General features: G+C 35.6%; 3 protein-coding genes, 1 long non-coding RNA gene and 1 pseudogene across 12 annotated transcripts in view; 3 read left to right on the forward strand and 2 right to left on the reverse strand.

Annotated features, from left to right (window-relative positions):
* Positions 1–7,191: 7,191 nt before the first annotated feature.
* On the reverse strand, positions 7,192–23,197 carry LOC130682857 (uncharacterized). The gene is made up of 2 exons (XR_008996238.1): positions 22,973–23,197; positions 7,192–10,674 (listed from the first exon to the last, which is right to left on the reverse strand). It is a non-coding gene; the product is annotated as an uncharacterized LOC130682857 (long non-coding RNA).
* A 51-nt stretch (positions 23,198–23,248) lies between these two features.
* On the forward strand, positions 23,249–85,255 carry VIRMA (vir like m6A methyltransferase associated). Of its 7 annotated transcripts, XM_036875090.2 has the most exons (24): positions 23,275–23,472; positions 31,474–31,589; positions 35,904–35,990; positions 37,046–37,094; positions 38,625–38,793; positions 40,902–41,024; positions 41,565–41,837; positions 43,954–45,094; positions 48,475–48,966; positions 50,023–50,177; positions 51,768–51,850; positions 53,958–54,051; positions 54,192–54,736; positions 55,256–55,491; positions 55,954–56,206; positions 58,046–58,263; positions 63,355–63,487; positions 68,852–69,004; positions 69,457–69,617; positions 71,549–71,645; positions 73,260–73,426; positions 74,070–74,401; positions 84,078–84,221; positions 84,933–85,255. In XM_036875090.2, the coding sequence occupies exons 1-24, from the start codon at positions 23,368–23,370 to the stop codon at positions 85,085–85,087; spliced, it is 5,481 nt and encodes a 1,826-aa protein (XP_036730985.1). In that variant the 5' UTR covers positions 23,275–23,367; the 3' UTR covers positions 85,088–85,255. The 7 variants fall into 7 exon arrangements, 5 of the variants coding, with proteins under 5 accessions (XP_057353874.1, XP_036730985.1, XP_036730995.1 ...); XM_036875100.2 differs by lacking the exon at positions 35,904–35,990; XM_036875107.2 differs by lacking the exon at positions 68,852–69,004 and having other exon boundaries at positions 23,276–23,472.
* A 12,791-nt stretch (positions 85,256–98,046) lies between these two features.
* The window catches only part of RAD54B (RAD54 homolog B), a 107,977-nt gene continuing 61,844 nt past the window's right edge, over positions 98,047–144,179 (forward strand). Inside the window, exons 1-3 of one of the 3 annotated variants that reach the window (XM_036933194.2) lie at positions 98,047–98,149; positions 100,919–101,069; positions 106,147–106,318. In XM_036933194.2, the coding sequence (XP_036789089.2) occupies positions 100,935–101,069; positions 106,147–106,318 (307 nt within the window). In that variant the 5' untranslated portion in view covers positions 98,047–98,149; positions 100,919–100,934. Of the gene's footprint in view, positions 98,150–98,170; positions 98,397–98,616; positions 98,951–100,918; positions 101,070–106,146; positions 106,319–144,179 lie in introns of those variants that run through there. The other 2 variants (XM_057497893.1, XM_057497892.1) reach the window with 2 other exon arrangements.
* The window catches only part of FSBP (fibrinogen silencer binding protein), an 18,473-nt gene continuing 3,323 nt past the window's right edge, over positions 129,030–144,179 (forward strand). Inside the window, exons 1-2 of the mRNA XM_036933213.2 lie at positions 129,030–131,525; positions 135,268–144,179. The exon at positions 135,268–144,179 is cut by the window's right edge and continues 3,323 nt beyond it. Coding sequence (XP_036789108.1) covers positions 131,152–131,525; positions 135,268–135,787 — 894 coding nt within the window. The 5' untranslated portion in view covers positions 129,030–131,151 and the 3' untranslated portion in view covers positions 135,788–144,179. The remainder of the gene's footprint in view (positions 131,526–135,267) is intronic.
* Positions 140,688–141,612, reverse strand: LOC118906982 (CBY1-interacting BAR domain-containing protein 1-like; annotated as a pseudogene).

Genomic DNA, 144,179 nt, shown 5'->3' on the forward strand with positions numbered 1-144,179 from the left:
GCTTTTTTATCCATTCTGTTACTCTGTGTCTTTTGATTGGTGCTTTCAGTCCATTTATATTTAGGATGATTATCGATAGATATGTACTCTTTGCCATTGCAGGCTTTGGATTTGTTGTTACCAAAGGTTCAAGGGTAGCCTCTTTACTATATAACCATCTAACTTGACTCTCTTATTAAGCTATTATAAACACAGTGTGATGACTCTTTATTTCTCTCCCTTCTTATTCTTCCTCCTCTCTTCTTTATATGTTAGGTGTTTTATTCTGTACTCTTTTGTGTTTCCTTTGACTGCTTTTGTGGATTGTTGATTTTTTTTTGCCTTTAGTTGGTTTTTGGTTGGTCCACTTTCTTTGCTGTGATTTAATTTTCTCTGGTGACATCTGTTTAGTCTTAGGAGTGCTTCCATCTAGAGAGAAGTACCTTTAAAATATTCTGTAGAGTTGGTTTGTGGGAGGCAAATTCCCTCAACTTTTGCTTATCTGGAGATTGTTTAATCCCACCTTCAAATTTAAATGATAATCATGCTGGATACAGTATTCTTGGTTCAAGGCCCTTCTGTTTCACTGCATTAAGTATATCATGCCATTCTCTTCTGGCCTGTAAGGTTTCTGTTGAGAAGTCTGATGATAGCCTGATGGGTTTTCCTTTGTAGGTGGCCTTTTCCCTCTCTCGGGCTGCCTTTAAAACTCTGTCCTTGTCCTTGATCTTTGCCATTTTAATTATTATGTGTGTTGGTGTTGTCCTCCTTGGGTCCCTTCTGTGGGGAGTTCTGTGTACTTCCCGTGGTCTAATTGATTATTTTCTCCCCCAGTTCAGGGAAGTTTTCAGCCATTATTTCTTCAAAGACACTTTCTACCCCTTTTTATCTCCTTTTCTTCTTCTGGTATCACTATAATGCAGATATTGTTCTGTTTGGGTTGGTCACACAGTTCTTTTAATAGTCTTTCATTCCTAGAGATCCTTTTATCTCTGTGTGCCTCAGCTTCTCTGTATTCCTGTTCTCTGATTCCTATTCCATTAACAGTCTCTTGCACCTCATCCAGTCTGCTCTTAATATCCTCTATTGATTGTTTCATTTCTGTTATCTCCTTCTGGATTTCATCCCTTAGCTCTTGCATATTTCTCTGCAGAGCCATCAGCATGGTTATGACTTTTATTTTGAATTATTTTTCAGGATGATTGGTTATATCTACCTCACTAGGTCCTCTCTCTGGGGTTGTCTGAGTGATTTTTGACGGGACCAGATTCTTCTGCCTTTTCATGGTGATAGAAGTGGTCGCAGGCAGGTGGCGCATGTGTCAGTGGGGAGAACAAAGTCCCTTCTTTCTCGTTGGTCACCTTGCCCTTCTCCACTGCCTGTGCTGGTTACCCACACACCAATAGCAGTCTTTGGGATAATCTCTTGTGCTACCATGGGCAGGGCAGCCCTCGGGATAGCCTAGCACACTGCAGGTGGTGGCTGACTTGCTGGGTGTGTTCTCCTGTCAGAACAGTGCCCCTTCCTGCCTTCTGAACCTTGCTCTGGCTTCCTCTATTCCAGTTAGCTGCGCGCTGGGAGAAGACTGTGTGGTTGCTGTGGGTGGGGCTCAGCCACCGATGTGGCAGGTCAGCTAGTTTGCTTGCAGTGCCTGCCAGGTGGAATGAATGGCAGGCTGCTTATCACTGTCAGGGGCTTCAGGGCTGCTTTACCCCCCAGGGGTTTAGGGTGCCTGAAGTTCCTCAAGATTCCCAGCCTGCTGGCCTGAGTGTGCCAGGATGATTTTGTCCAGCTGTTGAGCCCTTGTCCCTTTAAGACTTTTAAAAAGCGCCTGCTTTTCTTTTGTCCCAGGGGAGCCGGCTTGTATTCTCAGTCTCAAATTTTACTTTTCAGTTTCTCTAATATTCAGTACACCATGCAATGTGTGTCTGTGCACCCAGTGCAAATTACTAGGGCTGGTTATTTAGCAATCCTGTGCTTCCACTCCATCCCCACTCTCTTTTCCTTGTACCAGTGAGCTGGGGTGGGGGTGGGGCGCTCGGGTCCCGCCGTGTTATGGCTTTGTATCTTACCCTTTTCGTGAGATGCTGAGTTCTTGCAGATGTAGATGTAACCTGGCTGGTGTACTCTTACTTCTGGTCACTCTTTAAGAATAGTTGTATTTGCTGTATTTTCAAAAACATATATGGTTTTGGGAGGAGATTTCCACCGCCCTACTCACGCTGCCATCTTGAGCCCCCTCCTTAATTAATCATTTTAAAGCAAATAATTCAGTGGCTTTTAGTGCATTTATAATGTTGAGCAACCACAGTATTTTCATCATCTCCAAAACATTTCCTTTACCTCCCCAGAGAACCCTGCACCCATTAAGCAGTTGTTCCCCTTTCTCCTCTCCCTTCACTGCCTGGCAACTACCAATCTGCTTTCTAATGCTGTGGGTTTACCTATTCTGGATACTTAACATAAGTGGAATCATACAGTACGTGGTCTTTTGGGTATGGCTTCTTTCACTTAGTATGTTTTCAAGGTCCATTCCTGTTGTAGCATGTATTAGTAGTTTGTCCTTTTTTAGTTGAGTAAGAGTCCCTTGTGTATGTATGTGCCACAATTTGTTTATCAGTTGATGCACATTTGGGTTGTTTCCACTTTTGAGTTATCATAAATAGTGTGGCTATGAGCATGTGTGTATATGAATTTGAGTCTTTGTTTTCATATCTTTGGGTGTGTACTGAGAAGTACAATTTCTGAATCATATGGTAATTCTGTGTTTAACTTTTTGAGGAACTACCAAACTATTTTCCACAACAGATACACTATTTTATATTCCTACTGGCAATTTATGAAGGTTCTAATTCCTCCACATCCTCATCAACACCTGTTATTATTATTTTATTATAGCAGTAACAATGGGTGTGAAGTCATATTTCATTGTAATTTTGATTTGCATTTCCCTAATGACCAGTGATGTTGAGCATCTTTTCATGCATTTACTGACCATTTGTAAATTTTCTTTGGAGAAATGTCTATGAAGTTCTTTGCTCATGTTTTTACTGAACTGTTTGTCTTCTTGTTGTTGAGCTGTAAATAGTTTTTTATATATTCTGGATAGTAGGCCTTATCAGATATATAATTTGCACATATTTCCTCCTATTAAGTGGGTTGCCTTTTTATTTTCTTGATGTCTTTTGGTTCCTAGGCATTTGACCCTTCATGCAGCAAAACTACTTTAACTATTCATCTTGAACTGCCCTCTTTGTTTGAAGCTTCTTTCTGAAAACACTTTTCCCATCAGTATCTGGCAGCAGAAATGACTTCACCCTTCCTGGGAGGCCCACAAGAATACAGCTTCATACCTACAGTGTAATACTGTCTTAATACAACAAAGCACAATAATCATAGCATTAATATACCAGGGAATTACACACATATAGTAATAACAGAGATGTACTTTTTTATTGCAGATATCTTCAGGAAGTGGCCATAGAGGGTTGGGGATGACTGTTGATCTGGAATCCTAGCACCTTAAAGCTAGAAATTTTGAAAACTGTAATGAGTCATGAGGTGATATTATAGTTACATAACTTTCTACTACCTCATGAAGGGTTTAGAAAAAGAAAGAGAAAAAGAACTGCTCATTGTGACTCTAGCCCTGGGGAATATGGTGTCCTAACCAATGGATAACAGTGTTATTATATCTGTTGATTTAGTTGCAAATAACAGAAAACATAACTCAGAGGGACTTAAACAAAAAGGATAATGTATTTAATATAACAAGAATTCTGGAAGTATGACAGTATGAAAGTTCATTAATTCAGGGACCTAACCCTGTCACCAAGCACTCAAGTTCTTCCTGTCTCTGCTCTGCTACCCGCAGAGTGTTGGCTAGTTCCCTCATGGTTGCAAGAGGGCTACTGAAGCTCCAGCATCTCCAAGCATTGACTCCACATTAACAATTGGAGTTAGAAAAGGAAGTATTTCAGCCTTGGGTCTCTCTCTTTTTAAAGAAATTATGGTAAAGTACACATAACATAAAATGTACCACCTTAATCATTTTTAAGTGTAAAATTGAATGACATTAAGTACATTCACATTTTGTGCAGCCATTACTACCACCCATCTCTAGAACTCTTTCCACCTTACAAATTTGAAACTCTGTACCCATTAAACAGTAACTCTCCTCTTCCCCCTTCCTGCTGTCCCTGGCAACCTTTGAGGTTGAAAAATATTCCACTGTATGGATATACCACAGTTTGTTTATTCATTCATCTTTTGATGGACCATAGGAGTTGCTTCCACCCTTTTAGCTATTGTGAATAATGCTGCTGTGAACATAAGTGTATAAATACAGTTTGAGTCCCTGTTTTCCATTCTTTTGCAAATGGAATTGTTAGATCATATAGTAATTCTATATTTAATGTTTTGAGGAACCACCATACTGTTTTCCATAGTGCCTGTACCATTTTGATTCCCAAGAGTGTACAAGGGTTTCAGTTTTTCTACATCTTTGCCAACAATTTTTTTAAATACTAGCAATCCTGATAGATGAATGGTAGTATCTCGTCATGATTTTAATTTGCATTTCCCTAATGATTAGTGATAAGCACCTTTTCATATGCTATTGCCATTATCTTCTTTAGAGAAATGTCTATTTGGGTTCTTTGACCATTTTTAAATTATACTTTTTTGTTGTTGTTGAATAGTAGGCATTCTTACCATATTCTGGATATTAACACTTTATCAGGTATATTGATGCACAAAAGTTTTTGATTTTGATGTAGTCCAATTTATGTTTTTTCCTTTGTTGCCTGTGCTTTGGTGTCATACCCAAGAAATCACTGCCAAATCCAGTATCATGAGGGTTTCCCCCTATATCTTTTTAATGAGTTTTATAATTTTAGCTCTAAGAGCTAAGAAATCTTTTCTGGAAGGCTACTCAGACAACTTCCCCACGTCTCATTTTTCTAAGTGGAATCACGTGGTTCTCCCTAAACCAATCAGTGGCAAGGAGAATGTAATACCCACGAAAGGAAATTAGATCAAATGAGACTCACTCCCTCAGGCTAGAGCTAAGGCCAGTTTTCCTGAATGCATGATTTCAGGGAGGAATATTAGGAGAGTGTATCCTAAACAAATCAGGGTTCTCAGCATTGGAGAAAATGCAACCATCTGTTTCTATACTGTTATCATTCCCCTTACTAGATATATCCTAACAGAGAGAAAGGGCATTCAGAGCTTGATTATACTGGGCTTTGGAGTTTCCTGAGTCCATTCATTATCATGCAACTTTGGTTCTATAAGGTCTATAATGATGAGTTAACACACGTTCTGGTTTTCAATGTAAATTGAAACATCAGAATCTAGTTTATAATTAGTCATAAGTGAGTGTGACTAAAATGGCCCTATTCTGATCACTCCTGAGGAAACCAGTTAACCCAGGTTTCTAATCCTATGAGGTTGAAGCCCAGCTACTAGTTCTAGCTCTAGGATCTAGACCATGATCATGCTAAGAGGCTGCACCCCTACCATGAATCCTTTTCCATATACTTATGGCTAATATTCTGACATAGATTTAAAAGTACATGGTCTCGTTTGGAAATATCAAGTAGGGGAAAGATGAAAATATTTCACAAATTAGTAAGAATAAAGATATAAAGCAATACACAGAATCTCTCTCCATCACTGGGAGTGGTTCAGTAGAAGGTTTGAAAAGCTTATTGAATACATAGTATTTGTTAGGCATCATGTGGGATTTTAGTAATTTACCATGGAGGATGGTGGATTAGAATACCAAAAAATATCTATAGTCAAAACTCTGACCCTTGGTATATTTCTTTCTAGATTTTTTAATACATACAGATTATTAAAATTTTATTCAGTTTTATATAGTTGCAATCATATCATATATGCATTTTACTGAACAAATAAAATATACTTTTCCATGTAATTCTAAGTTATTCATGAATATCATTTTGATGGCTGTTTAAAAATTTCATTAAAACAATGATTACAGCTATTGTTTACTATTATTATTTAACTGGACATTTACATTGTTTCCAATTTCCTATTAGTACAAATCATGTGATAGATATTTTTAAATAAATTTGTTTCATCATTTTGTGATTGCTTCCTTAGAATTTCTGAAATGAAAAGTATTGGGTCAAAGGTTATGAATATTTTAAAGATATGTACAGAGATCCAGTATTACCAATACATACCATTTATTAATTTACTTGTAGAATGATTCTACTAGATTTTAAAACATATTAATCAACATGGCAAAATAAAAGTTTTGTTATTGAATCAAATTTAAAAAAATCAGTTTGTAGAACAAACCAGATGCCTGGTGCAAACAAAATAAAAGCATCCTTACTTTTCAACATGTTTTTTTTCTCCATTCTTTTTTCTGGTATCCTTGTAAAGGCAACTAGTCAAGTTTTGCGGTTTCAGTCTTAGAAGTGAGGAAACTGTTAACCTAAGGAAATCCTAAAACTACTTTTTAACAGTGGAATTAAAATGAGATAAGGCATCAAGCTTCATGGGCCAGTAGCAAGTCCACAAGGCCTCTTGATCTGGTAGTGATACAGAAATTAGAGTGTGTAATAAAAAGTAGAAACTCCTATTACATCCAGATGCTTGACATTTATTTAGATGACTGTATAACGTGAACTGTAACTTTAGTTTGTAGGTTTAGCAATTAAGAAACTATAGTCACTCTCTTTCTGCCAGCAGGTGGCAGTAGATATAGCAACTGGGCTTGGTGTCCACAATGCAAAACATCTTGAGATTTTAATTTTCAAGATGACTTTCTAAATTTAAACAATAACAATAATAAATTTATTAAAGCAGATGAACTCACTACCTCATCATCTTGTCCTCTCTTTATTTCTGTCATTGGTATCGACCAGAATTTTAGAGTGTTGTATAATAAGTAACGCTGAGTTCCATGCATGTAAAAAGCTAGTCATTAGAGACCATTATTTATTTATTTATTTATCCAAATTTGGGAGCAGGTGCCCCAGGATTCTTTTTTTAAAGTATCATTTATATACAATCTTATGATGGTTTCATATAAACATTTTGGTTTCAACATTTACCCACATTATTGAGTCCTCAGCCCCTCTATTGTGGTCACTGCCTGTCAGTGTAGTAAGATGCTATAGAGTCATTACTTGATAGAGACCATTATTTTAACAAAGTTTTACAACTTTTAAAAATATTTCTTCTCATCTTTTTCCTTTCTATATCCACTGCCAACAATCCAAATCCATACTCTTAACCTCATAGGAATTATTTTAATAATTTTTTAACAACTGTTTTGCTTCTAGTCTCCCTTTATTTCAATTAATTATAAACACCACAGTAAGACACAGGAAGAGTAATCTTCCTGACATATCTTTTCTATAATGTAATTCTCCTTTCAAAAAGATCAATATGCAATCTCAATTCTTCAGTTCACTCCCAGTTTCCAAGACAAATTCAATGTGGAATTCAAGATTCTCTTGCAAAGGACCTCAACTGACCTCAACCATCTTATCTTTAGCTCTGACATTTAAATTTATTTACTCACTAATCATACCAGATGTGGGGAAGTTGGGGTTCCCATGGCCAGGATCCTCACTGAACTTAAACCACCTGATGATGTAACTGGCCTGTTGCTAGGCTACTGCTTCCACACCTTTATGCAATAAGCTATTATTGTGCTATATAGAGAGCTCGGCCCAGGGCTCTGGTGGAGGTAGAGACACTAGTCCTCAACCTACTGCTGGGACAACAAGCCAGGTAATAAACCCTTCCACCACAAAGAATGTTTTGCTGTCAACTTCTTTGGTCACATTGAATCCGTAGCGAACTTGCTCGGGGCTGAAACCCATTGGCAAGACACCAGATTTTCTGCCTTGGCTCAAATTGCTATACCAACTGGGAACTCTCTTCCCTCCTCTCTGGCCATCTCATTCAGAAATGACTTAGTTAAAATTCCATTTCCATGAAGACTCAAAGATCATCCCAATTCTCAGTTATTCACAAATCTTCTTTAGATTCAACATATAGATAGCACTTATTGTGCCCATTTTTGTGTCCATGTACTATAAGACAAGAAAATACAACCATGAAAATGATGTAGTTCCTTCAAGGGGTTTACAGTTTCTAAAGGGAAGGTTAATTATAATGCAGGAATAAGTGATGTGGTAAGGTATACAGTAAGAGCATATAGCAGCCCTTTGGTTGTATTGGGTGTGGTGGTTGTGGATAAAATGAGAGTTCCTGTGGCCAGGATTCTCACCTGGCCCTGGTTGACTGGCTCACTGCACACCTGTGGGCAATACGTGGCTGTTGACTCTATAAAAAGAGCTCTGCCCAGAGCTCTGGGCGTGACATGGTGGCAGGGCTGCAAGGCTGCAGGAGAGCAGAGCAGAGGCTGGAGTGGTGGCAGCACCAAGGACAGAGGCCCAGAGGACGGCTGTGTGGGATGACTGTGCAGAGAGGCCCACAGGACGGCTGTGTGGGATGACTGTGCAGCCAGAGTTGCCCAGGGGCAAGGGGAGTGACCAGCTTGCTGCATTCAGACTTACTCTGAGTGAACGGGATTTTAGTGACTGACCTGCCACCTGGAAATAAAGTTGGGTGTATCCCTTTCACCCCATGAATGTTCTGCTGTCAATTTCTTTGGTCACATTGAATCCATAGCGAACTTGCCCGGGGCTGAAACCCATTGGCAAGACAGTGGTGTAGAGAAAATAGAAGTTCCTATGGCCAGGATTCTCACCTGACCCTGGTTGGCTTGCTTACTACAAATGTGTGGGTAATACGTTATTATTAACTCTAGATGAAGAGCTCCACCCAGGGCTCTGGGCTGCATGGCTGCAGTAAAGCAGAGGCTGGAGTGGCGTCAGCCCTGAGGACAGAGACTGAGATGGCTGCAGGGGCAGAAAGGCTCAGAGGCAGAGACCTGCTTGCTACGTGCAGACTTGCTCTGAGGTGGACAGGATTCTAGCACTTGACCTGCCACTGTGAGAATAAAGCTGGGTATAAATAAACTTTCACCCCAAGAACGTCCCATTGTCATTTTTTGTCTCACTGAAGCAAGAGTAAACTCGCCTGAGGCTGAAACCCATTGGGAAGACAGGTGGACATGGGAAATTTCCCAAGTTCTGAAAGATGAATAAAGAATTATCTGGCAAACAAGGCATTTCAAGCAGAGGAAAAGAGCATTACTGGAAGCATGAAGTGTAAGAAAGCATTTATAACCTAAAGGCCAAAATCAAAACAAAACACTCAAGGATTTTAAACATTTAAGTAGCTTCTAAATGCTCACTCTCAAATTATATACTAAGATAGGGAGTGATTTAGTCAAATCTGTATTTGTCATTATAGAGGATGGATTGGGATAGAGTAAGACCAGCCATAAGGCTGTTCCAAGACAGTGGACAAATGCTGAGGAACTCAGCTCAGGAAGGGCAGTGGGATTGGGGACGAGGTGCCACATGTAGATGTCATCATGAAGGTGAGATGATTGGGACCGACTGGATGGAATGGGAGTGAAGAGAATAAAGAATGAATGTCGGGTCTCTGGCTTAAGTGAATTGACAGTGGTAGAATAAGTGTATAGTGGTCTAAGGCTCCCCGATGTACGGGGTGAGGGGAACTGAGGTGCACTGAGACTTAAGTAACTCTTGGAAGATGTGGGGAAAATGGAAGTTCCTATAGCCAGGATTCTCACCTGACCGTAAACTACTTGATGATGTAATTGGCCTGCTGCTAGGCCAATGCTTCTACACCCATCGGCAATGAAGTATTATTGATCAAGTCACTATATAAAGAGCTCTGGCCAGTGCTCTGGGTGGAGGCAGAGACAGAGGTGGATAATGGACCTGCAGACTGCTGGATGCAGACATGATTCTAGTGCTTAATCTATCACTGTGAGAATAAAGCTGGGTATTGTCTTGCCAATGGATTTCAGCCCCGGGGCAAGTTCACTATGGATTCAGTGAATGACAATGGAAAGTTCTTGGAGTGAAAGGGTTTATTACCCACTTGTTCTTCTAGCATTAGGTTGAGCACCCGAATTACGTCTGCATCCAACAGTCTGCAGGTCTGTAATTCTCCTTCATCTCTGCTACTGGGCAGAGCTCTTTATACAGTGACTCAGTTGATAATAGCTAATTGCCTATGGGTGTGGAAGTAGTAGCCTAGCAACAGGCCGGTTACATCATCAAGTAGTTTAGGTTCAGGTAAGGATGCTGGCCATATGAACCTTCACTTTATCCACAGTATAAACCCTTATACCCCAAGAACATTCTATTGTCATTTCTCAATCTCACTGAATCCATAGTAAATTTGCCTGGGGCTGAAACCCTCAGGCAAGACAGATCACACAGTTAATGAATGATATAGCCCAGACTACAGCCTATTCTTTGCTCCTCCAGATCCATTTTTTACCTTTCTCTGCCCCACTCAATGCCCTGGCCAGCTATACACAGCCTCACCTTGCCTTCTCTGTCTTCTGATTGGGTTTGGTCCAACGGAGAAATAGAGATCGAAGTGTAGGAGGAAAGAGAGACAGACGTATGCATTTTCCGTAGCTCTCTCCATGTGTAGCTGAAGTTTATCAGAAGTTGAATTCCTCTAGACCCATGTTTCTCAAATTATCAGTGGTAAATGATCATTTTCCAATTACTACCCCAACATTGATCAGCACTCAAAAAATAACAAAAAAGAAACAAGAAAAAAAGAATTACTAGAAAAGAAAATTTAAAAACTCAAGGATACACAAAATATATAATTCCCAGCTTTATATTATTTGATTCAACAAATGTAACATTAGTCTGTATTTTGCCAATGGGTTTCTGCCCTGGACAAGTTCACTATGGACTTATTGTGACCAAAGAAATTACCGTAGAACGTTCTTGGGGTGAAAGGGTTATAACCAACTTTATTTCCATGGTGGCAGGTCAGTCACTAAAACACCATCCACTCAGAGCAAGTCTGCATGCAGCAAGTTAGTCTCTGCCTCTGGGCCTCTGCTCTACTCTCTTGCAGCCTTGCAGCAGTGCCACCATATCATCCAGGGCACTGGGTGGGGCTCTTTATATAGAGTCAATAACAACGTATTGCGCACACGTGTGTAGTGAGCTAGCCAACCAGAGCCAGGTGAGAATCCTGGCCACGGGGACCTTCATGTTATCCACAGTCCGTTAAATTCCTAAAGAAGTTTCTTAACATTCACTCTCATTTCCTGCACTGATCTCTTCTTGGATGGAAACAATTTGTTTGTAGACTGCTGACCCCATGTTTATGCCTATAACTCTGATAATTTCCTGTGAAGTCTCCTCCTTGTGCTCTTTCAGTCCTAGCATGGTAATGGCTTCTCAGGATTTCTTGTCCTTAAATGTCTTCCTCTTGACTCTGCTCACACCTCTGTAAACAGTTTCTCTGTTAAACATATTTTTAAAGCTTTGTTGAGATGTAACTGACATTCAATAAACTGCAAACATTTAAAATTTATAATTTGCTGAGTTTTGACAAGTTATACTGTAAATCACCACTATCAATATAATGATCACATTCTTTACCTGAAAAGTTTCACGAAGCATTCTTTAAAAAAAAATTATCATTAAACATCCTCAAATTAAATCTTTTGAATGTGCCATTTCAGGCCTCAAAGATTCATGTTTTCATATTCTAAGTCTAGTGATCTTTTACTTTATTTTTTACTTTGGTATAATTAATCTAGTTACATGAGGAACATTATGTTTACTAGACTCCCCCCATCACCAAGTACCCCCAACAAAACACATTACAGTCACTGTCCATCTGTGTAGTAAGATGCTGTAGAATTACTACTTATCTTCTCTGTGTTGCACAGCCCTCCCTGTGACCCCCCCCACATTATACATGCTATTCGTAATGCCCTTTCTCCCCTCCCCCATTATTACTCCCTTCTCAGCCATCCTCCCTGGTCCCTTTCCCTTTGGTAACTGTTAGTCCATTCTTGGGTTCTGTGTTTCTGCTGTTGTTTTGTTCCTTCAGTTTTTTAATTGTTCTTATACACCACATATGAGTGAAATCATTTGGTATTTGTCTTTCTCTTCCTGGCTTATTTCACTGAGCATAATACCCTCTAGCTCCATCCATGTTGTTGCAAATGGTAGGATTTGTTTTCTTCTTATGGCTGAATAATATTCCATTGTGTATATGTACCACATCTTCTTTATCCATTCATCTACTGATGGACACTTAGGTTGCTTCCATTTCTTGGCTATTGTAAATAGTGCTGTGATAAACATAGGGGTGCATCTGTCTTTTTCAAACTGGGCTGCAGCATTCTTAGGGTAAATTCCTAGAAGTGGAATTCCTGGGTCAAATGGTATTTCTATTTGAGCTTTTTGAGGAACCTCCATACTGCTTTCCACAATGGTTGAACTAATTTACATTCCCACCAGCAGTGTAGGGGGGTTCCCCTTTCTCCACAACCTTGCCAACATTTGGTGGTGTTTGTCTTTTGGATGGTGTGAGGTGATACCTCATTGTGGTTTTTAATTTACATTTCTCTGATGATTAGTGATGTGGAGCATCTTTTCATGTGCCTGTTGGCCATCTGAATTTCTTCTTTGGAGAACTGTCTGTTCAGCTCCTCTGCCCAGTTTTTATTTGGCTTATTTGCTTTTTGTTTGTTGAGGTGTGTGAGCTCTTTATATATTTTGGATGTCAACCCTTTATCAGATCTTTCATTTGTTCTCTTGGTGGTGTCCTTTGCAGTACAGAAGGTTTTCAGCTTGATATCATCCCACTTGTTCATTTTTGCTACTGTTTGCCTTGCCTGGCGAGATATGTTCGTGAAGAAGTCACTCATGTTTATGTCCAAGAGATTTTTGCCTGTGTTTTCCTCCAAGAGTTTTATGGTTTCATGACTTACATTCAGGTCTTTGATCCATTTCAAATTTACTTTTGTGTATGGGGTTAGACAGTGATATACTTTCATTCTCTTACATGTAGCTGTCCAGTTTTGCCAACACCAGCTGTTGAAGAGGTTGTCATTTCCCCATTGTATCTCCATGGCTCCTTTATCATATATTAATTGACTGTATATGTTTGGGTTAATATCTGGACTCTATATTCTGTTCCACTGGTCTGTGGCTCTGTTCTTGTGCCAGAACCAAATGGTCTTGATTACTGTGGCTTTGTAGTAGAGCTTGAAGTTGGGAAGTGAGATGCCCCCCACTTTATTCTTCTTTCTCAGGATTGCTTTGGCTATTCGGGGTCTTTTGTGGTTCCATATGAATTTTAGAACTATTTGTTCCAGTTCATTGAAGAATATTATTGGTATTTTGACAGGCATTGCATTGAATCTGTAGATTGCTTTAGACAGGATGGCCATTTTGACAATATTAATTCTTCCTAGCCAAGAGCATGGGATGAATCTCCATTTGTTAGTGTCCTCTTTAATTTCTCATAAGAGTGTCATAGTTTTCAGGGTATAGGTCTTTCACTTCCTTGCTTAGGTTTATTCATAGGTACTTTATTCTTTTTTGATGCAATTGTGAATGGAATTGTTTTCATGATTTCTCTTTCTGCTAGTTCATTGTTAGTGTATAGGAAAGCAACAGATTTCTGTGTATTAATTTTGTTTCCTGCAACTTTGCTGAATTCAGATATTAGTTCTAGTAGTTTTGGAATGGAGTCTTCAGGGTTTTTTATGTACAACATCATGTCATCTGCAACTAGTGACAGTTTGACTTCCTCTTTACCAATCTGGATGTCTTGTATTTCTTTGTTTTGTTTGATTGCCATGGCTTCGACCTCCAGTACTATATTGAATAACAGTGCAGAGAGTGGGCATCCCTGTCTTGTTCGTGATCTTAGAGGAAAAGCTTTCAGCTTCTCGCTTTAAGTATGCTGTTGGCTGTGCATTTGTCATATATGGCCTTTATTATGTTGAGGTACTTGCCTTGTATACCCATTTTGTTGAGAGTTTTTATCATGAATGGATGTTGAATTTTGTTGAATGCTTTTTCAGCATCTATGGAAATGATCATGTGGTTTCTGTCCTTCTTTTTGTTGATGTGGTGGATGATGTTGATAGATTTTTGAATGTTGTACCATCCTTGTATCCTTGAGATGAATCCCACTTGGTCATGGTATATGATCCTCTTGTTGTATTTTTGAATTCAGTTTGCTAATATTTTGTTGAGTATTTTTGAATCTATATTCATCAGGGATATTGGTCTGTAATTTTCTTTTTTCGTGGGGTCTTTGCCTGGTTTTTGTATTAGAGTGATGCTGGCTTCATAGAATAAGTTTGGAAATATTCCCTGCTCTTCTATTTTTTGGAAAACTTTAAGGAGAATGGGTGTTAGGTCTTCTCTATATGTCTGATAAAATTCAGCGGTGAATCCATGTGGACTAGGGGTTTTGTTCTTGGGTAGTTTTTTGATTACCACTTCAATTTCTTTGCTGGTAATTGGTCTGTTTAGATTTTCTGTTTCTTCCTTGGTCAGTCTTGGAAGGTTGTATTTTTCTAGGAAGCTGTCCATTTCTTCTAGATTTTCCAGCTTGTTAGCATATAGATTTTCATAGTATTCTCTAATAATTTTTTGTATTTTGTGGGGTCCATTGTGATTTTTCCTTTCTCATTTCTGATTCTGTTGATGTGTGTAGATTCTCTTTTTCTCTTAATAAGTCTCGCTAGGGGCTTATCTATTTTGTTTTATTTTTTCAAGGAACCAGCTCTTAGTTTCATTGATCTTTTTCTATTATTTTATTGTTCTCAATTTTATTTATTTCTTCTTTGTTCCTTATTATGTCCCTCCTTCTGCTGACTTTTGGCTTCATTTGTTCCTCTTTTTCCGGTTTCAATAATTGTGAGTTTAAACTATTCATTTGGGAATGCTCTTCCTTCTTTAGATAGGCCTGGATTGCTATGTACTCTCCTCTTAGAACTGCCTTCGCTGCATCCCACAAAAGTTGGCACTTTATGCTGTCAGTGTCATTTGTTTCCATATATTGCTTGGTCTCTGTTTTAATTTGGTCATTGATCCATTGGTTATTTAGAAGCACATTGTTAAACCTCCATGAGTTTCTGAGCCTTTCTGTTTTCTTTGTACAATTAATTTCTAGTTTTATGCGTTTGTGGTCTGAGAAGTTGGTTGGTAGAATTTCAATCTTTTTGAATTTACTGAAGCTCTTTTTGTGGCCTAGTGTGTGATCTATTCTGGAGAATGTTCCATGTGCACTTGAGAAGAATGTGTATCCTGATGGTTTGGGTGTCAGGTTCTGTAGATGTCTGGTAAGTCCATCTGTTCTAGTGTGTTGTTCAGTGCCTCTGTGTCCTTACTTATTTTCTGTCTGGTGGATCTGTCCTTTGGAGTGAGTGGTTTGTTGAAGTCTCCTAGAACAAATGCATTGAATTCTATTTACTCCTTTAATTCCATTAGTATTTGTTTTGCATATGTTGGTGCCCCTGTATTGGGTGCATATATATTTATAATGGTTATATCCTCTTGTTGAGCTGACCCCTTTATCATTATGAAGTGTCCTTTTTCTCTTGTTACTTTCTTTGTTTTGGAATTTATTTTGTCTGATACTAGTACTGCAACACCTGCTTTTTTCTCCCTATTGTTTGCATGAAATATCTTTTCCATTCCTTGATTTTTAGTCTGTACATGTCTTTGGGTTTGAGGTGAGTCTCTCATAAGGAGCATATAGATTGGTCTTGCTTTTTTATCCATTCTGTTACTGTGTGTCTTTTGATTGGTGCATTCAGTCCATTCACATTTAGGGTGATTATTGAGAGATGTGTACTTATTGCTATTGCAGGCTTTAGATTTGTGGTTACCAAAGGTTCAAGGTTAGCTTCTTTACTATCTAACTGTCTAGCTTAACTCACTTATTAAGCTATTGTAAGCACAGTCTGATGATTCTTTCCCTCCTTATTTCTCCTCCTCCAGTCTTTATATGTTAGGTGTTTTATTCTGTGTTCTTTTGTGTTTCCTTTGACTGCTTTTGTGAGTAGTTGATTTTATTTTTTTGACTTTAGTTAGTATTTGGTTGGTCTGCTTTCTTTGCTGTGATTTTATTTTCTCTGGTGACATCTATTTAGCGTTAGGAGTGCTTCCATCTAGAGCAGTCCCTCTAAAATACCCTGTAGAGGTAGTTTGTTGGAGGCAAATCCCCTCAACTCTTGCTGGTCTGGGAATTGTTTAATCTCTCCTTCATATTTAAATGATAATCGTGCTGGATACAGTATTCTTGGTTCAAGGCCCTTCTGTTTCATTGCATTAAATATATCATGCCATTCTCTTCTGGCCTGTAAGGTTTGTTGAGAAGTGTGATGATAGCCTAATGGGTTTTCCTTTGTAGGTGACCTTTTTTCTCTCTCTGGCTGCCTTTAGTACTCTGTACTTGTCTTTGATCTTTGCCAATTTAATTATTATATGTCTTGGTGTTGTCCTCCTTGGGTCCCTTGTGTTGGCAGTTGTGTGAGGCTCCATGGTCTGAGAGATTATTTCCTCCCCCAGCTTGGGGAAGTTTTCACCAATTATTTCTTCAAGGATACTTTCTATCCCTTTTTCTCTCTCTTCTTCTTCTGGTTTCCCTATAATGTGAATATTGTTCCATTTGGATTGGTCACACAGTTCTCTCAATATTTTTTCATTTTTAGGGATCCTTTTTTCTCTCTGTGCCTCAGCTTCTTTGTATTCCTCTCCTCTAGTTTCTATTTCATTTATTGTCTCCTCCACCATATCCAACCTATGTTTAATAACCTCCATCATGCTCTTCAATGATTGGATCTCTGACCTGAATTCATTCCTGAGTTCTTGGATGTCTTTCCGTACCTCCAATAGAATGTTGATGATTTTTATTTTGAACTCCCTTTCAGGAAGAGTCACGAGGTCCATATCATTTAAATCTTTCTCGGGAGTTGTGTTAATAATTTTACTCTGGACAAGGTTCCTTTGGCGTTTCATGTTTGTATATGGCTCCCTCTAGCATCCAGAAGCTCTATTCTGGAGCTGCTCAGCCTCTAAAGCAATGTCCGGAGTCGCACGGGAGTGGTACTGGTACCAGGGGGGACGAAAGAGTTGTTCCCAGCCTCCTGGCTGCTGTGCCTGTCTCCACTGCCTGAGCCAGTGGGCCAGTCACACAGGTATGTTTTTGTCCCAGAGCAGCCGGATATGGATCCCTGCTTTCCACAAGCAGCTGGAATCCCAGTCTCCCCAGGTAGTCTGCCTGTATTAACTTTCCAACCTGGTAGTCATGCAAGTCTCATGAAAGCACCATGAAATGTAGGTTTGTGCTCCCAGAGCAGATCTCTGGAGCTAGGTATTCAGCAGTCCCAAGCCTTCCACTCCCTCCCTGCTCCGTTTGTCTTCCTCCCGCCGGTGAGCTGGGGTGGGGGAGGGGCTTGGGTCCCGCAGAGCCACAGCTCTGGTACTTACCCCGTTCGCTGAGGTCTGCTCTTTTCTCCAGGTGTGTGCAGTCTGATGCCATCCTCTTTCCTGTTGCTCTCTCAGGATTAGTTGCACCAATCAAATTTTCTAATTATATCCAGTTTTAGGAGGAAACCTCTGTCTTTCCTCTTAAGCCGCCATCTTTAATCCGGTCTACTGGCCATCTTTAAATCCACTTAGCCTTTGTACTTAGGCTTTTATTTAAAAGCCTTTTATTTATCTAAATAAAAGAATAATCCATAGCCCTTAAGAGTATAGAAATCATTGAAATTGTTAAGGTCAAGTTTGGATTAAGCTGCAGTTGTTGCTAGTAGTTAAATTTTAAACAGAAGTTCTTTTTCTGTGTACTCAGAGCTTATACATAGTGCTCTTAGAGGGAAACAGGATATAAAGAACTTCCCAAATTATTTTTTTATTTTTTATTTTATTTTTTTTATTGAAGGGTAGTTGACACACAGTATTACATTAGTTTCAGGTGTACAACACAGTGATTCAACATTTATATACATGATAATTCTAGGTACCAGCTATCACCATACCAAGTTGTTATAATCCCAAATTATTTTTGATCACAGAAATGCTTTTCCATGGGGCTTCTTGAGGGAACATGTATTGAGAGATTGTAGATCTGCTAAATATAGTGGAACAATTACAAAAAAGAAAAAGTGTCATGTAAGGCTTATGTTCTACATAGTGCAGGCTCCATTCCCAAGGGTGGAACTGAACCACAGAATTTTAGCTGTATGTTTGTCTTCAAAACAGACAGGATCCCACAATGTTATCCTTTACGAGGCTGGAAAATAACCTGGAAAGTAGCTGGTTCATTAAATCTTTCTGAACTGGGACTACTCAGTGTGCTTATTTTGACATAGTTTGTATAGATAATGGTTTACAATCTCTGTTTCTCAAATGTTCAGGTACTCTCTAGACTACATTCTGAAAAATGATGTGAAGGTTTCCCAGCAAGCCCTTGGCCATGGGGAATTACCATAATCAAGTCTCATAGAGAAGGAGCGGCAGCTGTTACTTTTAATCCATGTGCTTAAAGAGGGAAAAAAATGAGGGTCCTTTGTATTCCTGTTAGTGGCTGAATGTCTTACAGTTGGCAATTTGCCAGCCTCCCAAATCAGTTGTTCTTGACATACTAAGTCTCTGGAGAGGTTGAAATGCTTGGCAGTTCACGCAGATCCTCCTCCTCCTACTCCATATATTTGTGTGCATGTCAGTCACCTTGGAATGGAGCTCATGTTACCAAATAAATGCAACACTGAGTTGCGGGCTGGTTAGCTCTCTCCCACCATCTTTGCATTTTTGTCAAGTTGCTCCTGGCAAGCATTCTGACTTACATAAATTAGATTTGCTTTTCACATTAGAGGCAATTTTTGTTTTTCTTCAAATGGGTCTTTTCACTGCAAGGTGATATAAATCAAAGAAGGAAAGACACTGTACTGGGTAAAATAGCAATAGCTACTATTTTAGGCTGTTTATAGAGCACAGTTTTGAAGGGGTTTTTAATCTGATGGGCAAGACAGACAAAAATGAAAGGGTAAGAATAGTACAATCTAAGCATTTAATATATAAAATAGGATCCAATTCTATACGCAGTTCAAAATTGTAAGAAAGAAATCAATTCACTCAACATATATGTTTTAGGGTGCTAGATAGAAGGGACATATTGGTGAACAGGATATAATGACTACATTGGAAGAAGCTCACAGGCTAACAGGGGGACAGTGACATGTAAATAAATAAGGGCAATAAACTGGTTGGACATGAGTTTAAATCTGTGGAATACAGTCTGAAGTCACAAATGAGAGAATGTCAAATCTGAGGGGCAGGAGGAGCTAATGACGGGTGGGAGATACATATATACCACATTTTGCTTATTTATATCAATGAGTATTTGGGTTGTTTTCCCCTTTTGGCCATTGTAAATAGATGCCATGAACATGTATATACAAGTATTTGAGTACCTGTTTTCAATTTTTTTGGTGTATACCTACAGTGGAATTGCTGGGTTATATGGCAATTCTATATTTAAATTTTGAGGAACTGCGAAACTGCATTCCACAATGGCTATACCAGCTTACATTCCTACTAACAATGAACAAGAGCTCCAATTTCTCCACATCCTTGCCAATTCTTGTTACTATTTAAAAATTATAACCATCCTAATGGGTGTGAAGTATCTCATTGTGGTTTCGATTTGCCTCTCCTGATGACTAAAGATGTTAAGCATCTTTTCATGTGTTTATTGGCCATTTGTACATCTTCCTTGGGGAAATGTCTATTAAGTCCCTTGCCCATTTTTTAATTGGGTGGTTTGTCTTTTTGTTGTTCAGTTGTAAGAGTTCTTTATATATTCTGGAGAATAGGCCCTTATCAAATATATAATTTGAAAACATATTCTCCTATTCTGTAGATTGTCTTTTTATTCTTTTAATACTGTCATTTGATGCACAAAAGTTTCAAATTTTGATGAAGTCCAATTAATTTTTTCTTGTATTGCTCATGCTTTTTGTGTCATATCTTAAGATTTCACTGCCAAATTCCAGGTAAGATTTATCCGTATGTTTTCTTTTAAGTGCTTAATGTTTTTCACTCTTATTTTTAAGTCTTCGATCAGTTTTGAGATCTTTTTTGCATATGGTATGAGGTAAAGGTCCAACTTCATTCTTTTCCATGTAGGTATCCAGTTATGTCAGCACCATTCACTGAAAAGATTATTCTTTCCCTGTTGAATTTCCTATCTATGTTGAAAAACTATTTATTGTATATGTAAAGGTTTACCTCTATACTCATAATTCTATTCCATTGATCTATATGCTTATCCTATGCCATTACAGTTTTGATTACTGTAGTTTTATAGTAGTTCTGAAATCAGGAAGTGTGTCCCCTCCAATTTGTTCTTTTTTGAGACAGTTTTGGCTATTTTGCCCCTTGAATTCCATATAAATTTAAGAATCATATTTTCGATTTCTAAAACAAAAAGCTGTTAGAACTTTGATTGGGATTGCTTGAATCTGATCACTTTAGGTACTACTGTCATCTTAATAATATTAGGTCTTCCAATCTATGAACATGGTATAACTTTCCATTAATTTAAATCTTTAATTCTTTCAGTAGTATTTTGTAGTTTTTTGAAGTATAAGCCTTTTACCTCCTGGTTTAAATTTATTCCTTAGGTATTTTACTTTTTTAGATGCTACTGTAACTGTATGTAGGTGTCTGAAAGCCATATCAAGGGGATCATATTCAAAGCAGAGGAAACCATGCAAGAAAGGGCACAGTGATGTGGATACCTCTGTATTAAGGTAGCCATATTTAGCTGAGAATGACTGAATCATCAAAGTGGTATGATAGGGACAAAATGAAAGAGTGAGCAAGGAGTGAATCTGGGGATCTATATACTATGAGACATGATGGATAGCCAATTAGGGATTCTGAGTTCTCCTGGAAGTCTGCTTAATTTAATACCTTCTCTTTTCTTTGACCTCTTCCACATCTTTCTGCCCTTCATAGCTGATGATCTCACTGAGACAATAGAAACCATAAAAATGAACGCTGTTATTTCTACATATTAATTCACTACTCCCATCTGCATGTACCTCCATATGTAGTCTTTGCCTCTGGTTACCAAGAAGCAGGTGTTCTTTCTAGCAAAGGTCACTTTCTGCTTGGTTATGAGGTACCCCTCTCCCATCTTCTCAATTTTATCCTGCTTCTTTCTCTTCATCATCATTGTTTCTCTCTCCATTGCCTCATTCCCACCAGTCTGCAGGTTTGTTATCCCTCATCTCAAAAACACTCTTTCTGACTCCATGTCCCCTTCCAACAACCACCTCATTTCTCTGTTCTTTGCAACAAAAGTTCTTCAAAGAGTTGTTTGTACAAACAAGTTTTCCCTACTCTTCAAGTCTTATTCATCTTTTGAATTTTTATTTTTTAACAGGTAATATATGTACATGGAAATCGATTCCCTCTATTTCTGTACCTTTGCCATTAAGGTCCCCTCCCTGGAGGTAACTATTATCAGTTTCTTGCATAATTCTTCTATAGTCTATAGAAGAGATAGCCTGTAAATTCAAAAACACAGTCAGTACATGTACAATACAAAGAATGAACCTTAATGTAAACTACGGACTTTAGTTAATAATAATGCATCAATACTGGTTCACAAATTATAATAAATGCACTACACTAATGCAGGATACTAATAATAGGGAAATCCTTGAACAGGGAGAAAAGGTGACATTTAGTAACTCCCTATGTTATCTGCTCAATTTTCTGTAAAATTAAAGCTGCTCTAAAAAATAGTGTATTAATGAAGAAGAAAAGCTACCTCACACTACTCTTAGGTCAAAAAAGAAAATGAAAGCTAAGAAAATCAATGTGAAAAAATACCATTAATGAAGGCACTACATGGTATATCAGTAACAGTTAAAGCAGAGCCTAGGGGAAAGTTGGTTGACATAAATACATATAGTAATTAGTAAGAAATAACTTATTATTTAAGCACCAGAGAAATTAGAAAAAGAGCAGCATATAAGCCTAAAGAAAGAAGAAGGAAGGAATTAGTAAATTCCTGAAGAATGTGAAGAATCAGAAAACAGAAAAATTCTGGAAATAATACATATGAATGCCAAGAATTGGTTCTTGGAAAAAACAAATTATAAAAGAGATAAATAGCTAACAGAAGAATCAGGTTGGCTGAGTAATTAATTATTTGGTATATCTGAAATATTCAATAATAAATTAACTTTCAATTAATAATTAAAGCCACAAACAATAATGTGAAACTACCACCAACCTAAAGAATATAACAACCAGAACATTTTAAGTCCCCGTGCATTTCTCTATTACATTTCTCCACCCAGTTCACCACTATCTTGAAATATCAGTGTTTATCACTTCAGTGCATTTCTTTATAATTTTAAACTTATACATGCTTGTAAGTTATACTATTTTGCATGTTTCGAATCATATAAATGCTATTTACACTAATAATTCTACTCGTTTTTCACCATTTTTTAGATTATCCATGTTAATAGTAATAGCACTAATTCATATTTTTCTACTTGCTATACACGATTACCTTACATAAATACACTTTTATTACTTCTTGTTAATGACAATTGTTTACAGCTTTTTTGCAACTATAAAGTGTTGCCATGAAAATTCTTGCATCTGTGGGTATTTCTTTGGGCATGTGTGCTAGAATTTTCCTAGGAGTGGGGTAAGCACGTATAATTTTACTAGATAGGTAATTCCTCATTGCTCTCTCAAGCACTTGGGTCACTGTAGACTCCCCAATAGTTCCGGTTGCTCCAATGCTCATCAACAGAAAGTCATGGAAACTTAATTTTCACCCTACATTTTTGTGTTCATGGCATTTCACGTTATACAATTTCTTGACTTTCATGGCAATTAATCCTCACAGTAAGCCTGTGGATTAAGTGGTATTGTTCACATTCTGCAGAGTAAGAAAACAAAAAGTCTCTGCTTTGAGACAACAGTTAATTTTCTTTTGAAAAACAATGTCTTACTTTTCAACCTCGCACCGTTTTCCTGCCAGCCCTGGAAAGGCTGCTTGCTGGACGTTTCACTGGGCTGGGGATCCAGAGTTGGCAGCGTTTCCCACCCATGCTCCAGTATTTCCAAAGCCTGCTTGGCACTTCATCAACCCGAGGTAGTCGTGGTTCTGCAACGCAATTGACAGCCAGCGTTCGGACCACTGGAGATTCCGTAGTCTACTCCTCTTCCCCTCCCGCCCCTTCCGGCGCTCCAACGGCGCCTTCCGCCGCGCTGGGGAAGGCGGGGCTGGCGGCTTGGGGCCGAAACCCGCTTCGGGATAGGCCAGGGCCTGCGGCGCGAGCACGGGGCTCGCAGGAAGTGCTGTCTTCTCTCCCTCTCCCGAGCCGCTCTGGCGGTGGTTGGAGCTATGCGCCGGAAGTCTTCCTTCCACCCCCCGCCCGCGGCGAACATGGCGGTGGACTCGGCGATGGAGCTGCTATTTTTAGATACTTTTAAACACCCGAGCGCTGAGGTAAGACTGCTATTTGATTCCGACCCTGCTTCCCTCCTTTGGGGATCCTTACAAAAAACCGTTGGCTGTGCCTCGACTTTTTGTCCTTCCGTTGCCGTTTAATTCTTCACTTGTAAGCACCCTTCCCCCTCGCTTGGGTGTGGGCGCCGTGTCTGGGGTGGGGAGGGCGGTAGCCCCCCCCCCCCATTTCCCTGCACCACTTGGGTCTCCGCCTCTCTGGTCGAGTTGGTTGCTCTGGTTGCTTTGCTTGTTTGTTGTTGTTAGCTTCCTGTCAGCTTCATCCCTAGTTTTACTTCGGGCGGTCTGCGGCAAGGGTCTTGGAAAGCTTGTTTTGACAGTAGTCCGTGACCAAGCAGGTCACGCTGGCTTCGTGGTCCTAAATCCCTTCTTCTAGGTCCTCTCTCTGGCAGGAGTTAAGCTGCCCAGATGTGACACTCATTGGGTTTAGGATCGCGGCGTTCTCTAGTTTGTCCTGAAACTTTAAATACCTAGCTCTTGGAAAGATTTCGCCCATTAGGACGTGAGTTACTACACAGTACGTCCTCTGCGTGGACAATACTTGCGAAGAGAGAGAAGGTGGTCAAGCTGTACAGCACAGCTGTATTGTTTCTAGGGGCGAGGGGAAGGGTGTTGTGGAGTAAGCGTTCTGTAATAACTTGAGCGCCTTTGAACGTACGAACGGATCTGCGATATGTAAATTGAATATAGCTAGTTAACTAAAGATTCCTAAAAGCCGGTCAAAAATGAACATGAACGGAGTCACAGAGAAATTTGTTTTTATTATGGTATCATTAATATACAATCACATGAGCAACATTGTGGTTACTAGATTCCCCCCATTATCAAGTCCCCACCACATACCCCATGACAGTCACTGTCCATCAGCACAGTAAGATGTTATAAAGTCATTACTTGTCTTCTCTGTGCTATACTGCCTTCTCCGTGCCCCCCCCACATTATGTGTGCTAATCATAATGCCCCTTAATTCCCTTATCCCTCCTTTTCCACCCACACTCCCCAGTCCCTTTCCCTTTGGTAACTGTTAGTCCACAGAGAAATTTAAAGAAACACCCAGAACCCACATTTCTCTTTCAGTGTAAACTTAATCAACTTAGAAAACTTTTTTTTCCGGGATAGTGATGATACTGGGTAGTCCTTATATCCTAATCCTCTATTTGGCAAAAAAAAAAGTTGACAACTTGATTTTCTAATTATTTAACGAATGGTTTGTAGGTCTGTAAAAAAAGTTTGGAAACTTTAGCATGTCTTACTAAAAAGTCGTGGTCTCTCATTTCATGTGGGTTGTCAGTCAGCTCTGTTTGTTTAATGACCATACTTCTCTGACTGTAATTCCAGCTACAGTTTAGAAAACTCAGGCTGGAAGCAGTCGCTGGATCTGAACAAACCTGTCATGTGTACAGTAATAGAAGTTAGACATGAAAGAAAGAAGCATATGATGATTAGTAGTATTCTAGTTTAGGAAAATTGGCATTCATTCACTTAAATATTTAAGAATCTAGTATGTCTTTATTCATTCTTGGGCAAACATTGAGGACCACGAGAGGATAGGACAGGTAGTTAAATACCTTCTTCTGGCAATGATTGGCGAAGGCTTAGTAGAGATCACATTTGAACTGAGTCTTGAAGGAGGAGCAAGGGTTTGTGGGAAATGTGGATTATAAGATGTTTGTTCGCAAGGAGTTTATGGCTAAGTATTGGAGATTAGGTCCACAAAATTATGATTCAAGTTAGAATTCAGTGAGTGCATAAAGAGAGAGTGGAAATTCCTTAAGGTTTATCACTTTTATTTCCAAAATGCCCATCACTGTCTGATATCTTAGGTCTCCAGTCAGTATTTATTTAGTTCCCTTTGACGGTACAAATAAAGGCCATCTGATTTCAGAGGAGGAACAGATCACTCTTCGTTTGAGAGTATCAGGGAATACTTCTTCAAGGCTGTTGGCATATGAATTTGCCTTGGTGGAAGAAGAAATGTTCCACAATTGTAGGAAGGCAAGGAGGGCATTTTCCTGGAGTGGTCAGTCAGTCCTGCATAGGGTATGCCTGAAGTAGGAGTGTGAAGTGGCACATGAAAGGCTCTTTGAAGCCAGATCATGGAATTCCTTTAATGATCAGCAAAGGAGTGTGGGCTTTATTTTATAGGAAATGGGTAGTTTTTGAGCAGGCAAATTATGTGACTAGTAAAATGCATTAGATAGATTAATTGATAAGTAACACCTAAATGATCCAAAAAAATTAGGGGTAAAGAAGAAAAAGTAAGATTTTTTAGCACTTCATTATAGAAAAACCAGAAAGTACAAAAGAACAACAGCTTTCAATGACTCACCTTTCTTACTTAGTCTCAGCTATCATCAACAGCTTTCTTTTAATTTTTTCCCAAATCTCTAGTAAATATACAGATGTTTAAATGTATACACCCACCACCCACATTAACATACCCATAATATAATAATGTTTGTAATTTCTCATCTAAGAATGTGTTATGCATCTTTATAAATCAAGACTACACTTATATAATATTTTAAAAGTATACTTCATATTTAAATGTTATCTTTTTGACCACATAATACATACTTAAGGTACAAATTCAAAAGGTACAAAAGGGTACATGGTAAAAAGCTATCTCTCATCTCTGACCCTTAGCTGTCCTGTTTTCTTTCCTAGATATTTTATATAATACCATTTTTTATTGGCTGCATATTTAAGTGGTAATGCTATTATTTTTTATTTTTTAATTTTTTATTAAGGTATGATTGATATGCACTCTTATGAAGGTTTCACATGAAAAAACAATGTGGTTACTACATTTACCCATAGTATCAAGTCCCCACCCATACCCCAATGCAGTCACTGTCCATCAGTGCAGCAAGTTGCCAGAGATCCACTATGTCCCTTCTCTGTGTTACACTGTTCTCCCCGTGATCCTCCACACCATATGTACTAAACATAATACTCCTCAGCCCCCTTCTCCCTTCCTCCCCACCTGCCCTCCCACACCCCTCCCCTTTGGTAAACACTAGTTCATTCTTGGAGCCTGTGAGTCTGCTGCCATTTTGTTCCTTCAGTTTTGCTTCATTGTTATACTCCACAAATGAGGAAAATCATTTGGCATTTGTCTTTCTCCGCCTGGCTTATTAATGTCCTCGAGCTCCATCCATGTTGTTGCAAATGGTAGGATTTGTTTCTTTCTTATGGCTGAATGGTATTCCATTGTATATAGGTACCACATCATCTTTATCCATTCATCTACAGATGGACACTTAGGTTCCTTCCATATCTTGGCTATTGTAAAAAGTGCTGCGATAAACCTAGGGGTGCACATGTCTTTTTGAATCTGAGAAGTTGTATTCTTTGGGTATATTCCACGGAGTGGGATTCAGGGGTCAAATGGTATTTCTATTTTTAGTTTTTTGAGGAACCTCCATATTGCTTTCCACAGTGGTTGAACTAGCTTACATTCTCACCAGCAGTGTAGGAGGGTTCCCCTTTCTCCGCATCCTCGCCAGCGTTTGTTGTTCTTAGTCTTTTTGATGCTGGCCATCCTTACTGGTGTGAGGTGATATCTCATTGTGGTTTTAATTTGCATTTCCCTGATGATTAGTGATGTGGAGCATCTTTTCATGTGTCTGTTGGCCATCTGAATTTCTTCTTTGGAGAACTGTCTCTTCATATCCTCTGCCCATTTGTTAATTGGGTTATTTGCTTTTTGGGTGTTGAGGTGTGTAAGTTCTTTATATATTTTGGATGTTAACCCCTTGTTGGATATGTCATTTACAAATATATTCTCCCATACTGTAGGATGCCTTTTTGTTTTGTTGATGATGTCCTTTGCCATACAAAACCTTTTTAGTTTGATGTAGTCCCATGAGTTCATTTTTGCTTTTGTTTCCCTTTCTCGAGGAGATGGGTTCAGGAAGAAGTTGCTCATGCTTATAGTCAGGAGATGTTTGCCTATGTTGTCTTCTAAGAGTTTTATGGTTTCATGACTTACATTCAAGTCTTTAATCGTTTTCGAGTTTACTTTTGTGTATGGGTTTAAACAATAATCCAGTTTCATTCTCTTGCATGTAGCTGTCCAGTTTTGCCAATGGTAATGCTATTATTTTTATATTCTCATACATGTAAGTTTCTGACTTTTATAGTGACGTGATATTCTTGAAGTTGAATTATTTTGTACAATCTTATTTATTACTTTCTTGAGTGGAATTGCTGGGTTAAAATACAGTCTTACAAGAGTGATTGATGATATAAAGTCCAACTTCATTTTAGAGTTTCTTTAACAAACCAGCGTGGAACTCATCTGAACAGCAATAATAATGGAATGGTAGGAATAGATGAAATAACTTTAGCTTACCCTCAGGAGACAGTAAAAGAGAAGAGAAGGTAATTGTCATGGATAGAAAAGTAAGGAGGGGGAGACAACTATACTGTGACTTTTAAACACACAGTGACTCCTGAAGATAAATGTGGCTCAGAGTCCTGGAATCTGACCAATCTATTCTCCACATTCCTGTAACTTCCCTAATCATAAGCCTTTCGTGATTTCCCATTGTCAACTATCTTCCTAGCTTTCTGTAATTCTCTAGATATCATAAGCCCCTACTTCACTGTAATATTTTTAACTCTTTGAAAACTCAATCAAATCAACTTTTATTAAGCACCTATTCAAATTTTTTCATTCATTAAATGAATATGCTAGGCACTATGAAAATAACAGTAAATTGAGGCTCTGTTCTTACCTTATTGAAATAACACTGTAATGGGAGAGTTAAAAGAAGCAATTATAATTTAGTTTGATAAGAAACTTTGGATACAAAGAATAGGCATCTATCTAGACTTGATCTGGTTCAGCTAAGAAAAAGTGGACATTTAAAAGGCGTTGGGGCAGAAGAGTGTCGGAGCAGAGACGAAAGCATGAGTGAGGGCTTACAGATAAGAAAGAACATGGTATATTGGAGTTATAAATTTGGAGTGATAAGAAGAGGCCATGCTTGTTTATAAGACAAGAAATTTGGCCTGGAGATGGTAAGGAGCAGGGAAGTGATATATTTACAGTCTAGAAAGACTGTACTGCAATAGGAGAATGGGCTGGAGTTAGGATCCTATTGCTGCTGTAATCCATATTAGAGTAAATAGTGTCTTGTAGAACTAGAGTGACAGCAGAAATGGAAGGAAATACAGAGATTTGTGAGCTTTTTCGAGTTTTAATCAATAGGGCATGGTATTTGGATGAATGAATGATTTAGGTGAGAGAGAATGAGAAAGAAGCCAAGAATAATAATAGTTTTTGTTTTGGCCATTGTGCGGATGGTGGTGCCATCACTGTTACAGTAGAGTTCAGTTTTGGACTTGCTGAATTTGTGGTGCCAGAAGGACATTGAAGTGGAGATGTTCAGTTGGCAGTTGGATGTAGTGGCCTGGGGCTCAGGAGAGAGGTGGTAGATGGAGATAAAGATTTGGAGTTGACTTCTGACAGTGGGTGGAGATCTTATTTCTTGTAATTCTGTTGATTGTGCTTAGATGCTCTGCCCTACTTCCCTTCTTCATTTCCCGTCTAACCATGGTGAACTGTGCTTGCAATTTCTTGAATCTTCCAAGTTGTTTTCTTTGCATTCCTCTGTGCATCCTTCTCCCTTTGCCTGGAAAGCTATTCCCTTTCCTTCTCTTCCACTGATTCTTGGTTCCCTTGAAGACTTAGCTCATGTTCTACTTTTGGGAAACCTTCCCTGACACTCCCCTTTCTCCTTACTACTCCCCCTTCACCCCACAAATATTTGCCCACAATCTGAGTTAGGTAAGTACCCCTCTGACTTTTCATTGTAGTATCCTGTGTGCATCTGTATCATAGCAACTTACCTGTTTGTCTAACACGATAGGTTGTCTCTTCCTATAATGGGAGAGATTGCGTCTTCTCTTTTTATCCTCAGGGCTTAACATACCTTGGAACACAACAAGACATTTAATAACTGTTTAGAAATACGAATATTGAGTAAGACTGGTAGCAGCCAATACAGAAACTCTTACTTACAAACAAAAGAGATTTTGAAAGGTTGTTTGTAAAACCTTAAGTTCATTTTTTTAGGTCCATGGTGTTTATACCCAAATTACTACTAATACCATTCATTTTCATTAGTCAGTAGAGGGCAGGGTAGAGGAGGATAGAATTGATAAAATTTTGTTGTAAGCTTCCTTTGAACATATTAATGAGAATTTATAAGCATGTAAGCAAAGGAGCTTCAGTAGTAGACTTTTTAAAGTAGAGGAATTCCTTATAGGTAGAAATAGCACCAAAGTTTGAGGCAAAATGCTTATTTCTTTTAAATAATTCTACTGTATATTTGTTGAGTAACTATAGTATATTTGTAATAATTAGGATATAGGTTCAACTGCTGTCATAAAATTAAAAGTAACAGTGGATTAAATAGGATTTTCTCACTCAGTAATTTGGTTGTAAATATTCTAGGGCTAATATGACAGTCCCACAATGTCAAGGACCTAGGTTCTTTCTGTACCGTTCCTTTGCCATCTTTATGGTATTGTCTGCATTGTCTAAAAGAGCTCACCATAACATCCATGTTGTAGAAAGGTGGCAGAATATTGGAAGAAAAGGTGGGGGGAATTTCTGAAGTCTGAACCTTCCCTTTAAGGATTCGATCCAGAGTCGCCTACATCATTTCCATTTGTACCCCACTGATGAGAATTCAGTCGTTAAATGTTTACACAGGCTTCCCAGCTGTCTGGGAAGTCCAGTCGTTACTTCATTGGTGCCTAGCTTGAATTTGTGTAGTAGAAGAAGAAAATGGATATTGGAAGATAACAACTAACAGCTTCATTTTGCATTCATCTTGTTTCTTTTATATTTTTGAGAGTTTAAGTGCATTTGAATAGTGAACATTATTTTAAGATTTCTTTACCTATATGTTTAATTATAATCAAGTTTAAAGTGCAAAATTGGGAAGTCATTCTCTGTCACATTTTAAGAAAGACTAATTTCAGCAGTCTTGGATACGCACGATATTCTTTGTGCGTTCAAGAGAGGCTCAAGACTCAGTCATTCCAGGTGAAAATAATGTGAGCCATTCTTATTATTATGAACTTTGCCCACTATATAATCATAGTTAGCTGAACTGCAAGGAAAAGTTGATGTAAAATAGTCCAGAAACAATGGGAAGAATTCTTTTTCAAGTTATTGATTTCAAGAGCTACATTTGTCTGATCCTGTGTCAAGTGATAAATAAAGTGTATACAAATTTATGCTATCCATTTCTTTTGTCATGATAAACTTGTAGTTTGTTGATTTTTTTCTTTTTCAAACTTCAGGAACGGTTTATCCCAACTATTCAGTACATAAATGACTTCCCTTGATTTCTTGGTATTAACTGTGTAAGTTCACTAAGCTAATTTAAGTACAGATCCATAATCTCTTATCTGTAATTCAGAAATTCAAAAATGGCACAAAAATCTGCCCTGAATTCATTTGACTGTGCAATGTGATCTGAACTGACATGATGCTAGTTATAATCTTTATTTAGTGTGAGTGTTTATACATGTGGCTGTAGAAATATTAATGTTTTGATTAAGGTTCTGCCCCAGAAGCCATTGTGGCTGTTAAGTAATATAAGTATATCATACCACCTTTCTAAAGATGCAAAAAGTCAGGATGCTGAAACACATCTAGCACCAGAGGTTTCCAGTAAGGGATTGTGGGTCTTTATTGGCCTAAGCAATACATCAGCAGCAGCAAATCATACATGCTGCAGAAAATGTTATTATACAAATGGAGAGATTTAACTAGGTAAATTTTATTCATCAGAAGCTATTTTTAAAAGAGTAGTTTATACAGCATTGTAAATAATATAATAGCACTCTTTAATGATATGGAGTTTATCTTAAGATCATTTGATAAATTGAAGGTGAGTAAATTTTGCATAAACAAAGGGTTTTCTTACACTATATCCCTCTCTTCCCCCTTTTTTAAAGCAAAGTTCTCATATAGATGTGGTTCGTTTTCCATGTGTGGTTTATATCAATGAAGTTCGCGTCATACCCCCAGGAGTAAGAGCCCATAGCAGCTTGCCAGACAATAGAGCATATGGGTAAGTCAACTTTGTTTTTACAACAATTTTTGACTAAAGATTGTCCTAGAAACATATTATTAAGTGCAAAAATTTAAGGTAATATAAGAAAAAAGCCTAAAACTTAGTTCAGTTATGGTTATGTTGCATTGTAATTGACTATAGGTTTTCTGTATAAGTCATATATCATTGTAAACTTAAAAAGAGTAATTATTTGACCTAAATACTAGATAATATATTTCTTCATTTCTTTTTTAAAAAATGGTAGAAATAGCTTTATATTTTTCAAAATAATTTAGGGTGGCACAATCTAGTACATGAACTTTTTTAAACCTTTTTCCTTGAAAATAAATAAGAATTAGTCTGAGCGTTTAGAAATATATCTTTTATTATGTTATTACATTTTTTAAATTATAGTATTTTATTGGTGATCCTCTTAGCCTGATACATGTGTCTTTTTATAATTTGTAGCTTCACATTAGCCTTCACTTACAATTAGCAAGTTGCTATTTGATGCTTTCTCTTTCTTAGGCTTTGTGGGAAATAACCAAAATGTAAGACATGGTCTTTGTTGTGGAGTTGTGATAACTTTAACAGCTGACATATGAGACAAAGGAATTTGATCTTTATTGTACATGCGTAATCATCTTCTTCTTATTGTAATTACATGAATTGGAAATAGAAGATAAATTTTGGTCATGTAAACATGAATGCATATAATAAATATATTTATGTGAGGATTTAGCTTATAGCCTAGATATTAATTTTTTTTTTATTTTGGTATCATTAATCTACAATTACATGAGGAACATTATGTTTACTAGACTCCCCCCATCACCAAGCCCCCCCAACAACCCCATTACAGTCACTGTCCATCAGCATAGTAAGATGCTGTAGAATCACTACTTGTCTTCTCTGTGTTCCACAGCCCTCCCCGTGCCCACCCCCACATTATACATGCTAATTGTATTGCCCCCTTTCTCCCCACCCCTTATCCCTCCGTTCCCACCCATCCTCCCCAGTCCCTTTCCCTTTGGTAACTGTTAATCCATTCTTGGGTTCTGTGATTCTGCTGCTGTTTTGTTCCTTCAGTTTTTTTCTTTGTTCTTACACTCCATATGTGAGTGAAATCATTTGGTACTTGTCTTTCTCCGCCTGGCTTATTTCACTGAGCGTAATACCCTCTAGATCCTAGATATTAATTTTATGCACACATTTCATTATGTGCATGCTGTGAGAGCTCAGTTTCCAGCAAGAAATTAAACCAGCTATTTAGTGGTGAGCATTATGATACAGATTCAAAGTGAAGGGCTCATTTCTTCATAATTGTGGAGAGTCGTTGGTTATTAGTAGAAATAAATATAAAATTGCCAAAGGTTTTCAGGCTAATCAAAAGTAAAACAAATACAAAACAAGCAATAAGAATGTTTAATGTGTATAATGAGAGGTTCAGAACTGACTGCATGCCTTTTTTTTCCATGTTTAAGGAAATAAAAACTTACATTTTCCTATAATTTTTTCCAGTAAAGGGAGATGTGTATAGAATGGGAAAGGTGCGATAATGGTAGTATATCCAACAGTCTTCTCTAAAGTTAGATGTCACTGCTTTTGGTCAAGAAAAGTCTATTAGTTATCTATTGCTGCATAACAGATTATAGCAATTTTAGCAGCCTAAAACAGTAAACATTTATTATCTCTGTTTCTGAGGGTCAGGAACCTGAAAGTGGCTTAGCTGACTCAAGTTCCCTCATAAAATTATAGTCAAGATAGAGGCCAGGGCTGCAGTCTCAGATTTGACTAGGGTTGGAGAATTTGTTTAGGAGCTCACTCATATGGCTGTTGGTAGGAGACTTAAGTTCCTTGCCAGGAGATCCTCTCTATAGGGCGGCATAAGTCACAAAAGGGATTCCTCTAGAGTGAGTGATCCAGAGGTGAGAAAGCATGCCCAAGAAGGAAGCCACAGTTATTTTGCTTTATAATTTAATATCAGAAGTGACATACTGACACTTTTACTATATTCTGTTGATTATGTACTCTACTGGCACAGCATGGGAAGGAACTACACAATGGTGTGAATACCAGGAAGCAGGGGTCATTGGGGACCGTCTTGGAGGCTGGTTACCACAACAGGCAAAATGGATCTCTCCTTTTAGCTGCCATGGATAGTATTGTTACGTCTTCCTTCTTATTGCTCTACTTTTCCTTAGCTGGGGCCAAATGGCTGTTCATGTTTTCATAATTACAAATATGAAATTATCAAACAATTTTATCCATGGTTAATATGTTACAAAACAGTAAAATAAAGTATTAGTGCAGCGGTACAAATGTAAGATGTTAGGAAGCCTGAACTCTTCAAGGATAAAAGTGATGTTAGAGATCGAGTAATATTTGTGTAGCCTGCTTTACAATAGTGGTTTTTTCCTTATAAAATTCAGAAACCTATGGTAAAATTAAAATCCCGTATCCCAAGAGAATCCTCACATTTGATGCATTCTGTTTTTTAACATAGGTTTTGTGTGTGTGTATATATTTTGTCTTTTGTAAATATGGTATCTTAGGTTAGGTTTTAGAGTCAGCAAGTTGTGAGATGAAAGTCTAGTGCAATTAAAAATGAATTACTGTTGATTCTTTAAATCACTTCTTAGTGATCAGGATCTGATTCTTTGAGGCTTCAAAAGTAAAAAATTTTCATTGCTGTCCTTTTTCCTTTCCTTGAGATATTGGAGGCCAGGGTCTAGTTTGAAGAGGATGGATAGGAGGGAGAGACTTAAGTTGTTGAAAGCATGTTTTTGAATTTGGGTAAGGTAAATGTCTAATGCTACTCTGATCCTATTGTATATTTTTTGTGTATTTTTAAAATTTCACTTAACATATGTTAGGAGTACCACATCTTTAAATAGTTTTTGAAATACAGTTTTTAATGGTTGCATAATCTAATGAATGACTACTGAAGTCCCCCTTTATCTAGTTTTGCTATCTGTGGTTTCAGTTATCCCCAGTCAACTGTAGTCCTGAAGTGATGATCCTCCTTCTGACATATTGTCAGAAGGTCAGTAGTAGCCTAATGCTACATCACAATGCCTAGTTCATTCATCTCATTTCTTCTTACCATGTAGGCATTTTATCATGTCACATCACAAGAAGGGTGTAGTGCAATAAGATATTTTGAGACCACATTTTACATAACTTTTTATTGCAATATGTTATAACTGTTCCATTTTATTATTCGTTATTGTTAATGTCTTACTGTGCCTAACTTGTTAGTTAAACTTTATCATAGGTATGTATGCAGAGGAAAAAATATATTTGTAGGGTTTGGTACTATCCCTGGTTTCAGGCATCCACTGTGGGTCTTGGAGTGTATTCCCCTGTAGATAAAGAGGCACTACTGTACTGTAGTTTATTTGGCTAGTTCTTTATGTGGGGACTATTAGGTTTCCAAATTACAAATAGTAGTATGATGAGCATCCTTTTGAAAAATATTTGTTCACATATCATCATTTCCATAGAAACACTACTAGGAAGAATTGTTTCTGGATCAGATGGTGTGAACATTTTCTCAGTCTCCCAAATTTTATATCCATATTGCCCTTTAGAAGAATTGCATCTATAGTACTTCTACTCTCTGAGGGACCCTCTTTGATAGTACTCTGGGCATCACCCCTTTTACCATTTTGGTTTAAAATCAAGATTTTAGTTGCATCTAAGGAATGTCAGCTATGGGTGAAATATATATCAAGTGAAGTAAGATTTCATTCTAACACAAATTAAATTAAATCTTAATTATATAAATCCAAAAAAAATCCAGGTATGTAAATTGCTGCTGTACAAGTTTCAGGTTAGGCTTTAAGTCTCAATTTAGGGCTCTGATGCTTAAATTATTATTGAGTCTTGTATTAATGTGGATTAAATTGAAATCAAATTGTAATTGTAATATTTAACTTGAAGTTAGTTAACTCCTGATTCTTTTTTTAGTGAAAGTGAATAGTGATGCAAAGAATTAAAAGTTAGATGTCACAATTAATTAGCATTTGCCTTTAAAATATGTTTAAGTTTCAAAATACTTAGGTGTTTTAGGATGGTCTAAATAAGTAGCAGACAAAAGATACTTGATTAAAATTTTATTTTCAGTAATACTCAAAGTGAGTAGTAGCTACTTGAGAATTGGATGTCAATAAAATTACAGAAAATATTACAATTAACTGTACAGTTGTTCATAGGAATATTATATCTTAATTCTAGAATTGTTCTTAAATTTGTACTTACTTTGTTTTTATTTTAATTTAGAAACTGATTATTACAAAGGCTGACGTTTCAACTTTGCTTCATTCACAGGGAGACATCTCCGCACACATTTCAATTAGACTTATTCTTTAACAATGTAAGCAAACCAAGTGCCCCAGTTTTCGATAGGTTGGGAAGGTATGTACCTACTAGGTAATTTCACCAGAAACTCATGAATTAGTAACCAAAATATTTTTATTCCTTAGATAGAAGAAATGGATATGTTTGGTGAGAGAGCCAAAACTCAGGGTTAAATTTTATCAGTTGGCAATATTAAAGAAATGTTAAGCTTCTAAGAAGATGTTGAGTTTATTTACAAAATAATTCTAAATGTGTGAAACATTAATCATCTTTGTTTTCTTTTTATTGGTGTATTTCTCTTATACATATCATTTGATTTGGTAATAACCTAATTTGGAAAAGATTGCCTTTTATAAACACATTGAGCTAGTATTTTGTGTCTTTGCATCACACTACTGTATAATTTAAAATTCTACAGTCAAATTTGGAAAAGATTAATTTGTTAATAGATATCCCCTTTTTGGATTTTTTAATACATGCTAAGTATTATTAAAACTAGTTGTATTGTTATCTGCAAAATAATTGACTGTTAAGTGGGTTTACTTAGAACTCATCTGCAAAATAAAAGCATTTTAAAAGCAGCTTAAAAATGGAAATATTCTTTTTCAGGAATTAAGTTTTTTAGATTTTGCTTGTTTTACTGTTCATTTATTATTAAATTATGTTGATAACAACCTTTTTAAAAATGATGGAACCTAGATAATCTGAAGCAGCTAATTTTTAATATTTTAGAATTCTTTTGTCAGTACCTACTTGATAAAAATAGGTACTTTTCTTTAATTTTGGTCCCATTACACAATTTTAGAAGACTATAATGCAGTGGTTCTCTGATTTGACTGTACATTAGAATTACCTAGAGTGGTTTTTTAAAAATACTGATACCTACATTCACCCCAAACCAATTAAATCAGAATCTCTGTGGGGTTTGTTTATACTTTTTCTTGGTAAAATTTTAGGGGAAGTAAATTAACCCCAAACTTTGTGGTTTATCAAATTATAACAAAAATCTAGCATTTGGTTTTATTAAACTAATAACCGCTTTAGAAAAACTTCTTCATGAACTGTGATATTCAGTGTTTGAGCCTATATGTTTATTCCTACTCTTTTGGCAGCCTGGAATATGATGAGAATACTTCCATCATCTTTAGACCCAACTCAAAGGTAATTGCAGAAGTCAGTTTTCAACTTCTTACTACTGTTTGTTTTTACTTCTTTTCAAGAGTTTTGATCCCAATAAACCAGTGATGCAGAATGTCAGCTTATTTGGTTCAAATGCTACAGAATGTCACTATTTCTTATCTGATTGCCTCTTTTATCCAGAAGCTATTTTTAAATGGAGCAGAGACGTTACATCATTCTCTACCTGTAAAGCTCTTTCTAACCCCCTAATTTTATATGTGAGTCAGGAAAAGATAAGCATTCGTGTTTATCTCTTCTTTAATTTAGGTGGTAAAGTTCAGAAGATGACAGGCAGGTAAATTGTTATTAGATACCACTATGCCTTAATTAAGTTTCCTTAAAAAATGCACACTTCACATTTCGTCCTTTCATATCAGAATATGCCTTTTTTCTTGACTTACCAAATGCCATTCTAGAAACATCTAGAAGATCTGAATCATGGAATATCTGAAATGCCAAAATAATTGTGTAGTAGTGTGAGACTACTCAGCCTGCTGAGTTTTTTTTTGTGTGTTTTTTTTTTTAAGGGGAGAATTTATTCTGCATCCTGTCTAGACTAAAAATTATCTTCCTTTTCTCTTTTTCTTCCAATAGGATTTCTGTTTAGAATCTGTCAGTTCCTGGGCAGAATATTTTGAGTCTTTATTCTGATCCCCAATTTACCTTCACTACAGTTTGCTCAAGTTAGCAAGTAGAATAACTTCTTTCTTCCTTATTGTGCCTCTAGAAGGATTCCTTTACTGCATATTTCTTCATCTTTACCTAATACGGTAGAGTGGAAAGAGAACTCAGAAGTCAGGGGCTTTTGTTTCTGGTCCAGGTTCTTCTATTAGCATTCTGATTTTCTTATGTGTTAACGATATTTGCTCTAATTACCTCTTGTAGTTATTGTGAAGATAGGGCAATTGATACAGATAAGTTCTGAAGAATGTAAAGTTGTTATTTTTATTTTATAAGGAAATATTGAGGGTTAATGGCATTGATGAAGTCTTTGATCTTTTTAGGAAAAAGTTTCTTTGCAAAATGATTTGTTTAATGCCTCTGGTTACCCTTTCAAGTACAATGTGGGTACATCAAAATATACCTGCATGTTTGAATTTGACATTTAAAAAGAATTCTGTGCAGCGTTAATGGACCTCATAATTCTTGAGACTGAGCTCCATTTGTGCTTTTATGCACCTCCATGACTTATGTAACTGTTGGGGTTCAATTTATTAACTGGCTTAACTCCCACTTAATTTCATTCCCTTTTGGTTCAGAATCTAGTAATGCTTTTTGAACAAGGTGACATAAAGTGTCAGACTGGGGCATGCTGTCTTGAGACAGATTTAGGTATGGTAACTCTGGAGGGCCATATAAAACTGCCTCTGGGTGAATTTCCACCAGTATTGGCTTCTGCATTTTCAGCATACTTTTAAAGGTTTTAGTTGAGTCACAGAGTAATTTGATACCAGTGTACTTTTGGCATATTAAGACATTAATTTGAAAGATATTTTCCCCTGACAAAATTAGGTGAATACTGATGGTTTGGTGCTAAGAGGCTGGTATAACTGTCTGACCCTGGCAATATACGGCTCAGTGGATAGAGTGATAAGTCATGATAGAGACTCTCCGCCACCACCACCTCCACCTCCGCCACCTCCCCAGCCACAGCCAAATCTGAAAAGGAATACAAAACATGGTGAGAATTTTAAATTTGCTGTCAGTGACTTACATTCATTATGTAGAAGAAGATTCAAATGGCTCTTCTACCTTTAAACCTTGCTTAAGACTTGACAAGATACCTGTTAGTGTTTGCCAGTTCTTTCCTCTAAGAGTTTATGTTGAAATGGTTACATTTTATTTTTTTCTTCTTTCCTAGAATACTTTTTAATTGACCTGAAGGTTTCATTTGTCATTTAAAATATGCAAATGATAATTTAATCCAATGGTTATTCATGGTTTACCTCAAAATTGTCTCTAAAAGAATTGAAGAATTGGCAGTAAGTTTGGCATATATATTCTTGAAATGGCATTTTTTTTCAAGAGTGCATTTCAAATTTGTTTAGATGTCTGAATCTTAGCTAGTGCAGATTTGTCCCATTTTTTGAGATTCTTGCTCATTAACTGGAGACAGGAAAAACCAGAACTCCCAATAAACTTCAGGCTTTCCTTCTATAAGATAGGCTGCCGGATTTACAGTCCCAGGGTCTCTTCTCCTTACTCTGGTATAACTCACTGTAAGCTGTTGAAATAAGCATATTCAGGAATACATTTTGAAATTATAATTGAGGTCACAATATTTTAAGCCAAAAAAATTTGGCTTTACAGTGAGCATTATGAGCATAAATAAAATGACCTTAGTTTCTCTTTTTTGAAGGGGAGGGAGGAATTTTTTTTTTTAGTTTAAGTATCATTCATATACAGTCTTATGAAAGTTTCGCATGAACAACATTGTGGTTTCAGCATTTACCCATATTATCAAGATCCTCACCACCCCCATTGCAGTCACTGCCCATCCGCATAGTAAGGTGCTATAGAGTCATTACTTGTCTTCTTCATGTTGTACTGCCTTCCCTGACCTTAGTTTCTCTTAATCATGACATGATAGTGTGGTGTGAGGTCTCTGATGGTCACACGCTGTGTTTTCCATCTCATATTTTACCTGCTAAGCACAGTTAATCTAATCTTTTACTTTTCTTTTTCTTGTAATGTTTCATTTTTCTATGCTCATTTGTCTTTCTTACCAGACAATGAGTTCCTTGTGGGCTAAGAGTATGTTTTACTTACATTTGTGTTTCTAGTCTTATCACAGTGCCTGACATATGAAGTGGCTACTCAAAAATTTTGTTAAATTTATTAACTAGTTTTAAAATTGACACAAGCTTATACATTGTGTGTGTGTATGTATATATGTATGTGTTTATGTTTTTTTTTATTTTGAAATAGTTGTGGATTCATAGGAGGTTGCAAAGTAATTACAGAGAAGTCCTGTGCACTTTTCTCCAAGCCTCTGCCACTGTTAACATATTTTAAAACTATAGAACAATATTAAAACTAGAATATTGGCATTGGTGCAATCTGTAGGGCTTGTTCATGTGTCACCAGTTGTATATGCACTCCTCTGTGTGTGTGTGTGTGTTTAGCTGTATGTGATTTTATGTCTTGTGTAACCTTGCGTAACTACCACCACAATCAACATACTTGAGTATACCATCATAAGTTACCCCTTTATAGCCAAACCAATCCTACCTATTCCTAACCTTTGGCAACCACTAATCTGTTGTCCATCTGTGTAATATATTATTTCATGTTGCATAAATGGAATCATATAGTAAGTATCTTTTTGAGATTGGCTTTTTTCATTCAGGATAATTTCTTTGAGGTTTATCTACTTTGTTGGGTGTATCAATAGTTCATTCTTTTTTATTGCTGAGTAGTGTTAACATTGTATGAATGTATCATAGTTTATTTCAACCATTTAAGGACATTTAGGTCTAAATTTCAGTTCTTTGCTATTGCAAATAAAGCTGTTAATGAGCATTCATGAACATCTTCCTGAGGGAAATAAGCTTTATTTATCTGGGATAATGCCCAGCAGTATATGCATTATATTTTGGTATATGGGAAGTCAGAAATTCTAATTTTCTCAATTAAGTTAATTAGCAAAATTTGGTAGACATCAAGAAGGAACAGTTTATCAGTAAATTCTGAAGATGAAAAACTCAAATGCATAACTACATTTTTGTCATGCATTCATTTCACTATAATAATTTGAAAGTTTTTTTTCTATCTCTAATAAAACTCTAGCTGATGGGGAGAAAGAAGATCAATTTAATGGAAGCCCTCCAAGAACACAGCCAAGGGGACCAAGAACTCCTCCAGGACCCCCTCCACCTGATGATGATGAAGATGATCCCATGCCTTTACCAGGTCAAAATAAAATCAGTTCTGTTTTTTTCCCCTCCATTAATGTTAGTGGTGCTTTTTGATTAAAGAAAAAAATTAGATGCAGGTAATGCCCCATCACCCTTCTTCCTGTGCAGTATTTCCTGTGTTTTTCTTTTGGCAAATGAATTTGTTAAAAAAATAAACCAGTTATTTCATTTGAAGCTGTATTAACCTTGCTTTGAAAATAAAGTCTTAATGCATGGTACTGGTATATACAGAAGGGTACCAGTTAAAAATAAACAGTATGTATTAGATAAAAATTTGTGTAGTTACCTAATAACTAAAAAGAAAAGGGTTAGTTTATGATCTTAGAACATAAAATAGTATGCTTTACTTCTCACTGTTTAAGGTTGTGCAATGTATACTCTTGATATTTTTTAAAAGCAAATAATCCTGCTACTTTTTTTTTAAGGGTATTTATGAGCTATATCATCCAAAATGTCAGTAGTTGCAATATCCAGTCCTGCTACCTCATGTTCTTTAAACCATTAAAATAATCTGTACCTTAAATCAATTTTTCAGTGTCTGGTGACAAGGAAGAGGATACTTCTCATAGAGAAGATTACTTTGAGCCCATTTCTCCTGATCGGAATTCTGTTCCCCAGGAAGGTCAATATTCTGATGAAGGAGAAGTAGAAGAGGAACAGCAGGAAGAAGGAGATGATGATGAAGATGATGTGGATGTAGAGGAAGAAGAGGATGAGGATGAGGATGATCGCCATACAGTCGACAGTATCCCTGAGGAGGAAGAGGACGATGAAGAGGAAGAAGGTGAAGAGGATGAAGAAGGTGAAGGTGGGTTATATTTGTTAGAATTTTTTGGTTTTAAGTACTAGGAACTGACTTGATGTGTCTGAGCAGTGCAAGATAATTTACAACAAAGATAAATGGCTTTTAAGAAACCCAGATTAAAGTGTAGCTGGGCCTCTGAAGACTTGACTAGAACTGGTATTTCTTTGCTTTGCTTTATGCTTCTACTTTTTTTTTTCTTTGTCAGCTAACAGTTGATTCTCTATTCACCCCATGAGTTTGATCTCTTTTTAAACTAGCAGCTTAAACTCCTTGACTGTATCTCAGTCACATTTCCATTTTCCTGGGAGAAAGATTGTTTGGCTTGCGTGCTGTATCAGTTGCCTCTTGGTATCATCAGCTTTGGCCAGGGAAGCAGGGTCATGCAGCAAATACACTATGATCAGATATTTGGTGGGTTATTTTCAGAGTAAGAAGTGGTGTTATTAGCTGGAGAATTCTTAAAGATGTCTGCCACCTAGATATTTTGGCAAAATACTGCATTATTCTTAGAAATTCAAGTGGGGGAATCTCAGTTATACAGGAGTGTGTGATGTAATCCTTTAATTAGGCTTAATTTTTCCTTTGAAAGCAAAAAGTGAGAGATAGGCAAGCTCATTGACTCTTAATTTGGCCAAGAAATGGCATGTAATATTGAAGCATTTATGAAAAAGAACAGATAAACTGCCTTGATTTTTTTCTAAAATAGAGTAAGGGTCATTCTACATGAGAGTGAGGGTCATTTCATTATCACAGGGTCTTTATAAGATGTAAATAATTAGATTATTGAGTGATAGTTTTTTAGTTTCCCTCATTCCCAGATTACCATATACTTCTTTATAGATTTATGGTATTTGGCAAAATAGGAGTCAGACAGCAGGCAGGCTATTTTCTTTATTAGTTTTATAAAGAAGGTGTGAGAATAAGGCCAGTTAATTTGAAATTTAATGGAAAACATTTGGATTTTGACAGAGACAGGCCTCTACAGGCCTTTTTCTTTTCAAATATGAGTATATTGCTAAAGCTAAATTGTTTTGAGCAGAAGAATGTCAAAAGAAATACTGTATTGGGGAAAAATTCTGGAAACATTTCCTTTCTTTGTTTTCCCACAGCTAGGCAATAGTATTCTTGACAAGTAAAACCAAGAAGTTTTCTGTCTCTAGTTTTGTTTTAATTGAAATAAAATAAAAAGTTGTATATGTGATATGATGAAGCTTTGTTTTGGCAAAGCTGAGCATTTTAAATGAACAAATTTTCCATAAAAAATATAATAGAGGCCTAGGAAACTGTGTGACAGGTAAATGCAGAGAAGTAAAAATTCACGGATATGAAGTTTATGTTATAAAAAGAACCTAAAATATTTTTGCTGAAAATATTTTGTTTAGCTTTGTGATTATGGTATATTATAAGTTTATCTTAATCATTATCTATCAAATTTTTTTCCATCTAAAAATACTCTCTCAAGAAGGTAATCTTAACGTTTTCCTTCCTGAAAGATTTTTTGTTACTTTTATTTTTTAGAAGATCATTAGTTTATCTTGAGTCTTTTGCTTTCTTATTGTTTTTATTTTATCATAATAAATGTACTTACAAGAAAACATCAAATTCTTTAATTTTCATAAGCATTGAGAATCATATTTAACAACATTTGAAATAATTCTGTAATTTCAGATAAGAACTCATATAAACATAGTAAAAGTAAAAATGTATATTTTCTGTGGAACCTCTTTGTAGCCAATCACTCTAATATATTTTAAGTGAAACTTATATTTTACTAACTTCATTTTGTAGACCAAGTTAAAGATATCATTAAGGTTCAATTATTTTTATTACTTTGAGACATTTCTAATTTTATTTCTGTGAGGAAGATATCTGTAGGAGAGTTAGTTGTAAAGGTGAACAGATAGAAGTCTTAGCTTATAAAGTTTCTCCATAATTATTCTATAAGAAATTATAAAATGTTGGTCATCATTGGTAAGATGTTGGGGCAGAAGTTAACTTAATTGAGGAAATCATGAATTCTTATCTTTTGCTATACTATTAAATTATTTTTTGATTAATCAGTTTTATTTTGCATTAAACAACAATGTAATATTTAAATACTATTCAAACTAATTTTCAGGGGATGATGGTTATGAACAAATTTCCAGTGATGAAGATGGAATTGCTGACTTGGAACGTGAAACATTTAAGTATCCAAACTTTGATGTTGAGTACACTGCTGAAGACTTAGCTTCAGTTCCTCCTATGACATATGATCCATATGACAGGGAACTTGTACCACTCTTGCACTTCAGTTGTCCATACAAGACTACTTTTGAAATTGAAATCAGTAGAATGAAGGATCAAGGTCCAGATAAAGAAAATTCAGGGGCAATAGAGGCCTCAGTGAAGTTAACTGAACTGTTAGATTTGTATCAGGAAGATAGAGGTGCCAAATGGGTAACAGCTTTAGAAGAAATTCCAAGTTTAATAATAAAAGGATTAAGTTATTTGCATTTGAAAAACACAAAACAAGACTCGCTTGACCAGTTAGTAGACTGGACCATGCAAGCTTTAAATTTACAAGTAGCCCTTCGCCAACCTATTGCCTTAAATGTCCGACAACTCAAAGCTGGGACCAAATTAGTGTGCTCACTAGCAGAATGTGGGGCTCAAGGAGTCATGGGACTGCTACAGGCAGGAGTGATCCATGGTTTATTAGAGCTCCTGTTTGCTGACCATGTGTCATCTTCCCTTAAGTTAAATGCTTTTAAAGCTTTGGACAGCGTTATTAGTATGACAGAAGGAATGGAAGCTTTTTTAAGAGGTAGGCAGAGTGAAAAAAGTGGCTATCAAAAACTTCTGGAACTAATACTTTTAGATCAGACTGTGCGGGTTGTCACTGCTGGTTCAGCTATCCTTCAGAAGTGCCATTTCTATGAAATCTTGTCAGAGATTAAAAGACTTGGTGACCATTTGGCAGAGAAGACTTCGTCTGTTCCTAATCACAGTGAACCTGATCATGACACAGATACTGGACTTGAGAGAACAAACCCGGAATATGAAAATGAGGTAGAGGCTTCAATGGATATGGATCTTTTGGAATCCTCCAATATAAGTGAAGGGGAAATAGAAAAGCTCATTAATCTACTAGAAGAAGTTTTCCATTTAATGGAAACTGCACCTCATACAATGATCCAACCTCCTGTTAAGTCTTTCCCGACAATAGCCCGTATTACTGGACCTCCAGAGAGGGATGATCCATATCCAATTCTCTTTAGGTAAGACATTTTTGGTTCTGGGAAATATATTTCACAAATCATTGCAGACTGGTCTTTGTGGTTGGTTTTTTTTTTTTAAATCTGTAGGTAATGCATATCTGTAAGGATATTTGATGTTTCAAAATAATGGTGAAACTGAGAAGTATGTTACTATGGATCAGCCACATTTTGTTAGGACTTTAAGTAGTAATAGCAACTTAAAGGTAGTAATGATCAACAATACTTACATAAGCATGTTTATGAGCAAGTATAAATATGAGAAACGAGTTGCTCATGGGAAGGTGGTACAACAGGATGGCATAGGAAGGCGAGAGCTATTTTTCTGTGACCTCTTTTTATCTTATCATTCTAATATATTGTAAGTTAAACTTACATTTTACTAAGTTAATTTTACAGACAGGTTAAAGATATCTTACAGTTTTGCTCTTACTCGATCAGCACCCATAATCTTTAAATTTTGTTTTAGTTTTTGAGGCTTTCTTGTTTGACCTTTTGCTTATAAATAATTTTCTAATTAATGGAAAAATGGTGTTTTTATAATTTTATTTATTTCTGCATTAATTTTGCCTTTATTTGGAGCATTGTGCATTAACAGAAAATGAGGTACTTGTCCATTCTAAAATCATACTTATCCATTCCTGTTTTTAGCTGAAACTATCAGTCTTGCTTTATTTTGAGTTCTCACAGGAGTAAGATGATAATTGCTAAAGCAGGTTCTCATAGGAGATGAGGTCAAGAGTACAAATATAGGTTTGGCTTTGGACAGGAGAAAGGAAGCCTTAGGAGTGTACACATGTAGATCCATTTGTAGTGTGGAGGTAGTACAGGAGCCAAGGTATTTCTTACTGATGACTTCATTTTTAATAAAGTAGAAAGTGAAGTCATGCATTGAAGATAGCTGAGGGTAGTTAGTATAAGGAAAGAGGGGATGCTGTTAATCACTGGGGGGGAAGCAAGTAATTAAAGTCTTATTAAGTATTTTTTTCTCCCATAACTGGAAGAGGTATGTTTAAGTATCAGACTTTAGGAAATAAAGAGCCTTGAATGCTATACTAAAGAATTTGGATTTTGTTTTTAGAATATTGAATATTTTGGAGTAGCAGATCTGATATCATCAAAGTAGTTTTCGAAGATTATACATTGCAAGACATACTGCAATAGAAAAGAAATTGGAACTATTAGGTAGATAAGCCAGTCTGAAGATTCTACATACTAGGTGTTATGTTAAGTACTTGACCTAATGTAATGGCAATTAGAGGGAATGGAAAGATAAATGTGCTAATAGGGAGGGAATATGTGAAAGACCAGCTACTATGATGTGGCAACTAGACCTGGTAGGTAAGAGTAAGTGAGAAGGACCTAAAGGTGTTTTGAGGTTTCTAGCTAGGGTAACTATTGAAAATGTGGCTTTATTGACAGGAACTGGTAAATTAGGAGAGAGAGTGAATTTTGAAAGGAGAAATAAACACATTTTGGAAGGATTAGTTTGAAATGATGGCAAGACTGTAATGTCCCACGTTGGAGTGTCCAAGATCATCCCCCCAATATTTGTTAGGAGAGCTCACATGACTCAGCGTTTCTCACAACTGTGACTTACTACATTAAAGGATACAAAGTTTAATCAGCAAAGGGAAAGGGTACATAGGGAGAAGCCTGGGGAAACCAGTTAAAAGCTTCCAGAATGTTTTCCCAGTGGAGTCACACAGGATCTGCTTAATTACCCCCACAACAGTGTGACAACATACATGAAATATTGCCCACTAAGGAAGCATGTTAGAATGTCAGTATCCAAGCTTCTTATTAGGGTATTGCCACTGCAGACACTCAGTATCTAGCATGTACCAGAATTCTAGACTCCCAGAAGGAAGCAGGTATTCAGTGTAAACCATATGGTTTGCATTAACACTATAGACATGGAGCATTCTTACCAGTTGCGGCATGGGAACCCTCCCAAAATCCACATTCCTAGTTACCAGCCAAGGGCCAACCTTGTAATTCTTTCTAAGAATAAGCAGTCTGAAGTCTGCAATGTTAACTATTTTCTGAACATTCCATAAGGTGGTTAAGAGTGCTTTTAGATGTTCAGAGTAATTCTGGAGTTTTGTCTTCTTGAGGGTTCTGCTTGCCTATGTAGTAAGAAGTTACTGGAGATGTTTATTAACATGAAGTAGAACCCTGAGTTTAAGCAGTAAGATGATTGAAGAGGCAATTTTATACTGTATAATGCCAAATATGTGGTATTCTGGAAAAGGCAAAACTATGGTGACAGTAAAAAGATCAGTGATGGGAAGGAAGGAGGGATGTATAGGTGGAAGCACAGAGTTTTTAGGACAATGAAAATAGTCTGTATTAGCAGTTGTATCTATTTTGAGGTGTTGAATAATTCACACTTTTCCTATGAAAAGTACATATGCTAAAAAATGGTTCTTGGAATTGATAGGAGTGCCATTTATGGTAGTATTAACTATTCAAATACTAGATATTGATAATCTGAAATTTCTTTTCTCTAGAGGTACTAATTCAGATACACTGTCTGATTTACCATATATACACTGTTTTATTACCATATATATATATATATACTATATATATACACTGTACTATAAAATATATGTGTATATGTGATATGATATGTGTGTGTATGTGTACATTATATATATATATATATATAATATATAATATATATATACATGCTATACTTTTACTAGATACACTTAATTTCATGTATATTGATATCCCTTGAGTAGAGTTTGGACCACGGCGAAAAGGGATCGTTGATAAGTGGCCTGGAAAGAAGGCTCAGAATTCAAAGTTAGGGTTGATTCTGAAAGAAAAAACTTGTCAACAGTTAGTTATTTACTTACTTACTTTTCTGCTGAAGACATTTATTGAATCATCTGTTACACTGCTACTACATTGTACTTCACAGAAGACTGGCTGCAGGCAAAATAAATAAATAAATAAATAAACAACCAACATGAGCTTTGAGGGGGTGGGTTTTTTTTTTTTTTTTCCAGCTCTTAGTTACCCACATATGCTTTGGCAAACAGACCAGTTTACAGACTTCTTTGCAAATCTAAGGCGCATTTCTCTTTGTGGCATTCTGGCAAGAGAGATACCCAATTGTACTTTGATAATTGTCAACAGTTATTGCACAGCTGTTGACTACGAGCTAGGAAAAAGTTTCCCTAAACTTTGGCTTTTATTTGGCCCAGTGGTGAGAATACTTGCTATTCACATTATGTTTTTAGTTAAAGTAGTATATTGCTGAGGTTAAGGATTGTGGTCATTAAAATTTATACCTCTCTCCTTTCTAATGACTACTGAGTGAATGAAGTACGTTTTGCACTGATTCAACATATATGTCTATTTGTCTACAGGTATCTTCACAGCCATCACTTCTTGGAGTTGGTTACCTTGCTTCTGTCAATTCCAGTAACAAGTGCCCACCCTGGTGTGCTACAAGCCACAAAAGATGTTTTAAAATTTCTTGCACAATCACAAAAGGGTCTTCTTTTTTTTATGTCGGAATATGAAGCAACAAATTTGTTGATCCGAGCTCTGTGTCACCTTTATGATCAAGATGAAGAGGAAAGTCTCCAGTCTGATGGTGTTATTGATGATGCATTTGCCTTGTGGCTTCAGGACTCAACACAGACTTTGCAGTGTATTACAGAACTGTTCAGCCATTTTCAGCGTTGTACAGCCAGTGAAGAAACTGACCATTCAGATCTCTTGGGAACCCTTCACAATCTTTATTTGATTACTTTTAATCCTGTGGGAAGATCAGCTGTTGGCCATGTTTTCAGTCTTGAGAAAAATCTCCAAAGTCTTATTACTCTAATGGAGTACTATTCCAAAGAAGCCTTAGGGTAATTTTCTGCTTCTTAAATTTTCTATTATATTGGAAAACTACATGCTAATGGGCTAGTTTCTTAAAAGAAGGTGTTGCTTTGAAAGTAAAAACTAATTTTTTTTTGACATAATTTGTTGATTAAGGATTAGAATAGAAGATGTGGCTTTAAAGCAGTGAAATAGATCTTTTTGTAGTTTCATCCAGTTTACCCATGTTGTCGACAGGATTGCAACTGTAGTACTTCTAATTTTTGTGGAGGACAATCCTAAGGTATAGGAATATATACCTTCAGAGTAATGAGGACTATCTTGCTGTCTTAAATTTTCCCTCACTCTCTAAACTATTCATGGTCTTCTGGTTTCAGAAGTGCTTTGACTAGATTGGTGGGTTGGTGGGGGGAAGGATTAAGAATGATAATAGTTTTCAAGAGCTGCCTAGTAGGACAGAGACTTCTAGTATCTGAGAAGAAAAACGTGCTCATCCTAGCTCAGGTCACACAAAGCAATAGCATCCAGGTCAGTGACCTCACATTAGGGTCATGATAATGACTCTATCAGTGGTGGGTCTTTTTGGGAGGCCTATGAAAGGCAAACAGTGATGGCTTCTATGCTTAACTGTATTTTCACAGTTTTGTACTGGAAAACCAAGTGATGATGGCAGTAGAATGACTCATCACACTTGTTCCTATTCACCCAGAGTGGGCAAACATTTTAAAGGAGACCAGTGAAGTATACTTCCTCATCTTTCAGAGCTGATGAAGTATACTTTTAATGTATATTTAAGTATGTTAATTATATAATAATATATTAATATTTCATTGTTCTTCCCATCTTTTTTCTTAATAGAATTTCTTTCCATTGTGATGCTTATACTTTGTTTATATACTTTTAAGTAGTGTTTTCCAGTGAATTGTAGGTGAACTTTAAAATCTGATTTCTTGTCTTCAGGAAGTTAGTCGTGTTTCATTATAAAATTCCTTGGTTGCTTTAAAACCAAGTAGAAAAAAATGTTTAAAATTGTTCCTGAAAAATGGTATTTGTACCAACAACTTTAAAAACCTTATTTGTTTCAGTGATTCCAAGTCTAAGAAGTCAGTAGCTTACAATTATGCATGCATACTTATTTTGGTGGTGGTTCAGTCTTCCAGTGACGTCCAAATGCTAGAACAGCATGCAGCATCTCTCTTGAAGCTTTGTAAAGCAGATGAAAATAATGCTAAATTGCAAGGTATGGCACTTGAAGTTTTACGCATTTACGATATGTGAAGGAAAAATCCTTTGCATGTCTGTAATTAGTACTTCGTGTTTTGATAATGTACCTAGTAATACTCTTTAACTTCCTGAAAATAGCTTTTATAAAGGTATTTTTACGGTGTTCTTAAAAAGATTTTTAGGAAATTGTTGAAAGTATCTTTTATGAAAGTCATGGAAATTGGTGGATGGTTAAAGTCCTAATCAAAATGGGAGAAGTAGTTTAAAGATGAACTCAAAAGTTCAGTTTTGTCTGTAGTTTGTATTTGTGTGTTTTCTATATAAACCCATTTGTGGTTAATTACCATGTGTGCTCTCCTCAGAAGTGAAGAATATGAACATTATTTTCCAAAGTATATTAATGTGTGTGAAATGAAATTTTTGGCAAACCTTATTCAGGCAGTCTTGAAAAGTTTAAAATATTTAAACCCAATTGTTTATTACTTCATTTTGGTCTGGCTTTCTGACCTTACCAAATAGAAAACTTGATAACATTGAGTAAATATTATAAATAGCATGTGGCCTCTTTTCTTTTCAATCCTAAAATTTTAGTGTGATGCCACCAGTAGAAGTTGGGTGGTAAACTCTGCTTTGCATATTGGAAGTAGATATTCTCCCTGAAGTATGCCTTTATAAAAGGAGGGCACATAACATCTGCAAAGATATTATTAATGCTGCACTACTAATTCTGGGTACAGTTGTATTTGTTTTATTATTATTCCTTCTATCTTTCATTTGAGCAGCATATTCTGTTCATATGAAGAAATTTGTTATAAAATGTGTAGGAAAAAGACATACACAGTTGTAAACCTTTTGGAAGAGTTTAGAATCAAGGAGAGACATGATTCTTTTCAGTGTCTTTAGTTACTCCAAGTGTCTGGGTTATCACTTTTTACATTAGAGCTATTTTCCAAAAACATTTTTGATGATAAAGTATAGTGTTAGAGCTGCTAGGAGAGTTTTGAGTTCAGTGGGTAAGTGGTGTATTTGTTTTTGTTTTATAAGCAGAGCTTGCTGTTACTATTGTGGGTGATAGTGATTATTTGTATATTTATAAAGACAAATTAGGAAATTGACAAAATATAAAATGCATGTTAAGAGAAAGGCACTCAACAAATGTCTCCCATGGGTTTGATCCTATTAGAAATTAATAAATTTTATGTGTGCATTTTTCAGGGTGTGGGAGACAGCAGCAGAAATAAGCACTATGTAGTTACATTAGTCTATTATTTGTTAGAATGTTTTAAAGTGATGTAAGTTGATTGTTGGAAAAATCTTAACTTAATTAGATGGTTCTGTTTAAGCTTATAAATATTTACATTTTCAGAAACCAAATAACTAAAGAGTTGTTAACTTATTTCTAAACCAGTATAGTAGGGTCATTTACATTTTATTCCAAAGCTTGTTTAAAGAACTAGACTAAGTTCATCCCTGTATAAAATTTGGATTATCTTAATCATTATGGATCTGATAATATTTTTCTTTGGAAAAGACTACCTTTACTTCCTTTGTTGTAAAGGATTTTATTTAAAAATATTACATTATAAATTACCTTCTTGTTTTTAAGAACTTGGCAAGTGGCTTGAACCTCTGAAAAACCTTAGATTTGAAATTAACTGCATCCCAAACCTAATTGAATATGTTAAACAGGTAAGTAAAACATAAAAGTGCCTTTATTTTTATGGAACTGTATGGTAGTATATAGTAATATTGGAGTAAATCACTTATGTAGATAACACAGTTGATTTAGCTAGTTGATTTACTTAGACTTTATGGGTACAGATTAGTATATTCACAGATGGGTGTGTGATTGTGTATATACATGAACATACATACACACAACCTTGTTTACTATACTGCTTTCCACTACCAGATTCCATCCTGTTTTTTCTCTCAAATCATTATAATATTACCTGCCATTTTGATGATACTTCCAAAGTATTTTAAAGGTAAATGCTATGATAATGTAACAGTTAAACTTTAGTGAGTAAGAATTTCCTTCAAAATTTTTAGGTTAAAATTGAGAATCAGTGCCAGATAATTGCAGTGGGGGCTAATTCTATTTTTCTAAATTTGGGATGGTCAAATCTGCAATCGAAATATTCACAAAATTTGAAAATCATGAAATTACAATATTACAGTTGAAAATGGTTCAAGTAATTCATAATGAAAAATCATTAAAATGATTGCATTGGTAGTTTTTGAGGTTTAAAAATTTTTCTTTGCATCTTAGTTGATCAAATGTATATCATAGGAAGAAGGGCTAAAGGTGCTCATAGGTGTATAAAAAGTTTTAAGCTAGAGGGCAGAGTGGACCTTGAATTAAATTTTTCACTTAACAGGTGAGCCATGCATATTCTGAATATGTGTATATGTGTGAGTATGTATAAACCATCTTGGTCTTTGAGTTGAATTGTGTATTGTTAAAGTAATGTATTTGTGTTGTCTAATCTGTTGCTGTTTTGACCCAGCAACAAAGTAGTTTGGGTTTATCTACTTCACAGTTTTCTTCACTGATTTGTCTACCCTTATCTTCACTTTTTACTCCATCTCTCCTAAGGGTACTTTCACCTTTTGTGGTGCCATCATACCCTTCTGTGTTCCATACTCTGTGCCTCCAATGACATCTAGAGCTTTATATTATATTCAGTATTTTATTTAGCAAAAGTCCAATGGTAAGTATCCTGTAAATTTAAGTGGTCATGTGTTCAGGGTACTTGTGCATGGTCAGGAGAATAAGGTTATCTAATAGCTATCAGATGGCTTAGGTAGAAGAAGGTATCAGAAAAATAAATATAACAGCTTGAGTTAAAAGTAAGAGTTTTGATTTTTATGTAAATCCTTATCCCATTAATTATGGCTATAATAAGTGACTCTTATTCCAAGATTTGCTAAAAACAGTTGATCTAAGACTGAAACTTCACTCTGGGCTCCCTGCTGCCTTATGTAATTTGTGGAGTTACTGAAAGGCAGCAAGGAAGAAATTAGAGGAAAAGATAATCTGAGGTGGGAAATGTATATAAGGTAAGGGAGTTTTCTTAACTTTAAGTTTTTCCTCTGAGGTTTAGAAGCTGAAATAGTAGCATTGTAAAATGTCATTTCTTCTAAGTTTTTAAAACCGTCTATATGCTGCTCTGTGGAAACTACAGAAAACAGAGCAACTTAAAAGTAGGTGTTTGTTGCCAGGAAGCATAACATGAACAGGTGCGAAGGGCACAGGTAACTGTATTTTTTTTTCTTCAAACTGTGCCCCAACTGGCCATCATAACAAGATTCCTGTGGTATCTGCAGTATTTAAGGTGTAAAAAAAGTATATGTAGTGCTGAAACATTCCCTGTTGCTTCCTCAGTTTTGAAAGACATTTAGTACCAACGAGATTTTATAAAATCAGAGTCATTGCTTTGTTTTTGGGAGAGAGGACATATAGAAAAAGTATGTGAAAAAGCACTTTTCAAAATTCTTAATACAGACAAGTCTCATTCCTTTCTGTATGTTACCTTTGTCTTAGTACTTTTTAATATACTTGCACTTTGCAGTTATTTTATTTACATAAGTATCATACATGGTACAATATATGCCAAAAATTCAATAACCTTTATAAGCTTCATTAACCTTATTCATATTTTAAACTTAGGGAATTTAAACTGACGTGAGTACTTAACTTGAAACTCATATTTTTAACTAACGTCTTCTCTGGCATTTTCTCTTGATGGACAGGTACCAAGAAATTAAACTTTGTTCACTTTTATTTTTAAAGAATATCGATAATTTGATGACCCCAGAAGGAGTTGGCCTTACTACTGCCTTGCGTGTTCTCTGTAATGTGGCATGCTCACCACCCCCTGTTGAAGGTAATGGGACTGCTGTACTTTAAAAATGATTATTCTTTAAGCCTAGTATAGTGTCATTTATTAAGTTAAATATTCAAAAATCTTAACTGATTATTAACATGTAAGTAATTCATTTCTCTTCCCCCTTATCTCATATAAAGGTCAGCAGAAAGACCTGAAATGGAATCTTGCTGTTATTCAGCTTTTTTCTGCTGAAGGAATGGACACCTTTATTCGGGTTCTGCAAAAATTGAACAGTATTCTGACTCAGCCTTGGAGGCTCCATGTCAACATGGGGACTACCCTTCACAGAGTTACTACTATTTCAATGGCTCGCTGCACACTCACTCTTCTTAAAACTATGTTAACGGAACTTCTGAGAGGTGGATCCTTTGAGTTTAAGGACATGCGTGTTCCTTCAGCACTTGTGACTTTACACATGCTTCTGTGCTCTATCCCCCTCTCAGGCCGTTTGGATAGTGATGAACAGAAAATTCAGAATGATATCATTGATATCTTGCTGACTTTTACACAAGGAGTTAATGAAAAACTCACAATCTCAGAAGAAACTCTGGCAAATAATACTTGGTCTTTAATGTTAAAAGAAGTTCTTTCCTCGATCTTGAAGGTTCCTGAAGGATTTTTTTCTGGACTCATACTTCTTTCAGAGCTGCTGCCTCTACCATTACCCATGCAAACAACTCAGGTATCACTTCCGTATAACATGCATCTTATAAATGACTGCAGTAACACTTTTTATAAAGCCAGTGATTTTGTTAAAAAAAGCAACAGCCCTCATCCCCTTGCTCTAAAAAAGACATAAAATAACTGGGGGAGGGTGAGATAAAACTGAAGCAAGTTGGTCATTAAGGAAATATGGGGATAACAGTTTTGATAAATTTGTGAATGTGAATTTTATTATGGTGTTATGTATACTTGTACTTTTGTTATTTTTAAATCCTTTTTTTCCCCTTTATCATGTGTTAGAATTTGCCATTAACTGGGTTGCTTCATCAATGGACTCTGCTCTACTGACTGCTAACCTGAGAATAAGATTTTTAGATGCATTGAATTCAAGCAAATGTTTAATTGTATAATAGAAAATTAAATGTTTTAAGCATGCAGTGAAGATGTTTTTTTCATAACTGTTCTTCCTGAGCAGTACTTGTGACTATAAATAAATATTAAAAAATCTACGTACACACACATTATACTTTTTTAACAGGTTATTGAGCCACATGATATATCAGTGGCACTCAACACCCGAAAATTGTGGAGCATGCACCTTCATGTTCAAGCAAAGTTGCTCCAAGAAATAGTTCGCTCTTTCTCTGGCACAACCTGCCAGCCTATTCAACATATGTTACGGCGTATTTGTGTTCAATTGTGTGACCTTGCCTCACCAACTGCACTTCTGATTATGAGAACTGTGTTGGATTTGATTGTAGAAGACTTACAAAGGTATTTTCATTTTGCATTGAAAAATTTTTCCTCAAGTTATTCTTGACACAAATCCTTTTTTTTTCTTCCACTTAGAATTGGAAACCAGGGCTTAGAATGCTCAGATAATACCTATACATGTAAATATACACATACCATATATATATATACACAAACACATATGTGTATATGAGTATATGTACATTATTTATAATTAGAAACATTTAATTATTTCATGCACAAGATACCTTGAAAGTCTTGCTTTTGGGTGTTGGAAAGGTGAACTACAAAATATTCTGAAGAAAATTCATTATTGAAAACCTGAATTTATTAAATTTATAGCAATTATAGAATTCCAGAGAAGTCCTGCCAAAGAATGTTTTATGCAAGATTTGTATAAGTTGATATGTGGTGAAAAATAAATAATAAATAATGCCTTAAAATCAAGAACTTTGTTTACTAAATGTATTGATTTTATTTCAGCACTTCAGAAGATAAAGAAAAACAGTATACTAGCCAAACCACCAGGTTGCTTGCTCTTCTTGATGCTCTGGCTTCACACAAAGCTTGTAAATTAGCTATTTTGCATCTAATTAATGGAACTATTAAAGGTGATGAAAGATATGCAGAAATATTCCAGGATCTGTTAGCTTTGGTGCGGTCTCCTGGAGACAGTGTTATTCGCCAACAGTGTGTTGAATATATCACATCCACTTTGCAGTCTCTTTGTGATCAGGTATTTATAATTATTTTATAAATTGTGTGTGTGTGTGTGTGTGTTTTAAAAGCTTCTGTTGCTATAAATCTAGGATGTGAACAGGAGATTTTGCCTGTTTTATCACTCTTGCTGTTTAGGGAGATAAATTTGACTGGTGAACCAATAATAAAATAGTTTTGTGCTTCATAGTTTTCTTCGGGTTTGTATTTCATAGATTTCTCTGAAGAGCTCCATTCCTTTTCTTTATGAGATCATGTCCTTGGAGTTGCTTTTTGTGCCACTATTTTCTTTGGGATTGGTTTTGTCTAGTGTGTTCATTTTCCTTCCAATTATATTGTACACTGATTGATTCCTGAATTTTATAGCTTTGTGATTGGTTGAATTATATCGTGTTCTCTTGTTAGGACAACTTTTGAAGACATCACAGTCTACTATAGTTTTAGTGTTTTTCACACATACTTACAGATGGTGGCTAAAAGTAATAGTATTTCTCCCTGCTGACTGTATGATTGACTTCCAGTTTATAGTTCCATGAGTTAATGATAATTGTTTTAACTTTTAGTCCAGTGTGTTAGGGATTTTTTGAGATTCCTGTGCCTAATGGAATTAAAATTTTTTGGAATTTTTTTTTTATTAAGGTATTATTGATATACAGTCTTATGAAGGTTTCACAAGAAAAATAATGTGGTTACTACGTTCACCCATATTATTGAGTCCCCACCCCCGCCCATACTCCATTTCAGTCACTGTCCATCAGTGTAGTAAGATGCCACAGTGCCTAATGGCATTTTAACTTGTCAAAATGCTCCTGCTATCTAATCATCAGGTATGAGTTTTTCAGGCAGAGTATTTTCAGTAGGATCCCATGTTGGAATATTATCTTTTTCTAGCTGACAAAAACCCAGTTTGGTTACATTTAACATTCAAATCAAGAAGGAATGTTTTTGGTGTGACTTGTTTTCACAAAAAAGGGATGTGGTAGAAAACAGTTCTGGATCTGGTAGAGAGGATAGTTCTTCTATCTCAAAGTGTCCGTTTGATTGGTGTCTGATATATAATTCACATCGGGTTGTATGACTGTGCTAAATAACAGTATAGTATCTTAGCTGCCCTGATCAGATAAACCTCATTCACCTTGTTTCATTTAGCTTCTGATTCAAGCTTTGTTTTATAGTTTTAACCCAGGCTGGATACTGGTTTGCAGTATGTTGAAGTGATTAAAGGTGATGAGACATACCTAAAAATGCTCCTGTAAAAATGCACTTTACTTATTTCTATAAAAAGTTTAATTATTGTTAACTAAATCTGCTTAGCATGAAAATACTTGGATTTTAAAAGTATACAAAAAAAGAGGAAAATATTTAGTTGGAAGACTATGCTTATATGTTTATTTGCTCTATCCACTTATCCCTTCTTGTGATGTTTTTAAATTCCAGTATGGATATGTTTACTAAAATTTATTTCTCTATTTCCTTATAAATTAAAATAACATTCAGATGAATAAATAATACAATGATTTAAAATATTTTAGTACCAAAAGTACTTACTTAATCATTTAAAGGTAGAAACTACCACTCAGTGCAATACAGAAGAAAAAACATTTAAAGAGATGTTCTTTTGAAAATATGTAAGCCCATTTCTTTATGTATGTATCCTTGCATTAACTTTTATAGAAGGGCAGAACAACTCCTTCATTCTTAATGTGTTTGAATCTATGTTTGGGTTGGTATGGTAACAATAATATTTGGATGAGATAATTACTAAGTATTAATTGCTATGTATTTCTGAAATAAAAATGCTGAGTGATGGTGATAATCATTAAACAGTTTTTTCCCCCACTCCCCTCCTCCCTCACAGGACATTGCACTTATTTTGCCAAACTCTTCTGAAGGTTCTGTTTCTGAACTGGAGCAGCTTTCCAATTCTCTTCCAAACAAAGAATTGATGACTTCAATTTGTGACTGTCTACTAGCTATGCTAGCTAACTCTGAGAGCAGTTACAACTGTTTATTGACATGTGTCAGAACAATGATGTTTCTTGCAGAGCATGATTATGGATTATTTCATTTAAAAAGGTAATGCTTTATTAAATTTAATATACTCTTGGATTTAACTTTTCACTGCTACCCCCCAAAATAATTAATTCATAGCTATCATTCTCTAGTAGAATGGCTGAGATGAAATTATTTGAAATGATACAAGCCACATGCTGCTCAGTCTCTCAGGTAAAATTTTTGCTCGTCTCTATATCCATGTCTTAATCTTCTTCACTAGGGAGGCAATTGGCTATTGGATGTCCTTTTTCCTGTTGCCTGGGCATTTACGTTGTATCCTTTAAAACTAACCATATAGGCTTCATTTCTGGAAAAGCCGAAAAGCTTTTCTTGAGCCCTCTACTCCTAGCTGGGTTAGCATACCTCTTCCATAACATTATATGCGATGTTTTTGGCTTTGCTAGAGTCATATTTCTGGACCTTTTAAAAATCTATAATCTCTTCCAAGTTACCTTAATCTATTCCCTTTTCTCCCTTCAGCGCTGATCTTTCTGCTAAGCTTTAATAACCCATATACCCTTTTGACATCTGTACTTGGCTATCTAATGGGCATCTCAAACTGCACAGATCTAAAGCAGAGCTCTTGATATTCTTGCTTCACACATGTTTCTGTCTTGTTCATCCCAGTGAATGTTATCACCATTCACCCAGGTGTACTACCAAAACTCCCAAGATTCTTGATCCTTCTCTTTTCCTCAGTCCCTACATCCAGTTTATCAGTTATTTAGTGGATTACACCTCCATAATTTATTTTGAATCTGATCACTTTTCTCCACCTCCATAGCTATCACTCTTGTCTAGTCCATCATTTCTTGTATGACCCATTGTAATAGCCTTCAGTCTGTTCTTGCTGCTACTATTTTCCCCCTAAAAATCTATTCTCTCAGGACTCAGACTGATCTTTCAAAATTTGAAACAGATACACGTCATTGTTTTGCTTAAATCCTTCTAGTGACTTCTCTTTGCACTGCAAATAAATCCAAACTCTCTGTAATGATTTTTAAGGCTTTATACAACCTGGCCCTTGGCAACCTTTTTGATAGCTCTTTTATCCTCAGTTTTGGTCCTGTCAAACTTATTCCTAACTCCAGACTATTCTGTTCTTTGTTTTTCAAATTGATTTTCCTCTAGATTGTTCTAGGACTTATTTCTTCACTTCACTCAGGTATCTGTATATTTCCCATCTAAATATATCTAAAATAGCCTATCCATTTGTATCCATTCCTTCTCTCACCTTTATGTTTTTCATTGTTACTTACATTGTTTGACATTATATTATATAGGTTTTTGCTTATTTGGTTGTCTTCCTCACTAGAATATAAGCTGCACAAGGACAGGGACTGTATTCTTGATGATATTCCTTCTAGCACCTAGAAACCTGGAACATGATAGGTACTAAAGGAATAAAAATGAATACTAGGTTCATTTAGTCCACAAATATTTATTAAATGCCCTTTCTGTTCTAGGTCCTGGGGATTCACTTAAAAAAAAAAACCTGCCTCCTTGGTGCTTGTTCTACTAGAGGTAGACAGACAATAAATACGTGAATAAAATACATAGTACAATTGACCCTTTAACAACTCAGAATTTAGGGCCACTAAACCCCTGTGCAGTTGAAAATCCATGTATAACTTTTGACTCCCCTAAAACTTAGCTACTAATAGTAGCCTGCTGTTGACTGGGAGCCTTACCAATAATATAAATAGTCGATTAACATATGTTTTGTATGTTATATGTATTATATTCTGTATTCTTTTTTTTTTTTTTTAGATAATTATTTTTTATTGAAGGGTAGTTGACACACAGTATTACATTAGTTTCAGGTGTACAACACAGTGATTCATCATTTATATACATGATAATTCTAGGTACCAGCTATCACCATACCAAGTTGTTACAATATTTTGACTATGTTCCTTATGCTATACATTACATCCCGGTTACTTATTTATTTTACAATTGGAAGTGTGTACTTTTTTTTTTTTTTGTGAGGGCATCTCTCATATTTATTGACTAAATGGTTGTTAACAACAATAAAATTCTGTATAGGGGAGTCAGTGCTCAATGCACAATCATTAATCCACCCCAAGCCTAATTTTCGTCAGTCTCCAATCTTCTGAAGCATAACGAACAGGTTCTTACATGGAGAACAAATTCTTACATAGTGTATATTCTGTACTCTTAAAGTAAGCTAGAGAAAATGTTTTTTTCAAGTTGTTGCAAATTTCCAAAATATTTTCCAATGTATTTATTGAAACAAATCTGTATATAGGTGGACCCATGCAGTTCAAACCTGTGTTGTTCAAGGGTCAACTGTATTTTACAGAAAAACATAAAGTACAGCAGAGGGAGAGTACGTGCCAGAGTGAGGGCGCTGTCATTTGAAATACCAGGAGGTGATCAGGGAAGTCTTTGCTGAGAAGGTGACCCTTGAACAAAGACCAAGATCCTGGGGAAGAACAATTTCAAATAGCATGCCTTACATGTCTGAGAAGCAGCTATAAGGCCATGGTGGCTGCCCTAGGAGTCAGTGAGCAAGGAGAAAATGATAGGGCATGGAGTCAGAGAAGTAATGAGAGTGGATACAGTTGAGGGCAAATCATCAAGGGCCTTAACGTTATTATAAGGGACATTGTAAGGTTTTGAGCAGAGGTATAGCATGATCTGGCTTTTATCTGGCTTTTTTTGTAAACAGGTTACTATATACTTTTTCATATAGTCCTCACAACACCCCTGAGGCAGATCCTATTTAAAAATAAATTAAAAAAAATAGTTTTAGACTTTCAGAAGAATTGGAAAAATAATAGTTCAGAGTTCTCCTTTATCTAGCTTTCCCTTATGTCAGTGTTTTATATAACCATTGAATATTTAGTAAAACTAAGAAACTAATTTTTGCATAATACTATTAACTTAAATACAGATTTTTTTTTAGATTTCTACTAGTTTTTTCATTAATGTCTATTTCTGTTCTAGGATCCAAGACAGGTTTCTAGATTGCTTTTAGTTGTATCCTTTGTCTCCTCTATCCTGTTTTTTATGACCTTAACGTTTTTGGACAATACTTGTCACTTATTTTCTAGAAGAATTTCCTTCAATTTAGGTTTGATGTTTTCTCATAGATTGAGATTGAGGATATCACTGAGACGATTCACCTTTCTCAATGCATCGTACTAGGAAATACATGATGTGTTTCTGATGATATTAATCATGATCACTTGACTGAGGTGGTCTGCCAGGATTCTGCAGTGCAAACTTAGTAATTTTCCATTTTTAACTACTAAATATTTTGAAGAGTATACTTTGAGACTATGTAGGTATCCTATTTCTGCTTACAACTTTTGCCCACTAATTTTAGTACCCATCTGTGAATTTTGGTATATGGTATTTATTACTATGATTTTCTAGTGGTGATTTCCTATCTGTCTTATTCTTTTCATTCATTAATTATCTTACTATAAGAAAGAATCATAACTTTTCCCTCATTTATTTACCTATGTAGGTCTTTATTATCAGCATGGACTCATTAATTTTTTCCTTGATTTATTTTGTTGCTTAACTTGTATCACTGATTTTGGTTTCTCTCGTTGAATAGATCTAGGAAAGATATGTTTGTGTCCTAACTCATGCGTAAACACACATCTACATTTATTTTTGCATTTTAAAAATTTATATGAATTTTTAAAAATGAGTTTATACTGGTTCTTAAGACTCCAATCCAAAATAGGAGATTGATTCCAGTCTCTCCCCTTTCTTTGTAATTAACCTCATTTATGTTTTACGATGTACAGTTCTATGGATTTTGACAAATGCATATTCATGTGTTTACTACCACAGTTGCATACAGAGCAGTTCCATCATCCCAACATTCCAGTGTACCACCCTTTTATAGACAACTTGTGTATAAGTTGAGCAACAAAATACCAGAATTTGGTATTGCTGGGGTTTTTTATTTTAGAGATTCTAATAGGTGTTTAGAGGACCCCAGTTTTTAAATACTTTCAGGCTAGTTATTAGTATAGTCCAATTTGAACCCATGCTTTTGTTATCTTTTAATTTATCTCTTTCCTGTTTGCTGTGCCTAGTCCATCTCATTATTTTATTAAGTTCTGAAGAGTAGCATCTTAGCTTTCTTTTGTATTGCTTTACTGAAGTCTTGTATGAATGGCATCTCAGAATCCAACCACATTTTTCAAGTATGAACACCACATGTTTAGTGTTAGTATCATGCATATTTTCATTTTGGCTAATTATGTTACAGCTTAAAGGACATAACAATATTTTCACATCCTGCTTAATTTCTAATATTAATACAATAGAATACTTTGCTCCTGAAATTCTCTTGATCAAGAGCTGTATAAATGCATAGCGTAATTTTAGCAGTAGTGTATATTGTCATGAAGATGTGTGTGTGGTATATTGTCATGAAGATGTGTGTGTGTGTGTGTATCATGATTGTTATGCTGAAGTCTATTTCAGGGATTGGCAAACTATGGCAAGTCCATTCCAACATCTGTTTTTGTAAATAAAGTTTTATTGGGACATAGCCAGAATTTATATGTTCTCTGTGGCTGCTTTCCACTACACCAACAGTTGAGTTAATTGTGACTGAGACTACTGTTACGTATAGAGAGAAACAGACTGGGTTGTGTATAGCCCACAAAACCTAAAATGTTTACACTCAGACTCTTTACTAACCCCTGCTCTGTACCCTTGATTGAGTCCTTCTATCAGATTAAGTGTCAAAAGTAGTCATTCTTTGTAGTTATTATGAAGTTAGACTTTTTGGTCAGGCTTCTGAGAAATCCATAATCTCCTTATGTTATAAATCCTCAGGTTATAGAAAGTGTAAAAATAGGACACCTGCAAGTTTCTTTTGCCATTTCATACCTTTATATTTGGGGGAAAGTTTTTAAGAGCATGAAGCTTATTTTTGAAAGAAGAAATCAATTATAGATATTGACGTGTTATGTAAGTATGTGTACACAGACACCAGAGTACCTTTCACATTTTATTAAATGCTGACTAAATTTTATTCTGTCTTAACTGAGATAGTTCATTCTCATACTAGATTTATACACTCAAATTTTAAGGCATCTGTTTTCTTTATTACAGTTCTTTAAGGAAAAACAGTAATGCTCTGCATAGTTTACTGAAACGAGTGGTCAGCACATTTAGTAAGGACACAGGTGAACTTGCATCCTCATTTTTGGAATTTATGAGACAAATTCTTAGCTCTGACACAATGGTAAGTGTATATGTGTTTGGTATTTCTTAAATTAAAAAATTTTTGTCATAAAGTTAAAAAAATCGCTTGGTTCAAAAATATCTTGGAGTAATGCTTTTGGACTTAGAGTAGTATTTTTCCTGTGCCCTCACCCCATTATAAATAAAGGTTTTTGATTTACAAAAAAGATAGACATTGAAGAGTAGACTTTATTAAACTCTTTAATTTATTGGGCATCATGAATTTGTGAAGAATTCTATGAATTTGCAACTTAAATAGAGAAAAATACTACCCTATGTTGCCTTCATTTTTTACATAATTCTTTACAATGAGTTACCTTGCTAGGGTCACTCAGGATAGTCAAGTTTTATCAGTAAATCAGGTATTTACTTACTGTCATTTAATTGAGCATTTACTGATTGGGTTTTCGGTGTTGTCATTTGGGGATGAATGTAAAGTTTATTATACTAGAGTATTTTGTATCAATCACAGATACGGATTTAAGATTATTTCCCTAAATGTAAAGTCTAATTAAGAATTTCTCTCATTAGTATTTCCCAAAATCATGGTATATACTGTGTATATAATTCCAGAAGCTATTCAGCCTGCCTTTAAAAAGTGTTTGTGGTCAAGTGAGTTTGACCACAGTTGTCTCCCCTAATGGAGCTTAACTGTGCACATAAGTATATTAAAAGCTCTAAAGTTCCTGAATAAGTAGAAACTTGCTTTACTGCAGTCTAATCCAGCTTTGTCCAAATGTTCTGTCAACATTGGTTTAAGAAATTCAGCTCATATTTAAGGTTTCTATTTGGGAAGAGGACCTGTTTAAAGTGTTCCCAAAATAAATATAATATGGGATGATTTCATAAGAAAAATTAAATTTAGTGTATTTTGCTTGTACATGTAGTTTATTTTGAGAATATTTACTTTGGTAAGCCTGTCTGAAGCTGGTTGTTGTGTTTGTAGTTATTGTCATGCCAATTTTGTTGGCAAACTATTGTTTTATGTCATGTATAGTTTATTAAAGTAAATAAGTTTACCCAGATGCTTTGGTTCTTAAAGATTGGCATATTTAATAGTAGGACTATCCTACCCTAAAGAGATTTTAGAGCCTTACCTTATGGAAGACTACTTATTAATGTTTTACTAGATCCTAAGTGATGTGTTATTAATGTCAGTTTGATAGATTTTCTTACACATGTAATCAACAGTTTCTAATCAGAAACCACTGACCAGTATTCATTCATGTTACCCTAGATCTTCTGGGCCCCCACATCTGCTAGTAAATGCTTTAATTCATACCTCATTTTATTCATATCTCATCAATGTATTTCCTTTTCTTACCTCCTTCATTGAAAAGTCTATCCTGCTTAATTTCTAAATCCTTTCACTCTCCTTAAATTAATTCTAATCTATTATTTCCCTCCTTAATCAGAGGAAAATATACCCCTATATTACTTCATTTCTTTCTATGATGTAGATCTTAACCCTTCTAATATCCTACCTAGTTCCTTTTCCATCTCCTGTTTTTCCTTACTGTCTCTGCTTGACCTTGGCTTGTGGATATACTATCTGAATATCCAAAACCAAATTCATAATCTTCCCCCATAATCTAGGTTCATCTTTTATGTGCTTTGCTTTTATACCACTGACTTTTCTTGACCTTCCTGATAGAAATCATGAAATAGTAGCCAACTTTCCCCTTTTTGTTCAACATCTTTAGCAACTGCCATTGTCGGGTTTATTCATAAAACTTTTTATAGCTCAGTCTTCCTTTTGTATTTCCCTATTATCTTAGATTCCTCTGTCTTCTTTTTTTCATAACATTGTTATTGAGATATAATCCACATCCTATGTAATTCACCCTTTTGAACTGACAGTTCAGTGGTTTTTTTAGAATTTTCACAGAATTGTGCAACCGTTGCTGTATCTAATTTCAGAATGATTTTATAACCCCAAGAGGAAGCTCTGTATCCATTAACAGAAACTCCCCACTCCCCCTTTTCCCTAACCCCTGGCGACCACTGATCTACTTTCTGTCTCTGTGTTAATTTCTGCAAAGATACTGCTGGGATTTTGATAAGGATTGTATTGAATCTATAGATCAGTTTCAGGAGTATTACTATCTTAATACTACTAATCCATGGACATGGGATGGCTTTCTATTTATTTAGTCCTTACTTTTTTTCTATGATGTTATGTAGTTTTCAATATGCAAGTCTTATATGTTGGTGCTCTTGATTATATCACTATAGGTCTCTGAGGCTATGCTTGTGGTTCTTCATTCTTTCTTCTTTTTGTTCCTTAAAATGGACAATCTCACTTGACCTGTTTGCAAGTTCAGTGATTCTTTCTTTTCCTAGCTCAAATCTCCTGTTGAGCCCTTCTAGTCAATTTTTCATTTCAATTATTATACTTTTTTATTCCAGAATTTCTGTTTAGTTTTTTTATAATTCTTGTATCTTTAGTTCTATTTTCTTTCTGTCTGTTATATCAGTCTTCTTTCCAGTTTCCTTCCAAACATTTACTTCTCTGATACATTCTGTGAATTTATAGTTTCCTAAATCAGCTATCAGATCATGTCCATCCACCCTACAATAACTTTTGGTATCTATAGGATAAATTCCAAACTGTTCAGCATTGCATTCAAGACTGTTCACTGAAAAACCAAAAAAGTTACCCTTGCAACTACTGCTCCCTTAGAAAACCTTTTATACTATGCCATCATTCATAAATCTCATTTACTTATATTTCTCTTTGGCCATGCTTCTCTCAGTTTGTTGGTTTCTCTCACTTGCTCTTTTTTTTTTTTTTTGTCAAGCTACAATCTGTTCATATTGTTTGTTTTAATGCACCTGAATTTGTGAAGGCTTTGAGGTTACTTTCTGTACACTTCACAGCATGTTTTTTTAATCTTTTTTTTACGTCATTTGTATACCTATTTGCCATTTCCCTGCTCACTTTCTGATTAGCTCACTGAGATTAGAGACCATGTCTTACTAGTTTTTTCCCAGAGTACTTGTATAGTGTTGTGTACAATTTAGCAACTGAAGTGTTTGCTAAGTGAATAAGGAGATTTGAGATTATATCACAAACAAATTTGAGAGAATTTTCATTTTCCTGAAGTAACTGTAGATTGCAGTTTAAAAGACTTAAAAATTCTTTACTCACAGAAGTATATATACAGAAAACTACAGATCGTGCTAAATTTAACCCTAGATTTTTGTAAGACAGCTTTTAATAAAAGTAAGCGGGATTAGAAATTAAAATGCATTTTATTTTGCTCAAGACATTTCTGATCATAATAATCAAGACAGTATGGAAAGATGAAATTTTTACTTCATTCCAAATATTTTAATCATGAATAGATTTTTACTTTTCAGCCAACAATCTTTTTTTTTTCTACATAGATTTTTATTTTTAGAGCAGTTTTAGGTTCACAGCAAAATGAAGTGGAAGGTAAAGAAAGTTCTCATTCACTCCTTGTCCTCCCACCCTCCCCAAACACATCTCCTATACTATGGTAAAATCTCCCTGACTATGGACCTGCCAACCTGCTGTAACCACAGTGGTACATTTATTACAATTGACACATTATTATCATAAACTGTTATCAAAGTCCATAATTTACATTAGGGTTCACTTTAATTACTGAACTATTTATGGGTTTTGACAAATATATATGGACATGAATCCACCATATAATGCCCTACAAAATAGTTTTACCACCTAAAATCCTCTGTGCTCCGCTTACTCATCCTTTCTCCCTAACCCCTGGCAACCACTAATCTTACTACATTTTATATATCCATTCACCTAATAAAGGATGTCCTTCTTCCTTTCAGGTTTTTTGCAGTTATAAATAAAGCTGCTATAAACATCCATGTACAGGTTTTTGGTGGGCACTCGGTCTCCCCCTCTATTTTTTAAAATTTATTATCTTGGTCTGGTTTTTTTGACCTTTAAAAATAATAATCATTGTAATACTTTATGATTTAGCTATACTAAACTTCCCATCTCTTGGTGAAAGTGGTAAGAATAAGAGTAAGAAGCCAGAGAGATGCCTTGGTAATTTATAATCTAGTTAATAGGCTTATTTCCACAAAATATATTTAATCTGTACAGTTTATACATTTTATCAGCATTTAGGAGACCATTCCATTAAAGATAATTCTTTACAGTCTATTTTGTCAGTGCTCTCTGATCATTTTTAACTCATTTACCTTAAAATATATTTAGAATAAAATATGGGCTATGCCATCATCAACCTACCCTTTACCTCCACCGTCAGAGCAAATAAAACCCTTGTAGACATACTGGTTTGTTGAATTTCTCATTAAAACTGTATGCCCTCTTAACACAGTGTAAGTGACTTCCTCAGTCTAGTGTTTTCTGAAAGGAACCAGTATGTGTCAGATAACATTATCAGTTTGAGTGGCAGTCTTTTAAAAATAATTTTCATTTCATGCTGAAATGTGTCCAGTTACAGAATAAAATGGAGCTCCAAACAAAATTTTAATTGTTAATACCTATTTTTTAAGAATACCAAATCTTGGATCTGAATTGGTGGGTATATTCTCCTAATAGACCATATTCCTTTTGAGCCACTTTAAACATAGCTGAACTTGGAGAATAAATATAGTCAATAATATTGTATTAACTTTGTGTTGTGATAGACGTTAACTAGACTTATTGTGGTGAATATTTTGTAATGTATACAAATGTGAATCACTGTGTTGTACACCTGAAACTAATATAATGTATGTCAGTTACAATATATACAATAAAAATAAATAGGGCTGTGTTCTAAAAATTTGAAGTTAAGTGTTCTTTCATATGTGACATTATGAATGGATTTATTGTCAGAAACCGAGGTTCGTTCTGCTGGGTGAATTTTCTATTCCAAAATTCGTTTTATTATGTGGCATACTTTTTAAAGCAGAAAATAGTTACTTTTCCACATAATAGCATATTGTCTTAAATATGACAGTTACTGTTTTCTTTAGTTGTTTGCCTTATGTCCAGAAAGGTAAATTCAGGTTCATTCAGCTCTTTGTTAACTTTATTAACTTGAGTATCAGTCAGCACTTTATTAACTTGAGTATCAGTCAGTATGTTTTGTGTACTGCAAGTACCACTGTATTTGCCATTCGATATTTTTGTTGATAAATCTTGATGCCAGTAACTTGAGTATATGTGTTTGCCTACTTATTTTTCAACTTTGAGCTGGCTAAATCCTTCTTAAAATTAGCCATTTGTACTGATGTAAAACCGAAACACTGAGGGGAAGATTGCAGCAAATGCAACTTAAATATCTGAATAAGTTTGGAAGCATCTTTGCAAATTTCTCTGCTCTCAAATTTAACCTGTGTGTGACATTTACAGGGATGTTGTGGAGATGATAGTGGTCTCATGGAAGTAGAGGGAGCTCATCCATCACGGACGATGAGTATTAATGCTGCAGAGTTAAAACAGCTTCTACAAAGCAAAGAAGAAAGTCCAGAAAATTTGTTCCTTGAACTAGAGAAGCTTGTTTTGGTAAAAAAAAGAAAAGCAAAACAAACAATAAAAACAGCTCATTCCCAAGACATGTTTTCTTCTCAGTTTGACTAGTGATCTTTTTAAATGGTGAACCCTCAGTTGGGAATTTATACCGTTTAAAATAACTCCTTGAATTAATAATTTGGAGTGAAGTCCTGTATACTGTTATGAATTTTAAGGAGTAAATGAAGGCAGTACTTTTTGAATTGTTTATTGTTTGAATGCAGGGTGCCTCCTGCTACCGTTCTGTAGAAATAACAAAAACAAGTGTTTTTGGTGTTTGTTATATTGCAATATGTTTAATGTTAAGTTGATAATTTCTTGATGGTGCTCCAAATATCTTAGAAATGTGAAAAATATAACTTTTTCTACTAAAGAGTCAGTAGATTAAGAATATAAATGTTCAAGTTTTACCTGCATCTTCTTACTCTGCTTTTGTTTGTATCTAGGAACACTCAAAGGATGATGACAATCTGGATTCTTTGTTGGACAATGTAGTTGGACTTAAGCAGATGCTGGAGTCATCAGGTGACCCTTTACCTCTTGGTGACCAGGATATAGAACCAGTACTGTCAGCTCCAGAATCTCTCCAGAATCTGTTTAACAATAGGTAAAACAAGCAATGTTCTTGGTTGATTAGATATTGTGTATTTAATGGCTGGAGTCTAAAGAGGACCAGCAAACAATTTTTCTGTAAAGAGCCAGATAGTAAAAATTTTAGGCTTTGCAGGCCACATCTAGCCTCTTCTGCTATTCTGCTTTATCTTTCTGATTGTTTCTTTTGTTTTTTAAAAAACTTGAAATATACAAACTATTCCTAGCTTGCAGGCTGTACAAAAACAGGCTGGCAAAATGGAGCAGTAGTTTGCTGATCCTTGTTTTAGAGGATCTATGCCTCTTGCTGTTTGAAGCATTATACTTTTAGAGAATAATGACTATTCTGTGTGCTGGAATTATTCTCTAAATTTAGGAAAATTAAATATGGGTAGTTTCTGTACACATTGATAAAAAGTAGTAAACTTGGCTTTTTGGAAATAAAACGATGGTTCTGTTTTATTTTACTGAAAGGTCAAAGTCTATTACAACAAGATTAATTTCTAAGTTATTGCAAAAGTTTTTAAGGATACTTAGTTTTTAAATAGCTTTTTGAAGGAGTCATTTTTTTTTTTAATTTAAGTATCATTGATATACAGCCTTATGAAGGTTTCACATGAACAACATTGTGGTTTCAGCATTCACCCTGTTATCAAGTCCTCAGCCCCCATTGCGGTCACTATCTATCAGCGTAGTAAGATGCTATTGAGTCATTACTTGCCTTCTCTGTGCTGTATTGTCTTCCCCGAGACCTGCCTATACTGTGATGGCGAATTTATAGTGCCCCTTAATCACCTTATCTCTCTCCGCCCAACCTCCCCAACTCCTCCCCTTTGGTAACCACTAGTCCTTTCTTGGAGTCTGTGAGTCGGCTCTTTGTTCCTTCAGTTTTGTTTTATTTTTATACTCTACAAATGAGTAACATCATTTGGTTCTTGTCTTTCTCCACCTGGCTTATTTCACTGAGCATAATACACTCTAGCTCTATCCATGTTGTTGCAAATGGTAGGGTTTGTTTTCTTCTTATGGCTGAATAATATGCTATGGTGTATATGTACCACATCTTCTTTATCCATTTATCTGTTGATAGACATTTAGGCTGCTTCCATGTCTTGGCTATTGTAAGTAGTGCTGTGATAAACATAGGGGTGCATATGTCTTTTTGAATCAGGGATCTTGTTTTCTTTGGGTAAATTCTTAGGAGTGGAATTCCTGAGTCAAATGGTGTTTGTATTTTGAGTTTTTTGAGGAACCTCCATACTGCTTTCCACAATGGTTGAACTAATTTACATTCCCACCAACAGTGTAGGATGGTTCCCCTTTCTCCTCATCCTCACCAGCATTTGTTGTTCCTTGTCTTTTGAATGCTGGCCATCCTAACTGGTGTGAGGTGATATCTCATTGTGGTTTTAATTTGCGTTTCCCTGATGATTAGTGATGTGGAGCATCTTTTCATGTGCCTGTTGGATACCTGAATTTCTTCTTTGGAGAAGTGTCTCTTCAGGTCCTCTGCCCATTTTTTAATCGGGTTATTTGCTTTTTGGGTGTTGAGGTGTGTGAGTTATTCATATATTTTGGATGTTAACCCCTTGTCGGATATGTCATTTACGAATATGTTCTTTGGTACTGTAGGGTACCTTTTTGTTCTGCTGATGGTGTCCTCCACTGTACAGAAGCTTTTTAGTTTGATGTAGCCCCATTTGTTCATTTTTGCTTTTCTTTCCCTTTTCCGAGGAGATTTGTTTAGAAAAAAGTTGCTCCTGTTTATTATATTCAAGAGATTTTTGCCTATGTTTTCTTCTATGAAGGTGTCTTTAAATGCTAATTTTACTAATACTTTAGAGGGAAACATTTTTAATTGTACCTTCCACAGGTTTTACTTAGATGATAAGCTAAAATACATGATTTTGGGATTCTGCTTTTTACCAAGTACTTTTGCTGTTCTAGGACTGCCTATGTTCTAGCTGATGTCATGGATGATCAGTTGAAATCTATGTGGTTCACTCCATTTCAGGCTGAAGAGATTGATACAGATCTGGACTTGGTATAAGTAATTTTATTTCTAAATATTTAGAAAAACGTTAATTTTTTTGTTTCTTTTTGTATTGTTAGCACTAAAATAGGTTACATATTACATGTGTGTTGAAAGTCTGTTTAGGGACCAGTACTGCAATATTTTTATGTCAGTTGCCTACTATGTCCAGGTCACTTGTTTTTAATGCTACTTGTTTGGCTTCTTTTATAAAAGTTAGTGATCTGGGTATTTGTGAAGACACTGTAGGGTAAAATCACATTTGTGCCTAGGTACTTTGAAGCACTTTGTTTTCTTGTATTTATAGAGTATAGAAGAGAGAAAAATATTCCACAAAATTACAATTCATTCCTTTATTTGGGTTTAAGGAGGGGAACTGTGTTTGCTATCTGCTCTTAATTTGGGGAAATTTAGAGAATATATATTTTAATAATATAGTACAAATGGGAAATGACATTCTTTTAAACAAAATGCTGAACAGGTAAGAGTATAGTTAAAGATTTAAAATTTAATGTAGTCTCATGCTTCTCAGAGGTGTATTAGGGAGGATGATTTCATCCACATTTTATTGTACCATATATTATATTTTTCTTGATCAGAGAAATAAATGTAATTGGATATTCCCTTGTCTCAAATATGCTAGTACTCATGTACAATAAAAAACTAAAAGGATGATTTGCTTCACATTTAAGGTATATTTAGTATACTAAATGGACTCCTTTCCCTTCTTTAAAATATCACATAAAATTCAATTAAAATTGCAGCAAATAATTTCTTTTTTAATGTAAATTGTTCATTGATTCCTTAGAACTGCGCTGTCCACTAAAACTTTATGTAGATAGAAGTCTTCTGTAATCACCCTAAGTACAAGGCTCTAGCCTCATGTGACTGTTGAGCAATTGAATGTTGCTAATGTAACTAAGGAACTGAATTTTATTTTTTAATTTAATTTTAATGAATTTAAATTTAAATAGGCACCTTTGGTTGGTACCTACCATATTTAGCATCACAGGTCTAAAATACTTGTATTAGAAGTTGTTCTTTTCATAACTTTATGTTGAATTGTCACTGTCTTGTTATGATGATTGTGACCTTGCATGGTTTAGGGAAATTTTAGGTCTTTTAGGTGTGATAAATTTGAATAAAACCTAAGTAAACATAATTTTCATTTCTCTGAAAATAAACTGAGGTTGGAACCATGCATAGAACTTTGAGATTTATGGCACAGAATCCTTTTATAACAGATATGTTGACTATACAAGGCTGGTAAAGTATGTTTTCAGATTCTTTTGGAAAAGTTCTATAGATGCTACATTGTTAATTTATATAGAGAAATTTGAATTCTTTGTCAAGCAGCAGAGGTCCTCCCAGATTAATAGCCCTTCTTTGAGGAGGAATGTCCCCCTAACCCCACAAGAGCAGCTGAGTTCCTAAGATGCTTTTTTTTAAACTGCCAGTGATGTGGCTTTTTTTTCAGATGAGGGAAAGAGGCAGACTTGTAATTTATAATTTAATTATTGTGAGAGTGAAATATAATTTATAGGAAATAATTTCTGTAATCAAATGTTGCATTAATAGTTACATTTAAGGTGCATTTTTCATTTTTTATATATTTTATGACTGCAGGTAAAGGTGGACTTAATAGAGCTCTCTGAAAAATGCTGTAGTGACTTTGACCTGCACTCAGAATTAGAGCGTTCATTTCTGTCAGAACCATCATCTCCAGGGAGAACCAAGACTACAAAAGGATTCAAACTTGGAAAGCACAAACATGAGACCTTTATAACTTCAAGGTAAAATTTATTCTACTGAAGATCTTCATTGTGGTCTTGTAAGCTAATTTGTTAATGTATTTTAGGATAGACACGTAAGGTAAAAATAAAAATTCCCCTTGATAAGTACTCAGAAGAGGTGGACATAATAGGTTATGCAGAAGGAAATACCAAGAATAAATAGCAACATAAAAAATGCTAACTCATTAGTAATTAAAAATGAAAATGTAAACAAGTTTGAAATACTCTTAAACACCCATTAAACTGGCAGAAACATTAAAAAAAAAGACACATGACTATTAAAGAGAAAAGGAAGTTGACATAATAATTAAATCATGAGTATAGTTTGGAATTTTTTTTAAAGATAACAATTTGGCTAGGATATCCACAGTACATTCGTTTTATTGCTTTATGAGAGTGTGGAAGGTTTGAACAAGAGGTGAACTAGGTCGTTTTAAATAATTGTTGGTCATATCAATAAAATGTACCAGTCTCAGCTCTTTTGTTGTTTTTCCCCAGAAAGTAAGAGATTATTCGCAACATTAGAATAATTGGAATAAGAAATAATCAAAATGTAGTTTTCAGTATTTCAAAAATTAACTTATATTTTCACTGGAAATATGAATTTAAAAAAAGGTTTCACGAGGTACTTTTGTTTTAATAGTGGGAAATCTGAATACATTGAACCTGCCAAACGAGCCCATGTTGTGCCACCACCAAGAGGAAGGGGCAGGGGAGGATTTGGACAGGGTATTCGGCCCCATGATATTTTTCGTCAGAGGAAACAGAACACAAGCAGACCACCATCTATGCATGTGGATGACTTTGTTGCAGCTGAAAGTAAGGAAGTGGTCCCTCAAGATGGAATACCTCCACCAAAACGACCACTCAAAGTCTCACAGAAGATTTCTTCTCGTGGTGGATTTTCAGGCAATCGAGGAGGACGGGGTGCTTTTCACAGTCAGAACAGGTTTTTCACACCACCTGCTTCAAAAGGTGACTACTTATGTATGTTTTCTAATGGGTTAGAATATTGGAATAATTGAATAGAAATGATTAGATGAAAGTGATTCAGGTAACGTATTTTTCAGTTACTAGAATTAAGCTATTTCTGAGACCGGTGTACTATTTGCAGAGTACTTTACTGGATAGAAAAAAGTCTTTTTTAAGAAAACCTTTAATTAATTTTGCATGTTTAGAGATGAGTTTGACAAGTGTTGGCTAGTCACTTTCCTTTTTCGTTTAGAATTGTGTTTATCCTTTCTGAATAATAGCTATAGTTTTTTTTATTAAGGTATCATTGATACACAGTCTTATGAAGGTTTCACATGAGCAGCATTGTGGTTACTACATTCCCCTCTATTATCAAGTATCCCCACATACTGCATTACTGTCACTGTCCACCAGTGTAGTAAGACTACTGTCTTCTCTGTGTTACACTGCCTTCCCCGTGACCCCCCTACATTATGTGTGCTAATTATAATACCCATGAATCCCCTTCTTCCTCCCTTCCTGCCCGTCCTCCACACGCCCTTTCATTTTGGAAACCTCTAGTCCCTTCTTGGGATCTGTGAGTTGGCTGCTATTTCATTCCTTCAGTTTTTCTTCGTTGTTATACTTCACAAATGAGGGAAGTCATTTGGTACTTGTCTTTCTCTGCCTGGCTTATTTCACTGAGCATAATACCATCCAGCTCCATCCATGTTGTTGCAAATGGTAGGATTTGTTTTCTTCTTATGCCTGAATAATATTCCATTGTGTATATATACCACATCTTCTTTATCTATTCATCCACTGATGGGACACTTAGGTTGCTTCCATATCTTGGCTGTTGTAAATAGTGCTGCAGTATTTACATAGGGGTGCGTATGTCTTTTTGAATCTGAGATCTTGCTTTCTTTGGGTAAATTCCTAGGAGTGGAATTCCCAGGTGAATGGTATTTCTATTTTGAGTTTTTTGAGGAACCTCCATACTGCTTTCCACAATGGTTGAAGTAATTTAGACTCCCACCAACGGTGTAGGAGGGTTCCCCTTCGTCCTCATCCTTGCCAGCCTTGTCTTTTGTATGTAACTGGTGTAAAGTGATATCTCATCCTAACTGGTGTAAAGTGATATCTCATTGTGGTTTTAGTTTGCATTTCCCTGATGGTGAGCGAAGTGGAGCATCTTTTCATGTGCCTGTTGGATATCTGAAATTCTTTGGAGAAGTGTCTCTTCAGGTCCTCTGCCCATTTAAAAATTTTTTTATTTTGGTATCATTAAAGTACAATTACATGAGCAACATTATCATTACTAGACTCCCACCATTATCAACTCCTCACCACATACCCCATTAAAGTCACTGTCCATCAGCATAGTAAGATGCTATCGAATCACTACTTGTCTTCTCTGTGTTGCAATGCTGTCCCTGTGCCACCCCCCCACACCATGTGTGCTAATCGTAATGCCCCTTTTTCCCCTTACCCCTCCCTTCCCACCCATCCTCCCCAGTCCCTTTCCCTTTGGTAACTGTTAGTCCATTCTTGAGTTCTGTGAGTCTGCTGCTGTTTTGTTCCTTCAGTTTATTTATTCTTTGTTCTTATACTCCACAGATGAGTGAAATCATTTGATACTTGTCTTTCTCCGCCTGGCTTATTTCACGAAGCATAATACCCTCTAGTTCCATCCATGTTGTTGCAAATGGTAGGATTTGATTTCATCTTATAGCTGACTAATACTCCATTGTGTATATGCACCACATATTCTTTATCCATTCATCTACTGATGGACACTTAGATTGCTTCCATTTCTTGGCTATTGTAAATAGTGCTGCGATAAGCATAGGGGTACATCTGTCTTTTTGAAACTGGGCTCTTGCATTTTTAGGGTAAATTCCTAGGAGTGGAATTCCTGGGTCAAATGGTATTTCTATTTTGAGTTTTTTGAGGAACCTCCGTACTGCTTTCCACAATAGTTCAACTAATTTACATTCCCACCAGCAGTGTAGGAGGGTTCCCCTTTCTCCACAACCTCGCCAACATTTGTTGTTCTTTGTCTTTTGGATGGTAGCCATCCTAACTGGTGTGAGGTGATATTTCATTGTGGTTTTAATTTGCATTTCCCTGATGATTAGTGATGTGGAGCATCTTTTCATGTGCCTGTTGGCCATCTGACCTTCTTCTTTGGAGAAGTGTCTGTTCAGATCCTCTGTCCATTTTTTAATTGGATTATTTGCATTTTGTTTGTTGAGGTGCGTGAGCTCTTTATATATTTTGAATGTCAACCCTTTATCGGGATCTGTCATTTATGAATATATTCTCCCATACTGTAGGCTGCCTTTTTGTTCTACTGGTGGTGTCCTTTGCTGTACAGAAGCTTTTCAGCTTGATATGGTCCCACTTGTTCATTTTTGCTTTTGTTTCCCTTGCCTGGGGAGATAAGTTCATGAAGAAGTTGCTCATGTTTATGTCCAAAAGTTTTTTGCCTATGTTTTTTTCTAAGAGTTTTATGGTTTAATGACTTACATTCAGGTCTTTGATCCATTTGGAGTTTACTTTTTGTGTATGGGTTAGAGAATGATCCACTTTCAGTCTCTTAACTGTGGCTCTCCAGTTTTGCCAACACCAGCTGTTGAAGAGGCTGTCATTTCTCCATTGTACATTCATGGCTGCTTTATCATGTATTAATTGACCATATATGTTTGGGTTCATATCTGAACTCTCTATTCTGTTCCACTGGTCTCTGGGTCTGTTCTTGTGCCAGTACCAAATTGTCTTTATTACTGTGGCTTTGCAGTAGAGCTTGAAGTTGGAAAGCGAGATCCCCCCTGCTTCATTCTTCCCTATCAGGATTGCTTTGGCTATTTGGGGTCTTTTATGATTCCACACAAATTTTAGAACTATTTGTTTCAGTTTGTTGAAGAATGCTATTTGTACTTTAATAGGGATTGCATTGAATCTGTAGATTGCTTTAAGCAGGATGGCCATTTTGACAATAATAATTCTTCCTCCCCAAGAGCATGGGATGAATTTCCATTTGTTAGTGTCCTCTTTAATTTCTCATAAGAGTGTCTTGTAGTTTTCAGGGTATAGGTCTTTCACTTCCTTGGTTAGGTTTATTCCTAGGTATTTTTCTCTTTTTGATGCAATTGTGAATGGAATTGTTTTCCTGATTTCTCTTTCTGCTAGTTCATCGTTAGTGTATAGGGATGCAACAGATTTCTGTGTATTAATTTTGTATCCTGCAATATGGTGAATTCAGATATTCTAGTCATTTTGGAGTGGATTCTTTAGAGTTTTTTTATGTACAATATCATGTCATCTGCAAAGAGTGACAGTTTGACTTATTCCTTACCAATTTGGATGCCTTGTATTTCTTTGTTTTGTCTGATTGCCGTGGCTAGGACCTCCAGCACTATATTGAGTAATAGTGGAGAGAGTAGGCATCCCTGCGTTGTTCACGATCTTAGGTGAAAAGCTTTCAGCTTTTTGCTGTTAAGTATAATGTTGGTTGTGGGTTTGTCATATATGGCCTTTATTATGTTGAGGTTCTTGCGCTCTATACCCATTTTGTTGAGAGTTTTTATTATGAATGGATGTTGAATTTTGTTGAATGCTTTTTCAGCATCTATGGTGATGATCATGTGGTTTGTGTCCTTCTTTTTGTTGATGTGGTGGATGATGTTTATGGATTTTCAAATGTTGTACCATCCTTGCATCCCTGAGATGAATCCCACTTGGTCATAGTGTATGATCCTCTTGATGTGTTTTTGAATTTGGTTTGCTAATATTTTGTTGAGTATTTTTGCATCTATGTTCATCACGGGTATTGGTCTGTAATTTTCTTTTTTGGTGGGGTCTTTGCCTCGTTTTGGCATTAGAGTGATGCAGGCTTCATAGAATGAGTTTGGAAGTATTCCCTCCTCTTCTATTTTTTGGAAAACTTTAAGGAGAATGGGTATTATATCTTCTCTTTGTGTCTGATAAAATTCCATGGTAAATCCATCTGGCCCCGGGGTTTTGCTCTTGGGTAGTTTTTTGATTACCACTTCAATTTAGTTGGTGATAATTGGTCAGTTTAGATTTTCTGTTTCTCCCTCTGTCAGTCTTGGAAGGTTGTATTTTTCTAGGAAGTTGTCCATTTCTTCTAGTTTATCCATCTTGTTAGCATATAGATTTTTGTAGTATTCTCTAATAATTCTTTGTTTTTTTCTGGTGTCTGTCATGTTTTTTCCTTTCTCATCTCTCATTCTTTTTATGTGTGTAGATTTCCTTTTTCTCTTAGTAAGTCTGGCTAGGGGGTTATCTATTTTGTTTATTTTCTCAAAGAACAAGCTCTTGGCTTCATTGATTTTTTTCTATTGTTTTATTCTTCTCAATTTTATTTATTTCTTCTCTGATCTTTTTTATGTCCCTCCTCCTGACTTTGGGCCTCATTTGTTCTTCTTTTTCCAATTTCAATAATTGTGACTTTAGACTATTCATTTGGGATTGTTCTTCCTTTTTAAAATAGGTCTGGTTGGCTATATACTTTCCTCTTAAAACTGCCTTCACTGCATCCCACAGAAGTTGGTGCTTTGGGTTGTTGTTTTCATTTGTCTCCATATATTGCTTGATGTCTATTTTAATTTGGTCATTGATCGACTGATTATTTAGGAGCATGTTGTTAAGCTTCCATGTGTTTGTGAGCCTTTTTGCTTTCTTTGTACAATTTCTAGTTTTATACCTTTGTGATCTGAGAAGTTGGTTGGTAGAATTTTAATGTTTTATAATTTACTGAGGCTCTTTTTGTGGCCTAGTATGTGGTCTATTCTGGAAAATGTTCCATGTGCACTTGAGAAGAATGTATATCCTGCTGCTTTTGGGTGTAGAGTACTGTAGATGTCTGTTAGGTCCATCTGTTCTAGTGTGTTGTTCAGTGCCTCTGTGACCTTCCTTATTTTCTGTCTGGTTGGTCTGTCCTTTGTAGTGAGTGGTGTGTTGAAGTCTCCTAAAATGAATGCATTGCATTCTATTTCCTCCTTTAATTCTGTTAGTATTTGTTTCACATATGTCGGTGCTCCTGTGTTGGATGCATAGATATTTATAATGGTTATATCCTCTTGTTGGACTGCCCCCCTTTATCATTATGTAATGTCCTTCTTTATCTCTTGTTACTTTCTTTGTTTTGAAGCCTATTTTGTCTGATACAAGTACTGTAACACCTGTTTTTGTCTCCCTATTGTTTGCATGAAATATCTTTCTCCATCCCTTGACTTTCAGTCTGTGTATGTCTTTGGATTTGAGGAAGTCTCTTGTAAGCAGCATATAGATGGGCCTTGTTTTTTTATCCATTCTATTACTCTGTGTCTTGATTGGTGCATTCAGTCTATTTACATTTAAGGTGATTATCTATAGGTATGTACTTATTGCCATTGCAGGCTTTGGATTCATGTTTATCAAAAATTCAAGGGTAGCCTCTTTACTATCTAACCATCTAACTTTAACTCACTTACTATGCTATTATAAAAACAGTCTGATGATTCTTTATTTCTCTCATTTCTTATTCTTCCTCCTCCACTCTTTATATGTTAGTTGTTTTATTTTGTACTCTTTTGTGTTTCCCTTGACTGCTTTTGTGAATAGCTGATTTTATTTTTTGCCTTTAATTAGAATTTGGTTTTCTGCTTTATTTGCTGTGATTTTATTTTCTCTGGTGACGTCTATTTAGCCTTAGGAGTAGTTCCATCTAGGGCACTCCCTTTAAAATACCCTGTAGAGGTGATTTTTGGGAGGTAAATTCTCTCAACTTTTGCCTGTCTGGGAATTGTTTAATCCGTTCTTCAAATTTAAATGATAATCGTGCTGGATACAGTATTCTTGTTTCAGGGCCCTTCTGTTTCATTGCATTAATATATCATGCCATTCTCTTCTGGCCTGTAAGGTTTCTGTTGAGAAGTCTGTTGATAGCCTGGTGGGTTTTCCTTTAAAAAGTGAACTTTTTTCTCTCTCTGGCTGCTTTTAATACCCTGTCCTTGTCTTTGATCTTTGCCATTTTAATTATTATATATTTTGTTGTTGTCCTCCTTGGGTCCCTTGTGTTGGGAGATCTATTGGCTTCTGTGGTCTGAGAGACTATTTCCTTCCCCAGCTTGGGGAAGTTTTCAACAATTATTTCTTCAAAGACACTTTTTCTCTCTTCTTCTTCTTCTGGTATCCCTATAATGCAAATATTGTTCTATTTGGTTTGGTCACACAGCTCTCTTAATATTATTTCATTCTCAGAGATCCTTTTCTCTCTCTCTGCCTCAGCTTCTCTGTATTCATGTTCTCTGGTTTCTATTCCATTAACAGCCTCTTCCACCTGATCCAGTTTGCTCTTATGTCTTCTATTCATTGTTTCATTCTGTTATCTCCCTCTGGACTTCATCCCTTAGCTGTTGCATATTTCTCTGCAGGTCCATCAGCATGGTCATAACTTTTATTTTGAATTCTTTTTCAGGAAGATTGGTTATACCTATCTCCCCAGGCCCTCTCTCTGGCATTGTTTGAGTGATTTTGGACTGGACCAGTTTCTTCTGCCTTTTAATGGTGATAAAAGTGATCGCCGGCAAGTGGCATATGTGTCAGCTGGGAGAACGTAATCTCTTCCTGCTTGCTGGTTGCCTTGCCCTTCTCCGCTGCCTGTGCTAGTTACCTGCACACAGGGAACAGTCTCTGGGTTAATTCCCTGAGCTGCCGTGTGCAGGGCTGCCCTTGGGATGGCCTAGCACACTGCTGTAGTCACAGGTGTGCGGCTAGAACCGTGGGCCTTCGTGCCTTCTGGGCTTTGTGCCAGCTTCCTCTGTCTGTGCAGGGCAGCTGTGTGCTCGTGGCAGCCTCTCGGTCTGGCCTGATTAGCTACACACTGGGAGAAGTCTATGTAATTGCTATGGGTGGGGCTGCTCCCCAGCTGGTCCACAGCAATGGCTGGTCAGGCTGTTTACTTGCAGTGCCGGCGGTGTGGAATGAACCCCAGGCGCTTATCGCTGTGAGTGGCTTCGGAGCTGTGTTGCCACCCAGGGGATTAGGGCACCTGAAGTTCCTTAAGATTACCAGCCTGCTGGGCTGAGTGTGCCAGGACGATTTTGTCCATCTGTTAAACCCTTGTCCCTTTAAGACTTTTATTAAAGTGCCCACTTTTCTTTTTTCCCAGGGGTGCCAGCTCTGGGGATCTGCTTTCTGTCTCTGTCTTGGATTTTACTTTTCTGTTACTGTAATATCCAGTACACCATGCAATGTGTGTCTGTGCTCCCGATGCAGATTACTAGGGCTGGTTAATTAGCAGTCCTGTGCTTCCACTCCCTCCCCACTCTGATTATTTTCTCCCTGCCAGTGAGCTGGTGTTGGGGGAGTGCTCAGGTCCCGCCCGGTCACAGCTTTGTATCTTACCCTTTTTGTGAGATACTGAGTTCTCGCAGATGGAGATGTAGCCTGGCTGTTGTGCTGTACCTTCTAGTCTCTCTTTTAGGAATAGTTGTATTTGCTCTATTTTGAAAATATATATTTTTTGGGAGAAATTTCCGCTGCCCTACTCATGCCACCATCTGAGCACCTTGTTCCCTCTGCCCATTTTTTAATCAGGTTATTTGCTTTTTGGGTGTTGAGGTGTGTGACTTCTTTATATATTTTGGATGTTAACCCCTTGTCGGATATGTCATTTATGAATATATTCTCTGGTACTGTAGGATGCCTTTTTGTTCTATTGATGGTGTCGTTTGCTGTATGGAAGCTTTTTAGTTTCGTGTAGCCCCATTTGTTCATTTTTGCTTTTGTTTCCCTTATCCGAGGAGATGTGTTCACGAAAAAGTTGCTCATGTTTATATTAAAAAGATTTTTGCCTATGTTTTCTCTAAGAGTTTTATGGTTTCATGACTTACATTCAGAGCTTTGATTCATTTCGAGTTTACTTTTATGTATGGAGTTAGACAGTAATCCAGTTTCATTCTCTTACATGTAGCTTTCCAGTTTTGTCAACACCAGTTGTTGAAGAGGCTGTCATTTACCCATTGTATATTCATGGGTCCTATATCTTATATTAATTGGCCATATATATGTGGGTTTTTATTGACTCTCTATTCTATTTCATTGACCTATGGATCTGTTCTTTTGCCAGTACCAAATTGTCTTGATTATTTTGGCTTTGTCGTAGAGCTTGAAGTTGACGTGCATAATCTCCTCAGCTTTATTCTTCTTTGGATTGCTTTGGCTATTTGGGGTCTTTTGTGTTTCCATATGAATTTTACAACTATTTGTTCTGGTTCGTTGAAGAATGCTGACGGTATTTTAATAGAAATTGAATTGAATCTGTAGATTGCTTTAGGCAGGATGACCATTTTGACAATATTAATTCTTCCTAGCTAAGAGCATGGGATGTATTTTCATTTATTGGTATCTTCTTTAATTTCTGTCAACAGTGTCTTGTAGTTTTCAGGGTATAGGTCTTTCACCTCTTTGGTTAGGTTTATTCCTAGGTATTTTATTCTTTTAGATGCTATTGTGAATGGAATTGTTTTCCTGATTTCTCTCTCTGCTAGTTCATCATTAGTATATAGTAATACAACAGATTTCTGTGTATTAATTTTGTATCTTGCTGCTTTTCCGAATTCAGTTATTCTAGTAGTTTTAGAGTGTATTCTTTAGGGTTTTTTATGTACAATATCATGTCATCTGCAAAGAGTGACAGTTTGACTTCTTCCTTACCAATCTGGATGCCTTTTATTTCTTTGTGTTATCTGACTGCTGTTGTCAGGACCTCCAGTACTATGTTGAATAAAAGCTGTGAGAATGGGTATCCTTGTCTTGTTCCTGATCTTTGAAGAAAAGCTTTCAGTGTTTTGCTGTTAAGTATGATACTGGCTGTAGTTTTGTCATATATGGCTTTTATTTTATTGAGATACTTCCCCTTTATACCTGTTTTGTTGAGAGTTCTTGTCATGAATGGATGTTGTATTTTATCAAATGCTTTTTCAATATCTCTAATTTTTTTTTATTGTACTTAATAATTTCCTTAAGACTGTTCTGTGTAATTCACCATTTCTATTATCTGCTTGTTTCCTAATGTTATATTTAATCTATTTTAAATTATTTAAACATTTTAGAAGCCATCTGAGTATACTATAATAATTATACTTCACTAGTGGATTGATGACATGTTTTTATGCTGCTGCATTAGGAGTGTGGGAATAAATGAGATAGAATTTTATATTAATAGTAAACGCTTACATAGCTATGGTAGGAATTATTAAAAGCACTTTAGATATAATACTCTCACATCAACCCCATGAGGTATGTTCTATTAGTACCCTCACTTTAAAGAAGAGAAAACTGTCAGCTCACCATGACATGTAAGTGGTAGAAGCAGTATTTGAACCCTGTTAGTCTTGTTCTAGAGCTTCTGCTCTTAACCACATATGATGCTGCCACTGTATGGTAGCAATTTTCAAAAATCTGTAATTTACAGATTTTCATAGTTTCTCTTGAATTACTTTTTTTTAATTTTAAATTTTTTTTAGTTTTTTTTAAATTGAGGTATCATTGATATACAATCTTATTTTGGTTTCAAATATATAACACAGTTCTATCCCATTTTGAAGAGAAAGAAAAACCTGTTTCAAAACCTTAACTCAGTTGGAGTAGTGAGAAAATAGATTTTGATTGTGTTGCCTGTGTTTAGGAAACTATAGTCGTCGGGAGGGAACAAGAGGATCCAGCTGGAGTGCTCAGAATACTCCTAGAGGAACTTACAATGAAAGCCGCGGAGGCCAGAGCAATTTTACCAGGGGCCCTCTTCCACCACTACGACCGCTTAGTTCTACAGGTATATATCCTTCCTACTTGATCTGCTGAGAGAGGGAGGTGAATCTTTCTTTTCATACTGTTTGTATATCATATACTCATTTTGTGTGAGAATATTTTAGAATGTAGACTTTTAACTCTAAAATCAATTTAATTTTCTGTCTGTGAATGTGTGCCCATGTACATCTTCTATAGAAATAATCAGACTTTTAGATTCTGAGCTGTGTGTATATTCTGAGCAGTTTCATGGAGATGTGCTCTATTTTTTATATTTCAATAATGAAAGCCAATCCTTAAGGTACCTTTTTGACCAAGTATTTTAATAACAGAGATGTCTTTGTAGAGTATATGTATTTTGTTTTTGTCTCCAGTATTGTCTTGTTCATGTAAGCACATAACCTTTTTATTCCTGGAACATTATGATTTCAAGTCCAGAATTCTGGTCAGACGTAGCTTTTGGTTTGAAATGCACTTTTTTTTTTTAAAGGACAGCTTTATTTAAGATAAAATTCTCACATGTCTATTTCACCTATTGAAAGTGGACAGTTAATTTACTTATTCAAAGCAGACAGTTCAGCGGTCTTCAGCACAGTCACAGACTTGTACATGGATACTAAAGGAAGACAGGGTATTTCCTTTTTGAGGAATTTGGTTTTAATTTGGTGTCAAAAAGTATTTATACAGTGGGAAAAGAAAGGACATTGCATTAAAAACTGTATTCTTTCCTTTACAGGATACCGCCCAAGTCCTCGGGACCGTGCTTCCAGGGGTCGTGGGGGACTTGGACCTTCCTGGGCAAGTGCAAATAGCGGCAGTGGAGGTTCAAGAGGAAAGTTTGTTAGTGGAGGCAGTGGTAGAGGTCGACATGTACGGTCCTTTACACGATAAGAATTCTTTTGGGAACATTTCAAGAGGACAATAAAAGTAAAGTAAGACATTGAAGGACCAATTTAGACTTAGTAATTATCTGGAGACAGCTGAGAGAATATTTTTATCTGAAGGAAGCAGATTTTGTTTGATACCTAACACAAGATTTCAATAAAAATCCAAACTTTGTATGTATGTTTGTATATATTTTTTCCCCTTCTATATAACTATTTAGAAAATCTCTGAGGTAGAAAATGAACAATGACTTCATTTTGGTTTTAGTGTATTTCTTCCCTGTGCCACAGATGTTCCCAATACTTTCTCAGTTCATTGTGCCCTTTAGTGTTTCAGTAATTTTTTCTCAAAACACATAGGCCAAAAGAAATAACTAGTACTTCCATTTATCAAACAGTTAGGTCCAAACAAGCTGATAAGAATTTATGTCATAACCGCTAGTAACAGAACACTGCACACTTTCTCAAACCTTGGAATCAGGTTTGGACACTGTTGGTATCATACCCTGTTCCACCAAGTTTTTGCGTACTACTTTTATCACAACTGCTAAAAACCCAGTTTTGCAAAGATACACTGTTAAGGAAGGAAATATAGTGCTATTCAATATTGAAAATGGAAACTACCTCAAACTAGCAGTTTGTGTTGTGTTGAATAGATGTGTTTCCCTTAGAAATTTAAAATAATCTGTGGCACCTGTGTGAATGTACTAGGATCCCTGGTGCACAAGTTTTGGGAACCTTTTGGCTGTACCAAAAGAAGTATGACTCTCTTCTTCATTACATTAGAAAGAAGTATATATGTAGTTTGTGTTTCAGCTTTGTACCTACTTAAATAGCTATATTTTTCCTCAAGGGTATCATAGAACACTGAGCTTATATAATTGGCTTAAAATACTTCTCTTAAAAACAAAACAGTTTATGAGTCTCATTCAATTCCTTTATTATTCTGTTTTGCTAGACTGTTTATGAGAATAGAAAGAAAATTTGTTAGGAAAACACCTTAAAGAAGAATTCAGCTCTAAAGATTTTTATTTGTATGAGTGAAAGGTAATAGAAATCTTCTCATAACAGATTAAAAAACTAAAGATAACCTGCAAACCCTTTTCAACCCTGAAATGTAATACTCATCTTCTCTGCAGATGCATTTTCCACATTAGATAGAATTTGAAGTTTGTCCCTAATGTCTGACACAAATATGTGTAAAAATAGTTGTTTCTTAAGTAACTACCTTTCTTAAAAACATATAGCTATATGTAGGTACATAATTTCTTAAAAATTTTTTTAGCTTTAAGTTGAGTACAATCTCTGAGAAATATCAAAGAGCTATTTCTGCTGTTTAACTTAGGTTAATACTGAGGAATTTGCCCCGGCCAGCCAAAGTAATAGGTTATATAACATGGATACAGTTAATACTGAGCAAATTAGAAATGGCCTGAGTAACTAATGGGTCTCAGATGAATGAGAAGGGAAGAAATCCCACATGTTGACTATCCCTCTCATGAATATATCATTCAGTCTTTATAACAATCCAGCAAAGGAAGTTATTACCCTAATTTTACAGATAGAGAAAGCTGAGGAGCTTGACTTAAAAGTGATAGAAACAGGATCTAAAAGTGGATTGACTGGATCCTAATTCTTTCACTTTTCTATCTTGGAGAGATGAAGCTACTTTTTTTTTTGTTAAGGTTTTATTGATATACACTCTTATGCAAGTTTCATATGAAAAAACAATGTCACTACATTCACCCATATTATCATGCCCCCCCATACTCTATTGTAGTCACTGCCCATCAATGTAGTAAGATGCCACAGAGTCACTATTTGCCTTTTCTGTGCTACACTGCCTTCCCCATGATCCCCCCAACACCATGTGTGCCAATCATGATACCCCTCAATCCCCTTCTCCCTCCCTCCCCACCTGCCCTCCCCAACCCGTCCCCTTTAGTAACCACTAGTCCCTTCTTGGAGTCTGAGTTTGTTGGTGTTTTGTTCTTTCAGTTTTTCTTCATTGTTATACTCCACAAATGAGGGAAATAATTGTCTTTATAGGTCTGGTTTATTTCACTGAGCATAATAGAGATGAAGCTACTTTATAAATTGAATGGTATTAGAGATCAGAATGAATTTATCATACTGAAGAGATGTTCTAAAGACAGCAGTCATTTCAGAAATGACCCAGATAGATACTGTGGGGTGGGTTGCTTCATATATATTAGATCTAAATATAAGACCACATGCTTTGAAAAATAAATAACAATTTTATATGTACTTTGGTGGAATAGTGTATGTGTTATTTGCAAAACTTTGTTTTACATAAGGTTTCAGGAAAAGTTTGGTATTTAGAAATTATGAAAAATACAGAATACTTCTGAGAACAAAATTTGTAACAAGGGAGTTGATAGAATGAGTTGTGTTTTTCTTTACAGTAAGGGAAACTCAAGTATTGCTATGCTTCCTTTAAAAACAGCACTTCTGATGGTAATCTGTATGAAACAGCAGGTCCAGTTAATTTTATTGTTTTGTGTAAAAAAAATTGCCAAAACCTGCAGAGTGAGAATGTAGCAATGAAAGCGTCTGTCACCTGAGTATCTATTGTGTTCCATATAGCTTAGGACAGCCTGGGGAATATAAGAATGAGTAAGACATATTTTCTGCCTGTAAGATGCTTACAGTGTAACGGGAAACATTCATGTAAATAAGCTTTTCTAAGTAAAGTTGAAGGTAAGTGTGTGAACATGGAACAGCTCAGAATTCTTGAATAATCCAACCACTACATTTCTGATTTTATTATAGAGCTTCTAAAGTAACTGTACTTTTAATACAGCTAAATAAAAAAGACATTACAGCTATGTGTCAGACTAAAAATAACATCTTTGGAATTGTTTTTGTGTAAAGACTAGTTAAGATGAAAAAGTTATATATGTGGTTTTTATTTTTAAATTCATAGGACAGTTTAGGAAGTAATGAGCAAGATCTTTTAAGGATCCTATAAATTCATGAGCTAGAGAAAGCGATGCAAACTCAAGTAGCAGCAATGGCCTGGAAAGTAACAGAAATGAGAGAAGAGGATCAGATAAAGAACAGCTAAGTGAAAACTGGAGGAGTTGGCATGTAACACTTTGACCTCAATACAGGGGAGAAAATCCAAGAGTCTGAACTCGTGACCCTGAAGAGTGTTGCAGTGTTAAAGGAGACTATTCTTCAGCTTCAGCTGATTTGATACCTTGGGAGACTGATGAGTCCAATGCTGATGTATCTTCTGGCTTCTTTATGAAAGCATTTTTTAACGTACAGCTCAGTAGTGTTAAGTATATTTACAGTGTTGTGCAACCAGTCTCCAGATTATTTTCTGCTCGTAAATCTGAATCGTTATACCCATTAAGCAACAACTCCCAGCCCTCTCTTCCTCCATCCCCTGGCAACCACCATTCTATTTTCTGTCTATGAATCTGGCTAGGTAACTCATATAAATGATAGTTGACTTTTTGTCACTGGCTTATTTAATTGAGTATAATATCCTCAGGGTTCATCCACAAGTATGTCAGAATTTATATTTCCTTTTTAAGGCTGAATAATATTCCATTGTATGTACCATGATTTCTTCATTCATATGTTTATAGACACTTGGGTTGCTTTTACTTTTTAGCTGTTATGAATAATGCTGCTATGAACTTGGGTGTACAAATACTTGTTCAAGACTCCACTTTCAATTCTTTTGGTTGTATGCACAGAATTAGGATTGCTGGGTCATACAGTGATTCTCTTTAATTTTTGTAGGAGTGGCCATATTTCTTTCCATAGTGCCTGCACCATTTTACATTTCTGCCAACAAGGGTTCCAATTTCTCCACATTAGTTGTCAATACTTGTTGTTTTCTGTTTGTTTGCTTTTTTAGTAGTAGCCATCCTAATGGATGTGTTTGTGATTCTAAGAGAAGCCAAAAATATGGATTATTAATGAGCAATTCTCAAATATGGCAATTAAAATTTAAAAATTAAAAACACAACATCAGCACTCTCTGGAAGAGTCATACCAGAAGATGATCATCAAAAAACCTCAACAAAGATCCAGGCGATGCTGCAGTTGTAGCTGCATTCACCCCACCGGTTCCTGGACTTGCCATTGGAATGAAGAAGGAGATATCTAAGCTGGCCTGTGCATACAGTAAAACAACAAATTTGACTGGATCTACACTGTTGGAACTCAGCCAAGAATTAGGAGAAGTGCAAGTTCTAGTGCTCCAAAATCTTACAACTACAGACTATCTACTGTTAAAAGAACATATGGGATGTGAACAGTTCCCAGGAATGGGCTGTTTTAATTTGTCTGATTTCTCTCAGGTTGTTCAAGTACAGTTGGACAATATCCATCATATCATAGACAAATTTTCACAAATGCCTAGGGTACCTAACTGGTTTTCTTGGCCTCACTGGAGATGGCTGGTAATTATAGATCTGCTTTGGTTATGTAACTGTATTCCTATTATGTTAATGTGTGTGTGCAATTTAATTATTAGTTTAAAAACTATACATGCTTAAATTACTCTACAAGAAGATATATCAAAGAAATAATCTTTCCATGTGTTCTTCCGTCTGCTACCTCTATAGCTTTTCTTCCTTCCTGATTACAACCCTTAAATAGAATTCGTGCCTCATATTGAATTTACCAAGTATCATAATTCCTCCAAGTGCTAAAGATACCTCAAGACAAATGCTGGGCATAGAAGCCACAGGGCATAAGTCTGCAAAGAAGTAAAAAGCTAACCTTTTCAAACAATATGGCTTCTCTCTCACTTACCAACTTTACATTTCCCTGTATGGCCCCGGAAGATGACTGGTTAGCCAGAGACGGGTAAGATTCCTCAAGGGAGGAACAACCTAAGACAGGCACAGTCGCAAGGGGGCCATCAGGTGAGAAATTGGGGATCAACAGAGGTGAGGCTTAGAACCTCTCCCCCCGTTTTGAGAGAAATATTCTGCATCCGTGGATGTTTTATCGCCCTTGTATAGCTTGGATTAACACATAGTCTATAGGCACATACCTGATCATCTACATTTGCTCTCCTACAACACTAAACTAAGTTTTCTACCTTTATCTTACATCTACCTACCACTTCAGCATTTTATTAAAAATAATAATAATAATAAAGGGAGAAATGTGGGATCCACATATAAATCAAATATAAAAATCAAATGAATATTCATATTTGACCTGATTGTTTATAGTTCATAATGCGTGATCAAAACCGAAAGTTTCTGTGATGACTGCCCTTGCACTGTTCACCATGTAAGAACTTACTCACTATATAAGAATTTGTTCACCATGTAAGAACCTGTTCATTATACTTTAGAAGATTGGAGACTGTTGAGAAGTAGGCATGGGGTTGATTAATGATTGTGCATCGAGTCCCCTATACAGAATTTTATTGTTGTTAACAACCATTTGATCAATAAATATAAGATATGCCCTCAAAAAAAAAATTAAAAACATATGAGCCTAATAAAACATGTGCAAGGCAAAACGCAGCCAGAGTTTTCCATCCTGAGGAGTTTAATGGCATCTATTTTCAAAGCTGGAACTGGATTACTATAAAAACTTACTTTCAGTTGAGACAGTAAAATTTACCAAGCAAATTTGTGATAGGACATGATACTACATAGAAGTTCTTTGGAGCCAAAAAGCCTGGGTTTGGGAAAGAGCTCTATCACTAGCTGTGCAGTTTACTTTAATCTCTGATATTAAATCTGTCTGCTTTGCCTATGTCACTAGGTTTTGGAGATTAATATTTTTTTAAGTGTAGAGCAATATTACTTTAAATGAGAGCCTCTATTATCTGGGGAAAAAGTGAACTGAGTATGACAATTGCTAAATTATTTCTGAAGTCAGAATTGAATGCCTGCTAGAGAAATAATGTGGAAGTCATGGGAATAGAATTATACTAATTTGTAGCTATACAAGTCAATTTTGGTGTGGTGTTTAGGGAGATTTTTAGTTTCATGACACTATTATAATCTTGTAACAAAGACTGTAAAATAGTCCAGTTTTTGTCTTAAGAATTCCCATGATACTTGGGGTAATGTGGCAATATCTTTTAAAGATGAGGTGATAGATAGTACGAATATTCAGGGAACAGTGAATAGTCTACTTTGGCCAGTGTAGGATGCAGGGGCATGGGTAGAAGAAGTGGAGGAAAGGTGTACTTGAGATTGGGGCTAAATTATGAAAGGTCTTACTATTTACTATGCTAAGCCAGAAGAGTAAAATTTTTTGTTAAAGGGGCTTTCAAATTGGTACACATTTATGGCCATCTATTATTGGCCAGTGATTGTGAAAGATGTTGCCCATAAATTAACTCATAATTTGATCTATACTTTAGAAAGACAACTGCTCTTAGTGCAGCAGGGACAGATTTGAGAGGGAACAGCCTGAAGTGAAATAGCAATTATGCAGTAACAGCAAAGGTCTAAATTGGTGATTCTCAAAGAGTGGTTCTCAGGCTAGCATCTCAGCATCACCTGGGAATTTGTTAAAAATGAAGCACCACCCCAGACCTAAGGAACTGGAAGAGGGTCCAACAGTATGTACTTTGATAAGCCCTGTAAGTGATTCTGCTATGATGCATCCAAAAGTTTGAGAAACACTGTTGTTTATCAGTGTTTTTCAAATTTAGAAATCATCTGGGGAGGTTATTAAAAATGCAAGTTCCAGGGTCCTACTAATCTGTGTAAAAAGCTCTTCAGGATATTCTGATAATCAGCCAGGTTTGGATCCAGTAACTTAAATGAAAAGTAATATCCTCAGCTGAGACAGTGGTAATGGAAATAGAGGGATCAAATAAAAAAGATATTTCTCACATACTATAAATACCTATAGAATTATATTAGGCTATGATGGCATCAAATTGTGCAAACAATTACTGCTCTGGTAGAACTTTCTGGTGGGAGAAGGGGAGCAGAGCAGGTGCTTGAAAACAGATTGAGGAAAATATGCACATTTCAGAAAAGCAGAACAAAGCATTCCAAGAGACCTGAGGTTGGGGCATGGTAAGTAGTGCCCTGTGCTCCAAGTAGATCACAAAGGTCGAGGATGTAAGGATGACTAGATTTGTCAGGAAGATTTTGTAACTTCTGTGATGGCAATACTTTTTGGAGTGCGAATTTAGAGGAAGGTGTGCAGAATCCATAATGCTGTTATTGTGGTGTAATTGAGAAATGAGGAAGTTCAGGCAAAAATTATATTTTCAATTTGATGGGGAACAGAAGGAAGATTGCTAGAAGCTGTGGGTTCTGAAGCCATCCTCTCCCCAACATTTTACATATAAAAATTGCCTTAGGGCTCGTGGTGCTAGACTATCTGCAGACTTTCAAAATCCTGTTTCTGATTATTGTGTTCTAAGTTCTTATGTTTGCTGCTTTCATGGCTAAGATGTCCTTAACTATGCTGCATTGTTTCATGCTGTGTGTCCTTGAAGTGTAATTTTTTAATGACCTTATTCTGGTTAGTATATTTATCTTGTTATATATTCTTGGGTTTTAAATGGAATAAAACTTTGAGGTATTCATTTGGAAAAGAAATTTGCATGGTTTTCATTTTAAAGCAAAGGGAAAGACTAAACCAAATAAAAATTCTTAAATTTTTTTCAAGTTAATAAATCTTAACATGATTTAATTTGGCAAACTTTATGTTATTCTTGTGAAGGTCTCTTTGTTTGCTAAAGAGAGGCTTTGGGAGTATTATGTAAAGCTTTGGACTAAAACGAGCCTAAAGGACACTCTTCAGTCTGCAGTTGCTTTAAATTGTTGAATACTGCCTTTTGATGTTCTGGAAACCCTGGAACAGTACTATTGCTATTTACTCTGACATTCCACCTGGGCCTTTTAGAATAACTTGGGTCCTCTGGAATCATTGTTTCCTTTAAGTTAAATAAGTAATCAGGATTCACCTGTAAGCCACAGTCATGTAAAAATAAATATTATCCAAAGCTGCATCATTAATGTGATATTTGAAAAAGCTGTTCAATAATTTATCTCCAAAATTCATTTCAATGAAAAGGCAGAAAAATCAGAAATGAAAAAAGCTAGGTGCTAATCACGGTTTCACCATCCTTACCTTACTGTGTCATAGGAACAAATTAAGTAATCAGTGGGCTTCTCTTTTTGCATATATTCTGAAATATAAAATAGAACACAGAATATACATGGTGTGGAGGAGAGTATGAATCAGAAGAAAAATGTTATTACAGATATTTATTGTAGAGTTAAAGTAAAAAGTAGCATGCTGCCCAGAACTGAAATGCAGTGGCTATGAGACAACTGGGATAAACAAAGCTGAAAAAAGAAAGTAAGCACACAGAAAGGAGGTATCCAAATTCTTTTTCTCCACTCCACTGCCCCCAGAAGAAATGTTCCCAACATTACCAATAATCACAAATTAATGTTGTTAATTCAAAATTAAGAAACTTTTACCACCAGTAGTTCTAATGTTGACTTGAGGATGAGGCATATGGAGTCCTTACAAAAAATATTTAGTGGTGATAACACATTAGTATTTAATGATCAAAGAAGGAAAGGGAATGAACTTAAGTTTGCCAAAATATTTGTTTCCAAATAATTGGCATCTACATAATTGCCTAGATGAAGATTTTTCAAAAACGATTCACTCTTCAGTGTAATGGCTTTACATGTTGATTTCTCTAAATTTCCAACTTAGATCTCTCCTGTGATGCCACAGATTTGCATCTTGACATCTTCACCAGATGTTTAGTAAGTACCTTAAATTTGACATACCTAAATTGATCTCTTGATATTCACTCCATGATAACTACCCCACTGCTATCTTCTTTTTCTCAGTAAATGGCAACTCCATGCTTCCAGCTTCTCAGGCCAAAAACCTTGGAATCATCCTTACATACTGTTTTTCTCTCACACTCGACCTCTGATCTGGCTTCTATTCTAGATTCCAACTGTTAATCACTTCTGCTGCAGCCACCCTAGGCCAAGCCACCATTATCTCGTCTGAAGTATGGTAATAGCCTCCTAGCTCAGCTCAAAACCCTCTAATGGCCTCCCATTTCAGAATAAAAGCCAGAGTTCTACATGACTCCCTGTCCCTCTTAATATTTCTTTGACCTCATTTACTGCTCTCTGAACTCACTCTGCTTCAGTTACCACCACCTCACTGTTCCTACTGACCCTAAGTACATTATTACCAAAGGACCTTTGTTCAGGGAAACCTTCCCTGGATACCCAATCTAAAATTTCAGTACCCTCCATCTCTGCTTTACTCTTCTCCTTACCACTTTTCATGAACACTACATAGTTTACTTATTCATCTTTTCAATCAGTTGTTTCTCCATCAGATTGCAAGTTCTGTAAAGATAGGGATTTTTGTCTGTTTTACCCACTACTATACCCCCAGCACCCGCTGTGACTGGCACATAGTTGGCTGTCAATAGTTGTGGCCTGAATGAAGATATTTCACCTCACTGGTAGAATTTGTGATTGAAATGCAGAAAATTACCAATCATTTATTTATGTAATAAATTATGTTAATACTGATAAATAGTTGTATTTTTTAATTGAAGTACAGTTGATATACAATATTATATTGGATTTAAGTGTACAACATAGTGGTTTGACAGTTATATACATTATTAAATGCTCACCCCAATCAATGTAGTTACTATCTGTTAACACAGAAAGATATCACAGTATTATTGGCTATATTCTCTATGTTGTACTTCCATCCCCATGACTAATTTATATTGTAATTGAGATTTTGTGCCTCTTTATCCATTCAATTTACCCACCTACCTCAACCCCTCCCCCATTGTAACGACCAGTCTTCTCTCTGTGTCTGAGTTTATTTCTGTTTTATTCATTTGTTTCGTTTTTTTAGATTCCACATTGTTTCTCTACCTGACTTATTTCACTTAGCATAATACCCTTGAGGTCCATACGTGTGGTAGATGGCAAGATTTCTTTATTTTCTTCTTTTTTTACAGCTGAATAATATTCCATGTATATAGGTACCACATCTTCTTTATCCATTCATCTATTGATGGATACTTCAGTTGCATCCCTATCTTGGCTACTGTAAATAACAGCAATAAACATAGGAGTGCATATTTCTTTTCAAATCAGTGATTTTGTTTTCTTCAGGTAAATTCCCAGAAGTGGAATTGCTGTGTCATATGGTATTTCTATTCTTATTTTTTTGAGGAACCTCCATACTGCTTTTCAAAGCAGTTGGACCCATTTGCAGTCCCACCAACAGTTTAGGAGGGCTCCCTTTTCTCCACATCAAAGCAGCTGGACCCATTTGCAGTCCCACCAACAGTCTAGGAGGGCTCCCTTTTCTCCACATCCTTGCCAATACTTGTGAAGATAAATAGTATTGTTTCTGCCTAAAATGACAGGAATATTCCTATCCGATCTTTATTTAATATCATAAAATAACATATCTCATGATGGTAATTTTTATTATTTATTTTTGTTTATTTTTTTAAGGTATCATTGAGAGACAATCTTATGAAGGTTTCACATGAGCAACATTGTGGTTACTACATTCACCCATATTATCAAGTCCCCCCTGACACACCCCATTGCAGTCACCATCCATCAGTGTAGTAAGATACTACAGAGTCACTACTTATCTTCTCTGTGCTATACTGCCTTCCCCGTGACCCACCTACCTTATGTATGTTAATCATAATGCCCTTTAATCCCCTTCTCCCTCCCTCCCCACACACCTTTCCCACCCCCTTCCCTTTGGTAACCAGTAGTCCCTTCTTGGAGTCTGTGAGTCCGCTGCTGTTTTGTTCCTTCAGTTTTGGTTTGTTGTTGTACTCCACAAATGAGGGTAATCATTTGGTACTTGTCTTTCTCCACCTGGCTTATTTCACTGAGCATACTACCTTCGAGCTCCATCCATGTTGTTGCAAATGGTAGGATTTGTTTTCTTATGGCTGAATAATATTTCATTGTGTATATGTACCACATTTTCTTTATCCATTCATCTACTGATGGACATTTAGGTTGCTTCCATTTCTTGGCTATTGTAAATAGTGCTGTGATAAACATAGGAGTGCATATGTCTTTTTGAATCAGGGATCTTGTTTTCTTCTGGTAAATTCCTAGGGGTGGAATTCCTGGGTCAAGGGGTATTTCTATTTTTACTGTTTCAGGAACTTCCATACTGCTTTCCACAATGGTTGAACTAATTTACATTCCCACCAACAGTGTATGAGGTTTCCCTTTCTCCTCATCCTTGCAAGCATTTATTGTTCCTTGCCTTTTGGATGTTGGCCACCCTAACTGGTGTGAGGTGATATCTCATTGTGGTTTTAATTTGCATTTCCCTGATGATTAGTGATGTGGAGCATCTTTTCATGTGCCTGTTGGCCATCTGAATTTCTTCTTTGGAGAAGTGTCTGTTCAGATCCTCTACCCATTTTTTGATCAGGTATTTTCTTTTTGGGTGTTAAGGCTTGTGAGCTCTTTATATATTTTGGATGTTAACTCCTTGTTGGAGATGTCATTTTCGACTATATTCTCCCATACTGTAGGATGACTTTTGGTTCTACTGATGGTGTCCTTTGTTGTGCAGAAGCTTTTTAGTTTGATGTAGTCCCACTTGTTCATTTTTGCTTTTGTTTCCCTTGTCCGAGGAGATGTGTTCAGGAAAAAGTTGCTCATGTTTATATTCAGGAGATTTTAGTTTATCTTTTTTATCTGAGAGTTTTATGGTGTCAGGACTTACATTCAGGTCTTTTATCCATTTTGAGTTTACTTTTGTGTATGGAGTTAGACAATAATCCAGTTTCATTCTCTTACATGTAGCTGCCCAGTTTTGTCACTACCTGTTGTTGAAGAGGCTCTCATTTTCCCATTCATGGTCCTTTACCGTATATTAATTGGACATATATGTGTGCGCTTATATCTGAGCTCTCTATTATGTTCCATGAAGATGATAATTTTTATTTTAAAAAAAAGGTTGATTTCTTCCCCTCCTCACAGACTATTCCTAAAATTAAAGTAGCTCGCTTGAAATGTACTGTTTCAAAGAAAATCATCTAGTTGCTATGTTTTAGAAGTGTGATTATGCATAACAGTCATAATTTTGCTGTTTATTCTTATCCTTACTATAGAAAACTAACCCTAACTTTTAAAACAGAGGAACTTTTGCTGTTATAACATCTTTGTTTGAAACACTACTTTTGTCAAGAGTTAAAATCCAAACATTTCAAATAATTTAGTATATTAAAAGTGATAGTTCCTCTACTACACTTTGGTAAAATTTAATATTCCCTAATTCTTCACATATTTTTATAGTTAATCAATTTTGAAAAGCAGGCTGTTTAATGAACACTTCATACACTTTTTAAGTGTTTTGTTCAAACGAGTATTTTCCTAGATACTACAGATGGTGCCCTGTTTTGGTGAGACTTTTATATTAAAAGGCCCATGATCTATGTATTTCTACCTTGTCACCATATTAAAATGTGTACCGCTTTAAAAATGTCAGTTTGCTTATTTGGGCCAGGTACTTTAAAGGGATATATTATTTTAATAAAATTTTTGAAGTAACTTCAGCCCTAAAATGCAGCATAATTTAAGAGCTTTATGGTAAAATCCATTACATTTACGTATTATTTTTCAAAGTAAACATTTACAGCTATGCAGGCCACCAAAGTGCATGAACACATCCACGTATTCTAAGGTTTAAGAAGTATGTGTCATTTGTCTTGAGGCCTGTAGCTTCAGCATCTACGTCATGTTTGACTGTAGAGACCAAATAAAACACTTTTTCCATTGAACCACAAACCTGAATTAAACTCGGAAACGCTTAAGAAGAAACGCAAAGGGGCATGCGCAGTGATGTGGCGAATTCGTCCAATCAGAGACGGGTGGGCGAGGAGCTGCGGCGGAGAACTGGTGCGCACGCGCGGCAAGCTCGTCGCAATTGGCTACGCGGAGGCGGGAGCCTTGAGCTCCTCTGGTGGTGACAGGATCTCTGTCTACGCCAGTTCCTCCTCCTTCGATGCGTGGCTCCTGTCGTCTCCTACTCGGTGGGTCCTTGGAGAGGGAGGCTTGGGAGGCTGCAAAAACCTGTTAGGCTCGTTGGCGACAAAGCGGAGAGAGGCGCCGGAGCAGGCCTGCAAAACAGGAGGGAAGGGAGGGGGCGGAGCGTCCGCGGCCGTCTCCTGTGGGCCCCGGGGCGCGATCTGAAGAGTGAAGGACGCCTGGCTGCTTCCCGGACAGTTGTCCGGAGTCCGCAGCGGGGTTACGTTTGTGGTGGGGTGGCCTCCGAGAGAGGTGACTGGGAGCGGTGGTGCCTCCGCGCCCACTGCGCTTGTAGTGCTTGGATTTTTATCCCCTAGATTAGTTTACACTCTCCCGCATGGTATTAGTAGATTAATTAATGATAAAAATTTTAAGGTATGTTTATTGGGGCCACAAAATCCAAGGAGCAACTTAAGCCATTCAGGCATTTGCCTCCAAAGCTGTATTCTTAATTATCACATATTACACTATTACCCTGTACTACTATGTAATTTAGGCTTTCTGATGTGTTGTAGCTGTTAGCCTGGACTTGCCCTTTTGCTTGGGAGGACAGAAATAGGTAGGTGTTAGAGGCACCATAGAAGTTGTAGCATCATGGCAGGGCTGCCAAATGGGAGCTGTGGGCTGGGAAAAGGGCTCAAGTAGCACTTATTTAAGTAATAGGATGCTGAAGTATTTAGGGGTAAATACTGATGTCTGCAGTTTACTTTGAAATATGTCAACAAATTAGATGGCATGGTGGATACCTAAGGTCGTTTGTAAATGGCAGAGCTATAGAATTCAAGCCCAGGCAGTCTGACTCCCAGGTCAGTTTTCTTCACCACTCTGCTGCTTCTTCTATGCCTACATTCTCAAATCTATTGTTATTGTTTCTTTAGTTACAGGATAAATAGGAGGGTTGAAAAATTAGAAATCATGTATTAGATGTTTAAGAAAGGTTTTTAAGGTTTTAGGGTGTGATTCCTAGAATTTAATGCCAAAAGAAATTTTAGAATCTATTCTATTGTATTTATTTCACAAGTTGAGGATATTGGTTTGGGAGAATTTAAATAGCATGCCCAAATTAAGCATCTCTTAGGTAGCAGCATGAGAACTAGACTCAGGTTTCCTTTTCTACTGCTGATGTTTCTATCTACTTTATTTTTCTAGTATTCCTTTTAAAAAGATGTTAGACGTTTCACAGTATTACAGGGAGGTCTGAGTAAATGCAGAGAAAATAGAACCTATTACATTTCAGTGCTATCTAGAATTTATTACTTTAAGTAGGCTCATCATTATCTTATTTAAATTGAGCTAGTCATCTGAAAGCCTTGAGTTTTTCATTTGCACTTCTCGTACTTTGACCATTAAGTAACAGTATAGTGCAGTACCTAATATCTACCTCTTTTTAAGTCATCTTGTTGAGGTTAGCCTGTGTCAGTTTCAAATTTGTGTCAATTACATATCTAGAAAAATTTAATATTCTACTGATCTATTATAAAAAAATGTTCTTTTGGTATGACTTGTTTGGACAGAATTGGTATTGACTACTGGTATTGCTAAATACTGCTTTTGAAGTAAAAAAATGGTCACAAACCATCTATTTAATAATTTTCTCTAAGATTGTGCTAACAGATATATTTTGCCCTTGAATAAGAAACGTAGAGTGTCCTCCGCTACTAATCCTTCATAGAAAGGCTTGTTATATATCAAACACTCATGTATTTAATCATTTTAACATTGCTGAAGTTAGGAAATGTCTAACCATCAATGACATGTCACAGCTTAATTGGCTGTACTTTTTCTTGGTATATGAAATAATTGTGCATCTTACAATTTATGGCATCTTAGATTTGATCAAATAACTAATGAAAAAAATCTAGTCAATGACACTTTCCTAGCATTTTCATTGTAGAAAATTTGATATATACATAAAAGACCTCAGAGGAAAATAAAGATCATTGGTAATTCTGACATCCAGACATAATCAGGTGGTTATGTTTTTCTATTCATCACTGTATTACTAGTACCAAATTCAAAGAAGGCATTCAGTATTTGTTATATGAATAATTCTATAGCCACTAATAAAAAATTTTTTAAAAGAATGTTTAATGACATGAGAAATGTTTTTGATTTATCAAATGAAAATTGGCTACAAAAAATGATTATAGAAAGGTTGTAGGATACAAGGTTAATATACACGAGGCAATTGCTTTCCTGTTTACTGGCAATGAAATTAAAGGCACAAAACCATTTAAATTACCACCCCCAAAAATGAAATGTTTAGGTATAAGTCTGACAAAGCATATATGATATCTATATGAGGAAAAGTACACAACTCTGATGAATGAAGTGAATGTGCCCTTTGAATTGCCAGAATTTTGAATGAAATCATTAAGAAATAATTGTTAGTGATTTGCAGTGTGTCTGGTATTGAGGTTGGTGCTACTTACAGAGTGGGAAAGAAAACAAGTATAATTGCTACCCTCATGCAGTTTATGGATTAGTGGAATAGAAAAAAAACAAGCTTGATATATGTATGTTAATAATTGTTTCCTTTGATTTCAAAACTAGTATTTAAATTGCATTAAGGACTACATCATCATTATCAAAATTCATATACTGTATCAAAATAACAAAATAAGCTCTTTCTATCTTTTGAACTTGTTTTCCAAGGCTTTTTGCAGGTGTATTCTCTTAGATTTTTAAAGATATGGTGTGGTGATAAGCTGTTTTTATATTTGGAGATGATTCTGTCAGACTCATGGATGATTTCTGTTTTGGGTATTTTTTAGGTCAGTGCTGCCAAATATGAGACGATCTGCAGCACCCAGTCAGTTGCAGGGGAATCCCTCAAAAAAACTAAAATTTGTACCACCAGGAAGAAGTAATCCAAGTCCAAGTGAAGACACAATGAAGCTGAGTACAGATAGAAAATTATTAGAGGTAAAAAAAAAAGTGAAGGAAGCATAATATAGAGAACTATATATATATATATATATATATTTAATTGATGTAGAAGAATTGCCAAGATATATTATTAACAGGTAAAAACAAAGTGCATAAAAATGTACATAGTATCTGAGAACCATGTATTTAAAAAAAGAAGTCATTTAAGGACTTAACTATCTATACTTAACTGCCTATAGGAATTTTCAGTATATCCAAAAAATTCTCCAAAAACCTGAGAATAATGATAAAATAATAATAAAAAAAATGACTGACATGTAGTTGGGTCTATAAAATAAAATTGTAGTAACAGTAAAAAAAACTTTTTCCCCTAATTATTATTAATATTATTAAAAAAATTTTTTGTTAACGTATTATTGATATACACTATAATGAAGGTCTCAACATGAAAATATAGTGTCACTACACTCACCCATACCATCAAGTCCCCACCCATACCCCAATGCAGTCACCATCTGGATGCCACAGATTCACTACCTGCCCTCTCTGTGCTTTTTGTTTGTTGAGGTGTATGAGCTCTTTATATAATTTGGATGTCAACCCCTTATCAGGTATGTCATTTATGAATATTTTCTCCCATACTGTAGGATGTCTTTTTGTTCTACTGATGGTGTCCTTTGCTATACAGAAGCTTTTTAGTTTGATATAGTCCCACTTGTTCATTTTTGCTTTTGTTTCCCTTGCCCGGGGAGATATGTTCATGAAGAAGTCTCTCATGTTCATGTCCAAGAGATTTTTGCCTAAGTTTTTTCCTAAGTTTTATGGTTTCATGACATACATACAAGTCTTTGATCCATTTAAGTTTACTTTTGTGTATGGGGTCAGACAATAATCCAGTTACATTATCTTACATGTAGCTTTCCAGTTTTGCCAACATCAGCTGTTGAATAGGTTGTCATTTACCCATTGTATATCCATGACTCCTTTATCGTATATTAATTGACCACATATGCTTGGGTTAATATCTGAACACTATTCTGTTCCACTGGTCTGTGGGTCTGGGTCTGTTCTTGTGCCAGTACCAAATTGTCTTGATTACTGTGGCTTTGTAGTAGAGCTTGAAGTTGGGAAGCAAAATCCCCCATGTTTTATTCTTCCTTCTCAGGATTGCTTTGCCTATTTGGGGTCTTTTGTGGTTCCATATGAATTTTAGAACTATTTGTTCCAGTTTGTTCAAGAATGCTGTTGGTATTTTGATAGGGATTGCATTGAATCTGTAGATTGCTTTAGGCAGGATGGCGATTTTGACAATATTAATTCTTCCTATCCAAGAGCATGGGGTGAATTTCCCTTTATTAGTGTCTTCTTTAATTTCTCTTAAGAGTGTCTTGTAATTTTCAGGATATAGGACTTTCACTTCCTTGGTTAGGTTTATCCTGGGGATTTTATTCTTTTTTATGCAATTGTGAGTGGAATTGTTTTCCTGATTGATATAGGTCTTTCACTTCCTCGGTTAGGTTTATCCTGGGGATTTTATTCTTTTTTATGCAATTGTGAATGGAATTGTTTTCCTGATTTCTCTTTTTTGCCAGTTCATCATTATTGTGTAGGAATGCAACAGATTTCTGTGTGTTAATTTTGTATCCTGCAACTTTGCTGAATTCCGATATTAGTTCTAGTAGTTTTGGAGTGGAGTCTTTAGGGTTTTTGATGTACAATACCATGTCCTCTACAAACAGTGACAGTTTGACTTCTTCCTTACCAATCTGGATGCCTTTTATTTCTTTGTTTTGTCTGATTGCCGTGGCTAGGACCTCCAGTACTATGTTGAATAAGAACGGGAAGAGTGGACATCCTTGTCTTGTTCTCAATCTTAGGGGAAAAGCTTTCAGCTTCTCTCTGTTAAGTATAATGTCAGTTGTGGGTTTGTCATATATGGCCTTATTATGTTGAGGCACTTGCCCTCTACACCCATTTTGTTGAGAGTTTTTATCATGAATGCATGTTGAATTCTGTTGAATGCTTTTTCAGCATCTATGGAGATGATCATGTGGTTTTTGTCCTTTTTGTTGATGTGGTGGATGATGTTGATGGATTTTCGAATGTTGTACCATCCTTGCATCCCTGAGATGAGTCTCGCTTGATCATGGTGTATGATCCTTTTGATGTATTTTTGAATTCGGTTTGCTAATATTTTGTTGAGTATTTTTGCATCTGTATTCATCAGGGATATTCGTCTGTACTTTTCTTTTTTTGTGGTGTCTTCGCCTGGTTTTGGTATTAGAGTGATTCAGACTTCATAGAATGAGTTTGGAAGTATTCCCTTCTCTTCTATTTTTTGGAAAACTTTAAGGAGAATGGGTATTATATCTTCTCTAAATGTCTGATAAAATTCAGCGGTGAATCCATCTGGCCCGGGACTTTTGTCCTTGGTAGTTTTTTGATTAGCGATTCAATTTCGTTGCTGGTAATTGGCCGGTTTAGATTTTCTGTTTCTTTCTTGGTCAGTGTTGGAAGGTTGTATTTTTCTAGAAAGTTGTCCATTTCTTCTAGGTTATCCATCTTGTTAGCATATAGATTTTCATAGTATTCTCTCATAATTCTTTGTTTTTTCTGTGGTGTCTGTAGTGATTTTTCCTTTCTCATTTCTCATTCTTTTTATGTGTGTAGATTCTCTTTTTCTCTTAATAAGTCTGGTTAGGGGTTTATCTATTTTGTTCATTTTCTCAAAGAACCAGCTCTTGGTTTCATTAATTTTTTTCTATTGTTTTATTCTTCTCAATTTTATCTATTTCTTCTCTGATCTTTATTATGTCCCTTCTGCTGATTTTGGGCCTTGTTTGTTCTTCTTTTTCCAGTTTCAATAATTGTGAATTTAGAGTATTCATTTGGGATTGCTCTTCCTTCTTTTAAAAGGCCTGATCGCTATATACTTTCCTCTCAGAACTGCTTTTGCTGCATCCCACAGAAGTTGGGGTATTGTGCTGTTGTTTTCATTTGTTTCCATATATTGCTTGATCTCTGCTTTAATTTGGTCATTGATCCATTGATTATATAGGAGCATGTTGTTAAGCCTCCGTGTGTTTGTGAGGCTTTTTGTTTTCTTTGTAGAATTTATTTCTAGTTTTATGCATTTGTGATCTGAGAAGTTGGTTGGCAGAATTTCAGTCTTTTTTAATTTACTGAGGCTCTTTTTGTGGCTTCGTATGTGGTCTATTCTGGAAAATGTTTCATGTGCACGGGAGAAGAATGTGTATCCTGCTGCTTTTGGGTCTAGAGTTCTGTAGATGTCTGTTTGGTTCGTCTGTTCTAGTGTCTTTCCTTATTTTCTGTCTGGTTGATCTGTCCTTTGTAGTGAGTGGTGTGTTGAAGTCTCCTAAAATGAATGCATTGCATTCTATTTCTTCCTTTAATTCAGTTAGTATTTGTTTCACATATGTAGGTGCTCCTTTGTTGGCTGCATTGATATTTATAATGGTTATATCCTCTTGTTGGACTGACTCCTTTATCATTATGTAATGTCCTTCTTTAACTCTTCTTACTCTCTTTGTTTTGAGGTCTATTTTGTCTGATATAAGTACTGCAACACCTTCTTTTTTCTCCCTATTGTTTGCATGAAATATCTTTCTCCATCCCTTGACTTTTAGTCTGTGTATGTCTTTGGGTTTGAGGTGAGATTCTTGTAGTCAGCATATAGAGGGTCTTGCTTTTTTATCCTTTCTATTACTCTGTGTCTTTTGACTGGTGCATTCAGTCCTTTTACATTTAGGGTGATTATTGATAAATATGTACTTACTGCCTTTGCAGGTTTTGCATTTGTGGTTACCAAAGGTATTATGGCATGCACACACACAGAGAGGGAGGGAAGGAAAGAGGAAGGGAAAGCAAAAATGAAGCAAAATGTAAACAAATGGTGAATCTGTATAAAGGGTATATGGGTCTTCCTGTTGTTATTTTTGGAATGTTTCTATACAGTTAAAGTTATATCAAAATGATTCAAAAAACGATGACCTTCATAGTTTATTGCTAGAACTTACTTTAAAATCTTATCAGATACATTTTTTTTCAGATATATTTTTTGAATGCCTCTGAAATTTATTTTAATGAATATAGACATACGACAACTGTGTGTGTTATTTGAGTAATTATTTTTAAAAAATCTGTAGCATACTGTGGTAGGCAGATGAATGGTCCTCCCTAAATGTCCATGTCCTCATTCTTGGAATCTGTGAATATGTTACTTTACACAGCAAAGGGGACTTTAACTAGTTGATTAATGTTAAGGACTCTGAGATGGGGAGGTTATTCTGGATTACCTGGGTGTACCCAGCATAATCTCAAAAATCCTTAAAAGTGATGTGGGTAAATTTTACAAGTTTGAAAAGTCATGGAAATGTGTTCTCCCTTAGTGCCTCCAGGAAAGTGATACAGTCCTGCAGATCACCTTGAGTTTAGCCTAGTAAGACCCAAGTCAGAGTTCACAGAATTGTAAAATGATGTTTGCATTGTGGTAAGTCACAAAGTGTGTGGTAATTTGTTACAACAGCAATAGAAAGCTAATTCATACACAAAATGTACCCACTGTTTAGCTCAATAGTTGTCAATTCATGACTAATCTTGTTTGTTTTTACCTCTACAACTTCCTCTGTAGTTCTTCAATGCTCATTATTTTGACGCAAATTCCAGGAATGTGTTTTCATTGGTAAATATTTTAGTGTTTGTCTCTAAAATATAGGACTCTTTAAGAAAATAACACAATGATAGTATCATTATCACAGCTAATAAATGAATAGTATTTAAGTGCAGATTTAAATTTTGAGAAATTTAGCAAGAAAAAGCAATTGACTCTGAGAATGGCATTTTGTGACTCGTTTAAAAACTTCTGATATGTTGGTTAAAATTATAATTTTCATTCTGTTATGTCTTTCAGCTTTTGTAACATTATTAAAACTAGTTTAATAAGCAATAAAAACCAGATTTTTAATTTACTTTAAAATATCTATTTCCTATAGAGAAACTGGGGTAGCTCATACTTTCAAATTAGGAATCTATTATGTAAAAATATGAGAATTAAATTTAATTTCTGCATAAGATACATATATCTTTCTTTTAGGTTGCTACAAATAGGAATACCTTTCTCCAGTCACAAAGCCATCCCAGAATATGCAGTTTAAAGCCTCTGCCTATTGAAGAATGTCCTAAAGAAATTAATCATGGGGATAATTATAGTGGAAAGTACTGCTCTGAAGCATCTGCAATAGTAACGTTAGATCCACTTCATACAGGTAAGACTGCCTTTTATTGATCAGGTTTATACCTGACCAGTCATAGTACAGTATTTATTGTTTAAATCGATTATTTTTAAGAGTGAGTATGTTGTATTTGAAAATTGTTGATGTGCTATCTGAAGATTGTTGGCAGTTCAGATTTTTTTTTATTAAAGTATTATTGATAGAAGGTTTCACATGAAAAAAACAATGTGGTTACTACATTCACCCATATTATTGAATTCTCCCCATACCCCATTTCAGTCACTGTCCGTAAGTGTAGTAAGTTGCCACTGATTCACTATTTGCCTTCTCTGTGCTACACTGTCTTCCCCGTGACCCCCTGCACCATGTGTACTAAACATAATACCCCTCAATCCCCTTCTCCCTCCCACACCCCTCCCCTTTGGTAACTGTTAATCCCTTCTTGAAGTCTGTGAGTCTGCTGCTGTTTTGTTCCTTCAGTTTTGCTTCGTTGTTATACTCCACAAATGAGGGAAATCATTTGTCTTTCTCTGCCTGACTTATTTCACTGAGCATAATATCCTCCGGCTCCTTCCATGTTGTTGTAAATGGTAGGATTTCTTTCTTTCTTATGGCTGAATAATATTCCATTGTGTATATGTACCACATCTTCTTTATCCACTCATCTACTTATGGACACTTAGGTTGCCTCCATATCTTGGCTTTTGTAAATAGTGCTGCGATAAACATAGGGGTGCCTATGTCTTTTTGAATCTGAGAACTTGTATTCTTTGGGTAAATTCCTAGGAGTGGAATTCCTGGGTCAAATGTTATTTCTATTTTTAGTTTTTTGAGGAGCCTCCATACTGGTTTCCACAATGATTGAACTATTTTACATTCCCACCAGCAGTGTGGGAGGGCTTCTCTTTCTCCGCATCCTTGCCGGCATTTGTTGTTCTTAGTCTTCAATGCTGGCCATCCTAACTGGTGTGAGGTTATATCTCATTGTGGTTTTTATTTGCATTTCCCTGATAATTATTGAGGTGGAGCATCTTTTTATGTGCTTGTTGGCTATCTGAATTTCTTCTTTGGAGAATTATCTCTTCATATCCTCTGCCCATTTTTTAATAGGGTTATTTGCTTTTTGGGTGTTGAGGTATGTGAGTTCTTTATATATTTTAGATGTTAACCCCTTGTTGGATATGTCATTTACAAATATATTCTCTCATACTGTAGGATGCCTTTTTGTTCTGTTGATGGTGTCCCTTGCCGTACAGAAGCTTTTAAGTTTGATGTAGTCCCATGTGTTCATTTTTGCTTTTGTTTCCCTTTCTCAAAGAGATGGGTTCAGGAAAAAATTGCTCATGCTTATATTCAGGAGATGTTTGCCTATGTTGTCTTCTAAGAGTTTTATGGTTTCATGACTTACATTCAAGTCTTTAATCCGTTTTGAGTTTACTTTTGTATATGGGGTTAAACAATAATCCAGTTTCATTCTCTTGCATGTAGCTGTCCAGTTTTGCCAACAGCAGTTGTTGAAGAGGCTGTCATTTCCCCACTGTATGTCCATAGTTCCTTTATCATATATTAATTGACCATATATACTTGGGTTTATATCTGGGCTCTCTAGTCTTTTCCATTGGTCTGTTGTTCTGTTCTTGTGTCAGTACTAAATTTTCTTGATTACTGTGGCTTTGTAGTAGAGCTTGAAGTTGGGGAGTGTAATCTCCCCAGCTTTATTCTTCTTTCTCAGGATTGCTTTGGCTATTTGGGGTCTTTTGTGGTTCCATATGAATTTTAGAACAATATTCTCTAGTTCATTGAAGAATGTTGTTGGTATTTTGATAGGAATTGCATTGAATTTGTAGATTACTTTAGGCAGGATGACCATTTTGACAATATTAATTCTTCCTATCCATGAGCATGGCATGTATTTCCATTTATTGGTGTCTTCTTTAATTTCTCTCATGAGTGTCTTGTTGTTTTCATGGTATAGTTCTTTTACCTCTTTGGTTAGGTTTATTCCTAGGTATTTGTTCTTTTAGATGCAATTGTGAATGGAATTGTTTCTTTAGTGGATTCATAGCCATGTAATTCAAATCTTGTACTTTATAATAGGTGTATGCCTAAGACTGTTCGGTGTAAACTTATTGGTCAACTATGGTCTTTCCCTCAGGTACCAAAATAATTGGTTTGTAAAGATTTTAATAATTTTTTTCTTAAAGATCATGTTAACAGTATTAAAATTGGTGAAGTGAACTTGAAATGAGTAAAATTGTTTATTTTTTATACTCCATGGAGTACCTTGAAATCATATTTGAATTATGAAGATATATAATTGGAGGAATACCATACATCTAACAAATTCTCTCACCCTGATTTCTTAATCGAATTAAAATAATGATTTTGTTTCTTTTTGTATCTGTAAGGGGTCAATATTTTTTAAGTAATTAAAAACTAAGTTTGTTCACAGATTTATTTTTGGCTTCATGAAAGGCAGCTTTAAGACTACATTTTTCCAATTTACATTTTGTTCATTTTTTGGTTGAGTAAACAGCTTCAGGGAGAGCACATCATCTGTTAGTCTGTAGAATAGTAATTGCCATACTTAAGATACCAGTGCAAATCAACAAAGAGCCTTAAGTTCTTAACTCTTTTGAGGGAAGTTCTTGAGCTACGTGATGATTAATAAATTTCACCTATGAATGGTTTCATTTCTTATTGGGGCTCAAAGGAATTCTGTATTTTCCTAACTGGTCAGGATCCTTAGTGTCATTTATATGTACTTCATAACTTTCAGCAGCTGTAACTAGCATCAGAAGATACTTGAGGGCTACAGCTAGGGAGCTAAGATCCCTAGAGACAATGCTGGACATGGCGGTTTAGCTGCTGGCCCATCTCACTGCTTTGCTCTCTGTCTTTCTTTCTTCCTTCCACCTTTGTTAGGTGAATATCCTATTTTCCAGGCTTTCTTCTCTACTGCCAAGCCTGTGGCAGGTAAGATCTGTGTATGCCTATTTCTCTTCTATTATGATAGCTAATCTCTTTAACAGAGGATGATGTTAAGACTATGTAGAATATAAGACGTTCTGTGTTACTGATTTGGTGCTTTATTTGTTCTACTATAGTTTCTAATTTTCTTCCCCACTATATATGAGAAGGGAGGTAAGAGTTAAGATAAATTGAAGAGTGAGTTAATTTACTCAGCCCTTAATCCGTTAATCCCTTCTCTGATTTAGTATATTCACTGGACTAGGGAACCTGTGCCAACCTCCTGATACCCTCCTGCCTCTCATTCAGAGAGAGGGTAATTGGGGAAAGAGCACTGTGAGAAACATCTTGTTTTCTGTGATAACTTGCTAGAGAGGGATATTGTATATAGAAAAGTATGGAGATGAAAGACCTAAGTAGTATACATTCCCCTTTTGACTTCTTTTTAATCCTGGCTCGAATCTATCTTGAAGTGAGGTCTACGCCTGTATGTCCCAGTTAAAATATGTCTTCATTTTCCCCCATTACCTTTTTACTTTGAAAAGCTTCCTTCATAGAGAGAAGTTAAAAGAATAATCCAAGTATCATCCTAAATTCAACAATTGTTAACAATTTGCCTGATTTCTCTATTTCTATATGTACTTTTTTTTTTTCCTGGATCATGTGAAGATAAGTCACTGATATCATGCCACATCATCTCTAGGTACTTTGGCATGCAATTCTTAAAATAAATGCTTTCTCCTGCTTACCTACAACATTATTACTCCAAATAAGATTGATAGTAATTTATAGTATTTGATATTCAGTTTATCAATGATGTCATTTATGCAGCTGGTTTAAGTTTGGTTTCTTTCTCAACTGAAACAGCCCTGACAAGTACATTTCCACTCCTGTAGACTCACTGAACACTTTAAGTCTCTTCATAACCTGACATGTTTGCAGGTAACAGTCCTTTCAGGAGAATGAAGGTGTAGGTCTGTCACCAATGACTTGCCCTATGGCTTAGAGAAGGTGCCTTTTTTGGAGGTAGTGTTAGAAGGGTCACTTGTTTTTTTTGTCTATGCTTGGACTTGGGAAAAGTAGTCTGGGAGGTGGGAAATGTAATGGGTTGAATTGTGTCCCCTAAAAAGATTTGTTCAAGGATAAAGCTCTAGTACCTGTTAATGTGACCTTACTGGGAAATAGGGTCTTTGCAGATGTAGTAAAGTGAAGATGAGGTCATATTGGATTAGGGTGGACCTTAAATCCAATGGCTGCTGTCCTTATGAGGAGAGGGAGACACACAAATATAGAGGGAAAAGGCTGTGTGACAGAGGAGGCAGAGATTGGAGTATACAGCTGCAAACCAAGGAGCACCAAGAATTGTCGGCAACTACCAAAAGCTAGAGAGAGGCAAGGAACGATTATCTCCTGGAGTCTTCAGGGAGGGAATGGTCCTGCCACCTACCTTGATTTTGGACTTTGCTGGTTTTCAGACTGTAAGGAAATAAATTTTGTTGTTTTAAGCCATCTAGTCTGTGGTACTTTGTTAGAGCAGTTCTTAGAAACTAATACAGGAAGCCTTAGATGTCCTGATATTCAAAGCTGTATTTACTTTCTTTAGAAACAAAGACATTCTTTCATTCTTTTATTCCTTCTCATTCTGATGAACTATGAGACCATTAATTCTCCCTCAAGCTGTTCAACCATACTATCCTATATTATGTTTTATCTATTTGCCTGACTTTCCTTCACTAAACTGTGACATACAAAGGCAAGAACTTTCTCTTGTTCAGCTTTTACATCAAATAGTGTTTATTCAAAAACATTTTATGACTGAATGAAGGGATCTTGAAAAACTTACAGTTGAGTCCCTTGGCTAATCCTTTGGTTTGAAGGGCTTTAGAGAAGTCAAATCATCAAGGAGAAGCTTGGGACATAGTTTTCAGGTTTTGGTAATATTTGAGAGAATAGTTCCAGAAAGTGTTTGGAACAAAAGTCATATTGTAATGGATAACTGATGAGTGGAAACAGGCAAATGTAGGTAGTGGATATAAGTAAATAAATTATGTAAAAGAAATTTGGTTGTGAAGGGAAGGAGTAGTATCTTGAAAGATACTAGGGACCAGAAAGTTTTTTTTGTTTTGTTTTGTTTTTAGTTTTTATTTGAGAAGAAAGAGGTAGTGAAGAGGCAAAGATTAAAGATAAAAAAGGAATAATGAAATCTCTTTCTGGTGTAGAGATCAGATAAGTGTTTTTTTATAGGGGTCTTAAATCCCTGGAGATTGTTGGACATATTCTCAGGGATTTATAAATTCTCAGAAAAGCTTAGAATTTTGTGTTTTCTTTAAAATGCTGTGAATAAAAGTATATAAGCATATGCTGGATCTTTTGGATGGCTATCTTATAATTATTACTTTACTATTTTGTGCCTGCAAATAAGAACAGAGGTGGACAGATTGTGTGTTATATTCCTAGCAAATAACAGTTTGACCTATTCAAATTGGATGGTCAGAGAATTTGGCTGTTAAGTGCTCTGTTGGAAAAACCTTGTTGAACACAAAATAAAATCTGTGCCAAATCTATTGGTGCCATATTTTGATTAGCAGTTTAGTTCCAGTAAAATATCACTATCATATTAAATTCATGTGATTTTTGAATTTTATTGGTTTTATTTATATTTATAATTGATTTTTTACTGTGATAAAGTATACATAACATAAAATTCAGCATTTTAAAGTATACATGTACAGTATTGTGCAAGCATCACCACTACCTAGTTTTAGGTTCATCATGCTAGAAGGAAACCCTTGACCAGTTAAACAATCAGCACCCCCTACCCCACTGTCTTCTTAGCTCCAGGCAGCTACCAATCTGGTTTCTGTCTCTATGGATTTGCCTAATGTGGATATTTCATACAAACAGAATCATAATATGTAATCCCTTGTGACTTAAAAAAAAAGATTATGCATGCATATGATAAGAAATTTAGAAAGCATGAAGAATACAGCAAAATGTCTCCCTCCCTTGATCCCTAGCTATCTAGTTGCCTTTCCCAGAGGCAAACCAGTTACCAGTATTTTGGGTATCTTTTTTGAGATATTCCATATGTTTGGAGGCATGTTTGCATATATGTATTTTCCTCATACAAATGATTATTCATGAGCTCCACTATTCTATACATTGCATTTTTACTCTAACAGTTTGTCTTTGTAGTCTTTTTGTCAGTACATTTAGCACTACCTCATTCATTTTAAAAGCTATACAATATTCCATTGTATTAATATGCCAAATGTCCTTAACCAGTGCTTTATTAATGGATATTTTGGTTATTTGGGATCTTTTGTTGTTATAAACAAAGCTACAATAAATATCTATATATTATATATATAACATGAGAATATATCCACAGGATTAAATATCTTGGAGTAGGGTGCTGGTCTCAAGGCATAAGCATTTATAATTTTGATCAATAATGATGAATTGTCCTCTGCAGAGAAGACAGGTTTATATTGCCACCAGTAATGTATGATCAGTGTGTCATTTATAGTGATACTTGCTCTCTATATAAGTATATACTTAATACTTTTTGTTATTTGACATGCTAATTGTTAAAAAATGTTATTTTGTTGTGCTTTTTAAGTAAAACTTTTTAAAGTTGTATTTCGAGATTATTTCAAATTTACAGAAAGATTCAAGAATAATACGAAGAACTTCCACAAATTTTACCACATTCGTGTGTGCATATAATTTTTCTGAGCCAATTGAGAATAAGTTGCTGACATGATGCAGTAAATTCTTCCTAAGTAAGTATTTCCTAAGCATGTGCAAGTTGCTGTATAATAAAGTACAAAAGTATAACCACCAAAATCAGGAATTAACTGATACAGTGCTATCATCTGATCCACAGATCCTATTCAACTTTCTCCAGTTGTCCCAGTGATGTCTTTTAAGGCAAAAATAAATTTAAAAAATGAGTCGATAAACATTTTTTTCCTGCTAGTCCAGGATTATGTGCTGTATTCAGTTGTCATATCTCTTTAGTCTCCATTAATCTGGAATAAGTTCTTAGTCTTTGCTTGTCTTTTGTGAAGAATTGTAATAATCTTAAAGAGTACAGGCCAGTCATTTATAGAGTGTTCTTCAATCTGGGTTTGATGTTTCCTTGTGAGTAGACTCAGGCTATACATTTCTGGCAGGAATATCACAGAAATATTTCTTAGTGTATCATCAGGAGGCATATGATGTCAGTTTATCTTATTGTTGGTGATACTAAGTTTGATTACTTAGCAAGATTAGTGTCTGCCAGGTTTCTTCACTATAAAGTTGTTATTCTTGCCTTTGTACTTAATAAGTATCTATGGAGGGATTCTTCAAAACTATGTCATTATTTTGTATTTCATTACACTGTGACCCAGTAGTTTTAGCTTTCATTGATTCTTGCCTACTATGTGATTGTCACTTATCTGTGTGACTACTGTGGTTGTTGCCTCATGGTGACTTTCTAATTCCATCTATATTTATTAATTGGCATTCTGTTGAAAGTGAGAGTTTTCCTACTCTCCATTTATTTGTTATTCATTTTTACAGATTCATAAGTTTTTATTTTATTTAGTAGGTATAATCTGTTACTGTCATTTACTGTGATGTTCAGATTGCCTCAACTTTGACCAATAGAAGCCCCTTTACAAGAACTCTTGTGTCCTTTGGACAATCCCCATCAATTTTTGAGTACCTTTGTTCTATCTGGCACATTAAGATCTTCCTTGTCCCAGCTCTAAAAATTGGCCAAGGGCCCTGACTCCTTTTGATAGAGAATGGTACTTAAAAACCAAGATCTGGGCGCTAGGTATGCTCACTGATACTGTGGTGTTACTGCTTTTAGTCCTTCCAGTGATCAGTGCTGTATGTCCTAAATACATTTACTTATTTGTTCATTTCACTTTGTGTAACCAGTCTACCAAAAAGGCACCAAAGTTAAAAGTAAATGTTGTGAAAAAGGGGTTTGAGATTTTGTATTCTTATAAAAAATTACCCTTTGGACAAAATTCAGATTTGTCTCACAAAAATTCTGATGCATGCAAGATATGGAAGTAACCTAAGCATCCATCAATAGATGATGCAGAAAGAAGACATGGTACATATACACTATACAGCCATAAAAAGAAAACAAATCCTACCATTTGCAACAACATGGATGGAGCTAGAGGGTATTATGCTCAGTGAAATAAGTCAGGTGTAGAAAGACAAGTACCAAATGATTTCACTCATTTGTGCAGTAACAACAACAGCAAAACTGAAGGAACAAAACAGCAGCAGACTCACGGACTCCAAGAAGGGACTAGTGGTTACCAATGGGAAGGGGCTGGGAGATGGATAGGGAGGGAGGTAGAAGGGGATTGAGGGACACTACAGTTCTCAATCACAATATAGGCAGGTCATGGGGAAGGCAGTACAGCATGAAGAAGACAAGTAATGATTCTATAGCATCTTACTATGCTGATAGACAGTGACTGCAGTGGTGGGGGGTACAGACTTGATAATGTGGGTGAATTTTGAAACCAAAATGTTCATGTGAAACCTTCATAACATTGTATATCAATGTTACTTTTATAAAAGGAAGAGAAAAATAGTGATGGCATCATAAGGCTTCTTTTATGTATGACTTTACTAGCACTATCATGGAAAGGGCTATTTCTGCAAAAATATTTAGATTTCTTACCCCAAGAGCCTAATAACCTTTGATACACAAATCAGTCTTTTTTTAATTTAATTTTTTATTTTGGTATCATTAATATACAATTACATGAGCAATATTGTGGTTACTAGATTTCCCCCATTATCAAGTCCCCAACACATACCCCATTACAGTCGCTGTCCATCAGCATAGTAAGATGCTATAGAGTCACCACTTGTCTTCCCTGTGCTATACTGCCTTCCCTGAGTCCCCCACTACATGATGTGTGCTAATCGTAATGCTCCTTTTTCCTCTTATCCCTCCCTCCCTCCCAACCCTTCCTCCCCAGTCCCTTTCCTTTTGGTGACTATTAGTCCATTCTTGGGTTCTGTGAGTCTGCTGCTGTTTTGTTCCTTCAGTTTTGCTTTGTTGTTATACTCCACAAATGAGTGAAATCATTTGGTACTTGTCTTTCTCCGCCTGGCTTATTTCACTAAGCATAATATCTTCTAGCTCCATCCATGTTGTTGCAAATGGTAGGATTTGTTTTCTTCTTATGGCTGAATAATATTCCATTGTGCATATGTACCACATCTTCTTTATCCATTCATCTACTGATGGACACTTAGATTGCTTCCATTTCTTGGCTATTGTAAATAGTGCTGTGATAAACATGGGGTGCATCTCTTTTTCAAACTGGGCTGCTGCATTCTTAGGGTAAATTCCTAGAAGTGGAATTCTTGGGTCAAATGGTATTTCTATTTTGGGGTTCTTGAGGAATCTCCATAATGCTTTCCACAATGGATGAACTAATTTACATCCCCACCAGCAGTGTAGGAGGGTTCCCCTTTCTCCACAACCTCGCCAACATTTGTTGTTGTTTGTCTTTTCGATGCTGGCCATCCTTACTGGTGTGAGGTGGTATCTCATTGTGGTTTTAATTTGCATTTCTCTGATGATTAGCGATGTGGAGCATCTTTTCATGTGTCTGCTGGCCATCTGAATTTCTTTTTTGGAGAACTGTATTCAGTTCCTCTGATCATTTTTTGATTGGATTATTTGCTTTTTGTTTGTTGAGGTGCATGAGCTCTTTATATATTTTGGATGTCAAGCCTTTATCGGATCTTCATTTATGAATATATTCTCCCATACTGTAGGATGCCTTTTTGTTCTCTTGGTGGTGTCCTTTGCTGTACAGAAGGATTTCACTTTGATGTAGTCCCACTTGTTCATTTTTGCTTTTGTTTCCCTTGCCTGGGGAGACATGTTCATGAAGAAGTCGCTCATGTTTCTGTCCAAGAGATTTTCCCTGTTTTTTTCTAAGAGTTTTATGGTTTCATGACTTACATTCAGGTCTTTGATCCATTTTGAATTTACTTTTGTGTATGGGGTTAGACAGTGATCCAGTTTCATTCTCTTACATGTAGCTGTCCAGTTTTGCCAACACCAGCTGTTGAAGAGGTTGTCATTTCCCCATTGTATCTCCATGGCTCCTTTATCATATATTAATTGACCGTATGTGTTTGGGTTAATATCTGGACTCTCTATTCTGTTCCACTGGTCTGTGGGTCTGTTATTGTGCCAGTACCATATTGTCTTGATTACTGTGGCTTTGTAGTAGAGCTTGAAGTTGGGAAGCGAGATCCCGTCTGCTTTATTCTTTCTTCTCAGGATTGCATTGGCTATTTGGAGTCTTTTGTGGTTCCATATGAATTTTAGAACTATTTGTTCCAGTTCATTGAAGAATGTTTTTTTTATTTTGATAGGGATTGCATTGAATCTGTCGATTGCTTTAGGCAAGATGGCCATTTTGACAATATTAATTCTTCCTACCCAAGAGCATGGGGTGAGTTCCCATTTGTTAGTGTCCTCTTTAATTTCTCTTAAGAGTGTCTTGTAGTTTTCAGGGTATAGGTCTTTCACTTCCTTGCTTAGGTTTATTCCTAGATATTTTATTCTTTTTTATGCAGTTGTGAATGGAATTGTTTTCTTGATTTCTCTTTCTGTTATTTCATCATTAGTGTATAGGAAAGCCACAGATTTCTGTGGATTAATTTTGTATCCTGCAAGTTTGCTGAATTCAGATATTAGTTCTAGTAGTTTTGGAAATGGAGTCTTTAGGGTTTTTTATGTACAATATCATGTCATCTGCAAATAGTGACAGTTTAACTTCTTCTTTACCAATGTGGATGCCTTGTATTTCTTTGTTTTGTCTTATTGCCATGGCTAGGACCTCCAGTACTATGTTGAATAACAGTGGGGAGAGTGGGCATCCCTGTCTTCTTCCCGATCTTAGGTGAAAAGCTTTCAGCTTATCACTGTTCAGTATGATGTTGGCTGTGGGTTTTTCATATATGGCCTTTATTATGTTGAGGTACTTGTCCTGTATACCCATTTTGTTGAGAGTTTTTTATCATGAATGGATGTTGAATTTTGTTGAATGCTTTTTCAACATCTATGGAAATGATCATGTGGTTTTTGTCCTTTTTGTTGATGTGGTGGATGATGATGGATTTTCGATTGTTGTACCATCCTTGCATCCCTGAGATGAATCCCACTTGGTCATGGTGTATGATCCTTTTGATGTATTTTTGAATTCAGTTTGCTAATATTTTGTTGAGTATTTTTGCATCTATGTTCATCAGGGATATTGGTCTGTAGTTTTCTTTTTTGGTGGGGTCTTTGCCTGGTTTTGGTATTAGCGTGATGCAGGCTTCATAGAATGAGTTTGGAAGTATTCTCTTCTCTTCTATTTTTTGGAAAACTTTAAGGAGAATGGGTATTATGTCTTCTCTAAATGTCTGATAAAATTCAGCGGTGAATCCATCTGGTCCGGGACTTTTGTCCTTGGGTAGTTTTTTGATTAGCGATTCAATTTTGTTGCTGGTAATTGGTCTGTTTAGATTTTCTGTTTCTTCCTTGGTCAGTGTTGGAAGGTTGTATTTTTCTAAAAAGTTGTCCATTTCTTCTAGGTTATCTGTCTTGTTAGCATATAGATTTTCATAGTATTCTCTCATAATTCTTTGTTTTTTCTGTGGTGTCTTTAATGATTTTTCCATTTTCATTTCTGATTCTTTTTGTGTGTATAGACTCTCTTTTTTTGTTAATAAATTTGGCTAGGGGTTTATCTATTTTGTTTATTTTCTCAAACAACGAGCTCTTGGTTTCATTAATTTTTTCTATTGTTGTATTCTTCTCAATTTTATTTGTTTCTCCTCTGATGTTTATTATGTCTCTCCTTCTGCTGACTTTAGGCCTTATTTGTTCTTTTTTCAGTTTCAGTAGTTGTGAATTTAGACTATTCATTTGGGATTGTTCTTCCTTCTTTAAATAGGCCTGGATTTCTATATAATTTCCTCTTAGAACTTCCTTCGCTGCGTCCCACAGAAGTTGCGGTGTTGTGCTGTTGTTTTCATTTGTTTCCATATATTGCTTGATCTCTGCTTTAATTTGGTCATTGATCCACTGATTATTTAGGAGCATGTTGTTAAGCCTCCATGTGTTTGTGAGCCTTTTTGTTTTCTTTGTACAACTTATTTCTATTTTTATACCTAGATGATCTGAGATGTTGGTTGGTAGAATTTCAGTCCTTTTTAATTTACTGAGGCTCTTTTTGTGTCCCAGTAAGTGGTCTATTTCTGGAAAATGTTCCATGTGCACTGGAAAAGAATGTGTATCCTTCTGCTTTTGGGTGTAGAGTTCTGTAGATGTCTGTTAGGTCCATCTGTTCTCGTGTGTTGTTCAGTGCTTCTGTGTCCTTATTTTCTGTCTGGGTGATCTGTCCTTTGGATTGGTGGTTGAAGTCTCCTAAAATGAATGGTTTGCATTCTATTTGTTACTCTAATTGTGTTAGTATTTGTTTCACATATGTAGGTGCTCCTGTATTGGGTACATAGATATTTATAATGGTTATATCCTGTTGCTGGACTGATCGCTTTATCATTATGCAATGTCTATCTTTGTCTCTTGTTACTTTATTTGTTTGAAGTCTATTTTGTCTGATACAAGTACTGCAACACCTGCTTTTTTCTCCCTATTGTTTGCATGAAATATCTTTTTCCATCCCTTGACTTTTAGTCTGTGTATGTCTTTGGGTTTGGGGTTTGTCTCTTGTACGTGGCATATAGATGGGTCTTGCTTTTTTATCCATTCTGTAACTCTGTGTCTTTTTATTGGTGCATTCTGTTCATTTAAAGTTAGGGTGATTATCCTTAGATATCTGTTTATTGCCATTGCAGGCTTTGGATTCATGGTTACCAGAGGTTCAGGGTCAGCTTCTTTACTATTGAATCGTGCAACTTAACTCACTTATTATGCTATTATAAATACAGTGTGATGATTCTTTATTTCTCTCCCTTCTTTTTCTACCTCCTCTACTCTTTATATGTTAGGTGTTTTATTCTGTATTCTTTGTATTTCCCTTGACTGATTTTGTGGATAGGTGATTTTATTTTGCAATTAGTTAATAGTTAGTATGTCTACTTCCTTTGCTGTGGTTTTATTTTCTCTGGTGACAGCTAATTCGCCTAAGGTATACTTCCGTCTGGAGCAGTCCCTTTAAAATACACTGTAGAGATGGTTTGTGGGAGGCAAATTTCCTCAACTTTTGCTTATCTTAAAATTGTTTAATCCCTCCTTGAAATTTAAATGATAATCTTGCTGATACAGTATTCTTGGTCTGAGACCCTTCTGTTTTGTTTCATTAAATATGTCATGCGCTTCCTTCTTGCTTGTAAGGTTTCTGTTGAGAAGTCCAATGATAGCCTGATGGGTTTTCCTTTGTAGGTGATCTTTTTTCTCTCTCTGGCTGCCTTTAATACCATGTCCTTGTCTTTGATCTTTGCCATTTTAATTATTATATGTCTTGCTGTTGTCCTCCTTGGGTCCCTTGTGTTGGGAGATCTATTGGCTTCCGTGGTCTGAGAGACTATTTCCTTCCCCAGCTTGGGGAAGTTTTCAGCAATTATTTCTTCAAAGACACTTTCTATCCCTTTTTCTCTCTCTTCTTCTTCTGGTACCCCTATTCTGCAAATATTGTTCTGTTTGGATTGGTCACACAGTTCTCTTAATATTCTTTCATTCCTTGAGATCCTTTTATGTCTCTGTGCTTCAGCTTCTTTGTATTCCTGTTCTCTGATTTCTATTGCAGTAATAGTCTCTTGCACCTCATGCAGTGTGCTTTTAAATCCTTACATCATTTTTTTCATTTCTGTTGTCTCTCTCCTGAATTCATCTCTTAGCTCTTGAATATTTCTCTGTAGCTCTGTCAGCATGCTTATGACTTTTATTTTGAATTCTTTTTCAGGAAGATTGGTGATTTCAGTCTCACCAAGCCTTCTTTCTAGTGTTTGAGGGATTTGGGATTGAACAAGGTTCTTCTGCTTTTTCATAGCCATGGGAGTGGTCTCTGGCGAGTGGTCCATGTGTTAGCTGGGAGAACAAAGTCCCTTCCTGCTTGCTGGTCACCTTGACTGTGTCCGCTCTCTGTGCCAGTTAACTGCGCCCAGAGAGCAGCCTCGGGGCAATCCCTAGGCTGCCGTGGGCGGGGCAGCCCTTGGGATGGTCTAGGGTCCCTGTCGGGGATCACAGGCAAGCATTGCATGTGACTTTGCGAGGACAAGGCCCCTTGGTGCCTCCTGGTCTCCGCTCCTGTCTCCTCTGTCTGTATTGGTCAACCGTGTGCTGGGAGCAGCTTTTGGGTTAATCCCCTAAGCTGCTGTGGGTGGGGCGATCCTTGGGATGGCCTAGGGTACTGAGAGGTGTCGCAGGCTAGCAGCATGTGTTCTGCAGCGAGAGCAAAGCCCCTTCATGCCTCCAGGACTCTGTGCCCATCTCCTCTGTGTGTGATTGTCAACTGTGTGCAGGGAGCAACCTCTGGGTCCAGGCCGGTTAGCTGTGTGCAGGGAGAAGCCTCTGTGTTAAGCTGTGTGGTTGCTATAGGCGGGGCTCCTCTCTGCCTGGTCTGCAGCAATGGCCGGGACAGCCGGTGTGCTTGCAGGTGCCAGTGGGGAAAAGGAACGGTAGGATGCTTATTGCCCTGAGGGTCCTCGGAGCCCTGTTGCCACCCAGGGTGAAAGGGCACTTGAAGTTCCTTAAAAGTTCCCAGCCAGCTGGGCTGAGTGTGCCAGAACGATTTTGTCCACCTGTTAAACCCTTGTCCCTTAAAGACTTTTAAAGTGCCTGCTTTTCTTTAGTCTCAGGGCAGCCAGCTGTGGGAACCTGTTTGCAGTCTTAGTCTCGGATTTTGCTTTTCCGCTTCTCTAGTATCCAGAGCACCATGCAATGTGTGTCTGTGCTACTGGGGCAGATTTCTAGGGCTTGTTATTTAGCAGTCCTCTGCTTCCACTCCCTCCCCACTCTGATTCTTTTCCTCCCACGGGTGAGCTGGGGTTGGGGAGTGCTCAGGTTCTACAATGTCATGGCTTTGTATCTTACCCTTTTCTGTGAGATATTGGGTTCTCGCACATGTAGCCTGGCTGGTGTACTGTATCTCCTGGTCACTCTTTTAGAAATAGTTGTATTTGCTGTATTTTCAAAATATATATGGTTTTGGGAGGAGATTTCTGCCACTCTACTCATGCCGCCATATTTTCCTCTCTATTGCAATTCAGTCTCTTTCTAAGCACATATCATGTTAGCTTTTTGCAAAATTTGCAAATTTTGCAAAATTTCCAACTGCATTTGCAGTTGATTTTCATTATTTTGTCATGTGGTCTTCAAAGAAGCCTTAATATTAAGCCTTAAAGGATAGTGGAATGGAAACTATATATATATAATTTGTGATTTTTAGTTGATCGATAAATATTTTTTCTCTTATAGTGGCTCTTAATTCCTTATATAACTGTAAGGAATCAGGTACTGAATACTGAGACCCACTGTATGCTTTTTTCCTATAGAAAAGTACATTAAGAATTCAGGGGGCCATGCTTTGTCCTCTAAGGCTCTTTTGTGAAGGTTTGGGTCAGGGAATAAGTAGGTATCTGAATTTTTGGGGTGTTTAGAGTTATTTTCCTGTCCTCATTGGACAATGTCAGGAATCTGGTGTGCTTAAGAGGCAAAACATGATAGGTGTATCACTACCTCTTCTAAGATCACCAGTAAAGATAATTGTCCCCTAACTAATTTTCCCTTAGTTCTGAGGATGAATAAGGGCATTTGAGGCAATGTATACACTGGGAGTATTCTTTTGAATTTCTGCCTTCTACAGAGGTGAATAAATTTGCTCAACTTTATCCTGGGATCAAACCAGGAAGAAGAAAGATCCTGGTCATTAGGATACTGACCTTCCTCTATGCATCCCTCTAAATCATCTTGAAGCATGTTTGAAACTTCTTAGGTATTATACAGGACCATCTTTAGGATACTGAGTTACTAAATTCTCTGCTGAGTATAGAGCATTGCCCCACCTTTTTTCTAGGATGGGGCACTCATGGGAAAAGCCAAAAATCAGATGATATACATATTGTGCAGTAGTTTTCTTAACACAGGTTCTAGATGGTCGTGTGTGTGTCTGTCTGTCTCTCTGTAGAGACAGTGTGTTGTGAGGCCAAAAATTAAAGCACAATTTATGTGCTATCTTGATATCTGGTAAAATTAGGAAGCCTTGAATAGCCTGTTTGCAGGTTCTCCTCTCTACTGTGCTCCTGAGGGTAAGATACTCCAGCCAAACAACCTTCATTATTAAATGGATCAGGGGCAGTCTCTGTTTATCTGTGAGTAGCAGGTTTCAGTTCCCTGCCAGCCCTAGAATTATTTAAGTAAGCCAGTCACATGGGAGCCAGGGGTACTCATCCTTTTGGTACTACAAAGCCTGCCTCCCACAGTCTGGGGGTTGCTGTTCTGGAGGGCAGCCCCTGTGGTCCTGCATGGGTGTGGTGGCCCTCCCCCAGGCTGTTAGTATATGCAACTGCTGTTGAGCTCACGTGTGTCAAATGTCAGAAAGCAGGAATCCTTTCTTCATCAACTGGGTGAATAGGCAATTAAAGCAGCAGGGGACATACACATGTGCATTTTTCTAAAGCACTTAGTCGTGTAACTCTTGCTACCCCTCTTCCCAAGGCTAAAAACTCCTGCTACATTAATTGTGAGATGTATTCTCTAGCTATCTTTTGGACAGTTTCTTCATTCCCTAGCATGTTATTTGGTGTAAGACCTCCTCAATTATTTGATTGGGTGTAAATGGGAATATTCCTGTTTGAGCACAGCTTTAATCTGAGAATCTGTCCTATGTTTCTGGGAGCGCCAGTACAGAATCATTGAAATAATGGTATTCAACCGGTACTTTTTGGTGAATGAACTTTGTTCATATCTTGCCTCTTATTTGAATCCTCATTTAAAAACAAAGCATGGAAACGTGGTTTAAGCAAGATAAAATAGTCAAACAGGATAAATACAATGGAAATAAAGAAAAATTAATGTTTAAAAAATTAGTCTGCTTTTGGCTTAAGTATTAATAAAAATGCTGGCTTATATAATTAATTTTGGCAGTTAGATGGAAATTCTAGGCTTCAGCATTGACTGGTAGAGCAGTTTAAAGGATGTCATCATAAGTCCAGTTTCTCTTTTTTCCCATTTGTCATCCATAGGATGGACTTCATTCTTAGACTGGCTTCCCTCATGTTAAATGTCCAAGCAGTGGCTGGGGCCACATACCTCCTTTTTCTCATGATGACAGGCATCTGATAGCATCTGATCTCCCTACTCATAATCATTAAGTAAGATTTCTTAACTTTGTGCTGATATTGGACCTCGTTCCTCTAACCAGAGGGATTCCTAACCTTAGACCTAGATTATCGCTGTAAAGAAGAAGCCTTACATGTTCCTAAGAGTTATCAATGTAACTAACAGTCAGGTACGTGTTCTTCATCTCCTTCCTTGGAAGTGGGAGCTGTCTCACCCCTGTTTCCTGGCTGCTGCACAGTGGCAGAGGGTAGAATGGATGTTGATGAGGCATAGTTCCTTGCCTCAGTTTACTTTTTTCTCACCTTTGATGCCCTGTGTGTGTAGCTCCCAGGTGAAGCACCAGCATTCTAATCATTGCCTCAGGTTCTGTTTGCCTGAGAACCTGGACTAAGATAAAGATTAATAAGGCATGTCATTATTTTATTTTTTGGACTGTCTCTTAAAGTACAGACATAATTGTTTTCTGTGCCTAAATAATGCATGGAAAAATAACCCCTACTCCATAGTTATTTAAATTTTGTTTTACAAATTTAGCTTTGTTCAAACTTGTCACATATTTAATGGCTAAAGAATTAAAAATATGTTAACTACTATATTTATTTATTTTTATTTTTAAGGATTTTTTTGGAACATTTTGTAATTTTTAAACATAAAGAAAAGTTGAAAGAACTTTGCATTGAATACCCATATATATATAGCTATTGCCTAGATTCTACAATTAAAATTTACTATTTGCTTTCTTACATATCTATCTATTCATCCATCAGTCTTTTTTAAATTGAATTTTAAAGTTGTAGACTTCAGTACCTCTTCCTCAAAATACTTTATGCATTAATTAAGATTGATGTACCAAAATACATTCTCCCCATAAAAGTATCTAAAATACTGCAGATAAAACTAAGCTCTTATAAATTGGACCTTTAAGAAATTGGTATTACTGATATGTGGTATGCTTCAAAAAATGGTACCATACAGTATATTTTTTTCATTCACTAGTGTCAAAGATAAAGCCAGGCATTAATTAAAGTGGTAAAAACAGATTTTACTCAGTTAACTACTGACTGTAGGAGAAGGAACTGAGCCCCATTGTTTGTATAGAGGTGACTGGGTCTTTTGAAGGGAGAAAGAGAGTTGTTAAGAGGAAGCAAGTGGGTGCTTAAATAGTCAGGGAAGTGAAAAATTACAGCATGTGGGTGTGTGTAAATGTGATTAGGGCTGCTGCTTCTGCTAGCTAGCACTTACCAAAGTTAGGATTCTACCCTCCCACAGACTAGCCTTCCTGATTACATTTCAAAGGAAACTTTCAGGCCCTGAGAAAGAAACTGCCGAGTAGTGGGAGATATGTAAACATCTTAAAGGGACAGGGGAAAGATTCACAATTGTCAGTCTTTTTATTAAATGTTCTTAACAAAGGGAGGTTTTAGGTCACTTGTTGGCTAGTGCAAACAGAAAATTCCCTTGTCAGCCTCCAGCTTTTCCTTAATGGAACTCAAAAGGAGGCTAGATTGTCCCAGGGATGGGTCTTTAGGATGTTAGACATCATGCTAGGGTTGGTCAGTCTCTTAGTGCAAAGGTTTGGATGGGGTTTTTCTGGGCTGAGAGTTCTTTGCAGTTTTCACTAGTATGCTTGTAGATTTTTGTCTTCATTTTAAAACATGTAGATGTACCTCATTCTTTTAATTGCTGCAGAGTATATAATGGTAGGAATATATCTTGGCTTATTTAGGATTTTTATTAAAAACAATTCTGCAATGAACATCCTTGTGCATGTGGAACATACACAGATATTTCTCAGTTGTCAGATCATAATTTGTTTGCATTAGGTTTTAATATGGTCTGCCAAATTGTCTTCTGAAATGACTCTGCCATCATTAGTATATGAATTTATTACCCCCATCTTCTTTAACACATGCTATTGAACTTTTTAATGTTTGTCAGTTGAAGGGGTAAAAACCACTGTGGTCTTTTGTTTCCATCTCCCTAATTACTTGTTAGGTTGAGCTTTTTATATTTTCGACATTGATTTTTATTCTTTAAATTGCTTGTATTCTATATCCATTTTTCTGTTGCATTGCTTTTCTTAGTTTCTAATAGTTATTTATAATTTAGTTTTGATTATGTAAGTAATACATGAATATATTTTTATACATTTTCTAGTAGTACAGTTAAGTTAAAAGTTCTTAACTGTTCCCCTCATTCTCAGTGTCCTCCCAGTAGTAACTGCTGTCATTAGTAGATCAGAGCTGTCCAATAGAAATATAACATAAACCACATATATAGATTATAAAATTTTCTAGTAACCACATTAAGAAAAATTCAAAAGCAAGTGAAATTGTTATATATTTTACCTAACTCAGTATGTATATCATCTCAACATGTAATTAATATAAAAGTTATTAATTATTCTGTCTTTGAAAACTGGTGTATGTTTTACATTTACAGTACATCTAAATTTGGGTGCTACTTTTTTGTGAATTCTTAATTGGTAGATTTCATATTTACAGTTCAAAAAATAGATTTGCATACTCAAGTTCTGAATGTACTTAAAAGTTGTCCACTAGCTGAATTGAGTTTTAAATTTGTTTGTATCTACATTGACAAAACTAGTTCATCATTTTTAGAAGAACTGATTTGACTTAGAAGCAAAAGCATATCAGTTTCAAAAGTATGTCTGTCCAAGTTCAGTAAATTTACTAACTCTGTGTCAACTTGGTATTAACATTGAGTTCAAAGAGCTTTGTATACATTAAAAAGCAGCTCTAGGGTGGGAAAAGATGGTGGCGTGAGAAATGAGGTGTAAAAAACAGCTCTAGCTCTATCAATATCAATAGTGTTTCTCAATTTTTTTTCCCTGTAGTTTTTAAATGCAATATACATAATACTTACAATTAAAAATTTCTTTTTATTGATCATGTTACAAAAATGTATAATAGCACTTATCTATTTGTATTATGAAAATGTTCACTTTAAATGTAATTCTGTTACCTATCTAACCAGATCACAAATATGCTTTCCTTCCCCATGGAGCTTCAAATTTAGCTCATTCATAAACAGTGTGATATTGATGAGAAAAAGTGAATTATTTTGCCATTTTTTTGTCTTTGATATTTGAATGTTTGGCAAAAAAATCTTGAGTCAGAGTTAACAGTACAGTAATTCTTTGAAAGCTCCCCATGACTCAACCAATGAGTCCTGGCAGAACAAAACAAAACAAACCATTAAATGAATTGTGTTCTCTTTCTTTTACCAATTCCATAAACTGTCAGTGATTCGTAGCATTAACATATATAATTCCAAATGGTTTTAACAGCTATGACACTTTTCATAGTCTGCTTCAGAAATTGAGCACAATATTTTCATTGTATGTGGGACAAAGTAGTAAGTGAAACATTAGTTTCTTGTTTTAAAATTTCAGTAAGTCAGAATTTTTTACCAAACCTAGCAGAGTACCATCTATTGTGGTAGAACTACTTTTTTTCCCATGTGTACCTGAATTTCTTTGACAGAAGACTCAAGAATATCTATGATGAGTTTATATATATATATATATGTGTATGTATGTATGTATATATTTGGTCATAAATTGATAGCATTTCTTTGTAAATTTGGAAATCTTTGAGCTAAGATGTGACTCAGGTATTAATAGAGCAGTATCTCTTACATTTACAACTCATTTAAATCTAAAAAGTATTTGTGATTTTTAAAATATTGTATCAATTGATGTTTGATATGTGGTCTTGTATTCTATAGGTTATATTGAAGATCTTTCATTAAAAAAATATATTAAAAAAATCTTTCTCCCATAATTTTCTAACAAAATTTCTATAAGTGAAATAGTATATATATTTAACTATCTCTGTCTAAAAATGGTTTTATTATATTTTTTGTGATAAAACCAACCCATTTTATATCTGACCAAAGTCATAAGCTCAGACCATGTTAACATAATATTTAAAAATATTTCTGGATATTTAATTCTGATTTGAGGTGAACAAACTTTATCAGTTCTTATTTGTTGAGAGGAATCTTCTTGTCAGATTTACTGTGTATTTGTTGACAGTGTCTCTTAATATTGTCTAGCTTACTATCTTTAAAATATTTTACACAGTAAATAGCCATTTTTGGTAGCAAATTGCATTGTTGTTCATCGTGAAATTTGTGATATGCCTTATTCCAGTCTCTTTCTCTTGTGTTTTTCTTCACTGTTCCAATAAGAATACTAGCTTTTGTATCGCTACTTGATTCTGCATGAATAATATATACTTTTTATATTTAAAAATTTGCCCATTTACTTTTTACCTAGAAAAATAATTATAATTAAAACAGTAATAAATATTTCAGATTAATAATCAATTACAATTTACCTAGGATATCACTGTAATTTTTTCTGTCTGCATAAAATTTTCAACTCCATTAAATGTTGCAACAGTGCATGGAAAAAAACATTCATTCAGAATCAGTTCGTTAAGGTTGACCACACTGGTGATGTGATTATGTGTAATGTCAAAGAAAAATTGCACTGGACAAGTTAAGCAGGCAAGAAAACTTTAGTCAAGACTGTTGTAGTACGGGAGAGAGTGAACTCACCTCCCAATAGGAGAGGATTTATAGACAATGGGTAAAGTACGAGAGTCAGGGGTGAAAAATTACTGAGAGGAACTTGGTTAGGTATTAAGGGTGGGGGTATGAGGATTTGGTTAGGTATCCAGGTGGAGAGATTCTTGATAAAGTGGTTTAGCAGGGTTCTTGCCAAATCTGGGTCTGGCAGGCTGTCAATGCCAAGGCCTAGTTGAGAAGATGGTTCAGTGGAGCATAGCTGAAGTTTGGTCAAGGAAGAAGCTCTTGTCAGTAATATCAGAAACAACAGAATCATACATAATGAAAGAGTTAAGTAAAATTTAGTTCTACCAAAACAATAAAGTCTTTAATGGAAAAATATGCTGCTTCAGTTAAAAAATTTTAAGTTTGAATTAATTAAAATTCAATAAAATTTAAAATTCAGTTCCTTAGTCCCATTCACTACATTTAAAATGCTCAATAGCCACATGTAGTAATGGATACTGTATTGGACAGTGGAGTCCTAGAGTAGACAACAGTATGTACTCCAGTGATTTTAACTTGTCCCCATCTGATGTGCTTTTAAATGGCTTCCAACATTGTACAACTACATAGAATACTTTGTTACTCCTTGTGTGTATCTGAGTATTTTTCCAAGGTAGATTCTGAGAAGTAAAATAACTAATTTTAGAAGGTTGTTTTACACGTGATCTATTAATACTCTCAGATTGCCATCCAAAAGGCTATTTTACACTATCACAATATAGGAGATTATTTGCTCTTAACCCTCATCCACTGTTGAGATTTTCAATTTATGAATTTTGCCAATCTTATAGATGAAAATAAAATAATTTTTAGTGTACATTTCCTTGGTAATTAGTGGACTGAATAGTTTTTCATGTTTATTAATATTTCACTTCATAACATAATACATGTTATTCTAAAAATATTATCTAAAAGACAGTATGTATTTTGTGTTCTTGCTTTGGGTACCTGTGGTCAGGTTGTTGGGGCAGGTGAATTTTCAATTTGCATTCCTGTGAACAAGAATAATTTGTATTACTATTTTCTACAATTTACTGAGCAATAGAACTGCTTAAAGACAGTGAAAGGCTAGGACTACTAAAGAATCAGATTACCCAGTATGGTATGCCAGATAACACCTAGCATTCCATAAAACACCCAGCAATCTTTCACTTTTTTTCCTGACAGATAACACATTTAAAGCTGCTAGCTCATTATCTGGCTTACAGTAAGAATGAAGTAAATTTAATTTGCTTCTCTTCCATTGAAATAATGAAAAGCAAGATAATTGAAATTTCTGGCATTTCTGTAGAATTACCATCCAGAATTTACAATCCAGAATTTCCCTGGATAGGGGCTGTATCTAGATTCAGCTTTGTTTTCCTTGGGCATTGCCCAGTGATTGGGAGCATTTTAAAGGGTTGTACAGTAAGTGTTGACTGAATGGAACTGTGTTCAAGTCTGTTCTCATTCATTTTCTTATCTAGAGATATATGTACATATCAGGTGAAAATAGACTTATTTTTCTTACATTGTTATTTTTCATGTTTTTAGACTGGGATTTGAAAATATATTTTAAGCACACAAACTAGGCCCTTTGCAAAATGGTTAGACTAGTTGTTTACTTTTGTTAAAAAACAAAATTTTACTGAGCCAATTTTATATATTTATTTATCCACTGAGTAAATTTTAAAGATCATACTAGCTTTATTCAAGTTTTCATGAGTTGGGCAGCTTCCCATCTAGCACACAGAAAGGAGCTCCAAGGAGCTGTATAAAATGAAGGACTTCTATTGGCAGAAGGGAGGGGGAAACAAGGAAGCTGCACCAGCAAAAGTGACTGTGGCAAGGTCCATGTACTTTCCTTTAGGGGATGGCAGGTGTCTGTCAGGCAGGTTACAGGTCACTAGGTGCTAATCAAGTAGTTCCTGATTGACTGGTTTAAGACTCCATTTCTGAGGGAGCTGAAACTGTGAAACTAATTAACTCTCAGTTTGGTGACTTGAGACTTAGCATAAGTGACTCCATTTTGGGTCTGTTTTGTTTTTAAATAGTCCAAATTGTGTGAATACAGCTAAATAAAAAAGCCTACTCTATAATAATAGCAAATGCAATTTTGTTGTGTGCAGTCTTAAGGCATGATTATGCTGTTCTCTCTGTGAGTGGTGTTTTTTACACATGATAAAGCAGGCTAGCATATTCACATACATTATAGGTAGAAAAATCCCTTGCTTCAAAAACATTTCTTATCTGCTTTTTAGATTTAGTGTTCAACAAAAATATTTTTGTAAATGACTGGAAAAAATATGCAGTGGCTTCTGTAGACTGTAAAGTGAAGGAGAAGCTTAGCTTTACTGTGGAGTCTGAGTCTGGGTGTAACCTAACTAGCTAGAGGATATGCAATTCCTGATTGACAGCAGGACCAGCATTATGCAGATTTTGGAAGAGAACAGCAGCTTAGAAAACAGTGGTTAGGGGCTCTGTTAGGAATCACCACTCATATCTTTAGTTTTTCATTTTTCTGTCTACCGGATTTGTAAATAAATAACACAAAACCAGTTCCTCCTTTGTTTTTATTAAAGTGATACTGCAGTGCAGTTTTAAGATAGGCATATTTGTGTGGAAATTCGATATTCTCACTAAATTAGCTAATTTTTAGCTGTGTTCCATACTTATCTCTAGACCTTTGTGTATTAAATCCTATCTCGAGCTGTTCTCTTTATACACAAGTGTGTTTTGCCTGTGCCTTCCTGTATTCAGTGAGAAGCTTTATGTAGGTCAGGCTTGGCTTAAGCAGATTTCCTGAACCTGCGTCAGCTTAAGCTGGAGGAATTTTAATAAACCCTCCCCTGTAGGCGTGGGCCTAAATGAGGCTAGCCTAGTTAAGCCTGATCTTTTTCTGTTTGTGAAAAGAGCTGAGCAGAGCTGAAGGCTGCTTGGTGGTTTCAGAAGCTGCCTACTTAATTTGAAAAGAACAATGGTAGGAAAGGCTAGGTCTTCCAATTTTACCTTATCTGAAAAGCTTGATTTGCTAAAGCTGGTGAAGCCATATGTTAAAATTCTCGAAGAACACACTAATAAACATTCAGTAATAGTGGAAAAGAATAGATGTTGGGATATCATAGCAGTTAACTATAATGCAATTGGAGTAGATCGCCCTCCTCGAACAGCCCAGGGCCTACGCACCCTTTACAAAAGGCTCAAAGAATATGCCAAACAGGAGCTATTGCAGCAAAAACAGACCCAATCAGATTTTAAAAGCAATATTTCTGAGCCAACCAAGAAAGTTATGGAGATGATTCCCCAGATTTCCAGTTTTTGCCTGGTAAGAGACAGGAACCACATACAAAGGTAAGCTTTATTTTCTTTACTTGTGGAAAATTATGGCACCTCCTATGTATTGGGCTCTGGCTTAGTTGTGATAGAGATATGCATAGTAAACATCCCCACTAGGGGAGCAATGAATAGTGTCTTTGTTTTACAATCTTAAAAAGGAAAAGTGAGGCTATAAGGAATTTTTCTGCTGCATTTGATTTAAGCCACTTTTTATTGTCTTCCCCTCCCCCTTCCCTCCTTCTAGTTTCTAAGAAGGGTAGGGAGAACTAAATGGGTTGAAATTTGTGACATCACCTCACAAACTTTTTAAGCTTTAGAATTAACTTGTTTAATTAGGTTCTGAAGGATAACTTTTTTCTTTTTTTATTTAAGACCACATTTCATTGGAATTTTCAGTTTTATATAATGTTAGCAGTTTCAGAAGAAATGGAACCCTTGTTTTTTATGAATTGTCCCTATCTACACTTACTGAATATTAATTGAGCTAAAAACTGAATTAACTTTATTAATAACATGTAAATTAAGGCAGTTTAAATTATTTTTCTAACTTATATTCAAAATTAAAAAGATAAACACAAGCAAAGGAGTTAATGCCGAAATAGGGACCCAGATCACTTAATAAAATTAGAAGTTTTTGTTGTTTTTATTCATTAATGGTCTAGTTTCACTTTGGTCTTAGGTCATATACAGGAAAGGGTAAGCTCACCTATACTTCTGCAAAGATATCAAACTATGAATTTTAAAATACCAGTAAGAGCAACTGGTTTCTTACAGGTTTAGAATTTTTGTTGTTGTTAAATATATGCTCTACATATCCCCTTGCCTGGGAATCTTCACAACTGTTATTTTACCATCAATTCAGATTTTAACCACTGGTAAGGATAACAGTGGCAGCTACATTCTTCTTCAGAACCATTTAAGGTAATTTAAACAAACTGTAAACTCCATGTTAATTGAGGGACCCTTTCAAACAAAGCTTTACAATGTGCTTTTGTATCGGTGAGGAGTCAATATATAAGCAAAATTATTGATTACCTGTGAAATCCTTTGGAATTTAGGAGAATAAGAGGGGGTAAAATGGGGGAATATAACAAACATATTTGTTACTTTGATTATTAGGATAATTTTTCTGAGCCCAGCTTCTTACCATATACTGCTTATTTCTAGTTAATAGCATAGTAAAAAAAAAAAACACCAGTGGGAATCTGGGACATTGATAACAATGTTTTAATTCAGGGGACCATTGCTTAAGAATGTGATGACAATGATTGAATCCTAATATGCTGGATGTCAAAAACAACTCTACAGTATGACTATTTTACATGTGCTACTTACTAAAAAACTTTTCTCCCTTCAAACCATAGAAAAAAGTGCCCTTTTGTATTACAGGTATAAAACTAGCTTTTGGGTATTAAGTAGAGGTTTTTGTAATTTGAAAATACACAGAGAAACTGTAGTTTCAGTTGTATATTTTAAGAACAGTGAATATAGAAGAGAAATAATATACAAGTATCTGCTTACATTTTGACTATGTATATACATACAACATAATATAATACATATACACACATACAATCAGTCTTTTGGGATGGTAACATTTCTCTGATAAAATGAGTTACTTGATTTACATATTTCTATACCTACTGTTTGAACAATGTTTCACATTTTAAAGGGCAGAATATTAGAAATAAGCCCTTTAAATGCTTATTTGTGTTAGTGTCCGGTGCCATTTTCTGTTAACACTTTTGTTTAATATATTTAATATGCTTAGACTTATTTGATTTATGTCATCTTGAATCTTAATAATTATCTCAGAAGTTTTTATTCTATAGTCTTAATTATGTTTCTGTGTAAATATGCCTGTTAATCTCACCAAACTCCATTCTTAAAAAGGAAAAATTATTGCCTATATTATTTAATGTATTTAAAAATACATATGTAATTTGTAAGGCTATCTCTATAACACATTGATATTTGTCTTTATTTTTACTTCTAAGATTATGTTTTGTGTTTTTGTAAGCTATTTGATCCTTAAAATTTATATTCATAAGTTTTAGAACTCCTGCTTATCATTTTTGGGACCTTCTCTAAAGCACTTATTTTTAATATTTTACTTTGTGTGCCTTACTTATAATGTTCCAACTAAAATAGAATGGAATATTCCGGATATAAGGCATATTTTAAATTTACACAGGAGTATATGTCTAAATATGAGTCTTATACTTTGTTATACATGCTAATTTGGAAGATTAATTATGTAGATTTAAAAAGTTTAATTTTTGTCAGTAGTTTTAAGAATTTGCCATTCCAGATTTTAGAGAGGTTAATAAAAGTAACTCTTGCTAATTTGAATTACATTTATATTCTCTTGTTTTGCTTTTGAAAGTCATAAGATGACAGAAAAGGCAAGAATGAAAATGAAGGGATTTATTTAATTTGTAGATCTACAAATAGATTTTTCATAACATACTATATCTCTTGTTATTTGATTTGTGTCCCTAAGAAAAATATCTGATATTTCTAGCAATTTAATGTCACATTAGTAAGGGACATATGGGAAGTTTTAATTTTTTTCCTTATGTTCTACTTGAACTTGGTCCAGTATTTTCATCTTTCATGTAAAATGTATTCTTAACTATGCTACTTATTTATCATTTGCAAAATGTTCTCTAAATAACGTTAAGGATAGCATTTTCCTCTTAATGTTCCAATAATTTTTTCCCTCTATATAACTTTTACTTTTAAGTTAGGCGAAAGCATAAATTTTAAGACCCTCAAGAAACAAAATTATATATTTTTAATTAGCAGCTTCAATTATACATCAAATTATTTTTAAAAGTTTTCTTAAAAAACAGAATTTAAGGTACATTGTATTTGTTATTAACAAATATTGTCATGTCAAAGTTTGCTGAAACTGGAGTGGATATTTTATTAAATTTAATAAGCTTGCAATTTATAAAGGCCATTAAAAATATTGCATTAAGGAAACTATTTTATTTATTCAATTATTCAACATATGATGAGCACCCACTAGGTTCCAAATACTATATTGTGCTAAGTGTTGGGGATGCAGTGGTGGATATAAACCTTTGACCTGTGCACTTTACCTGATCAAACATTGAAAGACAGAAAGAACAATTGAGTCATGCATTTTAGGACAGGTAAAGGGTGAATGCCATTGCATCTAAAATTGGATTGTTAAAATAACCCCCCGAGAGTCAAGCATACCCAAAGCCATACAAAACTTTTTTTTTGACGAGTACAGAAATACATACCTCTCATAGACATAGATGGCCTTCCACTGTCCTAGAAGACATGGAGCTCGGTGATTTTTAGATCAGTCTAGGAGAGCAAAAGCAGGAGATCTAGGACTGAGGTGTTGAATAGCAAGTCCCAGAAAGCATTAAAAGGCCCTCGATACCATTTAACAATGTCAGGCTTATATGGACAATTGGTGTCTCTTTAACAGCATTAAAACTTACTTTTTTGTTTTATTTACTTTATTGACCTTGTGTGATATTTGTAATTTTCTGTCCTTTTAAAGTTAAGAATAGGAGTTACAAGTGTGTTTTCTTGAAATCCTAAATTTCATCATTTTAATCTGTTACTCCAAGGGTTAAACATTTTTTTCTTTCATAATTTTCTTGATAGCTTTAAAGATTGATAATTTAATGTATATTAAATATGAAGTAATGCTATAAATATACCCTTGTCTTCATTTGATTTACATTTTATAATGCTTTTTTGTGTGCTGTAGTGCAAACTTGGATGAGGAAGCACAGGCTGGTACCAGTTCACTAATGTTGGATCACCATCCAGTTGCTATAACAGTGGAGGTGAAGCAAGAAGAAGACATTAAGCCCCCTCCTTCACTGATTTTAAATTCTCAGCAGAGTGCTACTTTAAAGCAAAGAGAAGAACATGAATTAGTACATGTTATGGAAAGATCTTTGTCGCCATCACTTTCCTCTGTTGATATGAGAATGACATCATCTCCATCTTCTATTCCAAGGAGAGGTGATTTTTTTCAGCATGAGAATGGAGAACACTTTAGGTCACAATTAGGGTATGATCCTCAGATTCTACAAATGCTGAAAGAGGAGCATCGGATAATTTTAGAAAATCAAAAAAATTTTGGATTATATGTTCAGGAAAAGAGGGATGGATTGAAAAGAAGGCAGCAGCTAGAGGAAGAGCTGCTAAGAGCAAAAATTGAAGTGGAAAAGCTGAAAGCAATTCGCTTACAGCATGATCTGCCTGAATATAATAGTTTCTAAGATTTTTTTTCAATCTGGCAACTTGATTAATATTGGCCAAATTATTTTTATCTGGGAATATCCTGAAGCAGAATACATATTCTTTAAAAATACTGTTACCCTATTATGAAAAACTTTTTTGACATGATTTTCTAATTATTTAATTTTCTTTTGAGATATACTACAATTTATTGATTGGTTGGCATGGGTATATATATATTTTTGTTTTCCTTCAACTTTCTAAGAAGTTTAGTTGTTGGCCTTACAAAAAATGTTTTATTTTTATCATTAAAATATAACATGTGAGTATACGTACAAACATATATTCTTTCAAAGTTCTGAGTCTTTAACATTTAAAATTAGAGCTTTGAAAGCTGTAGTTTAAGGTTTTTAAGTCAGTCTAGAAGCAATACTCGCCTAGTAAACAGAAACTTGTTTATATTACATTGATTTTATGCTTTCATATTTTGAAGGAGAAGTCCTAGTATTTTAGAGATGAAAGTTATTTGCAGATCACTTTTTCCCACCTCTTCAATTTAGAGGTCCAGGGAGAGCTCGATGACTTACTTACTGGAACAAAAGCTATTATGGCAGAGCAAGGACCAGCGCTCAGTTTTTGTCTCACTGTGATTTTCCCCCTGCTATTCCATGGAAGTAAAGATCCACTAAAATATCTTCCATATTAAAAAATTAGAAGCATTTATTTTTAAATTGCTTTTAAGGATTAGTAGGTATTGAAATCAGAAGAATTATATCAGTTACTCTCCATTCTGCCTTCCTTTTTTCTCTAGTAAGATATTTCTCTTTTAGGTATTACATATTTTGGCTGTAAGATTTAATATGTCTTAATTCACTTTTAATGTCTTATTCTATAAAAGATTTCTGTCATAGTAAGAAAAAAACAGTAAAAATTTCAAAGAACAAAGTTAAAATTTTACATAGACTGAAAATAGCAAAAAATGTTTATAATTTATTATATAATCTATAATTTTTAAAATAAATATTGCTGTTTTAGTATTTGTGGAAATAAAACTTCGATTCTTGAAAGTACACATACTAAATTTAAGTTAAATCTTTAATATGTATATTACTTAAAGATTTCTATTTTTGCTGGGCTTTGTTGAGGAAGAATTTTTAAGCCAGGTTTTAAAATGAGGTAGGTAGTAAGTGAGAGTGAGCAGCATGAAAAAGGCATAGAGTATGGGGAAAAATGGGTCAGTGTACTAGCACAATATAGTGAGTGCTAAGCCGGGTGATTTCAAGTGGGTATAGGGAGGGCCAGTTAGGGCTGTGGTTACCTGGACTAGGACTTCTCACTTGACTGAGCTCTAGTAGAATCGTGCATGCAGAAATAAGCCAGAAATCTGCATTTTTGTGTGAAGTTTTCCAATTTTAAAATGAGGATAATACAAAATGTGTTTAAAACACTACACAGACAAAACATGTCAGTGGGCCTTATTCAGCTAATGGGCTTCCAGTTTGTTGTCTTTATGGTAGGGTTATGCTCACCAAGAGTAGTTCCTGACCACTAGCATCAGCATCTCTTGAGAACTTGTGAGAAATGTAAGTCCATTCCTTTTGAATCAGCAACTCAAGGGGGAGTCCAACATCTGTTTTATTAAACCTGTTAGAGATTCTGATGCAAGCTAAAGTTTGAGAACCACTGGAATAGAGTTGGAACTTAGCTTGGTGCTTAAATCATACTAGATTCTCAAAAAATTTTGTTGAAAAGAGGAGCAGGTGAAGGTGAATTGAGGGATATCAGTTTGGAAGTTGGTGCCAGATTATGGATTGCATTAAATGCCATTTTTAAGGAATCAAACTTGAATGGACAATGGGAAGCTATTGAAGGCTTTTGGTTAGGGGGAGATAAATTAGAGCTGAGAGTTGGTGTTATAATGGCATTTAGTAAGAGGAAGTTAAATCCAAAATTTTGATTATGGCTATTGAAAAAGAAAGAATAAAAAATCAAATGGACTCATGCTACTATTTTAGCTTGCTGATTGCTTAATTTCATTGGTATTTTATATCTGCTATTAGAGTTAAATATTTTATTATAAAAATGCCTTGAATGTTATAATATGATATATTCTTTAGACAGTATGATCTTTAATCTGTTCTGTGACTTTTCTTTCAGTCTAATGAATCTTATCTAATTTGAGACAATGTTTTTACAATATAATTCTACTAAATACATCCTTGTAGATAAAACATTTTAAAATTATTGAAAGCAAATTACTATATATAATGAAATTCATATTACTGTCTCAGCATGCTATGACTCAGAATTGGTGAATGTTCAATTTAAATGTGGAATTTGTGCAGCTATATCAAAGTTTTTCAAAGTGTGTTCTGTGGAACATTAATTCTATGAGATGTTTCTAGGGAAAGAGTTCTGGTTTCAAACAGTGCAACATACGTCTTTTTTTGTGGTTAGGTTCTAAAATTTATGTGTAAAGTAGAAAAATGTATATACAAAATCATCCTTGAAAATTTATTTTGCTGCCCATAAAATAGAGTAAACATAGTCTGCTACAGTCATATTTTTCTCCAGTATTGTTCAAGACTGTTTCTTTACTTGTGTCAGGTGACAAATTCCTTAGCATTTAGGGCTAAGTAGAGTAAAAAACCTTACTTTACACATTTTTAAACACTAGAATTGCACACATTGCAGTGAGTTTGCTGTAGCAATTATCCTGAGTGAATCTTGTTTAATTTTAATTTGCAAAAATTTAAATGCTTATAATTTGCTCCAGTGTATAGCCACCTCTCCACCCAGGTACCTGTAAGTAGCATATTAGTTTATGAGAAATGCTGTATAAAGAAAACTTATTTGACCATTTAACTGTTTTTGGAGGTGTTTATTATTTATTTATTATCTTGCACAGTCTTTTAGAAAATTCTGAGCTAAAAAGCCTTTTTCTTTTTGATATTGAGACTTTAGAGTTTTTTGACTACTTATCAACTTACATTAGCAATTTTTGTTGAGGACAAGTTTTGCTAAGGGGACTGTAAGGGGCAAGTTCTGCTAGGTGCTAATGGAATACAGCTGAAGCCATCAGACATCCTACATGCCATAGACAACTACAAAGGCCATGAGCTTTGCCTACAAAATGTGATGCTGAGAAAACATAGGGAAGAGTTATTTTTAAAATGTGGGCTCAATTCTATAGAAATATATTAATTTTGAAAAATGTACTAAGGCAAAATATTTCATCTAATATATAGTATTTAGAGAGTATATAGATTATTTTTGCCACCTTTTTTATCCATATCAAAATGATACATTGTTGTAACTTAGGATTTTCTCAATCACATATGATTTATAATGACATCCTGAAAAAGTTAAAGTTAATCTCTTTCTAAAAATGGCAGATATCTTAAAATATTCAAATTAAGTACTTTTTTGTATAATTTGACATCAACGTGGTGTTATTTCATTTTTGAAAGATTCACTCTACCCTGTTGCATCTTATGTGAGAATGTTTAAAATATGAATTTTTTCCATGCGTTTTCTGGGATAATGTGAAATTTTAAATAGACATGCTTAAATAATTTAGAGTGTGAATGATTGTATTTAATATATACTATAGATAATAGTGGTTAAATGCTTTGTTGGTACATGTTCTTTTAAATACAAGGTAATACATCGTACTGATTTGTGTACTCTGTGTCATAAAACAATTCAGTACTGTTAAGGTAAAATTTTTGGATGAGACATAAATAAAATAAATGTATCTAGATGACAGTGTTATAGTAGATACCAAATGTACCATGTCTAAATATCAAAATTGTTTTTCCATTTAAGATCCATAAATTCTCAAAACTAATATTTGATGCAATTCAATTGTAAATACTTAGATGTAATTAGATAAATTATGGTTGCAATATGTAAGAAATACAAAAGAATAAGTTCTTAGAATATGCAACCTAATTCAACATGCTAAATCTGTGGTTTTGAGAAATTGGCTCAATATTTTTTTTCTTTCTTTGCTTTGTAGAAAGTCTTTTTCTGTTAGGAGTAACTAACTGCTTTTATGATTTTGTAAGTTAAAAAAATTTTTATGTGCCTGACTGGGGTCCATGAAATAACAAAAGTACAATTCTCCACCCAAATAAAAAAAGCATCAGACACACTGAAGGCTCTGATTGTTTCATATTTTCAGAAACAAAAGTGACTATATACTCTTATTAATTAGTAGTTTGGTAAAATTTTTATAGAATTGTTAATGATTCATGGTTTCCCATGTTGTTATCTTAGGCAACATTCCACCAAATTAGAGCTTTCCAAAATTGTTGTACCATGTATAGTGCTTTATTTATTATGATAGAATTTTCATTTTAAAACCAGAATTGGGCTGAATGTTGAATGTTGCTTTTTTTTAAAGCTAAAATTTATGTTTTATGTATAGTTGTAAAACACTGATATCAGTGTCCCATTACCTTTAATCAAGAGTGATTACACTCTTGTTGAAAAGTAAATTTATTTATCAAATGAAATTTAAAGTTGTTCTAACAGTGGGGGAAAAAACTTGCTTTTTGATTAAGGCTTTATAGAACAGAATTTCTATTTAATCAGAGCTATCTAGGACCCTTTTCTGATGAAAACATTGTATCTTAACCATTAGTGGAATTATTAGATATATTTTTTCTCACCTAATTATCCTGAAACCTCAACCAGGCGTAGTACATTAATATGAAATACTTTTGAAACATAATTTTTTAAAAAAGGAACATTTACAAAAAAGATCATATAATGCTAGATGGGATGTTGAAGTGACTGGTTTGTAGTATTTTTTAAAACCTTCATTTTTGCTCAGAATAAATTGCCTTTAATTATTTTCCATTTTCAATGGGATTTCATTTATAGGTTTAACATATCAAGTCAATATAATGTTTTAGAGTTTAGTAATTTTGGATTCCAGATCATTTAAGTTGAACATGGAAATGTGAAGTTTACTTAAGAAAATTAATTTTCTTCTTCTGTAGCATCTAAGTCTTCATCCTCTTCATCATCATCTTCTGCTTGCTGATCCTTTCTTAGTCGACAGGTGGATGGATACCTGTCCTTTTCCAGATACACACTTGGCTGACAGTGATCTCTGAAGAGGTGATTTTGAATTTGCTCTTACGGTATCTAAACGAGATGAATAATCTGGTGGATAAAGAGAATTTCGGAAAACCTCTAAATCCTCTTTATCAATCTTTTATATATTTTGATAGGCAGCAGTGTAGACCTCTAAAGCTTTGCCATGAAATAACATTTTGATAGTGATAAATTCTGAAAATACGGTCTTTATATCCTTTATTTTCTGCTTTTCAAAATTGTCAATAGTTTTCCTCTAGATGACGTGTTGTTCGGGTAGCATCCATTGTAGCTCTCTGTAGTTCGGTTTCTGCCTGTGAAATAACGTTATCAGATGGGTTTCGCTGACGTGTTCTTTCTGAGTTAATTGTTTAGCTTCTCCATTCCTTGATGTTAATGTTGCTTTGAGGTCATCACGTTTCATTTTTACAATGGCTCCATAAGCTTTCAAAGGTTCAGCTACTTTGGCTTCAAGTCTTTCAATCTCTGCTTGTCGATAATCCTGAAGTTGGTTAAACTCGTCAGCAAAGTTTTTCAGGCCCTGCTTTAAATGTGGGGTTTCTGTAGAGGCATACACGTTGATTTCATTCACCAGGAGGTCTGCTTTGTCTCGCAGTCTGGCAGTTTTCCGCACATAAGCAGCAAAGATTTGGCACAGCTCTCCAAAGTGCTTCTCCACATTTGTAACAGCATCTTGAAGTTGTCTGGCTTGGGCATCCCGATTTTCTAAGCTGCGCCTCATCATCTTGCCTCGTACAGGTCTGGGGATCCGAGGCTGGGGCCCAATAACGGGCTCCACGCCGCCCGAGCCAGCGTTAGGGCGCCAGCCGCCGCCGCCACCGCCGCCCGGAGCCCGAGCGCCCGCCTTGCGCGCCCCCGGGCCGGCCAGGGCCCCGGCATTTCTACGGCAACGCGGCGCGCGCCCCCGCGGTCAAAGCCGGAGTCGGCGGGAGCGCGGAGAAGGCGCCCGAAGGGCAAAACTGCGAGGGCACGCGAGGGTCCCGGCAGCCTCCCCAGAGACCCGCCGCCGCGCTCGACGCGCGTGCCTGCTGCCTGATGTATCTCAATATATTTTTATATATCTTTTAAATTGTTTAATTAAAACTAGTAGCTATAATTTGAATTTGTATTATTTTTAGTTTTCAATTGCTTTGTAAATATGGGAAGCAATATCAAGAAATAAAAATACTACTTAATTCAGCCCAATTTAAAGTAAAATGGATGTATCTTTAGACTTACACTTTGTTAGTAGATCTTCAGTGTTTTAAAATTGTGTGACTTAATCTCTGTTACAAAGATTAAGAAAGTCTTCAAATATACAGAAAAAGCTAAAGCATTTCACAGTAAATATTCATGTGCTTAACACCTAAATTCTGAAATTAATGTTTTGCTGTATTTGCTTTTTTATATATTTATCCATCTATTGAGTCATTTTTTTTTAAAGAAAACTGTTATTTTAAAACAAGTTGCAGAATTAGAGTACTTTACCCCTAAATATTTCAGCATAAGTTTAATGAGCTGGAGTTCTATGTTTGTGTGTGTGTGTATGTGTGTGTGTGTGTGTGTGTGTGTGTGTTAGGTATGATTTGCAAACAGTGGAATGCACAAATCTTAAATGATGAGTTTTGGCAAATGACTACACCTGTGTAGCTTAAATCCTTCTCAAGATTAAGAATGTTACTACCATCAGAAAGTGCTCTCCTTCCCTTTCCTAATTAATACCATGGCAGCTCAGGGAACTACTGTTCTAATTTTTAAAAAAAATCATAGATAAGTTTTGCCTGTTCTAAACTTTATATAATTGGAATGATACAGTGTGTACCCTCTTTTCTGTTTTCTTTCAACCATTTGAAGACTTTTAATATCCATTTTACTTTGTTCATTGCTTTTTTGCTGCTGAGTAGTATTCCATTGTATAAATATACCACAGTTTGTGTATCCATTATCTTTTGATGGACTTCTGGGCTATTTCCAGATTTTGGCTGTTACGTATAAAGATTCTGTGAATATTCTTGTATAATTTTTTTATGGATATAATAGTGGATTAGGGAAGATGTGCATTTAACTTTTTAAGAAACTGCCAGACCTTTACCCAAAGTGATTATGCCATTTTACATTTCCATCAACATTGTATTGTGTTTTTTTTCCTAGTAAAGCTTTGCATGTTTAATGATTGGACTGTCAGATTGGAAATTGATGAATAACTTTTCTGGTACTTAAATGAATTCTCTAGATACTTGGGAATATTGCAGATTTATTAATTTTTTGTTTTCTATGTTAGCACTTATTGTATATATGCCTTGACAGGAGATACTGAAAATATGATGGAATGTACAGTCCCTGTCATGCTCATAAAATATTCTGAAAATGATATTTAATGCAAAGAAATATCTTCTAGGTTTATTTTGTACATTATGATATGTATTCTTAGCTGACATTTAGTCTCTTATTAGTTAAAAAAAAATATAGATGGCTACCAGTTCAAAGGAATTTGTGTCTGTAATTAATATTTGTATGTTAATGTATTATTTTTAGTGTAATAAAAACTATCAAATCATAAAGTTCTGGTAGGTTTTGTTAATCTCAAAACTCAAATAAACCCACAAGAGATTTACATTCTTTGTTGAATGTGATTAATATGAGACATTTTACTTTTAATTAATTTTATCAAAAACAATGTATTTAGAATATTTAAAAGGAAAGAAAGAATACTGAAGGTGGGCTTATGGAATGTACAGTTAAGTCATCCAACCCTAGAGTAACTATGCTTGGCAAACATCAAGACAATAATGTCCACTATCAGTATTAAAATAATGTTATCTTCCTATTTCTCTATTGTCAAAGGTTTTAAGCATCCTTAACTTTTTGAGTCTTGCTGATAGGCATTCATGTCTTGTTTATGCAGGCCATTTTTTGGTATTGATTTGGGAAGTACATTACAGGGTCAAGGGGGAAAAGATAACCAAGTTTAGAAATAAAAATTACAGTTAAAGTGGAATTATTAGGGATGGTTAGTCTGGGACATAGTAAATTAGTCAATACTTTATGTTTTACAAGTACTCTAGGTATAGGAGATCATGTTCCACATATATTTAAGTCCCAGTATCTTCATTCTTCTTTTTAGAACCCTTCACCCTCTCCCTTCCCTGCCCTGTGGCCTATATTTAAAATGGGACAAATTGGGAAAACGATGAGGGTAAGATGATGATGATGGAAGTTAACATGTAGTTCTTGCTACATGACCAATACTGTTTAAAGTGTTTTACGTGTATTAGCTGATCTATGTCCACAAGTCTGCAAGGTAGGTATTAGTATTACATTCATTTA

The sequence above is a fragment of the Manis pentadactyla genome, chromosome 3, assembly GCF_030020395.1.
Source record: "Manis pentadactyla isolate mManPen7 chromosome 3, mManPen7.hap1, whole genome shotgun sequence".
Classification (NCBI taxonomy): Eukaryota; Metazoa; Chordata; class Mammalia; order Pholidota; family Manidae; genus Manis; species Manis pentadactyla.

Excerpts from the sequence above, each read along its gene's own strand:
- VIRMA (XM_036875090.2), top strand. The coding sequence starts at position 23,368 with ATGCGCCGGAAGTCTTCCTTCCACCCCCCGCCCGCGGCGAACATGGCG. Across the intron at positions 71,646-73,259 it reads TTGATACAGATCTGGACTTG|GTAAAGGTGGACTTAATAGA; the intron begins GTATAAGTAATT and ends TTATGACTGCAG. Across the intron at positions 84,222-84,932 it reads ACGACCGCTTAGTTCTACAG|GATACCGCCCAAGTCCTCGG; the intron begins GTATATATCCTT and ends TTTCCTTTACAG.